Raw genomic sequence first — 121896 nt, 5'->3', positions numbered from 1 at the left:
GCCCTCCTAATCTTGATGAGCTTCTATAATCACTTTAATTCTTGCCTCAGGTGGTTTCTTGGCTGCCCCTCCCTTAACCAGCTCCTCCCTTGAATCCACCCTTTGGAATTCAGGGAAAGTCATGGAGGCTGAAGTCTTGACTACAAGGAGTGGAGGACAGAAACGACTCCTTACCTGGGAACCCCCCAGGACCCTGCTTGGTTTCTTATGTTGTGGCATAATCTTGCCACTTGCTGGCACTGGCAATTCTGAATCTCAAGAACTTGGAGACCTGGAGGCAATCTAAGCTGCTCTGGTAAAATTGTTAGGGGAATCACTGCCTGAAACTGCCTGCCCTGACCAGGCATGACAGTAACTACTTGTATGGGTTTTCTTAGAATAGGAGGTCCTGGTAAGGAATGCAGAACTAACAAGCTACCACCAACTGAATGAATTCAGGAAAAGTCAAAAGGAGACAAATACACCAGTCCATATTTCTACCAACCTCCCAGAATTATGCTTGCTGGAATCCATCTTGGCTGAAAGATGGCTCAAGTCACCAGGTAGGATCCTGAGTCAGGATGATTGGCTGGAGACAATCCAGAAACAAACTCTATTACCATAAACCTGAGACTGCTACAGAGCAGTTCTCCTGAGTTTTCTAACCCTCCTGCTGTCTGCCCAATAGCCCCTCCCCAATAAAGTCTTTTGCTTTGTCAGTATCTTTGTCTCCTTTCCTGGTGGCTCAGTTGGTAAAGAATCTGCCTGCAGTGTGGGAAACCTGGGTTTGATCCCTGGGTTGGGAAGATCCCCTGGAGGAGGGCATGGCAATTCACTCCAGTATTCTTGCCTGGGGATTCTCCATGGACTGAGGAGCCTGGCAGGTTACAGTCCATGGGATCACAAAGAGTCAGAAATGACCAAGCAACTAAGCACAGCACAGACACATGTCTCTTTGGACAATTTATTTTCAAGTATTAGACAAGAAACCCTGAAACTAGGACTTCCTTGGTGGTCCAGTGGTTAAGAGTCTGCCTGCCAACATAGGGGACACAGGTTCGATCCCTAGTCCCACATGCCAAAGGGCAACTAAGTCCATGTGCCACAATTACTGAGCCTGTGTGCCTAGAACCTATGCTCTGGAACAAGAGAAACCATCACAACGAAAAGCCTGCGCACCACAACGAAGAGTTGCTCCCACTCGCCACAGCTAGAGAAAGCACACGGACAGCAAGAAAGACCCAATGCAGCCAAAAATAAATAAATATTGAAAAAAAGAAAAAGAAAAAGAAACCCTGAAATTGACCTGGTCTGGGGATCTGGGATTAGTCTAAATTTTTTACATAAGATCACCAGCCCAAGAAATTTAGAAAGTGGTAGGTCTTGGGCATATTCCAGGCAGTGACATATTCAAGTATATCCTCTGACATGGTCCTGAGATGGTACCTAGAAGCCCCTTTGGAATACTGCTTCTCAGTTTTCCTTTCTTAGGGTGGCTCAACAATTTATCCTTTTGCCTCTCAACCAGCCCTTCTTCAGGCCCTCTTCCTAACAGAACAAAACAGCTTCACAGCCATCAGGGCAGGACCACGGATGTTTTTATATAACCACTCAGACTCAAGTAGAGATTCACATGTTTGAGAATCTTCTGATTGGGTAACACCTCATTTCCTTCATTTCATATTCCACCCTACAAAAGAATCTTTCCATGGGAGGGATGGGGTGGGCTGGTTCTTCATATCTAATATGCCAGCCACCTTGGTCAGTGCACACAGTGGTTAGAGATAAGACAATGCTTATTGGGCATCACTGTCCCAAGAATTGTAGATGATTAGCATCCCTGGTCTTCAGGGAATTAAAGTTCTTGGTATCATCTCCAATCTCATGAGAACCAGAAATGACTCCGAAAAGTTTCAGAATTCACTTGAGGAGTAGTTATAACTGCTTTGAGATAGCTCCCATCATGAACTGAAGTTCTGAGCCATTTGGGTCTCTTATTTACAAGTATCTTTTTGTATTATGTGGGCTGTTTAGGTGTGAGCTGAGACCCTAGTACCGACTGAAGTTGGCAAAGAACTTTTAATTTCCTTTGGGTCAGCATTTTAATAGAATCATCAGGTTTCAATAACATTTTCTTCTTTAGATCCTTGGTCAACACAACTTCAATCCATGAATGTGCAAGTTAAAACAGTTCTTGGAAAAGTGTATACATTTCGAATTATTTTATTTTAGGCCACATTGAACTCAAAAGGGAACTGTAGCAGGATATAGTGGATGGAGTGCTAGACTGAGAATTTGTGTAATTACTAGCCGTGTCATTTTGGATTAATCAATTCTCTCAGTTCCAATTCCTTTGCTTGTAGACAGTGTCAGTTCCTTTCAATTCTAAAGTTGGGATTTTTATAATCTTTCTGTGTTCTTGTTCCATCATCCATAAGATTCAGACAGTAGGAGAAAAAAAATCATTGGAGAAAGGGTGGTCCCTTATTAAGAAAAGACACATACTTCATATTGTAACAGAGGACAAGAGAAGTGTAGTAGAAGAGGGACCAGGTGAAGAAGTAATCCCTGTCTACTTGTATTACTACTATCTAACCCCACTGTCATCTCCTCAAGTTTATGGTCACAATATTAGTTACCATTTCGTGAATGCTTCTCATGAAGCAGGCAGGGTACTGAGTTTATACATTGTTGACTCTTTAATCCTTACAACACACCAGTCTGGACAAGCACCATGATTACCGATAACTGGCAGAATGAGAATTTTTTCCAAACGTGTGGGACCTCAGAAGCTTTTAAAACCTTTTAGTCTCATTTGGTAGTAGGACAGAAGGAAGTAGAATCCTTTTGCCTTTCCAAAATCTCATGGTACCCCAGATGCTACTGATCTCTTATTCTAGCTGTCTACTTGTTGAAATTGTTATGGAAAACATAGGAATGAAAGATAAGTTTCTAGTTCTGCGGCTCTGTATTTTCGGACAAGGCATACAAACTTTCTGGATCTTGGTTTCCTTAAGACAGAGAGCCACTTAAAGGCAGGAGATCATTTCTTATTCATCCTTCCCCCATGGGGATGTAGGAGAGTGTCGGGCAAACCTGCTGAAAGAAGGAATGAAGGGAGGTAGACAAAGTAGTCCCTATGCCATTCTTATTCTTTAGTTTTGAAATGGGGCCTTGATCAGGTACTATATGTACTATATGCACAGTAACACTTTGCCTTCTAAAAACGAAACAAGACAGGTCACATTCTCATGACTTCAACTTTATTTTGAGAGGCTTGGTGTCGACGGAGTGGGTGGCAGATTATATGCGATGTTCGCATGGACCCGTGATTGCCGTTTGCACCGAGGCCTCCTTTACTTTCCGGAGACTGGAGACTACCGTTGCATAACAAAACAGCACCGGTGCCACCCAGTGTGTGGCCGGTAACCAACTATTCGGGGCATTATCCCTCTGCGAAAGCAGCTCTAGAAACTTATGCAAACAAGCCCTTCCAGCGCGAGGGGCAAAGCCCTGGCTGCGAAGAATAGGTCCTGCGTGCAATCTAGTACTTGGATCTCGTCCTGGTCTCTAGTTTCTTTCCCGACGTCCGTTTCCTCACCTCCAAAATGTTCACGCGGTCGTAGACCAAGAGCCCCGCAGCTTTCCCCCTGCTCAAGCCCGCGGGTTTAACTCCTCCTCCTCAGGGTTGGGGCGGGGCGAGGAAAAGGTCAAGGCCCGAGTCACCTCCCCGTGCCGCCCGGCCTTCCCCTTCCTCCTTCCCTCCGCCCGCCCCCTCGCCCCACCGCGGTGAGGTCACGCGGGGGACGTCACGGGGTTGTGACGCCACTGAGGGCGGGCCTCCTATAGAGGAAGGGGCGGGGCCTAGGCGGGCGACGCTTGCGCAGTGGGCGCGGCGCGGGAGGAGGCGGAGGCGGCGGCGCAGCTAGAGGCGGCGGCGGCGGAGGCGGCGGCGCCGGGGGGGGTGGGAGGGGGGGGAGCGCGAGAGCGAGTGAGCGGCTGAGAGAGTTTACCCCGATGAGGCGGTGAGAGGCCCGGGGCCTACCTCAGCGGAGCGGGCTCGCGGCGCCAGCTAGCAGCGGGCCCCCTCCCGGTCCCCGGGCCCGGCGGCGCGGCGGCTGCTTGGTTGTGAGGAGGCGGGGAAGCGAGTGTCCGGCCCCAGCCATGGAGGGTATGGACGTGGACCTGGACCCCGAGCTGATGCAGAAGTTCAGCTGCCTGGGCACCACGGACAAGGACGTGCTCATCTCCGAGTTTCAGCGATTGCTCGGCTTCCAGCTCAACCCGGCCGGCTGCGCCTTCTTCCTGGACATGACCAACTGGTGAGCCGGCTCCGCCGCCGCGCCAGCCCCTGGCAGCGGCCTCGGGGCCCCGAGGGGAAGGGAAGGGACACCCGAGCTTGGCGGCAGGGCGGGCCGGGCAGGCTCTGAGGGACACCCCTCTCCAGGGGCGGGGAGGGCGTGTGGGGAGCCCTCGGGGCCTGGGAGGAATTAGGGGCCCGAGCAGGGCTGGAGGGGGACATAGGAGGAGAGTTGGGGGGCCACGGAGGGCAGGAGAGGCGGAAGGGAGGTGGGGGGGGGGCGCTGGTGCTGAGGTTCCGAGGAGTGTTATTAGCGGCCGAGGAACGTGGGAAGAGGAGGAAAAGGGCTTGAGCATCGAGGAACGGGGTCCACCTGGGAAGAAGGGGGCCGTGGCGTTGGCTAAAAGTAAAGCGGAAAATCCGAATTTGCGGAGTGGAAAAAAAGCTTGGGGTATGGAGTTAGAGGCTGAAGATGACGGGGGTTGAGGGGAAACTCCGGGAGAGAATTGGGTGCTGTGGCAGAACCTGGCGCACGAGTGAGACTTGGGAGTTAAGAACTGAGAACAGATCATTTGTGTGCGTCTCTCTTAAAGTGTGTGTCTCCATTCGAGAACCGACAGGAAAAAGGGGAAAACTTTACAGGGGAGGACAAGTGAGTAGGGTAAGAAAGAGGACTTTCCGAAGAGCTGTGCCAGGGAAGGGGTGGGATCTACTAATGGAGGACCGGGCGTGCTAGCCCCGGGGGGCAGGGTCTGGGGAAAACCTGAAGAAAAGTGAAGGAGAGGAGGGAGGGAACTTTTCTGACGGGATTGGAGCCCTGGGCTCCAGAGTGCGGGAAGGGAGAGGGGATTATCTCAGAGGCACTTACGGGAAAAAAAATTCTGGGTTGTTAGATGTTTGGGAAAATGGAGAACTTGACTTTTTGGCTTGGAGTCTTCTAGTAGAAGACTGATTTGGGACAGAAGGCCATGATAACTTAGACTACAGGAGTGTTTCTTGGTTTTGGGTGGAGCACTTGCTATTTCTGATAAGCAAGGTTTCCCCTTGTTCTCTGAGGAGGGGTTGTCGAGTTCACTCAAGGTGAGTGATGAAGTGGAGACCATTAAGCTTCCTTTGAAAGGATTTCAGGTGAAGCAGCTCATCTTTCTTTGGTCAGAAAACCGTGAGATTATTGCCCTTTGCTCTCTGTTGGGCACTCAGTCTCCTGGCATGTGGAATCTTGTTTCTTTTGGCATGACTTCTAGAGCCAGGCTCCCCTTTATTCCGTGTCTACTGGATGCCTCAAGCAATGCCAGAAAAAGAGTCTGTAAGCTTTGTCTTTATCCAACCCTTTCTCATCCAACCCTATCCTGAGTGGTGCTTATCTTATAAATGCGAGTTTTGTAGCTGTGGTGGCTCCAAAGGTGATGTGTGAATATTTTTGTGTGTGACATCATTGGTGATTCCTGTTGTTTTATCTTTAAAGTTGATATAGTAAGAGTGGGGTTGACTTCCTAGATGTTTAGAAGTATTTCTGATCCCCACTTTTATGTCCAACAGGGACTTCAGCTTCCAGTCGTTTTCTGAGCACCAGCCTGTGTGTTTAATAGAGAGTGACAGGGGTTATTGAAAACACAGCAGAGGTATTACCCTGGTGAAATTTGGAAGTAAAGCTATATCTTGAGGAGGGTTGTGCCCTTGCCTGCCTGCTTCCCACCCTCAGGTCCTTTTCTTCCTTGTTTACACTAGTTCAGTGTAGGAAACTTGGCATATTTTTGCTGCCAGTTTGGTAGAAATCATTATTTCTCCCTACCTTCTTGTGAATTGTACCATTTAAATCCTGCCCTAATAAGTTCTTAGTTTTTTAGAGTCAGTATTTATTTGGCCAATTATTATGGCTACAAAAACAATGTAATAAATTTTATATGCTTGAGGTATATATGTTTAACATCTAAGATTGTTTTTAAGTGTTGTGAAAGGTGAGGCTCAGTGTGGATAAGAAAAAAAAATTATGGTTGCATTATAAAAATTTTATTTGAATTTTATCTAAAAATTATTAAGCTTAGTGACAGAGTAGCATGTGTTCTGAAAAGATGTTATCTCTGTGTAAAACAAGGTGTGATACATTTCTGAGCGAAGGAGTGAGCCATTACAAATGTATTCTGGTTTTAAAGCAGTTAGAAGTCAGTAACTTCTTAAGAATCCAGACTATTAAGTGATAACTCAGCTGTAAGTACATTACCTATTTTTTTTGACTGTGGAAGTCGTATGTTATTTATTTTCTTTGATTATAAAGTGAAAAATTTGTGAACGGAAGGAAGGAAGGCTTGTTATTCTTTTTCCAATGAAAGCAGTTAGCTTCATAATCCAGTATTGTGTTTTGATTCCAATGTTCACCTGGCTAAATTTGTCTTGTTAGATTTTTATTTTAAACAAATACTCATTATAATTAATAAAGTCTAGCTAAAATAAAATACATACATGAATGCATACTTGGTCAAAATATTTGTGTGTTAAATATCTAAAGTCTAGAAATATATTGTTTTTAAGTGTCATTTAATGTCTGACTTTGAAACTTTTGAAATAGTCCTGATGCAGGTTGCCAAAACTTCTCTCAAATTGCTGTGGTTAACCTGTTGATTTGAGATGATTAACCTTACTGTGACTTCCTAAGTGCCTGTTTTGGGTTGTAATAAATAACCGCCATTCAGTTGTCTAGTGATGGTTTAAAAAAATGTGGTAAAATAAAAATAGTTTTAAAATGAAGGCTTAAAATGAGTCTTCTAAAATGAAACCCTATTTGGGAAGACCATGTGTTTGTTTTCAAAAGTAAGAATTTATTTTCTGTTGTTGTTAACCAGCAACTTTTTAAGAAACTGTTGAAAACTGACAAAGTCGAGTGTTTTGGCCTTATAAATTACCTACCCTGTAAACAGATTTTTTTTTTTAAAGTCTTAGGTTGGATGTGCATTATGTAGGTATTTCTATTTATTTTAGAACCCAGTATTATTTCAGTTTTGTACTGTTTATACCTGAGCTGGCAGCTCTGTTGCCAGAGATTGGTGGAACTGCCTCTTAACAAAAGTAGTCAATTTTCAGTTCCTGAGTATATAAAGTACATAAATGGTACTGTGAAGGAACCCAGTATCTGAAACCAAGCTGAGATTGTGTATTAGATTGTGTATTACACAAGCTAATTGTGTATTAGAATAACTTTCTATAGGTGGAATGTTTTCTAAAGACACTATTAAGCTGTGAGTATAGAACTTGGAATTTTGAAACTCGAAGCTGGCTTAAGATTCTCTGGTTCATTCCAGTTTTTCCTCCAAGATTGCATTTAACTCTTCCAGGATAGCTTATTCTTGAACCCTCAAGGGCAGAGATTTGTGTGGTACCTTAATGTAGTGTTTAATTACTTTCCTAGTTAGAATTATGTCAAAAATCTTTCTTTCTGTAATTTAAGCTTTTTTCATTTGTTTATGTCCTCCTTAGAGAAGAATATCTAATAAACACCTTCCTTAAAAGGTCAGAAAGTCTCTATTAATACAAATCACTAGAAGTTTTCAACCATACGTAATTTAAAAACATTCAATTTAATGGTTTCTCATTCTTTAATGTAATCTGATAGATTTATTTTTTCCCTAACAAAAACCAACAAGATTGAGAGCAGAGTTTAATTGTGGTGTGATATACATAATATAAAATTTATGATTTTTAATCAGTTTTAAATGTACAGTTTAGTGAAACATAAGATTTTAAATTCAGTTGTGTTCCCTCTAAGTCATTTGTCTCTGTTATGTTTTCAAGGTGAGTTATTCTTTAGCATTTGTCACAAGAGGTGAATAACACTTCTAGTTTTTTTTAGAGGACATTAATGTGGAAGTTATTTCTCATTATGCGTGCGTGCTAAGTCGCTTCAGTCGTGTCCGACTCTTTGTGACCCCAGAGGAGCCTACCGGGCTCCTCTGTCCATAGGATTCTCCAGGCAAGAATACTGGAGTGGGTTGCCGTTTCCTACTCCAGGGTATCTTCCCGACCCCAGGGATCAAACCTGTATCTCTCATGTCTCCTGCATTGGCAGGAGGGTTCTTTACCACTAGGGCCACCTGAGAAAGCCCTATTTCTCATTAAAGAGATAAGTTAATTGCCTTTGGCGAGCATATAGACAGTGTTGGTAGTTCTGTCCCTCCTATTCATTAGGCTAGCCTTCCCTGGTGGCCAGTGGTAGACTCCACTGTTTTGCCACCTGCCAGTGCAGGAGATTCGGGTTTCATCCCTGGGTCAGGAGAATCCCCTGGAGAAGGAAATGGCAGCCTGCTCCAGTATTCTTGCCTGGAAAATCCCATGCACCTAGAGAAGCCTGGCAGACTATAGTCTGTAGGGTCTCACAAGAGCAGGACATGACTTAGCAACTGAACAACAGCATTCATTAGGCTAGTGCTTTGCAGTTTGGGTGTTGCAGCATCCTAGGTTGCCTACAGGTATCTTCAGGAAGCAGTGTTTCTTTTTTGGAAGACTGCATGCACCCGCTATGGATGGAACAGATGTTTTTTTAGAAAAATAACTCGGGGGAAAACATTTTTGTTAAATAATGTCCTGTAGACTTTCAACTTTGTCAGAGGTATCGTTCTGGGTAACATGAAGGTATAACTGCTGTGCAGTGAAGTGGAATCCAGAACCTGGAGGTGAAAATCAGCTGTACTTCTCTGATCTCCCCTGCCTGATCAGATAGATCTGTTTCTCAGTCACATGTATGCTAAATGAGTTACTGATCCACTCGCTGGTGTATAGGTATGAATCTAGAAGTCCCTTTATGACAGATTAAAACATGTTAATGATGGTTTCCTTTAAAAATGTATGCCAAGCAGCAGCTTTAAGGAACAGAGTAGGAAGGGTTGCATAACCGCGATAGAGTGTTGTCCACGCTGTTGCATTTTTAAGAAGGTTGGAAGTTCTTGCTTTGGACTTTCTTCCCCACTTATTTATTTATTTTGGGGTCTTTTTTGAGCAGCACACAAAGGTTGGGAGTCTGGGTGTAATGTAAAATAGTTTCCAAATGGTACATCCAGACTCCTTTTAGTTTTAAAAGGAGGATGGTAAAAACTAGATTGTTGTCCTGTACTGTTCAATTGCTGTGAGACCTGCATTTCTGATTATAAATCAAGTCAGAACTAGTCTCCATTATAGCTAGGGTGGGTGGAGGTGTTTCTTTACCACCTCTTATCTTCTGACTCCCCACCTCAATTTGTTTAGCACATAACAGCAAAAACTCAACCCGACGGAATTAATTTATTTATTGGCCGCATGACTTGTGGGATCTTAGTGCCCTGACCAGGGACTGACTCTGGGCACCGAGTCTTGACCACTGGACTACCAAAGAATTCCCTCAACCAGACAGTATTTAAACAAATGTATTTTGGATGGACCCCTGGTAGATAGTGTAATACAAAGCAGGAGACAGCCTCTATCATCATTTGCTCTCTAGTAGGGAAAGAACATGCCTGAAACTAAGAAAAAGCTTGGGGATAATAAGGAAGAAACATGCATATATTGATGCTGAATTAACTGGGGAAAGTTTCAGAACTGGTAGGGATGGACTGAATCAGACAGAACCAGTGATTCACAAATACTGACTGCTTACCATGGGCAGGTTGCTTTTCTCTTAGAAGGTTTGACATGGTTGGGGGATTTGAATTGATGGAAAAGTTGTGTCATGTTAGGTTTCCTGAGTGAAACCAGGAAGGAGCAAGTGGAACAGAGCTGTCTGAATGATTGACTTGGCAAGAATGTGATCAGAAGTGAACAAGAGTTGGAGCTTATTCTTATTTTTGCTTTGGAATATTGTTGATTTTTTAAAAATTGCGGTGAAATTGAGTTAAAATTGAACCATGGTAGAGGGAACAATTCAAGTGGCATTTATGTATTCATGATGTGCAACCATACATTTATCTAGCTGAAACATTTTCATCGCTCCAGAAGGAAACCCCACACCCACTAAGAAGTTGTTTCCTATTCCTTTCTCCACCCAGCCTCTGGCAGTCTGAATTCTTTCTCTAGGAGTATACCTATTTTGGATATTTCATATAAATGGAATCATAAAATATTTTTCCTTTTTGTGTGTGACTTCTTTCAGACTTCATGTGTGTTGTGTCTCATATCCATCAGTGCTTCATTCCTTCTAATGGTTATGTGGCTTCCGTTGTAGCTCAGTCGGTAAATAATCTGCCTGAATACAGGAGACCTGGGTTTGATTCCTGGGATGGGAAGATCCCTTGGAGAAGGAAATGGCAACCCACTCCAGTATTCTTGCCTGGAGAATCCCATGGACAGAGGAGCCTGGCAGGCTACAGTCCGTGGGGTTGCAAGAGTCAGACACGACTTAGTGACCAAACCACTAATGGCTGTGTAATATTCCATTGTATGTGTATAACGCAGTTTGTCCATTCATCTCTTGGTGGACATTTCGAGCCATTTCCACCTTTTGGCTATTGTAAATAGTACTGCTGTGAGTATGAGCTTTGATGTATTTGTTTGAGTACTTGTTTTCAGGTCTTTGGATATATACATAGTTGAATTGCTGGGTGATATGGTAATTCTGTGTTTAACTTTTTGAGGAGCCACCAAACTGTTGTCCACTCTGGCTGAGTCATTTATTAGGTTGGTGAAAAAGTAATTGCAGTTTCAGACTGTCTAGACCTAAACACATCTTTATTAATCAAAATAGAAACCATTACAATGAATACATTGTTGCCAATGAGAAATAAGTTTGTAAGTTTGTAACATAAGAATCGGAGCTTCAGGATTCAGTGAACTCTTGGAAAGCACTTTCTGCCTCCTGCTGGTTGTGGAAGCATTTTCCCTGTAACAAGTTGTTGAGATGGTTGAAGTGGTAGTCCGTTGGTGAGAGGTCAGATGATGGATGAGGCAGAACCTCGTAGCCCAATTCATTCAACTTTTGAAGCGTTGGTTGTGTGACCTGCAGTCAGGCGTTGTCATGAAGAAGAATTGGGCCCTTTCTGTTGACCTAAGACTGGTTGTAGGTGTTGGAGTTTTCAGTACATCTCATCCATTTGCTGAGCACACGTCTCTACTTCTCAAATGTAATGGTTTCGCCAGGATTCAGAAGGCTTAGTGGATCAGACTGGCAGCAGCAGACCACCAAACAGTGATTGTGACCTTTTTTGGTGCAAGTTTGGCTTTGAAGCTTCTTCTCTCTCCAAGCATGAGCTGATCATCACCAGTTGTTGTATACAATCCACTTAAAAAATTTTTTTTATTTATGTATTTTTTTGCCTGTGCTGGGTCTTTGTTGCTGTGTTGGCTTTTCTCTCATGGCAAGCGGGGGCTACTCTCTACTTGGGGTGCAAGGGCTTCTCATTGCAGTGGCTTCTCTTGTTGGGGAGCATGGACTCTAGGGTGCACAGGCTTCAATAGTTGCGGCACGTGGGTTCAGTAGTTGGGGTTCCCGGGCTCTAGAGCACAGGCTCAGTGGTTGGGGTGCACAGGCTTAGTTGCTCCATGACATGTGTGGGATCTTCCTGGACCAGGGATCGAACCTGTGTCTCCTGCTTTTGCAGGTGGATTCTTTACCACTGAGCCACCAGGGAAGCCCTAGAATTCACTTTTCATTGCATGTCACAATCTGAGAAATGGTTCATTGTTGCATAGAAAAAGAGAAGACACTTCAAAACACTGAATTTTTTGAGGGGGCAGCTCAAGAGGCACCCACTTACCCAGCTTTTTCACCTTTTCAATTTGCTTCAAATGCAAATGACCAAAGAATGTTCGACAGCAACTTCTGCAGTTGTAGGAGAATCAGCTTTGATCTCTCAGTTGGTCATTTTCAACTTCTGATGGCTGGCCATTATGCTCCTCATCTTCAAGGCTCTTGTCTCCTTTGCAAAACTTGTTGAACCACCACTGTACTGTATGTTTGTTAGCAGTTCGTGGCCCACATGCATTGTTGATGTTGCGAGTTGTCTCCACTGTTTTATGACCCATATTGAACTTGAATAAGAAAATCGCTTGACTTTGCTTTTTGTCTAACATCATTTCTGTAGTCTAAAATAAATGTAAAATAGCAAGTCATTAGCAAGAAAAATGAAGCAAGAAATGTGCATTAAACATAACCACATTTATTTAAGAATGTATTCCAATATCAAACATCAAAATTCAGCAGAGCAAAACCGCAATTACTTTTGCAGCAATCTGATACATTCCCCTAGCAAGGTTGAGGGTGTGTACCAATTTTTCTACAAACTTGCTAACACTTGTATGCCATTTTTATATTAAAATGAGTCTGAAGTGGTACCTCATTGTGAGATTGATTTGCATCTCTCTGATTACTCATCGTATTGAATGTCTTTTTATATGTTTGTTGGCCATTTGTATATCTTTATTGGTGAAATGTCTATTCAAGTCCTTTGCTGGTTTTCTAACTGGACTGTCCTTTTATTGTTCGGTTATATAAGAGTTCTTTATATATTCTGGATATATTAGACCCTTATCAGATATGATTTGCAAATATTTTCTACAGTTCTGTGGATTGTTTTTGTGTGTGTGTGTGTGGATTGTTTTTAAATTTTCTTGTTAATGTCCTTTGGTGCATAAATGTTTTTAATTTTAATAAGGTCAGGTTTAATTTTTTGTTGGTGCTTGCGCTTTTGGTGTTACAGCTAATAATTCATTGCCTGTCCAAGATCGTGAAGATTTACCTCTGTTTTCTTCTAAGAATCTTATGGTTTCAGTTCTTATATTTAGGTCACTGATCTATTTTTAGTTAATTTTTGCATTTTGTTGAGGTGGGAGTCCATCTTTATTCTGTAGTTTAATTTTGTCATATCATATGCTCTGGAACTGGCTTCTCATTGACTCTGCACTAAATATATCCTTTAATTTTCTTTAGTATGTACTTTACTATCTTTGCCCACCACTGAAAATTGGGCAAGAAAAGTGAGCATGGTTTTCTGTTGGGGGAAAAAACTTATGTTCTATCGGCACCCAAAACTAAATGTATGTAGAAAAGGTCAGTCTCCTCTAGCCCGTCCCCAGTCTTTCAATTTTTTCTGACTTTTCTCTGTTCTGTTAACAGCTCCAGTGGTCTCCAGACAGAAGCCTTGAACTGAGTTACTTCCTATGCCCTCTCCTTCGTGAACACCCCAGATCACTTGCCAAATCCAGTTCATTTTCACTCTACAGTGCACCTCCCAACTGTCCTTTTTCCATTCTCCTTGCCATCACTTTAGTTGATAGATTATGTTACCTCTTTAACAGGGTAACATTGGAGGAGTCTCCAAACTGGTGTTTTGCACCAGGCTCCTCTCCTGCAGTCTGTTTTGTGGACATCCCCCTACCAGGTCAGTCTTTCTGAATCACATGCTATTATTTCCTCTTTATACCTCATGAAATCCTTTTTTTTTTTTTTCCAATTGGGACATTAATTCTTGGTAGTGCTTTCTTCTCTGAACTCAAATCTTGCCTTTTTAATAACATCATATATGATTCTTTGCAACACACAGATATCATATATAATACACTCCCTGGAGAGGGACATGTCCCCTAACAACCTTTGTTTCTCCCTAAGCATCTGATGCAATGCTGTGTATGTGTAGGTGCTCAATAAATACTTGTTAAAGTACTAATAAATACTTGCCTGAAGGTAGATGAGAGTAAATATTTTGTTTTTATGAAAGTCTTAAAGTCTAGTGCTATTAGAAGAAACAAGTTCTATAAAATAAGCTTCCTTTCAGGCTTTTTTGTTTGTAGGTTTAAATTGGGCATTCATGACATGAAAGCAAATTAAAATTTAAGTAGCAACAAAAATATTGTTTCTGGAAGAAATTTGAACCCTCTACAGGTTGGTTCCCCCATATTATATATCTGCCTTTCTAGGCATGTCTCCTTGTACTAAATATCCTTTGTAATCAGTTTATGAGAGAATGTATTATTCAATATTAGGTAACATTTGTAGTTATATAGATGTGAATTGGGAAAGCATTTTGTAAACTTTCTAAAAGTTCTCTTGGATCTTTGCCATTATATGTATATTTTCAAAGTTTTTATTTATAGTTGTGCTTGTTCTTCGTTGCAGTATATACCGAGCTTCTGATTGTTGTGGCTTCTCTTGTTGCAGCTCAAGGGCTCTAGAGCGTGGGTTTCAGGAGTTGTGGTTCCTGGGTTCTAGAGCACAGGCTCCGTACTTAAAGAGGCACATGGGTCTAGTTGCTCCATGCATGTGGGATCTTCCTGGACCGGGGATCGAACCCATGGCTCCTGCATTCACAGGCAAGTTCTTCACCTCTGAGTCATCAGGGACGCCCTTCCATTAAGCAGTGTGGTGGTGGTGGTGGTTTAGTTGCTAAGTCGTGTCCGACTGTTGTGACCCCATGGACTGTAGGCCGCCAGGCTCCTCGGTCCATGGATTCTCCAGGCAAGAATACTGGAGTGGGTTGCCATTTCCTCCTCCAGGTAAGTAGTGTAGAAGGGTCTAAACAGGAATTGCAAACTAAAATGCCTGTGGACATGAGCAGTTGAAGTGTATGTGAGCTAGAAAGCACTTGCCTTTTGTAAATAGGAGTGTGATACTTAAGCCAGACTTGGCCATTGGATGGGGCCTCGTGTTCTTCGATTTTCCCAGTTTTTCAAGAGAAACCAGAAATTCAGATTTTTATGGGAAATTTCCTCATTTTCAAATGTTGGCAACCATTTTAAGTATTTTTAAAACACTGTGAGAAAAAAAAAAAAAACACTGTGAGGGCCAAATAAAGCACGTCTGTGGTTGTGATATGGTCCTTGGGCCACTCATTTGCAACCTCTGGATAAATAATGAAAAGCAAAATCCACTATCCTTTCTAGATATAGCCACTACTGTTTCTTCTGTACCCTTTAGAAAATTTTCATATCAATAGGCTTTTATACATATACACAGGTAATTTTTTTATGCATGTGTGTCTATGTGTTGTTTAGTCACTAAGTTGTTTTCGACTCTTTTGCAACCCCATGGACTGTAGCCTACCAGTCTCCTCTTCCATGAGATTTCCCAGACAAGAATACTGGAGTGGGTCGCCATTTCCTTCTCCAGGGGATCTTCTTCACCCAGGGATCGAACTGCCTCTCCTGCATTGGCAGGTGGATTCACCCGATCCACCAGGGAAGTTCATATATGTGTATATACATATAAAAAATTAAATGTGTATAAAATTTTTTAATAGTGGTATTGCTATTTGAATAACTCTTCTTCCTATCCAGAGTAGTGAGTACCATATCTCTTGCACCTCTTTAGCTTCAGTGGGTACTGAATTAGCTGACAAGGCTGATCAAATAGATACACTTTTTAAATTGACAGTGCAGTGGTGAAACTAATACACTGTAAATCAACTATACATCAATAAGAAAAAACACATAGTAAAAACCAACAAAAAGCAGCAACAACAAAAAATACCCATGCAGTGGTGGATTTGGCTTCTTCAAATATAGTAAAATGCCTTCACTGTATTAATAGATTCTCATCTAGTGATTCCATGTTAAACCTTTGTTTTAATGTATTAAAAGCAAAATATGTAAGTAAACCATCTAGTAGTGCGCTTGACTGAATTTACTCATGAGGTATTGTCAGAGAACACACTTCATAATTTGAACTTTTTAGGGACCCAAAACTCACCGAAGAGGTTTAGCTCTTTTTTAAAAATTTTATTATTTGTTTTACCTTTGGCTGCGCCCCGGCTTTCTGTAGTCTGGGTGTACGGGCTTCTTGGGGTGGCTTCTCTGGTTGCGGAGCACGGGCTGTAGGGCGCGAGGACCTTGGGAGTTCTCGAGCACAGACTCAGCAGCTGTGGCGCATGGGCTTTGCTGTCCTGGAGAACGTGCCCCCGAGCGGGAGTTAGACCGCCTTGGCAGGTGGGCTCTCGGCCACTGGACCACCAGGGAAGTCCGAGACAACTCTTTATTAAGCCACCATGTGCAAATGACACTAACACACTTTTTGCTTGGTGGAAGGGCAATTGATTTTGTAAGTGATTTTCTAATGATTTGTTAATGTATGAGAAGAGTAGCAATTTATTCCAAATATGAAACTCAGCCCCATTGAATTTACTGTGTACTGAGTTTGAAAAGACTCACTTTAAAAATGAACAGTGTGTTTTGTTAAAAATGTTTGAGCCTTGAGTCTGCAGTGTGTTTCCAGGAGTCGGAACTTGACTTAAGGTGCTTGAGGTCAATGATTCATAGCCTATTGTGCAGCAACAGCTTACTAATGATTGATTGAATGATACAATCATGTGCTTCTAAATGCTTTTCAGTGTTTTATCTTCTAAAGTAAATTTTGCTTTTTAATTAAAAAAATACTTTGATAGCCGGCTTTGAGTAGTGGAAATCATTAGCTGATGGATAGAGTTTGCATACAACTGTAACTGGGAACTGCTGCCATTTCATTTTAAAATTTAATAATAATAATTTTATTAGGGTATAAATCTTGTTACATATAAGCTAGAAAGTACCAAAAAGAAAAAAATAAGCCATACTTATAGGACTCAGAAATAAACAGTTTTAACTTTTTCATCTATATCTTTCTAATACTACTGTGTTTGTACCTGTGTTTGCAATTACAGAAGTGGAGTATTTGCTATATTCTGGGTATTGTTTTAAGTGACTAAGCTTAATATATAATTTAATGTTCATAAAAATTCTAAGAGGTAAGTACTGTTACCCTCATTTTACAGAAAAGAATTAGAGACTGAGTAAGGTTAAAATAAAGAGGTTACCTAAAGTTATGTGGGTAATATATGGTAGGACTAAAATATAAGCAGCCTGGGACCAGACTCTGCTCCTGACTGTTGTATTTTACACACTGTACAGGTTTCTGGGACTGCCGTAACAAATGACCACAAACTAGGTGGCTAAAAACAAATTTATTCTCTTACTCTGGAAGCTGGAAGTCTGAATTCAGGGCATCACCAGGGTCATGCCCCCTTGAAAGGTTCTTCCTTACCTCTTAGTTTCTGATAGCTCCTGGTATTTCTTGGTATTCCTTGGCTGGTGGTTGCCTCACTCCCGTTTCTGTCTCAGTAATCTCATGACCTTTTTCCACCTGTGTGTGTGTCTGTGCGTGCGCGTGTGTGTGTAGGGCCGGAACGGGAGGATGTGTCTCCTAAAAAGTACACCAGCCAGTTGGATTTAGGGCCCAACCTAATTATGGAGTTTCCCAGGTAGCACAGCTGTAAAGAATTCGCCTGCCAATGTAAAAGGCGCAGGTTTGATCCCTGGGTCCAGAATATCTCCTGGAGAAGGAAATGGCAACCCACTCCGGTATTCTTATCTGGGAAATCCCATGGACAGAGGAGCCTGGCAGGCTACAGTCCATGGGGTCACAGAAGAGTCAGACATAACTTAGCAACTAAACAAGAAAATCTTTTATGACTACATCTACAAAGATTATTTCCAAAAAGATTATGGTTCTGAGAGTCTGGGAGGACATAAATTCAGAGGGATACCCTTCAACCCATATACACACTATTTGTTATCTGTTTTCGCTTAAAACATCTCTTATTATGGGACTTCCCTTGTGATCCAGTGGCTGAGAATCTGCTTTGCAATGCAGGGGATGGGGGTTCAATCTGTGGTTGGGAAACTAAGATCCCCCATGCCACAGGGCAACTAAGTCCATTTGCCCAACTACTGAGCCTGCATACTGCAACTAACACCCAGCACAGCCAAATAAATAAACAAAAAAACCAGACAACAGCAACAACAAAGAAACATCTTGTGACCATTTCTCCATTCTTAATCAGTGAAAGTCACTCAGTTGTGTCTGACTCTTTGTGATCCCATGGACGGTAGCCCACCAAGTTCCTCCGTCTGTGGGATTCTCCAGGCAAGAATACTGGAGTGGGTTGCCATTTCCTTCTCCAGGGGATCTTCCTGACCCAGGAACTCCTGCATTGTAGGCAGACGCTTTATTGTCTGAGCCACCAGGCAAGTCCTGTAGAATTCTTAAGATCCTACACTTTTTTAAATAGTTTTTTTTTAGTGTGATCATTTTTAATGTCTTTATTGAATTTGTCTCTGATATTGCTTCTGTTTTGGGTTTTTTGGCCCCGAGGCATGTGGAATTTTAGCTCCCCAGACAGGGGTTGATCCCACACCCCCTGCTTTGGAAGACGAAGTCTTAACCATTGGACTGCCAGAGAAGCCCTTACCCTTTTATTTTTAAAGGCTTCACAATATTCCTTTACCTGTATATAGAAACTTGCCCCTGCTCAATGCTTTAAAAGAAAGTTTGACATGTTATTAGTGTGGACTTCAGGTCAAGCCGTTTCAGGTCCATCATCCACCTCAGTTGTCAAGTTTTTTTAACTGGGAGAGCAGGATAGATTGGTGGACCATCTCTATATAGAGGTCTTATCCCCGTCATGCTTTAAAATACACACACACACACACACAGAGGGAATCATACTGTACATAACTGTTCTTAAGTTAGCTTAACTTCACAATGTGTACCATCTTTTTTTTTAATGGGTCAGTGGTATTCAGTTGTGGCTGACCACAGTTTGTTTAGCTACTTTCTTACTGATGGACAGGTACTTGGTTTTATAAAGCTACTCTGGTATTAGGTATCTTGATACAAACTTGTGATGCAGTCTGAAGTGGGATTGCTAGGGCTAGGTGTGTGGGCAATTTAAATTTTGATAGTATCAAATTCACCCTGAGTATTGTATCAATATTTATTTTTACTATATACAAGGAGTGCTTGTTTTGCCACCCTCTTAGCAATGGAAGAATAGTATTTTACGTGTTGCTTGTCGGATAGGATAAATATATATTCTTGTTAACTTGTATTGCTGTAATTCTGAGTGAGGTGGGACATCTTTCTTTATCCTTATTGGCCATTTGTATTTTCCCCCCAACTTTACTGAGCCATTTATATTGTTTTATGACTTGTGTGTGTTTTCTCTCCACCTCTATTGGGTTGTTACTATTTGTTTTTTTTAACTGATTTGTGTGAGCCATTTGCATATTCAGGAAAATAGCTTATTAAATGCTTGCCTTTCCTCCAGTTTGTTTTTTAACATTGTTTATAATTTTTTAAAACCATGTAGCAGGTTTTTTTGCTGAAGTTTTATGACATTGAATCCAGCAGTCTTTTCCTTTTTGATTTCTGCTTAGAAATCCTCCCCCCACCTAATTGTTATATAATTATTCACATCTATTTTCTTTGTGATCACATAATTTACTTGTAAATCTGTATAGCTGAAATTTATTGGACAGTGTGCTGGGGTTGATATCTAACATGTTTTTCAGATGATTAGTCAGTTTTCCCATTCATTGTGAAATTCACATCTTGCCCCAATGATTTGAAGTGCTGTGCTTATATGTATATTTGGGCTTGGTTTTGAGCTTCTTCTGTTGCTTTGGTGTGTATGTCTCATTCCCCAAAGTCAGTCTTTCAGCTGAATTTTGGGTTTTTACCAGTCTGTTGATTTTTTTGTTTTGACCATTATCTGTTGACTTTTATGGGGAGATGAGAACGTTACTTTGTGAGAGCCAATGTGGTGAAGAGCAAAGTTCAAAGCTTCTACTGTTTACTATCTGTGTGACCTTTGGTAAGTTGTTTTATTCTCTCTGTGCCTTGGTTCCTTATATGTAAAGGATAATATCAGTTTATATCTGATTATATCTGTTTATATCTGAGGATTGGATAAATTAATATGTGTAAAGATTTAGAGTTGTACTCAGCACGTGGTTATTTTTAGTTACATTAATCCTCTCTGATGCTCCCATATTTTAATTAAGTCAGTGTTCAGTGTTTATGTTTTTCTTTTTTTTTTTAACTATTTTAAATCCTCATTGACCCTTGAGCCATTAGTGTGCTGGGATTCCTTTTCCTCTTCTGCACAATCTTTTGCTGCTATAAGGGGAATAATTGTCTTAATTTTTTGGTTTGCTCCATCTTAGTTTTAAAATACTTTATTTATTAAGTTCAGGTGTACAACATCTATACAACGTCTATATACAGGATATACAGAAAATTCTATTTTTTTCAGTATAGGGGTCAGATGTTTAAAAACAGTTATCCCCAAACTCTTTACCAATTACAAATCTCTTCTCATTAGGTTGAGACACTTCAGGTGTCCTCTATCAGGTTTATCTTTGTGAAGAAGTCTCTTGCAGAGTGTTTGACCTACTGGAGTGGTAGAACTCTTGGTCTGTTGCATATTCTCCCCCACTTTGTTGGAACCTCAGTTTCCTGGACCCCGTTTTTAAACTTCCTATGGAGAGTGTTGCTGCTGCTGCTAAGTCGCTTCAGTCGTGTCCGACTCTGCGACCCCATAGACGGCAGCCCACCAGGCTCCTCCGTCCCTGGGATTCTCCAGGCAAGAACACTGGAGTGGGTTGCCATTTCCTTCTCCAACGCATGCATGCATGCTAAGTCGCTTTAGTCGTGTCCGACTCTATACGACCCTATGGACAGCAGCCCACCAGGCTCCTCTGTCCACAGGATTCTCTAGGCAAGAATACTGAAGTGGGTTGCCATTTCCTTCTCCAGTAGAGAGTGTAGAGGAGATAAAATTTGACTTTTATTCTGAGAACTATTTTACTCTGATGTTTAGTTAATACCCCAGGATTGTTTAGGTAGCAATTTGAAGATTAGAAATATTTTTCTCAGACTTTTGAAAGCATTCTTCCTTTATCTTGTGTTTTTCAGTGAAAATGTTGAAATGTGATGCTGTCCTGGTGCTTTGTTCTTTGAATTCTGCGTTTTCCCTCTTTGGAAGCTTCTGGTAACTTAGCTGTGTCCCCAGTGTCCTGAAACTTGACCGTGATGCATTTCCACCTGTGCTTTCTTACGTCCTGCTTAGTTTTGGGGAGCCCTGTTAGTGTGGAAACTGTTCTCTCTTGGAATATCTCTTATTTTTTTCTTCTTCCAGTTTTATTGAGATTCGGTTAACATGTTGTTGTTTAGTCGCTAAGTCGTATCTGACTCTTATGCGATCCCATGTACTGTAGCCTACCAGGCTCCTCCATCCATGGGATTTCTCAGGGAAGAATACTGGAGTAGGTTTCCATTTCCTTCTCCAGGGGCTCTTCCTGACCCAGTGGATTGAACTCGCGTCTCCTGTGTCTCCTGCATTGGCAGGCGGATTCTTTTACCACTGAGCCACCTGGAAAGCCCTTGGCTGACATACAGCACTGTATAAATTTAAGGTTTACAGCATAATGACTTTACTACATACATCATAAAATGATTATCACAGTAAGTTTAGTAAATATCCATCATCTCATATGGGTACAAAATTGAAATAGAAGAAACATTTTTTCGTGTGAGATAGCTCTTAGAATTCGCTCTCGTGTATAACATGTGGCAGTGTTGATTATATTTATCGTGTTGTACATTACATCCCTGGTACTTATTTATCATATATCTGGAAGTTTGTAGCTTTTGACTGCCTTCCTGCAATTCCCCCCTCTGCCTCTGGTAACCAGAAATCTGATCTTTTTAAGGAGTTATGTTTTTGAAGTATGATTGACCTACAGCAACACTATGTTAGTTCCTGTCACACAACATAGTGAGTTGATATCTCAGTATATTTTAACATGATCCCCACAGTAAGTCTGGTAAGTGTAGTTATGGGGTGTCACTGTACAAAGATGGTTACTCTTTATATTCCTCATGCTGTATATTTCCATAACTGTGACTCATTTTTTTGCACCTGGAGGTTCCTCTTAATCTCCCTCGCTTATGTCTTTCCTCCGCTTTGCTGCTTCTCTCTCGCAACCACCTGTTTGTTCTCTCTGTATTTCTGTTTCTATTTTGTTCTGTTTGTCCATTTGTTTTTCTTAGATCTTAGAAATTTTCTTGAATTCTTTGATTTCCTCCTCTTTGTTTTCTCTGTTCTCTTTCTTTAGATTGCCTATTTTTCAGATACTGGATTTTTTGGCCTGGTCTTCTGTCTTACGTTTTTGTTTTTTTTTCCCTCTTTTCATGAACTTTTGACAAAATTTTTGCTCTGCTTTCTAAGATCTCCTGAGAGTTGTTTTCTTCAATTTGCCTTTTCTGTTTACTTGTTTTAGTTTTTTATATTACTTTTCACCTTCAGTACTTGTTTCTTAGCTATCTACTTTTATTTAGGAGTAGGACACAAAAGTAAATTGGAAGTTGTGGGCCAGACTGTGGGGTTTGTTAACTGAGGGCTTAACAGCTCCACCCATTTCCTCCAGGGTGGGGCAGTCACCAGACTGAATTGGGGACCTGAGGTCTAATGCAGTTTGGGCAAATAAATGCATAACTTCTGTTTTTATCCATGTCTTCACCTTCACTTGTAGGGTACTCCGTGCTCTTAGTTTCTCAACCTTTGAAAGGGGAATCCTCATTTTAAGTTGGATTGCTTTTCTGCTTGTTCTCATTGCTGACCCAGGAGGAGTCATCTTTTTCAGGTCAGCTAAGTCATTTACACACTTGTCTGCCTGCTTTCTAGTGACCCCATATGTTGTCTCCTCACTTGTTTCTTTTGTCCTTGTGATTTTTCTGACTTTTCCCTCCCATTTTTCTTCATTCAGGCTGCTATAACAAAAATACAGACTGTGAGCTGGGAAGTCCAAGATCAGGGTGCCAAAAGATTGGATGTCTGGTGAGGGTCCTGGCTTACAGATGACTTTTCACTGTAACCTCATGTGATGGAATGTGCAAGGGAGCTCTCTAGGATGTCTTTTATAAGGACACTGATTGCATTCCCTGAGAGGGCTTTACCCTCATGACTTAACACCTCGCACAGGCTCCACCTCCTATTACCATCACATTGGGAGTTAGGGTTTTCACAGTGAATTGGGGCTGGGGCAGGGACACAAGCATCCATTCAATCTATAGTACAGTACTTAAATTTTAGGAAGCTTTTGGGGGAGAGAGGCTAAAGTATGAAATTTTTAATTGGAAGCTGAAAGGAAGTATTGGATTTGCATCTACAATTTTTTTATTTTGTTTTATTCTTATGATTCATGTGATTGGATGTGATATAAAGTTTCGGTATACCAGTTGAATATCTGATCAGGTTATGATGTGTATTTAGATAGCTTTCATTCACTAAAGTGGGTCTGCTTTTACCTGAAGGATAAAGAACAAACTACAAACGGTAATCACTGTGAGGTTATATAGTTGTTTATTTTCTTTTTTATACTTTAATGCTTTTTCACATTAATTTGCAGATTTTCTGTAATGAAAATGTATTGTGTAATTAGGAAAAATAATACCTAAAAGTAGAGAAAAAATTTTAATCACATTCTCAGACAAAAATTGGACCGTGGTCCACTGTGTTGTTTTTTTTTTAACTAACCACTGTTTTGAATTCATTTATAAACAGTGGTTTCCATATTTGTTTTTATTTCTGGCTGCGCTGGGTCTTGGTTGCTGTATGTGGGCTTTCTCTAGTTGCGGCGCGAGGGCTTCTCTTGTTGTGGATCATGGACCGCAGGGTGTGTGGACTTAGGAGTTGTGGCCCCAGGCTTGGTTGCCCCGTGGGATGTAGGGTTTTCCCGGACCGGGGATCGAACCCCTGCCCTGGCTGGCGGATTCTTAACCACAGGGAATCCCTCTACTGTGTTCTTCTTTTATTTAATCCTAATCTTTTCAGAGTTGTGCTCTGTCCTTTTACTTCCTTTAGGAAATCTGCAGTTAAAAACTAATTTTGGGTAAGTGTGTGCTTTGCAGAGTTCATTCTGATCTATCCCCCAGCTTTTCATTTTGAAGACTTTCAGAACTAGAGAAGAGTTAAAAAACTAGCACAATGAATATCTGTGTAATTGCCATTTTACCGTGTCTGCTTTATTTTTACAGTATCTTTATTGAATATAACTCACATATCATAAATTAACCCATTTAAAATAGGTAATTGAATGGTTTTTAGTAAGTTTACAGAACTGAGCAACCATCACTGCAATCCAGTTGTATAATATTTGTATCAGTCCAATAAAATCTTGTCTACATGTTTATAATTCATCCCCGATCCTACTCCCAGCCTCAGGCAAACACTACTTTATTTTATTTTATTTTTATTTATTTTTTCAAACACTACTTTTTTTCTGTCTCTGAATTGTTGCTTTTTCTTTACTTTTCATATGAAGGGAATCATATAATAAGGGTTCTTTTGTATGTGGCTTCTTTCACTTAGTGTTGTATGGTGTTTATCCATGTTTTAGCCTGTATCAGTATTTTTATTTATTTTCCATTGTATTATGTTGTAATCTTCCATTGTATTGATATATACCACGTTTTGATTATCCATTTACCAGTTAATGGGTCTTTGGATCTTTTCTCCTTCTTGGCTATCATGAATAAAACCACTATGAACATTCATTTTCAAGACTTTGTATGTGTGTTTTAATTTCTTTTGGGTAGATACCTAGGAATTAACTGCCATTTTTTATTGTAAAGTTACGTTTAACTTTTTAAGAAACTCCCAAGTATCTTTTTCCAAAGTAACTATCATTTTACATTCCCACCAGCAATGTATGAGAGTTCTCTCTCTGGATTTTATACCGCTTTGCCCCCTTGAACCATTTGCGATAAATTGTAGTCATTGCAACATTTCACCCCTTAGTCCTTCAGTAGGTATTTTCTAAGAACAAGAGCATCGTACTACATATCTGCAATGTGATTGTCACTCCCAAAGAATTTAGCCTGGAAATACTAGTGTTATTCAAATACAGTTCATATCTAGATTATCCTATTTGTTCCCCAAATGGCCTTTAAAACAACCCAAAATCTTCTCAAGCATCTCTTGTTATATTAGGTTGTCACGTCTTCAATCGGGAACAGTCCCTCACCTTTACCATTTGCACGTTTTATGACACTGAGGTTTTGGTGGTGGTCTTTGGGGGGTTGCGCTGGGTCTGTGTTGCTCTGTGGGCTTTCTCTCGCTGCGCCGAGCAGGGGCTGCTCTTTGTTGTGTTCTCAGGCTGCTCCTGGTGTCAGCCACTTCTGTTGCAGAGCGCAGGCTCTAGAGTGCGGCTCAGTAGTTAAGATGCAGCCGCTTAGTTACTCCCCCACAAGCGGAGTCTTCCTGAACCAGAGATCGAACCCACGTCCTCTTCATTGGCAGGCAGTTTCTTACCCACTGCACCACCAAGGAAGTCCAACGTTGACATTTTTTGAGTCCGGGCCAGTTGTCCTCTCGAGTGTCCCATATTGTTGATTATTCTGTTTCCTCATGGCCAAATTAAGGTTAATAAACATTCTGTTCTTAGAAATAATAACAGATGATTCTGTGTCTTCTATTACATCTGCTGTTTGTTCCATTATTGTGCTAAATTTGAGTATTTAGTTATTTAAGACAGTGTATATCTGTTACTGTCCTTTGTAATTAATAAGTAATCTGTGAGAGACTGTGAGAATATCCCTTTTCCCAGCAATCTTTAGTATCTATTGATGATCCTTTCTTGGGTTGTTCACTGCCAGGTGATTGCAATAAGATAAATTTTCTGAATTTTCAATTGTTATTCCTTCTGTGTGTATTGGTTGGCAGCCTTTTCTGAAGATACAGCTAATTTTTTTTTTTTTAAACATGGTCGATGAGGCCTTTCAGAAATTTATTGGGAAATGCAGTCTAAACCTTGTTTCAGAGGTTTGAAGGATAATTGCTTTACAGAATTTTGTTTTCTTCTGTGAAACCTCAACATGAATCAGCCATAGGTATACATATGTCCCCTCCCTTTTTGAACCTTGATACAGAGCCCCGGTTTGAGTTTCCTGAGCCACACAGCAAATTCCTGTTGGCTATCTATTTTACATATGGTAATATAAGTTTCCATGTTACTCTTTCCATACAACTCACCCTCTCCTCCTCTCTCCCCATGTCCGTAAGTCTTATTTTCTATGTCTGTTTCTCCACTGCTGCCCTATAAATTCTTCAGTACCATTTTTCTAGATTCCGTTATATGTGTGTGAGAATACAATATTTCTCTTTCTCTTTCTGACTTACTTCACTCTGTATAATAGGTTCTAGGTTCATCCACCTCATTAGAACTGACTCAAATACGTTCTTTTTTATGGCTGAGTAATATTCCATTGTGTATGTATACCACAACTTCTTTATCCATTCATCTGTCGATGGGCATCTACGTTGCTTCCATGTTCTAGCTATTGTAAATAGTGCTGCAGTAAACAATGGGATACATGTGTCTTTTTCAATTTCAGTTTCCTCAGGGTATATGCCTAGGAGTGGGATTGCTGGGTCATGTAGTGGTTTTACTCCTAGTTTTTTAAGGAATCTTCATACTGTCTTCCATAGTGGCTGTATCAATTTACTTCCACCAACAGTGCAAGAGCGTTCCTTTTTCTCCTTACCCTCTCCAGCATTTACTGTTTGTAGACTTTTTGATGATCAGCATTCTGGCCGGTGTGAGGTGATATCTCATTGTAGTTTTGATTTGCGTTTCTCTAATAATAAGTGATGTTGAGCATATTTTCATGTGTTTGTTAGCCATCTGTATGTCTTTGGAGAAATGTCTGTTTAGGTCTTTCCCCACCTTTTGATTGGATTGTTTGTTTTTCTGGCATTGAGTTGTATGAGCTCCTTATATGTTTTGGAAATTAATCCTTTGCCAGTTGTTTCATTTGCTTTTATTTTCTCCCATGCTGAGGGTTGTCTTTTCACCTTGCTTATAGTTTCCTTTGCTGTGCAAAAGGTTTTAAGTTTAATCAGGTCCCACTTGTTTACCGTTGTTTTTATTACTCTAGGAGGTGGATCATAGAGGATCTTGCTTTGATCCATGTCATCGAGAGTTCTGCCTATGTTTTCCGCCAAGAGTGTTATAGTTTCTGGTCGTACATTTAGGTCTTTAATCCATTTTGAGTTTATCTTTGTGTATGGTATTAGGAAGTGTTCTAATTTCATTCTTTTATCTGTAGCTCTCATTTTCCCAGCACTTTGCCCCAGTGTATATTCTTGCCTCCCTTGTCAAAAATAAGGTACCCATAGGTGCATGGGTTTATTTCTGGGCTTTCTATCTTGCTCCGTTGGTCTATATTTCTATGTTTGTGCCATTGTGATACTGTATTGATGACTGTAGCTTTGTAATATAATCTGAAGTCAGGAAGGTTGATTCTTGCAGCTCCATTCTTCTTTCTCAAGACTGCCTTGGCTATTCGGGGTCTTTTGTGTTTCCATATGAGTTGTGAAATTTTTTATTTTACTTCTGTGAAAAAATGCTATTGGTAATTTGATAGGGATCACATTGAATCTGTAGATTGCATTTGGTAGTATAGTTATTTTCACAATATTGATTCTTTCTCCCCAGGAACATGGATACTGCTAATTTTTAAATAGGACTTACCCAGAGTTATGGAGGATATTATGGTGAATGAAGCAGATTTTGGTTACTTATCTTAATAGTGTGGAGCTGAACATATTTACCTTGACCTCAGCTATAGAGGATCCAGAGAAGCAGTACTGGAGAGAGAGATCTCCTTGACTTTTGTGAAGCTTGAAATACATATACTTTTTCATTGTGTTTGCATTGATTGGGGATGTTTGCTTTTCTGTCTTTGAGAGAACACTCTTTTTAAGGAAAAATCAGAACAAGTTACAGAAAGTTTTTTCCTGAGTTTTTGTTAGTTTTTCTTTGTGAACCAAATTAGTTCCCCCCTCCCCACCCCATGTTTTCTTTGGATAGTCTTGTGATTTTTGTTGTTGTTGTTGTTGTTGTTAGTAATTTAACTGGTGGTAATTATGTAGTATCATGCAAAGTACCTATTTTTAAAAATCGTTTTCTTCTGTAACGTAGAAGAAGTGCCATAGCTGGATGAGCCTCCCAAACCTGACTGTTCCCGTGTGCAGATGGTTGCCCAGACATGAGCACATGAAGAATATTTGAGGCTATTGTGAGGGCTTTTACAGAAAGTGCTCTTCACACATCGTCTTCCTTGTTTGTTCTCAGTGGGTCGTTACTAAAGACCACCAGTCTGTGACATTTTACACTCTTGTTTTATTCGTTTATGATAGGAAAAGGGTCTGGTCCTGTCAGGTTTGTGAGCTGTGACAAAATCTGCCTTTTCCCAAGTTCTGTCCAATTTAATTTAGTCTTCCAGCTCTCTGTATGTAGCTTTTTAAGGTACCTATCCCACATGTACCAGAGAACAGCCAAAGATAGCCACAGAGTATTTGGAGATGTGTTGGCTGCAGAATGAACAGAGTAGGCATTAAGGCCATGAGACGTTATTTGGTGGTGATAACATTGCATTGGCATTGTTCATCATACTACATAGGACTTGGTCAAGTTTTATTAAGATTCATAAGGTACGGTCATTTTTGGAGGTGAATAGGCTGAGGCTTACTGCTGTATTCTCCAAAGATGGTTTGGTCAGTGTGGTTCTTGTAGCACACCATCAGGAAACCTCTAGGCAGGACATAGAAGATAGGTGTGGGGCCTTTTAGTCAAAGGTATAGTAAGACTTCCCTGCAGCTCATATGGTAAAGAATCTGCCTGCAGTGCAGGAGACCTGGGTTCGATCCCTGGGTCAGGAAGATCCTCTGGAGAAGCGAATGGCAACCCAATCCTGCGTTCTTGCTTGGAGAATGCCATGGACAGAGGAGCCTGGTGGGTTACAGTCCATGGGGTCGCAAAGAGTCAGGCACAACTGAGCGACTAAGTGTGCGTGGACACACACACACATATGTAAAAGATGTGTGAATTCTTTTCGAAGCCTCTTTATTTCTTTTTCCCTGTATGCAGAAACAACAGCTAGATTTGAGAGTGGAATGTTGGTTTAAAATTTGGCTTTCTGGCACTTTTTAAAAAATAATAAAAGTATCTTTTAGACACATTTCTGACTAGGTTGTAGGGTAAGACACATTTTAACCATTGCTGGCCTATTCTAAGTTCCTTGTGAGGTAAACACACTTCTGAAAACCATACTTAATTACAGATTTACCTGATCATTCTGTAACTGCTGCTTTAAATTATGTCCCAAAGAAAGTTTCATGAACAACAATAAACCACGAATGTTTTGTTTATGAAAATAGTTTTGTCTGAATCATGCTTTCTGTGTGTCATTCTGGGACTTTTTTTGGGTATCATACACTTTCATGTCTACTTTGGGCATGTCTCCTCTGCTCTAGTATCTTCAGAATTTCAGTTAGCTCTGAACCTAGTGATTGTTTACCTTTTTAGGAAGTACCCACGACAGTTACATAGCAGAGGGTGGGGGACAGAAGCAAGAAAAATAGGAGTTATTTCTAAATGTGCATCTTTAATGGATAGTTGAGTTCTTGAGAGCACAGTTATGATGAAGGAAATGACTCAGCAGAAAATAGCACCATTTTATTTGTAACATTCATTTTTTTTAATATTCATAGTTTTCTTGTATGATATACATTTTCAAACACATGTTAACAGTAAAGTAGCAAAACTAATACAGCAAATAACCATTGTATTAATTTTTTACTATTTTTTGTTAATAAATTACCACAAATTTAGTGGTTTTAAAAACACCAATTTATAATTTCACAGTTATGGAGTTCAGAAATGCAAAATGAGTCTCACTGGGCTAAAATTAAGGTGTTTGCTAAAATTAAGGGCTGTGTTCTTGCTGGAGAATTCAAATTCATTTCTTTGCCTTGTACCACTTGCAGGGGCCATGTACCGTTCGTGGCTTCTGGCCTCATTTCTCCATTTTCAAAGCCAGCATGTCATGTGGCAACTTCTCACACTGCTTTCTCTCTGGTTCTCTCTTTCACTTCCCTCTTCTGTGCTTAAGGACGTGATTACTTTGAGTTCACCTGGATAATCCAGGATAATGTTCCTACGTCCAGGTCACGTGATTAGCATTCTTAATTCCCCTGTGCCATTAACATATGTACACATTGTGGGCATTCGGACTTTATTGGGGTGATGAAAATGTTCTGAAACCTGACTATTGTTTTATAGTTCAGTAACTTTACTAAAAATCATTGAATTGTGCAGCTGAAATGAGTATTTTATGGTGCCTAAGTTGTACGTCAAAAGAGTTGTTTTTATAACCTTTCTAATGCTCTTCTTTCCTTATAGAAATAAGTGCAAATTTCTTAATGAAACTCGGTTTTGTCCTAATTAACAATTAAAAAAATTGTAGTAAAATACATGTAACATAGAATTTATCATCTTAATGGTTTTTAAGTGTATAGTTCAGTAGTGTTAAGCATGTTGTACAGTTAATCTCCAGAACATTTTTGTCTTGCAAAATGGAAACTCTGTACTGATTGAACAATAATTCCTCATTTCCCCCTTCCCTTTGCCCGTGTCAGTCAGCATTCTACTTTCCGTTTCTATTAATTTGACTACTCTAGATACTTCATATTTGCGACTACCATTAATACTGTATTTGTCTTTTTTGGTGACAGCTTATCTCTAAGCATGACATCCTCAATGTTTATCCATGTTTCAGCATGGGACAGTTTTTCCTTTTTAAGGTTGAGTAATATTTCACTGTATGTATGTACCACATTTTGGTAGACATGTGCTTCCGTCTTTTGGTTATTGTGAATAATGCTGCTATGAACATGGACATGCACATTTCTTTTTGTAACTCTGCTTTCAGGCTGGGGCAGCTTAAAGTAAGAGAACAATGAAGTTTGCCAAATTGATTGCCTCTTCCTTTCACAAATGATTTGTTTGTAGCATGCAGTGCTGTTTGACAGCATTGTGCCCACAGTAGAACTTCTTTCAAAATTGGGAGTCAGTCCTCTCAAACCCTGCCATTGCTTTATCAAGTAAGTTTATGTAATAATCTAAGTCCTTTGTTGTCATTTCAGCAATCCCTGCAGCGTCTTCACTGGGAGCAGGTTCCATTTCAGGAGCCACTTTGCTCATCCCTAAGAGCCTCATTGGTTCAAGTTTTATCCCGAAATTGCAGCAGTTGAGTCACATCTTAAGGCTCCATTTCTCGTTCTCTTGCTACATCCACCACATCTGCAGTTACTTCCTCCACTGAAGTCTTGAACCCCTCCAGAGTCATCCATGAGGATTGCAATCATCTTCTTCCAAACTCCTGTAAATGATGGTAGTTTGACTTCCTCCCATGAATCACAGATGTTCTTAATGGTATCTAGAACAGTGAACCCTTTCCAAAATGTTTTCAATTGCCTTTGACCATATTCACTAGAGGAATCACTATCTATGGCAGTTATAGCCTCGTAAAATGTATTTCTTAGAGAATAAGACTTGAAAATGGAAATGACTCCTTGATCCATGGCTACAGAGGGATGTTGTGTTAGAAGGCATGAAAACGACGTTAATCTCGTTGCACATCTCCATCAGAGCTCTTGGGTGACCAGGAGCATTGTCAATGAGCAGTAAAGTTTTGAAAGGAATCTTTTCTGAGCAGATCTCAACAGTAAACCATGTTGTAAACAGATGTTCAGCCATCCAGGCTTTGTTGTTGCTTTACAGAGGCACAGGCAGAGTAGGTTTAGCAAAGTTCTTCAGGGCCCTAGGGTATTTGGAGTGGTACAGAAACATCAACCTCCACTTAAAGCCACCAGCTGCATTGGCCCCTGAGAGAGTCAGCTTCTCATTTTGAAGCTTTGAAGCCAGGCATTGACTTCTCTCCAGCCACTAAAGTCCTAGATGGCATCTGCTTCCATTATAAGGCTGTTTTGTCTGCATTGAAAATCTAGCCACTTTCATGAATTTTCTTATCTAGATCTTCTGGATAACTTGCTGCAGCTTCTGCATTAGCACTTGCTCCCTCCAGGACCTTGTACTTTTATATTAAATGGAGATCACATCTTTCCTTAAACTTCAAAACCAACCTCTGCTAGCTTTAGCATTTTTCTGCAGCTTCCTTACCTCTGTCAGTCTTCATAGAGCTGAAGAGAGTTAGGACTTTGCTCTGGGTTATGTTTTGGCTTTAGGGAACGTTGTGGCTGATTTCATCTTCTGTCTACACCACTCTAACTTTCTCCACATCAGCAATAAGGCTGTGTTGCTTTCTGAGGATTTGTGCCTTCACCGGAGTGCTCTTTTTATTTTGTTGAAGAACTTTCCCTTTGCTTTCACAGCATGGCTTTTGGTGCAAGAAGCCTAGCTTCTAGCTGTCTGGTATTTTGACATGCTTTCCTCATTAAGCTTAATCGTTTCTAGCTTTTAAAATGAGAGGTGTGTGAGTCTTCCTTTCACTTGAACACTTAGAGGCCACAATCTAATTTCAACATTGTATCTCAGAATAAGGAGACCCTAGGAGAAGGCAGAGAGATAGGGGAATGAATGACTGGTTGGTGGAGTGGTCAAAACACACACACTTACCAATTAACTTTACAGTCTTATGTGGGCACAGTTCATGTTACAATAGAAATATCATAGATCACTGATCTCAAATCACCATAACAAATATAGCAATGGAAGAGTTCGAAATATTGGAAGAACTACCAAAATGTGATACAGAAACACAAAGTGAGCAAATGCTGTTGGGAAAATGTACTGATAGATTTGCTTGCCACAGACTTTTTTTGAGGGGGGGTGAAATAGAAAAGAATAGCTTTATTGCTTTGCCAGGCAAAGGGGTACACAGTAGGGTCCTGCCTTGAAAACTGTGTGTCCCGTTGGTGGAGAATTTGATGAGCAGTTTTATAGCCACTGTTCAGGGGTGGGGTTGCTGATAAGATCAAGGTGTGCACAGGGCCTGCACTCCAATCTGGCCTCAGGCAATCTGATGGGTTTCTGTGGTTCCTTTCAGCTGGCCTCAGAGAGTCTTTTTCAAGAGCTTCTCTGTTCCTGGCCTCAGGTGGTCTTGTCTGGTATGAAGAATACTGACATCGTCCGTTTGTTGGCAGTTTTAGTTCTGCTTTAGGACTTACTGATGCGCAGGTTCTTGATGTCTTGTGGCAGAAAGAATTCAGTGAGAGGCAAGGTGGTAGGGAAGAAGTGGATTTATTTAGAGAGAAACACTGTCCACAGACAGAGGGTAGGCCATCTCAGAAGGTGAGAATAGCCGCCACAAACTTGTAGTTTGTAAAAAGGCAACTCTAGGGACTTCCCTGGTGGTCCAGTGGTTAAGAGTACACCTGCCAATGCAGGGGACTTGGGTTTGGTCCCTGGTCCAGGAAGGTTCCACAGGCTTTGAGGTAGCCGAGTCCATGTGCCACCACTACTGAGCCTGTGCTCTAGAGCCTGCAAGCCCCAACTCCTGAAACCCGCACATTGTAGAGCCCAGGTACCACAAGAGGAGCCCGTGCGCTGCAGCTAGAGAAAGCAGCGACGAAGACCTAATGCAGCCATGAATGCATAAATCAAGTCACAGTCTTAAAAAAGAAAAAGCAGTTATATCTGTAAAGCACAATAAATGAAGATATGCCAATACTTCCAGTATAAAATTGTGAGGGGAAAATGTGGTAAAAGGAAAGGAAAAATACAGTTGACTTTTTAATAATGTGGGGGGTTAGGGGTGCAGACCTATCTTGCAGTGGAAAATCTGTGTATAACTTATATAATTAGACTCTCTATATCCGCTTTTCCCAAGCTGTGGATTCTACCAATCTCGGATCATGTAGTATTTACTATTGAAAAAAAAAAATCTAACTATAGTGAACATACTCAATTCACCTCATGTTGCTCAAGGGTCAACAGTACTATATTTGGTCACTAGTGTATTCTGTTCAAACAAATATTTATTAAGCACCTTCTATATGCCAGGCAGTGTTCTCAGTCTGGGGGATACAAGCAGGAAGAAGTCCTAGTGTGCGCTGTCTTCTGTAGGGCAGGAGCAGTAAAATACAGTCAGTAGTCTCATGGTCCCCTGTTGACTCATTTCATCGGCAGAAAACTAGAAGCCTTGGCCTACCTTCTCCCAGAAAGATTCCACGTGTCTGATATTTTTCTTGCATCCTTGAGAGGAGCACAGGAGACATAAGGGCCGGGTGGGAGATAGGTCCTTTATGAGGGCCATGCTGCTTTAGCTTTCCTCTTCAGTGAGATGCTACTTTGGGGGCCTAGGACTTGATGAGGAGTATAATAATTATAGGCACCTCATAATAGAGCTCCTTTAAAAACTTAAGTTCATTGCTTATCCATTTCATATTCAAACATTCCCTTTGATAAATGGCCCAACTGCAGTAATAATATAATTAGATTTTAGTCTCCTGAGATTACTAAAGAAAATTGCTAGGATTGGGTTAGGTCCCTTAGCTCTACTTATGACTTCAGGTTAAAGGTTTCTATTCAGGGCATGGATGCATAGTTCTGGATTTTGAGCTTTCTCAAATCTGTGGAATGTCACTCCCTTTAAAATTTCCCCTCTCCCCAGCTGTGTTTCTTTCAGATATGTTTCATAATGAAGGGAGGAGATGGCAGATTGGGGAACCCTGGGAGAAGTTTTGAAAGGGGCTGTCTATACTGTATTCATCAGGGTCTCACAGTTTTATTGATACAGAGAATTCTTGCCCTAAAATTCAGCGTAAATCTCTTAATTACCTGACCATTAGTGGTTTCAGATCTCTGACTTTAGGCAGAAAGTTATATTCTTATCTTGTATGTCATACCTTCCTCTGGAAGGCCAGACTGGATTGTCCTGAAGAACTTTACTCAAGTTTGCAGTGTTCTATGGGTGGTTTCCTTTTATTGTCCAAGCTCCTAAAACTTCATCTAGCTTTGGAGTATGTATGGAGTGTAACCAGTCACTTTGCAACATACGAGGACTGCTGTCTTGCTAAGCCAAGAAGGAGGGGAGCCCATTTTTCCTACCTCACCTTGACTTTGTTATATATTGTGGATTTTTAACTTTTGTAATACTTTAGTCTTGTCTCAGTTAGGACGTTATTGGCGAGAACGGAACTCTGTCTTAAACTAGTCTGAATAAAAATGAGAATTAATAACGATACAAAAGTATCTTAGCAATTCTAACTCAGCAATTGTTTCACGCTTCAGAAACAACCAGAACCAGAGACTTGAATGTTGTCAGATCTCTTTTTCTGGCTGTGAGTTTGTGGTGGTCTATGTGCCTTTGCAGATTCTTTCCCTGTATCTGAAATGCCCCTTCACCCCCTTTCTTTAGGTGGCTAAACAGTTCATTGGGGGTACTGATTTGATATTACCTAGCTGATGATGCTTTCCCTACAGTCTTAAGTTGGAGAAGGGTATTTTCTGTACTTTTGTAGTCCTTGGTTAGGTTTCTTCTCTGAAATTTACTTCATTGAATTGTGATTATGAACCTTTTTTTTTTCTTTAAACTTTGCACTGAGTCTTCCTTGTGGCATGCAGGCTCTTTGTTGTGGGGTTTTCTCTAGTTGTGGCATGCTCAGGCTTCTCTGCTTGCATCTCATAGGCTTCTCTTGTTGTGATGCACGGGCTTTAGAGTGCATGGACTCAGTTGTGGCATGCAGGCTCTCTGGTTGCGGTGCTTGGGATCTTAGTTCCCCAGCTAGAAATTGAACCTGTGTCCCCTGCTTTGGAAAATGGATTCTTAACCACTGGACCTCCAGGGAAGTCCCCCAAATCTTTCTTAATAGACTTTGTATTCCTTGGTAGCAAAGACTTTGTCTTATTTATTTACATTTCCAGTACCTAGAGTCATGAATGAGTGAAAATTTAAGGAAAAGAAATATAAGAGAAGTAAATACTATGTATAGTTATTGATTGGCAGTTAGGGAAAGGTTTTTATGCCGATAATTTAGTTTGATTCTAAACATAAATGTTGTTGGTACTTTCAGTCCTAGACACTGTGTTTGGGAATAGGGTATATCTTCTAGTGTTATCAGAGCACCAGCACACTGTCCTTGAGTTACGGTGAGGTGCAGTGCGTGTCTCAGCTTGTTCTCCCACTCGAGTTCCGAGGTCTGAGCTTTGCCGTTTATTGCAGTTGCCACCTAAGTATCACCAGTGGCTAGCTAGGATCACACATAGGGCGGAATCCCACTCATACCCAAGAGTCTGTCCAACTTTTTGTTCTATTAAAAATATTTGATCTCCTTTAAGACATGGGGCTGGTACAACTGGATAACCACAGACAAAAGAAATTAGACCCTCTGCCTCACTCTTTATACAAAAATTAAATCAAAAAAGAATCAGTGACCTAAGTAAAACAATAAATATTAGAAGAAACAGAGGGATAAATCTTCATGACCTTGAATTTGGCTACTGATTCTTAGATTTGACATCAGAGTCACGTGCAACAAAAGAAAAACTGGATAAGACTGCAATAACAAAAAAAACTTCATTTTGCCTCAGGAGACATTATCAAGAAAGTGAAGACAGTCCGCATAATGGGAGAAAATATTTGTAAATCTTGTATCTGGTAAGGTTCTAGTATCCAGAATATGTAAAGAACTCTTAGAACTGCACAATAGAAAGACAAGCAAACCCAGCCACAAAAATGAACAAAGGATTTGAATAGATGTTATTTCCAAAGAGGATATACAGATAGCCAACAAGTTGTTTATGAAAAGTTGTTTATTGGTCGTTAAGAAAATGAAAATCAGAACCACAGTCAGATACCACTTCACACCTACTAGTGTTAGTTGCTTAGTCATGTCCGACTGTGACCCCATGGACTGTAGCCCACCAGGCTCCTCTGTCCGTGGAATTCTCCAGTCACAAGTTCTGGAGTGAGTAGCCATTCCCTTCTCCAGGGAAATCTTCCTGACCCAGGGATTGCACCCGGGTCTCCTACATTGCAGGCAGATTCTTTACCATCTGAGTCACCAGGGAATCACCCTAGGATGGCTCTAATAATAGAAGAAAGAAGTATTGGTGAGGATGTAGAAGAATAGAAACACTTATACATTGTTGATAAAAATGCAAAACGGTTCAGCTGATGTGAAAAACAGTATGGTGGTTTTTCAGAAAGTTAAACAGAATTACATGTGACCCAGAAGTTCTACTCTTAAGTATATATCTGAAGAAATGAACACGTATACCCACCCAGACATTTGTGTATGAATGTTTATAGCAGTAGTAATAATCAAAAGGTAGAAACAATCCAAATGCCCATCAACAAATGAATGGATAGTCAAAATGTAGTATATACATATGATGGAATAGCGTTAGGCCATAAAAAGGAATAAATACTGATCAACATGCTGCCATTTGGGATAAGTCTCAAAAATACTATGTGAAGTGGAAGAAGCCAGACATAGAAGGTTACACATATTGTGTCATTCCTTTTATTTATATAAATTATCCAAAATAGCCAAATTCATAGAGACAGAAAACAGGTTTGCAGTTTTCAGGGGATGGAGGGGAAGGAATAATGAGGAATGATTACTTAATGGGTATGTGGTGTTCATCTCTCATGGTTTGAAAGTTTGAAAGTAGAGGTAGTTCAAATCGCAGTGAATAAAGTAAATACCATCGAGTTATATCTTATCGTTTAAAGTGTGTAGCCTGGAACTACATACTTATAATCTGAAACAGTGCCACTGCCTTGGGTTTTCATGCAGAATGCTAGTTTTTTGCTTTCTCTTTGGAAAAGGTATAATTTCTGATGTTAGAAGGACCAATTCTAAAAAGTTTTAGAATTAATGGGCCAATAAGTAGCCAGGAAAAGAAGAATGAAGAAATGATCTTGGTCTTGGCGAGGGCTCTAAGAAGTGGGTAAACAGTGGTGTGAACTTTGCTGCTCCTCTTTTTTTTTTTTTTCACTGCTCCTCTTTAATGAAATCTTTCCTTAGTCCTTTCTTCCTGTCTTCACATATGAAACAGTACCATCTGTTAGTTAATGTTTAGGTTTGAAAATATTTTGAGCCTTCTTTAGTTCAGCTTCTGTTCCCTACCTGCATTCATCTGTGTTTTAATAAAATTCTGTTTCTTTGAAGGCCTTAACATTCTTGAGAGTCACATTTTTTGCCCCTCATTTTGGTCTTCCATGCTAGAGGCCTGTTGAGTTGATGTTGGAAAGCCCTGGTAAGAACTGCCGCCTGTTTTGCTGACCCTTTTTCTAGTCAGGTTTTCTCAGTCATTCGGGATAGTGAGGTCTTCCTCGTTTCTGCTAGGCCTGTGCAGGGTTATTAACACCCCATGGGTGAGAGAGACTTCTTGAAGTTCTGAGTAAGTATTGCTTGAAGCCTGAAGATGCTGCTGTTCGTGTTTAACTGGATCGATTCATTATTCTGATTTCCCCCAATTTATGTCCAGATTATATGGATAGTTTTCTTTTTTTTTTACAAGTAATTTGAATCCTTTTCAGTTTCTTGCTCAGAGAGGAGAAGGAAAGATGTCTAATTTTATTTTGCTGAGGATCTGAGCTGATACTTGGACTTCTGGGATTTCTTCTTAAATTCTGATTTCCTAGTTTTCTTAACTGTTTTCTTTTACGCCTGTATTTTTGGGATGATGTTCCTGATGTATATTCAGTATATTGATGATTTTTCTTCATAAGACTGTTAATCTGACTTATGTTTGTATAAATAGTACAAAAATAAATCTTCTGCGTTTGTGAATATATACACAATTAGACATTTGACCACTTTCAAAAATTTGGCTTAATGAGATGTTACAATTAGCTCATTTGTAGAATTCATGACGTACTTAGTATGTTCTTAAGAAAATCAGATGTTCAGAGCATTAGTAGATAATTGAAAAATTCTGGGTAAGTTAAAATATATATGCTTTTCAATAGATGTGTGCAAGTTATTTACCTGTCGGTGTGTCTGTGGCCTCATCTATAAAATGAAGGTTGGACAGTATCACTTCTGAGTTACAGAATTGTGTTTCATCAGAAAACATATCAGCATTACCAGATTGTTCTACTCCAAATCAGGTTAACTTGATTATCAGTGCAGTTGAAACTGTTGTGCACCAAGCCCATTTTTTTTACCTGCAGATGGAAACACTGCCTTGGGTTGGTGAGCATCAGTGTAAGAGATGGTTGCAGCTGCCCTTGTTTGAGTGTCTCTGGTTTGCTGCAGGCTGCTAGGCTTTATAATGGGGAGGACCCTTGCCTGTAATGGGTGTCTTTTCTGTCCGAGGCTGAGTGCCTTGCACATGGATAAATGTCCGTTAATTAAATGTCTGCCAACGTAAAACATTGGCGTTTACACGCATTGCCTCATGCAGTCTTCACAGCCCACCTTGCAACACCAACTTTGTCATATAAAATATAAGCCAAAATTACCATAAAAAACTCAGTTTTGTACATGAGTAAACTGACACAGATGATTAGCCACTTGTTCATAGCTCCACAACCAGGGGTTAGGAGCTTCCTCTAAATAAAGCCATTTAAAATTTTACCTTTTTATAATGAAATGGGACCTAATAAAAAACTTAACAAGCTTTTCCATAGGAAGGAAGCCATAAATAAATTGAAAAGACAGCTGATGGACTGGGAGGAAATATTTGCAAACAATGTACTGACAAAGGCTTAATTTCCAAAATACACAAAGAGTGCACACAACTCAATAATAAAAAAAACCCAACCCAATGGAAAAATGAGCAGACTATCTAAATAGACATTTCTTCAAAGAAGACAAACAGAGGGCCAGTAAGCACATGCTCAGTATTGCTAATTATTAGAGAAATGCAAATCAAAACTACAGTGAGGAATCACCTCACACCAGTTAGAAAGGCCATCATTAAAAAGTCTACAAATAACAAGTGCTGGAGACGGTGTGGGGAAAAGTGAACCCTTCTACACTGCTGCTGGGAATGTAAATTAGTGTAAGCACTATGGAAAACAGTATGGAGATGCCTTAAAAAACTAAAAATAGAGTTGCCATATGATCCAGCAGTTCCACTTCTGTGCCTGTATTGGGAGAAAACTGATAAGATACATGCACCCCCATGTTCATCGCAGCACTGTTCACAGCCCAAAATATGGAAGCAACCTAATTGTCCATCAACAGATGAATGGATAACAAAGATATGGTAAATATATAAAATGGAATATTGCTCAACCATAAAAAGAATGAAATAATGCCACTTTCAGCAACATGGATGCGCCTAGAGATTATCATACTGATCAAAGTAAGTCAGAAAGGCAAATAACATATGATATTACCTATATGTGGAACCTAAAACATGATCCAAATGAAGTTATTTACAAAACAGGCTCACAGCCATAGAAAGCAAACTTATTGTTACCACAGGAGGAAAGGGGGTGCAGAGGATATAAATGTAGGAGTTTGGAATTAGCGGATACAGACTACCAGGTGAACAACAAGGTCCCACTGTATGGCACAGGGAACTATATTCAATATCCTGTGATAAACCATAATGGAAAAGAATATGATAAAGAATATATTTGGATCATTTTGCCGTACATCAGAAACTAACATTTCTGAAACACATGACAGATCAACTATCAGTTCAATTCAGTTGCTCAGTCACATCTGACTCTTTGCAACCCTGTGGACTGCAGCATGCCAGGCTTCCTGCCACCAGCTCCCAGAGTTTACTCAAACTAATGTCCATAGAGTCGGTGATGCCATTCAACCATCTCATCCTCTGTCCTCCCCTTCTCCTCCTGCCTTTAATCTTTCCCAGCATCAGGGTCTTTTGTGATGAATCAGTTCTTCACATCAGATGGCCAAAGTATTGGAGCTTCGCATCAGTCCTTCCAATGAATATTCAGGATTGATTTCCTTTAGGATTGACTGGTTTGATCTCCTTGCTGTCCAAGGGACTCTCAAGAGTCTTCTCCAACACCACAGTTCAAAAGCATCAATTCTTCTGTGCTCAGCTTTCTTTATGGTCCAACTCTCACGTCCATACATGACTCCTGGAAAAACCATAACTTTGATTAGACAGACCTTTGTCAGCCAAGTAATGTTTCTGCTTTTTAATATGCTGTCTAGGTTGGTCATATCAATAAAAATAAAGTAAAATAAAAATTTACCATTTTAACCATTTTAAAGTGCATACTTCTGTGGCATAAAGTATATTCACAAAGTTACATAATCATCACCATCATCCATCTTCTTCACCTGTGCCTTTTTTCCGCTTGTTAACTGCTCGCCTTCGTTCTTTAGGCACTTTTAACTTTGAGATCAGAGTAAAAACTCTTCTTGAGCAAAGACACTGAAGGAACCTGGAGGTTTAAACTTTCAGGCTGAGCTGAATACTGAGTGGCATCCAAGTTTCTTTCCCATGTCCTCAGCCGTCTCTGTTTCATGTGGAGTTTCTTGTTGCCTAATAGTAGTTGAGTATGTTGTTTTAAACATGAGTGCATGCTATTATGTTTGCTTATTCTCACACTGAATTGGAGCTGTTTAAGTCTGTTCCTCCTGTTCCTTGGCCCAGGGAGGCAGTGATCTAAATGGTCTAAGCGCTGAGGGGGGCTGTGTACCTGCCCCGCGGGTTAGGGAGCAGCCAGGCTCATGTCCTCTCTTTCCGCCTTGCACTTGGGAAGTGATTGTGCTTTGTCATCCTTCACTCCTTCCTGCCAGGAGACTTGTTCTCTACTTTCAGTTTCACTTTGGGGTTTAAAAATGTTTCTTAGTCTTTCTCTGGCTGAGTTCTCTGGATAATATAGGTACAAGTAAGCAGTTCTGTTGGCTTGGCTGTGGGTTAAGTAGGAATGTGTGAAAAGAGGTTTGAGGAGAGGGGGTGGGTCCGCCTAAGTAGAGTAACTGGACTTTTCCACTTGTTCATGTTTCTGCTCTGCTGGTCTCCAAGTCCTGTCTGATAGCAGACACAGCCAAGTGGTGAAATATGACACAGACTGAATGTGAGAATTGGCAGTTGTCCTGAGTGCACAAATAGTTTCTTCCCTCCCAAGCATATTTTACAGCTAAGTGAACAGAAAACAATTCAGGCTGTTTGCCTGAGACCTTTGGCAAAAAAAAATTATCTTTATGAAAAGGTGGACACTTTTATTTAAAAAGTTTTCAGAAGAACAAAATAAAAATTCGGCCTCTCTTTCTTTCCCTCATTTTATGTCTGATCTCTAAATGTCAGGCTGATTCCAGATATACTCCTGAGTCTGTTGGTGAATGGTAGGATCTGGACCAGTCACATATTCTCACTTTAGATAAGTACCAACTAAATAAGGAAGTTGCTGGAAAGACTGAAGCCCACGCCTTCCTATTGAATGGTCAAATAAGCAGGCACAGTTTGGACCCTTGCCCGACTCTGCTCTGTGTAAATTTTATCTAGCACACACGTGACAGGCCAGCATTTGGTGGTAGTGTAATTCCGGTCATTACTCACTAATACTACAGGCCACCATTGCATGGGGCTTGACCTGAGGTGGCTGCTCTAAATATAGCCTTCCTTTCTGGCAGCTGCAAACACCTGGAAGAGTAGGCAGGCCCTCAGCAGAAAAGTATTTGCTGTTAATAGCATGTGTGTTGAACAGTTGTGTACTGTCAGACCTTATTTCATGCTATGTTTATGCATAATTAAAAACAACCCACTGGATCCATTGGCTTATGGTTGGGTTATATTTGGAAAAATGCTCTTTGTGTTGTTTTTCCTTGGGGACTGGGGATGATGTCACTAGCTTGAGGAAGACCATAAGGGAAACAGTTAGTGTAATTACCAACAATTTCTTTAATGAACACAGCTTACTTAAACCCCTTAGTGGCCTTTGGTTTCTGGCACTGATGAACCAAGCTGTCAGTTGTATGATTCTGTTCAGTTAGGGACTCTGGTTTGTATGCTTGGTAGTTCCTTCTGACATAAGGAAGTTTATAAGTAATTAAAAAGAACACCAACATTTACAAAATTGTGCTTCTAAAAAGAAGCTACACATGGCTCATAAAAGTGTAAAAGATACTTGTGTGCTCAGTAGCTCAGTTGTGTATGACTCTTTGTGACCCCAAGGACTATAGCCAGGCTTCTCTGTCCATTAAATTTTCCAGGTAAGAATACTAGAGCGAGTTGCCATTTCCTGCTCCAGGGGATCTTCCTGACCCAGGAATCAAACCTGCATCTCTTGCACCTCCTGCTTTGGCAGACAGACTCTATCGCTGTGCCACCTGGGAAGTCCTGAAAGATATTTAACCTCTTATGAAAAGAGAAAACCATTTTCAGACCTCACCAAGATCTTATTTTTCACCCATCAGATTGACAAAAATACAAAGTGTTAGAGAAGTATTATTAATGAATGGGGAAATAGACACTCCATACATTCATGGTGAGAGCATTTACTGAGTGTATAACTTTTTTTGCAGGAAGTTTAGATATATCAATTAAAGCCACAAATAATACCTCTCTGTGTGTATGTGTATGGAAAAGAGATAAGATAGGTATTTTTCATCGTATGAAGCTTTTTAAGAAGTTTATTATTTTTGGTTGTGCCAGGTCTTCGTTGCTGTTCCAGCTTTTCTCCAGTTGCAGAGAATGGGGACCACTCTTGAGTTGTGGTGTGTGGGCTTCTCATTTCAGTGGCCTATGTTGTTGCAGCGCACAGGCCCTAGAGTGTGGGCTCAGAACTTGTGCAGCACAGGCGCCCTGCGGCATGTGGGATCTTCCTGGATGTAACCCATGTCCCACTGGCAGGCAGATTCTTAACCACTGGACCACCACGGAAACCCCCATTGTATTAAACTTTGTGAACTAAGTATTGCCTTTTTAAAAAATGAGGATTTTCTTTCATGGAGCTTCTATGAAGTTTAGTCACAGCTACAGAGGAGCTATCTTTTAATTGACTTTCTTACCCATACTTGCTGTCCTTATGGGTAAAAGGGAGCTTTCCTCACATTGTTGCTGATGGTGCTAATGCTCACTTTCTACGTGGGTACCTTGTGAAGAAAGGGTTGCACAAGTTTGTTGGTCCTTGTGTTTTTCCCTGTTGTTCCTAAGCCAGAATCAACAACTCTGAAGATTGACATGCTAGGAGCCATCTGTATACCTTCTTTATACAGGTTCTATAACATAACCTAAGAAAACAGGCCTTTTTCTTTTGTTTGGCGATTAGATTAATATGCTCTGGAGAGGACTGAAGTCGTTTGCCTTTTCTTTTTATTTGTAGGAACCTACAAGCAGCAATTGGCGCCTATTATGACTTTGAGAGCCCAAACATCAGTGTACCCTCCATGTCCTTTGTTGAAGACGTCACCATAGGAGAAGGGGAGTCGATACCTCCTGACACCCAGTTTATAAAAACGTGGCGGATCCAGAATTCTGGTAAATGTATAAAGAGCAACCTTCCCTGCCCAGTTTTCTTTTTCTTAGCAGTTAAAAGAAACAAGGAAATGTTTTAGCTTAAATTACGTGATTGAGTAACTCTGAATTTTTCCTTATACATGATGTATCATTTTCTTGTACTGGTATGATGACCCAAACACCAATAAAATATTCCCTAGATTAGGAAGAATTTCGGTCTTGACATTTAAACACAATTCAGTATTCTTTTGATACCAGGAACTAGGCATGTGTGTGGTGGTGGTATTGTCTCCGCAAGTATAGCTCTACTCCATCATTTTATTTCTGCTCTAATTAATCTTCCTGTTATTTCCAGCATGCTAGGGGAGGTACATCCTTGAAAAGAACAAGGTAGCTAGAGTTGTGAGCATCTGCTCTTTTGAAAGCTTATTTCTTTGGAACCACGAGGATTATTCTGTCTGAAATTTTCATTGAGCTATCTATCTGAGCTCTTATCCTCACTTTGAAAAATAGGGTAAGAAGTATATCAATTTGCTCAGAATAGAAAAGATGGAAAGATTGAAAAGTTGCTTTTTTAAAGAATCATTGTTTTGACTTACTGCTGACTTAAGAGAAATTCAGCATAAGTTAATTATGGTTCTTTGAAAATAATATCTGATAACTTGTTACATTCTTTTCAAATGACTTTTTAAATTTGAATGAGTTTATTAGCGTGTCTTGTTCATCCAGTAACAATATATGCTGACTAGGTGAGGATGTTTTAACTTCCTTATTATTGAGTGTTTACAAAAGAAATTCTGAGAGATGGAAAGTTTTCTAAAAATACAAAGGACTACTTAGCTAAAATTTGTTGGTGTGGGGGATCCCTGTCTAGCATGGTAATCTGATGTGAAATCATAGAAAACTCTGGGGACTCAAACCTATAAAGGTTACCTTTTGTTGGGTCGCTGTTTACTTCTCAGTTCTTTATACTTGAGTTCTTTATGATGGGGAGAGACTGGCTAAGCTAACCTTTTATATCATAGTTAATATACCAAACTGTTATTCTTAGTTTGTCTGGCTTATTTGGAAATAACTTTAGTTTGGACGAAGGCTTGGTGTGTCTCGGAGCAAAAACACATAATCTGGATTGACCCGTTGTTGTAGGTGACTGGGACATCAGTGACTTTGTAAAGTTTTCATTAACTTCTTTTCCCCTTTCATTGTAACAGTGTGGTGCATTATAAGTTTGAGAGGCACATGGTAATACAGGAAAATAGCTATGTTTTCTATTCTTGAAATTCTTGTTATAAGTTTGATTGGTTTATGTTCCTAATTTCTGTCTCACCTTTCCTAATGTTGCCTGCTTTTAAAAACGTTAAAACAATTTCTTCACGTCAGCTTTAATTCATCATGTTTCTTCTCTGGCTCACTAAAAATCTGTGTTGCTGATCAAAAATGCTTTTGAAACCTAGCGATGAATTTTTTAAATGAGTGATGTTTGTTTAGAAAGAATAACTTATTAAAAGTTTTGTTTATTTAAAATAACTAATCCAAGACCTTGTTTACTTAATAGTGAAAACACTGGGAACGGTCTGGCTTTCCATGGGTTCTTTATAGTGTTCTTCAATATTGAAAGTTGTTAGAGTACTGTTAAATGTTTTAAATACCGTCTTGTTGCAGAATAGCCACTTTATATTTCAGAAAGCCTCTTTGAAATATCTTCTCACTCACTAGACAGTTCCTTGGGTTAATGGGAGATTGGAAGGGATTGATATAAAATGTCTAGAATGTCAAATCAGAACCCCAAAGAGCCTTTCACCTTGACTTGAAGAAAAATTTGTTTTGGTGGGACTGGCTCTTTTTCCTCCTACTTTTTGCATAATAACTGCAATTTAAAACAGTCTCTGGGTCTGCAGCCTTTCTTCCTGTAAAGGACATTTTTGTTCCTGTACACCTCTTTAAAAATTGGGCAACAGTTGCTAGAAAGGTACTTCGAACAAATAGGTTTTTTCTTCTTCTGGAATTTTTGTACCAATTGTAAAATACTTTTGTTTGTAGACTAAGTGCTTTCCATTTGATTAAGAAGAAACTGGCCTGCCATAGTTAAGTGACAGATATGTTTTTAGAGACACAAGGAAGGCAGGCACATGAGCTGGTTCTTCGGCGTCATCCTAATCTGGCTTGAGTCCTTTCTGCAAATGGAGTGGTAACACAGGATAGTGTAGACTGGAACTGCCCTGGTGGTCCAGCGGTTAAGACTGCGTGCAGGAGGCATGGGTTCAGTCCCTGGTCAGGAAACTAATATCTCACATCCTGCGTAGTGAGGCCAAAAAAAAAAATAGGAAGAAGTAGAGTAGGCCTTAGCTCTTTCTCCTCTGGCTCTCATTCATAACCTTCCCTAAGAGATAAGTTCCCCCTGAAAGAGTTTCATAAATAATTTTCATGGTGCCTCTCTGCTGTCATGTTTCAGGCACACTGGACATTCAAATTTACAAAAGATGAGAATGATAGGAACTGCATAGGGAGGTGTCCCAGCACCTCCCCCAAGGAAGATAAATGTCAGTACATTGTTTAAAATTAAATGCCTGATATGAAAGTGCTTAGATTCGGGTATCATGGAGAAAGAGAATTGAGACATGTAGTGACATAGATGCAGAATCCCAGAGTCCACACTTTGGGTACTCCGTAAGTTTTAGAAGTTTGTGGAAGCTTGCCAAGGATACTTTATAGTTTAAAATGAAAATTTGAAACTGTCCCTCTTAACAAAAGTAGACAATTCTCTTTACCAATACTTAAAACTTCTCAGTTATTACAGCCATGCCCTGCTGTCCAGCTGTGAAGAGTGTTAAACTAAGCATATTATGATAACTCTTATGTTTCTATGACTTTGATGAAGTAGTTGTGATTGTCATATGAGAGAGTGACTTCAAAGTCATCTATATTTTCTAAACTACATAGAAGTGAATATAAAACAGGAGTTGATGGGGGAGGAAGGGAAACTTGAGAAAGAACAACTATTCCCTCCAGTTTTCTTCAGCTCCTTAATAGTTACATTCCTCACGTTCCAGTCACTGTATCAGGTACGGAAGGAGAGTGGTGCCGAGATCAGTGAAGGTCTCTGTTTGCCTGTAGCTTAATTTGAAATGCATTCTGTAAACTACGAGGGGTTAAAAAACAGAAGGGGGTCTTCATCAAGGTTTGTCTTTTGTCTTGCTCTTTGGCTGTTCCTTCTGTCCCCAAACTAAATCTCAGACTTTCTGGAACTGGTGGACTTTTGTTTCTGCCATACTCACTGTCATCTCAAAGTTGCCATTTAATAGGTTTTTTTTGTCTTGTTTTGACTTTTTATTTTTTAATAAAATTATATTCCATAATAACTGGATAATTACAACCTTTGTGTGCTTGTGATACTTATCTTGGAAAGTTGTCAAACATAGACTAGTCTTTATTTTATTCTAGAAGCATCTGTCTACCCCACAGTAAGCCAGTTTGTATCAGACTTAATTTGAAGCCCCATTATGTTATACTTCTCAAATCTAGATTTTTCTGGTATGCTTAGCTTGGTAGGTCAAACAGACATCAGTATTTCCCTTCCTTCTGTATCAAGAGCCAGTATCAGTGACCTTTTCAGAGTTACCTGACTTAACAGTTGGGGTTGTAAGAACTATGTGTCATTGTAAACTGTTGGCAGCTCTCAGAAGGCAGATGACTGGTTCTGCATTTTATAGCGTAGTAACACTAGAGCTGATGGTGCATAACTCTTCCAGTTTTTTCTTCAAGAAGCTCTCCAAGGATCGGGATGGGAACACATGTAAATCCATGGCTGATTCATGTCAATGTATGGCAAAAACCACTACAATGTTGTAAAATAATTAGCCTCTAACTAATAAAAATAAATGGAAAAAAAAAAAAGCTCTCCAAGTACCATATCAGTAGGGTCTGACATAGAAAAAGATACAACCGTAGCCACATAATTTTTAATAGTTTCACAGCTTACCAAGTCTCCTTGGAATAGAGCAGTACTCCCTCTTTTGCATAGATGAGAGATCCAACTGTCTCAGCTGCTTGTGCTAGTCTGATCAGGGCAGCCAAGTATTTCCCATATCCAGGCGGTCTTGGTTTTCATTTTCTTTCAAATTCAAAAACATTCTTGGATTTTCATATAAACAGACATTGTCTTTTTTGATTTGTGTGTCTGTGTGTGTGTGTGCATGTGCGTGCATGTGTGCACATGTGCCTTTTAAAGAACAATTCTGGATTCACCCCTATAGTAGTAATTTAGTTTTTTTTTTTTTTTTTGGATCTTGATCTTTAAAGAGACCAACATTTTCCAAGGTACTTCACGTCAGCTGCTACTATTCTTGACCTAAGACAAATATGCTTTTGCTAAGCCACAGACCCCAGAAATGAAAAAAAGAATTTGCGTGTATTACCAGTGTATCATCCACAACCTTCTCAACAGCAGCAGTTGCCCTTTAAAGTGTTAATTTAAGAGGGCACTTTGCTGGCAGATTTTTAAAAATAATAATAAAAAACATTGCAACCACTGCTCCATCTGCTACCCCTAAATACCATGAACCACAGCAGGTACCATTCATTATGAGTCTGAGATCTCAGCAGTAGAGTGTTGGTTGCTTTTCCTGTCCAGTTCTCACTTTTTTCAGTAGTAAGCCATCAAGTTTCTAAACTGGCCTGGCACTTCAAGAACAAGGGACTGAGGAATCCTAGAGTACTGTTAGATGAGTTTTCAACATGCTGAGAGTCCTGCCGTGTCCAGCTTTTCATAGTGATTTATGTTTATAGTGAATGTAAAAAAGATACAGAGAGGTTTCTCTGTATAGTAAAAAGGAGTGTGTTGGAGAGACTTTACAGGAAATATCACATCTAGTCACTGTATGTGGCTACCTGTGACTGGTCAGAAGTCAATATATTGATTTCTCATGTGAGTTAGTTACATGAATATAGGTGCACAAGAATGGGAACCAAATGAGACCTTTGCCACTTCCAAAGGCGGGCAAGGCATTCCTGCCAAAGCTATTTCTCTGTCTTGCCATTCCTGTTCTTTCTACAGGCACCTCTGGCTAGTGTCATCACCCCTGAGACCATGGGTCAATGTACTGTTATCAGGGCCTGCTGTTCATATTTTCCCCTCTACTGTTTGAACCTGAAAATGAAGCTTTCACTTGACTCCTCTGTCTTTTGACCCTCAATCTTTTCATTGTTAGGGACTCCAGAAGAAAAAGCAGGGAAAAAGTAGTTTTAAAATGAAAGTAATACAGAAATTACTCTTCATGAGTTTCATCCTCTTTTCTCAATGGAAAAACTGGGGACATTCAGGCATATTTTTACTTTGAATGTCAGTTTAAAAGTTCAAGTACAAATGGGCATGTTTCTTGGTAGAGAAAGCAGTCTTCCAGAGATGTGGGGCTGAGCTTCATTTCCATGGCTCCTTTCAGACATCATTCCTAGGTTCTACAGATTAGTGTGATGTGTAGCTTTCCCTGGGCACCCAAAACACTACTTCTTGAGAAACTGCCTTGCTTTTGTCGTGTGTGCTTTCTGTTAGGGGTAGGCCATTGGTCAGGAGTTGTTGACTCTGATTCTCCCTAATCAGTGTATAGCTCAAGAATATGGGTAGGTTTACATATGTGCGAGAGACAAAGAGGCATCTTCTACAGTTTTGTAATGAACTGCACCCAGCATAGGACCACTGATTGCCTAACATTTTTTTCTTTTGCTTGAACTCAGGGGCAGAGGCCTGGCCTCCAGGGGTTTGTCTTAAATATGTCGGGGGAGACCAGTTTGGACATGTGAACATGGTGATGGTGAGATCGCTAGAGCCCCAAGAGATTGCAGATGTCAGCGTCCAGATGTGCAGCCCCAGCAGAGCAGGAATGTATCAGGGACAGTGGCGGATGTGCACTGCTACAGGACTCTACTATGGAGGTGAGTATGGCCCTGTGCAGCCCAGGGGTTGAGGTAACATGCAGCTTCCCCAGCCCTGCTCACAGAGCCTGTCAAATTCCGTAGCAGGGTGTGGTCTCTTTTCCAGCCCGATGCTGGTAAATGACTTGAATTTAATGACTAATTGATTCAGTCTATTGTTCTCTTTACACTGGAATTTAGTTAACATTTAGTGAAGTGTATGAGATATGTCTTGCAATCTAAACAATGACTTAGTAGTGCTGCTGTTTTTATAGTATAATCTAGTAGGTGCTCTAAGAATACTGAAGGCAGTTTTTATTCTCACAGTCTCTAGAGACAAGTTGTATTAAAGAAAAGATATAATGCACAAAATGTGCCTATGTCCCTGATGACCTGTCAAGATACTAAAACCTCTCACTCTTTCTCTTTATTGCCACACTTTGTGGACAGAGTGATTTCCATTCATTGTCTCTTATTTCCATATCCCTTTATTCTTCAACCTGGTCAATCCTATACACACTTCAATGATGTTTATTAGCAACTACCGAGTTTCCAAATTCAGTAGCCACTTTCCAGTCTTCACACTAACTTAACCATTTGGCACCAAACTCTGAATGGTTTCTGAAATGTCTACCTTCTTAGTCACACATGATCCCTTTCTTGTTTTTCCTGTGAATGTTCTTTATCTGTCTAGCCTCATCTTTGTCCTGAGACTATAGGCATACCTTGATTTATTGCTGTTCACTTGATTGTACTTTACAGATAATTTTGTTTTTTTACAAATTGAAGATTTGTGACAGCCTTTTGTTGAGCAGGTCTGCTGCTGGTGCCATTTTTTCAACAGCATTTGTTCACTTTGTGTCTCTGTGTAAAATTTTGGTAATTCTACCAATATTTCAGACTTTTTCATTTTTATTATATTTGTTATGGTGGTCTGTAATGAGTGATCTGTGTTGTTTCTATTGTAACTTTTGGGGTGCCATGAGCTGTACCCATATAAGACTGTGAACTTAATTGGTAAATTCATGTGTTTTGACCACCAACCAGCCATTCCCCCATCTCGCTCCCTTCTCCTTGGGCCTCCGTATTCCCTGAGATAAAACAATGTTGAAATTAGATTGGTTGATAACCCTTCAATGGCCTCTAAGTGTTTTAAGTGAAAGGAGGAGTCACATATTTCCCACTTTAAAGCCAAAGCTAGAAATGATTAAGCTTAGTGAGGAAGGCATATCAAAAGATGAGACCAAATGAAAGCTAGGTCACTTTCACCAAACAGCTAAGTTTTGAAAGCAAAGAAAAAGTCCTTCAAGGAAAGGAAAAGATCTACTCCAGTGAACACATGAATCATGAAAAAGTAACAGCCTTATTGCTGATGTGGAGAAAGTTTGAGTGGTCTGGATAGAAGATGAAATCAGCCACAACATTCCCTTAAGCTAAAACCTAATCCAGAGCAAGGCCCTAACTCTTCAACTCTATGAAGACTGAGAGAGGTGAGGGAGTTGCAGAAGAAACGGCTAAAGCTAGCAGAGGTTAGTTCTTGAAGTTTAAGGAAGGAAGTGCTCTCCGTCACATAAAATGCAAGGTGAGGGAGCACGAGCTGATGCAGAAGCCACAGTGAGTTTTCCAGAAGATCCAGCTGAGATGATTCACCAAGGGGCTGCCCAAAGCAGCAGGTTCTCAGTGTAGACAGAATACTGATACTGTTAGAAGATGCCATCTAAGACTTTTCACAGCTAAGGAGGAGACAGCAGTGCCTGGCTTCAAAGGACAGGCTTTCTTGCTAGGGTCTAATGCATCTGGTGGCTTTATGTTGAAGCCAGTGTTCATGTTCACTTACCATTCTGAAACCCTAAGGTCCTTAAAAATCTATTCTGCCTCTGCTCTGTAAATGAAACAGCAAAGCCTTGGATGATTGTACATCTGTTTACAACATGGTTCACTGAAAATTTCAAGCCTACTATTAAGACTCAGAGAAAAGGATTCCTTTTAAAATGTTACTACTCATTGACAGTGATCCTGGTCACCCAAGAGCTCCGAGGGAAATGTATGAGATTTTCGTGTCTACTAACACAGCATCCATTCTGTAGTCATAGATTAAGGAGTCATTTCTACTTTCAAGTTTTATTCTTTAAGAAATACATTTTGTGAGTCTATAGTTGCCCTAGATAGTGAATCTTCTGATGCACCTGGGTAAAGTAAATCCTTCTGGAAAAGGTTAAGAACATTAAGAATATTTGTGATTCATTGGGAGGTCAAAGTATCAACGTGATCAAGATTTTGGAAGAAGTCGATTGCAATACTCACGGATGACTTCGGAGGGGTTTCAAAATTCACTGGAGGAAGTAACTGTAGGTGTAGTGGGCGTAACAAGAGTACCCGGAAGGGGAGCGTAAAGATATGACTGAGTATGCAAGTTCAGCATAAAACTTGAACTAATGACTTACTTCTTAAAGTAAAGAAAGAAAGCGGCTTCTGAGATAGAATCTCCTCCTGGTGAAGGTGCTGTGGAGGTTGTTGAAAGAATTTAGAATATTACATAAACTTAGCTGATAAAGCAGTGGCAGGGTTTGAGAGGACTGAGTCCCAATTTTGAAAGAAGTCCTACTGTGGGGAAAATGCTGTCAAAACAGCCTTTCATTCTACAGAGAAATTGTTCATGAAGTCAGTCAGTGCAGCAGACTTCATTTTTCTCCATAACATTTATATGCACTGGGAAACAAAAAAATCCATATGATTCACTTTATGGCAATATTCACTGTATTACGTTGGTCTGCAACCTAAGCGGCTTTATCACCAAGGTATGCCTGTGCTAGATTGTGAAATGGGCGCAGTTCATTCTCAGTGACCTCACCCACCCAGATGGCTTCAGCTCTCACCAGTACAGCATATATGGCAGTGCTCAAAGTCATATCTGTGGTGCAGACTCTTTGGAGCTTCAAACCTTTATTGAAGTGCTTATGGACAGAACCCCTGGGTATTTTGTAGAGTTTTGAATTTTAACATCTCCTAGGCAAAAACTTATTCTTCTTATGGGAACCCAGCTGAGATGATCAGGCCAGAAGCTTGAGTCATCTTTTGTTCTGTCTTATCATCGTTAATCACACACCAATTCCTATTTGTTTCTCTATATCCCATGTCCTAGAGATCTAGAGAAAAATAAATACAAATCGCTTCTGTCCTCAGGGAGCTCTTATCTGGACTCATAGCCAGTGGGACCTTTGGAGTTACTTCAAGAAGTCCTAGAATTAATTTTCCCATATATATTTTTGCAGCCAGTGGAAACTTGAAATATTTTTCTGCCTGAAAAAAATGTTAGAAAGTGTATCTCATAGTGTCATATTTTGTGAAATCATTCCTTTCTGAAAACCTTTGTGCCTTCTGTAATAGAGCCAAATTCCTTGGCATCGGGCTTAAAGCTCCTCACCATCTGGTCTGGCCTCATTTTCACTTTCATCCTCAGTCACCTCTTTACTCACACATCCAGTCCCCAGAGACACCACATGGTTTCTTTTCTCCATGCCCTTGCTTGTGTTATTCCCGTTGCCTGAAATGCCTTTTTCTTTACGACAAACCCCTCCTCATCCTCAGGGCCCTGGTGAAGTCACCTTTCCTCCTTCCCTCTTCCTGCTCTCCCCACCACCCCAAGGAAATTCGTATATTATGCACACACTTGTTATAATTAACATACCGTGTTTTAGGTGTTTGTTTATTTATCCTTTTCTCCTACTAAATAGTAAACTGTTGACTAAAGAGTCAGCATCATGGAACAGTCATGTGTCAGCGTGCAGAGAGTCTCCCTTTTTGGACTCTGTCTTCAGGCTCCTGAGAGTCTTCCCGCTTGCACAGGCGGAAGTCGTTTCCCCTGCTGCGCTCCGTTTCCTATAAGCTTCCCTCGCTCTCCTTTGCTTCTCTTGGGCCCTGTACCTCTTTCTGCCCAGTTAATTTGGTGAATGTCTAATACCACTTTTAAAACTTAAGATGATACATGTCTTGTGTATCTTTGTATAATCTTGAAAAAGCTGAGCCCGTTGGAGAGTGGCTACTCAATAAATTTTTAAATGCATGTCAGTGTTTTTAAGGGAGGAGGAAGACAACATACATGACTTTAAAAAAAAAATTTCTTTGATGCAGAGATACTGCTTCCTAGTGTTCTCCCTTGTTTGAGAGCTCTAGTCTTATTGTGTGTGTGTGTGTGTTAATGTTAAATTAAAAATAATTATCACTTAAAAAATTATCACTATATGGGACATTAAAATGTATACTTATAACATCCCTCCCAAATTCTGTAAGTAGGTAGAATGTAAATATATTAGCACTGAAGGCAGTAAAAAATGGAAAGCCTTTCTTGGTCATATGGTCTGTGAGTTGTTTTTCAGGACTTTGAAATCTTATACCTTCATGGGATCTTAATAATTCACCTGAATCCAAGGTTTTCAAGCATTTTTCTTAATTAGTGGAGTCTTCTCCGTGATAAATGTGTGTGAATGCCTCCTCCAAACAAGAGAAGATAAAAATGAAACTGACTTTTTTGAATTGGGAGCCTCCTTGGCCTATGTCACCTGCTCTCTGAGATAATCTCCATTGCTCTGGGGAGTATAGTTTGCAAACTGGTCATCTAGTCTAATAAAGAATTTAATTCCATTTACAAGCTACCATATTCCAATGAATTCCTTTTACTGTTGATTATAAAACACGTAATGATAGCAGAAATGTTAAATGACTGGCAGAAAGTGAAATATGCATAATATGCATAAAGCCGCAACTGTGGACCTGTGGGGAACAAGACCAGGTGCCCTGTTAGCCTTGGCGTGATTGGCTCTTTCAGGTCTGCTCCTCACTCTCAACCTGCTAGTGCACTGAGTTTAGTGTCGTGCTAGGGGTTTGGAATGTAGGACCACGTTTCCTGGGCACAAATTTGGACAAGTTAGGTAACTTCTCTTTGCCTCATCTTTCTGTTTTAAGAACAAAGCTTATTTGTTTGCTTGTTTTTGTTTTTGGTTGGGTGGTCTTTTCTAGGAAGAATCCATTCTTATTTCTGTAGTAATACTTATGTTGTTTGAACTCATTTCTCTTCCTAAAAGGACCTTTTGCTTATATTTAACAGTTTACAGATTGGGTCTTCTTTCACTTTAGAATGGTTGTACTGTTTAAGTGTCTCAACAGGTTTGTGCCGTTGGCATGTCGTCTGGACAGTTCTTCATTACGTGAGGCGTCTATGTCTCTCTCTGAATAAATACCTGTAGCTTCCTGTGTTCATCTTGACAGCCACCCTTCCTCTCACTGCACGCATTTCTAACTCCCTTGATTGAGTACCACTAAGTATTTGATTCTTGGCAGATTTATTTTCAGGCCCAAATATTTTATCTTCTTCCTACAGACTTTTGCTTCTTAGATAAAAGCAACCTGTTATCTAATGCCTATTTTAAGTCAGGCATTGTATTGGGCTTTTTCATATAAATTTTCTTAGGGAAGTGTTAGCTGTACTTTCTGGATGGGGAAACTGAAGACCAGAGATAAGTAATGATTTGTTTTGGTAAAAGTTAGGAATTAGCTGTAAATTATAGTTATAAATCATCTGAAGTAGTTTTATGATTTTTTTTGCCATTGGACATACAGGGTTCACAGGGAAACTTTGGCTCCTGGGTGTTGGAATTTGGCAGAGTTTAGGGAGACTGGGGTAAATGGTCCCCAAGTTCTCTCCATTTCCAGAGTGAGTGAAATGAGGGTTAGACTGAGATGAGCAGGGTGACTCTTAGGTAGGAAGTGTTTCCCAAGGAGTTCCTGCTTGTCAGTGGGACACTTCTGACTCTTGGGAAGGAGTAAGTAGCATGAGTGCTTGTCCCCATTTTAGCCTCGGATACATTTTAGCCTCCCCTCTTCCTAATAGAGCACCCTCTTTCAAAGTTCTGCAAGAGAGCTGTACCCCTGCACTTAGTAATTCCTTCTAAAACAGAATGGTTTTAGTTGTAAAGTAGGCGCTGTGGTCATGGGATACTCTGGTGATCAAGTGCTAATGAAGGTTTCTCCCACTTGAAATAGCTCCTCCTATTAAAGGCTTCACACAGGTCCTTAGGGGATAATTCACATGTAGACAAAATACTTAAACATTATTCATTTAGTTTTCTCAGAGGTTAAAAATGGAACTTCTCTTATTAAGCTCCCAAATCATAATACGTAATATAGACCCACAGGTTAGGAAGCTTGATGGGTGCCCCTATGTAATCACACCGTTTGTTTCTTAAAACCTTTGTAATTTCTCCCAGCTTCTCCAGTTTACAGAATGTCCACTTTAAGCTGGTAGTGCAGGATTGCTGCTCCTCATTCTTCTCCAGTGTTTTAACTGATCATGTTATAAAAGAAGCTCTAGTTTCATAGACTTCCTCTAGACTCTACACCGGTGTCTTCTGTTAATATTTGGATGCTATCCTCCTTGGCACTTACACCAGTTCTCTTGCCCTTTTACTTATTGACCCCACCTTTAGAATGTCTCTCTTCTGTGTTGCACTCAGAAAGCCTGTTTCACTTACTTCTAGACTATCCTCAATAAGATGCTCTCTGTTTCAACTCTAATTTCTAGATCCCTTCAGTATCAGAAATATGAGTAGTCATGAAACATATCTTTTCTTATAAAAGAAATGGTAGCCTAAGCTGATTTTGATTTGTATGGGAAATGTTTTCAGAAGGGACATTTCAATTTGTAAATGAGATCCGAAATCCTTAAATATCTTTACATTCTAAGGTCTATATTAAGTTTCAAAGGTGATGGGCTGGGGAGTGGAAAGGAGTGTATATATATATACACACACACACACTCATATATACTTATGGTTGATTTTTGTTGTTGTGTGGCAGAAACCAACATGACATTGTCAAGCAGTTATCCTTCAATGAAAAATTAAAAAAATGAAAGGTTATGGGCTATTTCAGCTTCAGAGAAGCTTCAGCTCCTGGTTTCTATGAGCCACTTGGTTGTACTGACACCAAGTGGTCGTTATTGTTTGGTGGTTGCGTCCAGGAGTCTTTCCCTGGAGTCAAAGGCATTGTGAAGATTAATCTCTAAAATGTAGACATGTTGGAAATCTCTATGAAGTATGGAAAATCGAGAGATGAGATGAAACAGGGATATATCTTTAAAATGTAGTAAATAAGATATTTACATGTCTAGTTATGAAGTGTCAAATGTTTTAACTATAAGGATTTGGTAGAAGAGCAAGAATATAATTTGAAGGCAGTATCTCTTTTTCTTACAGGAGCCAGAGCCCTTCATAATAGAAACATCTTTGATCTGGAATGTTAGGTTCCAGGGATTCAGAATTCGGGGATTGACAGTTCATTAAAAAAACTTAAACCAAATATATCTAGTTATATTTATTGTTATACTTACTGTTAAAAAGAAAATAATCCCAAAGCCACTGACCATTTAAGAAGTAAAAACTTCAGCATAATTTGCTTTTTAAAAAAAACATAATCCTTAACTTTTGTGTGTGTATGCGTTGGTAAGGGCTATAACTGAGACTGACTCTAGTTTTAAGAAGTGTTTAGTTAGAGAGTATATCCCTATCATAGTAAAACATATGCGCATAAAGCTTCCTGCACTTCTTTGATTCTTACATAATTTTAATATGTATCATTGGTTTAAAGACTACTTTTCTTGGAAGGAGAAGGGAAGAGCCATTATATTAAATGAACATATTTGGTCACATTGGTTTTGGAAACATTAAAAATGAGGCAACAAGAAAGACTTACAGTGGAGGAGATATGTACATTTCTCCATCACAAAAAAATGTTTATGCTGAAATTGCTTCAGATGAGTAATTTTTACTGAATTGTTGTGTGATGGGAATTTTCAGTAAGTGTCATTGTATACACTTGCTACTGAATCAGACCAGAGCATCTCTCTTAAAAATAAGGAAGCAAGCATAATTGCTTCTTGTTCAAATCATAGTGAATACCTAATTTATCAGTACAGTAGCACTCATCCTCTCTACCCCCTTTAGGGGATATATTTCAAGACCTCCTAGTGGATGCCTGAAACCATGGATAGTGCTGACCCCATATATATTTTTTTCCTATACATACATACCTGTGATAAAGAAGTTAGGTACAATATGAAATTAATAATAACTGATAATAGATCAGTTATAGCAATATGCTGTAATAAGAGTTATGTGAATATGGTCTTCCTCCTTTCCCCCCTCCCCCCCACAGTATCTTACTGTTTGTACTTGCCCTTCTTGTGATGATGTGAGATGATGAAATGCCTACAAAGGGACCATTTGCTTTGGGTGATCCTGGATCATCAAGCCATATTGATGTGAGTGGTTGGATCACAAGAGCCAGCAGTGTTGATGGCTCGGGGTTCTGGGTGGGATTGGGCAGGAAGGTGTGAGGTTTCCTCATGCCACTTACAAATGGTGTGCAGTTTAAAACTTATAGATTATGTATTTCTGGACTTTTCCACTTAGTATTTTCAGATTGAGGTTGGCTTCGGGTAACTCAGCCTGCAGAAAGCAAAACTGAAAGTGGGGGATCTACGTAACTACTGAAAAATGTTTGTTTTTTAAGCAGACTGGTGATTAGGATCTAAAATAATTGAAGGATAGGGCTTTTAAGCTTTATCTAATATCTTAATTTCTATGATGCAGTTTATATTCCTTAATTATGGCTCATGATACAGTTATTTTTAACCCCCTATTAGTCTTGTAGTTAAGGTAGGAGTATTTGAAGAGAATATCTTCTTACTGAAAAGCAAATTCCATTCTGTTCTTTTCATGATGGCTTGACACTAGCCACACAGTGCTCTAATGAGTTTCCTTGGAATGACAGAGAGACATATCACTTAGAAATTAGTTCATTCTATAATCTTTACCTTGAAAAAAAATCCCCCTTTAAAAAATACTTAATTTTTCTTCCCTTTAACTTTAAACAGCTTATAGTTTCCTTTCTTTACCAAGAGAATGTCACTACTGGACACTTGGCTCCAAGGTAGGAGTGCTTTGTTGTCATTCAGTCCCTCAGTCGTGTCCGACTCTTTGAGACCCCATGGACTGCAGCACGCCAGGCTTCCCTGTCCATCACCATCTCCCAGAGTTTGCTCAAACTCTTGTCCATTGAGTCGGTGATACCATCCAACCATCTCATCCTCTGTCGTCCCACCTCCTGCCCTCAATCTTTCCTAGCACTAGGGTCTTTTCCAGTGAGTTGGCTCTTCACATCAGGTGGCCAATGTATTGGAGCTTCAGCATCAGTCCTTTCAATGAATATTCAGGGTTGATTTCCTTTAGGATTGACTGATTTGATCTTGTTGCTGTCCAAGGGACTGTTAAGAGTCTTCTCCAGCACCACTGTTCAAAGGCATCAGTTCTTCAGTGCTCAGCTTTCTTTATAGTCCAACTCTCACATCCATACATGACTACTGGAAAAACCATAGCTTTGACTATATAGACCTTTGCAGGCGAAGTAATCTCTCTGCTTTTTAATATACTGTATAGGTTTGTCATTGCCTTTCTTCCAAGGAGCAAGCATCTTTTAATCTTACAACTGTAGTCACGGTCCACAGTGATTTTGGAGCCCAAGAAAATAAAGTCTGTCACTGTTTCCATTGTTTCCCCATCTATTTGCCATGAAGTGATAGGACTGGATGCCATGATCTTCATTTTTTGAATTGAGTTTTAAGTCAGCTTTTTCATTCTCCTCTTTCACCTTCATCAAGAAACTCTTTAATTCCTCTTGGCTTTCTGCCATAAGGGTGGTGTCATCTGCATATCTGAAAGTGAAAGTTGCTCAGTTGTGTCCGACTCTTTGTGACCCCATGGACTATACAGACCATGGAATTCTCCAGGCCAGAATACGGGAGTGGGTAGGTTTACCCTTCTCCAGGGAATCTTCCCAACTCAGAGAACAAACCCAGGCCTCCCGCATTGTGTATCTGAGGTTATTGATATTTCTCCCGGCAATCTTGATTCCAGCTTGTGCTTCATCCAGCCCAGCATTTCACACAATGTACTCTACATGTTAAGCTGAATAAACAGGGTAACAATATACAGCCTTGACGTACTCCTTTGCCAGTTTTGAACCAGTCTGTTGTTCCGTGTCCAGTTCTAACTGTTGCTTCTGTTGTTTCATTCAAAGGAGGGCTTTGCTTTGTAGTGGTCAGTGCCCTTCCAGTTTCCTCTTACAGTTTCTAAGGATTTTGCTTATACTTTGTTTTGAGATCATCTTGAAAGTAATTGAATTCTAGAGTGGATCAGACTTTGGCTTAGTAGCCACTTCAGTTTTGTCCTTTAGTTTCATAGTTGTCTTGTAGTTAGAAATCAGAAGTGATGAGGAAAGCAGACCTTATCTGACCTAAGTCTTACTAAGACTTTCAGGAACACTTAATAATAATACATTTTATTTACTTAACTCAATGTCGCCAAAATATTATCATTTCAACATGTGGCTCTAGCTGCATTTCAGCTACTCAATAGCTACATGTGGCTGGTGGCCTGCAGCTATATATAAACTCTGATATTTGTACCAGTTTTTCCTTTTCCCCCTGTAGCAAATTGTACAGAATTGGTGGTCATCTTATTCTTAAAAATTTGCTAGTGAAACCTTCTGGGCCTAGAGGGATCTTTTTTGAAGGTTTAAAATTACTAACTTAGTTTATTTTTGTAATTATAAATCTGTTCAGGTTATCTTTCATCTTGGATGACTTTGGGTAATTCCAAGGAATTGGTCCTTTTCACTGAATTGTTGGATTTATGTTGTGTAGAATTGTTTATACTATTCTTTATTAAATCATTTTAATGCTTTCTGTGCATGTAGTGATAATCCTCTCATTCTGTATATTTTGTGTCTCCTTTCTTTTTTTCTTTGTTAATCTTGGTAATTTTTTTTTTTTTTTAAATCTTGGTAATTTTAAAGAATTTGATAATTTTAAGAAAATAGCTTTTGGTTTCATTGATTTTCCTCTATTCTTTTGTTTTCAGTTGCATAAGTCTCTGCTCTTTTATTTTATTTTTTTATTTTTTTTTAGTTCTACCACTTTATTGCTACCAACCCATCTCCCTCCACCCCCGTGCACACATGCTCAGTCATGTAACCCCGTGGACTGCAGCCCGCCAGGCTCCTCTGTCCATGGACTTTTCCAGGCAAGAATACTGGAGTGGGTTGCCATTTCCTTCTCCAGGTTTCTGCTCTTTTAACATTTCCTTCCTTTTGCTTGACTTGGGTTTATCTTTACTCTTTTTGTAAAGTCTTAAGATGAAAGCTCAAGACTGGGTGGCTTCTAAACAACCGAAATTTATTTCTTCGATTTCTGGAGGCTGGGAAGCTAAGATAGAGGTGCTGACAGACTCAGCGTCTGGCAAGGGCTAGTTTCCTGCTTCATGGCACGGCCTTCTTCTCACTGTGTCCTCTTTGTGTATGTTAGTCACTCAGTCCTATCCAACTCTTTGTGACCCCATGGACTGTAGCTCGCCAGGCTTTTCTGTCCATGGAATTCTCCAGGCAGGAATACTGGAGTGGGTAGCCATTTCCTTCTCCAGGGGATCTTCCTGACCCAGGAATTGAACCCTGATCCCCCACAATGCAGGCAGATTCTTTACTGTCTGAGCCACCAGGGAAGCCCTGTATCTTGTCTGGGATCTTTCAAAATAAGGATGCTAATCCCATTCGTGCGGGCTCTACCCTCATGCCCTAATCACCTCTCAAAGACCCAATTTCAAAATACCCTTATATTTGGTATTATATGAATATTTCAAGGTAAGAATTTGGGGGTAAGGGAAGATACAACTATTTAGTCTATAACAACTATAAATTTCCCTTGGAGTACTTCTTATAGCTGCATACCATAATTTTGAGATACTGTATTTTCATTCAGTTCAAAGTATTTTCTAGTTTCCCTTGACTTCCTGTTTGACCCTTTTAACCTACCTATATCATTGTATTTGGAGTTTCTTATAGATAGCATATAGTTAGGCTATTTTCCCCCATTCTGACAATCTTTGTCTTCTAATTGATGTGTTAAGAGAGTTCACATTTACTATAATTGTTGATATATTTGAATTTAGTTCAACCATTTTATTATTTGAAAACTTTTAAATCAGTTACATCACTCAACTTATAATGTATTTGTTCTTATAATAGAAGAAATATATGACCTAGAAGATACAGAAAATATAAACTGAAAAGAACATTTATTCTGAAGTACAGATATAGACACAGTTTATGTCCAAATATTAAAAGCTAAAAATTTTTGCTTTTCAGGTTTGTCATTATGCTACATATAATCATATAACCTACTTTTTTACTACTTACTAATATTTTAGAGCCTTTCCCCTTATTATTAACCAAAATATTATAATAGATCATTGTTTCTCAGTTGAGATAAAATGCACATAACAAGTTAACCACTTAAAGTGAACAGTTCATTGGCATTTAGTAAATTCACAGAATTGTGCAACCATCATCTATTTAGTTCCAACACATTTTTATTGCCCTAAAAGGAAACTCCATACCTGTTAAATGTTCATAAAACTCCTGATGTCCACTAATGTACATTTTTTCCTCTGTGGGTTGATAATTCTTTTTGTTGTGTTGGGGCAAGGTACATAAATAGTGATCAAACAATAAACTATATTAAACAGCCATCTTGAAAACAGAATCTGGGCTGCTTACTAAGAAAGAGTAACCATAACTTATTTGGTTCATTTATAGTTAAATATTCTTTTTTTATTGAAGATGGATAGTATAGTTATAGCATGAATAGTACAATAGCACTGTGACCTTAGGAAATTATTTTATCTTTCAATGACTCTGTTTCTTCACCTAAAGATAGGAGAAACAGTACTTACCTCATAGGATTTTGAGGGAATTTGGTGAGTTAATGCATGTAAAAGCTTTTAGAACAGCACCTGGCATGGTAAGCAATGTGTAGGTGTTAGATGCCGCTGCTCTCCTGCTGCTGCTTTCTTCAATGGAACTATGTTGTGATACCTTATTCAGTAATCCTTGTCAACTCTTGTATGAACTCTCTTAGTAAATGCTGATTCCTTAAGTTTTTTCCATCTCAGGTATCTCAGTGATCTCTTGCCCTAGTGGCATCTTCAGGGTGAGTCAAAAATTCCAGGTCATAAATCAAGTAAGTTAAACACTTCTGTGGAGTACCCAAGGCAGAAGATTATATAGCTTAATGTGCACTGAAAATTATGCAGGAAATTAAATTTTACGAGAGCAGAAACCAGCTGCAGAATCCTCTGTGGGAACCAGTACTGGAGTCAAAAAACCAGAACCATAGTTAACAAAATGCTGGAGATTCAGTGTGGACAGCCCTGAGAGATGAAGATTCTAGCAGTGTCTTCTCACTTATGTGAGTTTTATGTCAAGAATCTCTACTGGGTTTTCCCAGTGAATACTGGAGGAAGAATCCCCTAAATCTTCTGGCAGGTGAAAGGGGAAGGTAACTGTTTTTAAATTACCCAGAATATTGTGTTTTTCTTAAGTCCTGCCCTCAGGAGAAATTATTTTACCAGTCTTACCTACTATGGGTTTATCAGAGCCTGACTGAGCTGGGGAAAGGGAAACACCCTGCTCCAGTCCGCTTAGCCTTCCTGTCCCATAAATGGGGAAGAAAACTGAGAAACGCTGATGGGAGTTCACAGTTCAGGGGCACAGGCTCACCAAAAGACTGAGGCCTATCATAGGACTGCAGAATGCTTCCCATCCCACTACAACTAAAAGGCTCTTTTCAGCAGTTCCTTTACATAGTATATCATGTACACCTTTCAACAGAAAAGTAAAACACAGCAGACAAAGTTCGAAGAGACTGAACAAGCGTCAGAGTCAAACATGACAGGAGTGTTACAATGATCAGACTAGTAAATCTGTGATTGATATGTTAAATACTTTAACATATTTAATATGTTAATATTTAATATATTAAATACCTTCCAGTGAGTATTCAGGACTGATTTCCTTTAGGATAGATTGGTTTGATCTGGAATGAAAAAAGTAGACAACATGAAAGAACAAATGGATGATGTCAGCAAGAAGAAAGCAAAACAAAAAGCCAGACATCAAAAACTGTAACAAATGAAGAATGCCTTTGATGGGCTCTTTACTAGACTGGATCTGGTGAGGAAGGAATTTCTGAGCTTGAGGATATATCGGTAGAAACTTATAAAACTAAAAAGCAAAGAGAAAAAAAGATTGGGGGAAGAAATGGAAAAGAATACACAGAACTGTGGGACAACTACACAAGATGTAACAAATGCATAATTGGAATACTGGAAAGAGAAAAAAGGAACAGAAGAAATATTTAAAGCAATAATGACTGAGAGTTTTCCTAAATTAATATCAGACACCAAACCACAGATCTAGGAACCTAAGTGAACCAGATAGAGAAACAAAGATAAAGTATATAATGACTTCTTCTCAGAAATCAGGCAAGGAAGAAGACTGTGAAATGAAATATTGAAAGGGTGAAAAAAACTCTCCCAAAGTAGGATTCTGTGCTCTGGAAACTTATCCTTCAAAAGTTAAGGAGAAATAATTTCTCAGACAAACCAAAATTAAGGGAATTTGTTGCCAGTAGTCCTCCCTACAAACCTAGAGAGCGTATTAAAAAGCAGAGACATCACTTTGCCGACAAAGGTCTGTATAAGTCAAAGCTATAGTTTTCCAGTAGTTAGATACAGATGTGAGAGTTGGACCATACAGAAAGCTGAGCACTGAAGAATTGATGCCTTCAAACTGTGGTGTTGGAGAAGACCCTTGAGAGTCTCTTGGACAGCAAGGAAATCAAACTAATCAGTCCTAAAGGAAATCAGTCCTGAATACTCATTGGAAGGACTGATGCTGAAGCTGAAGCTCCAATACTTTGGCCACTTGATGCAAACAGCAGCTGAGTCGTTGGAAAGACCCTAATACTAGGAAAGATTGAAGGTGAAAGGAGAAGGGGGCAGCAGAGAACGATCTGTTTAGATAGCATCACCAACTCAGTGGATATGAATTTGAGCAAACTCTGGGAGATAGTGAAGGACAAGGGAAGCCTGGTGTGCTGCAAGTTCATAGTGTTGCAGAAAGTTAGACATGGCTTAGTGAGTGAACAAAAAAAAAAACAACACATCCTCCCTTGCACAAAATGTGAAAGTTCTTCTGAGAGAGGGAAAACTCAGATCTATACAAAGAAAATGCACTGGAGGATGAGTATGTGAAGGTAGAATTAAAAGTTTTGTTTTTATTATTCTTAATTGATCTAACAACAATTTGTTTAAAATAATAGTAACAGTGTAATCAATTATGTATGCTTGTGTTCGGTTACATGTGCCTGTGGTGTGGATCTGTGTGTGTATACCTACATATGTGCAAATGAATAAGGGAAATGAATGACAGCAATGATACAAGGGACTGGAGGGAGAAATCAGGAGTATTTTGCTAATATATGATACTTGGACTACTCATGAAATGATGTGTGTCATTTGTGATTTCGCTTGAATTATTGTAAATATACATTGCAAACTGACAATCTCATTTGAAAAAAAATAGCTAATTTTTATACTAGGAAAGGAGAGAAACTGTAATTGTGTAAAATGCTCAATTAAAACCTAGAAGAGAGAGATAGGGTAGAAAATTAAAACCTAAAAGATATAGGGTAGAAGGCAAAAATCAGAACAAAGAACAAGAGCAACAAATAGAAAACAGTAACAAATGCCGTAGATACTAATCCAGCTATATCAGTCACCGCTTTCAAACCTCAGTAGTCTACATACCCAAATGAAAAGAAAGAGATTGTCAGAATGGATCACAAAACAAGACCCAACTCTGCGTTGCTTTCAAGAAACTTAACTTCAAATATGAATGTATTTATACATTAAGAATAAAGGGATGGAGAAAGATGTACTATACTGACACTAGTTCAAAGAAAGCAGGAATAGCTGTATTCACTCCAAGCAGACTTCAGACCAATGAAAGTCATCGGAGATAAAGAGGGAGATAGTATGCAATGATAAAGGGGAGTATTCAGTATTTTTTTAATATAATTTATTTATTTTATTATTTTTGGTTGCGCTGGGTCTTAGTTGCTATATGCAGGCTTTCTCAAGTTGTGCAGAGTGAGGGCTACTCTCTGGTTGCGGTGTGTGGGCTTTTCATTGTGGTGGCTTCTCTTGTTGGGAAGCACAGGCTCCAGGTTCATGGGCTTCAGTAGTTGCGGCACACAGGCTCCGTAGCTGTGGCTTGCTGGCTCTGGGACACTCAGGCTTCAGCAGTTGTGGTGCAGGGACTCAGTAGTTGTGCATGGATAATAATTCTTAATTTGTGTGCACCTGACAACAGACTGTCAGACTCTGTGAGGTGAAAGTGATAGAACTACAGAGAGAAATAGACGAGTCTACCATCTTAGCTGGGGGTTTCAATACTTCTCTACCAGAAATGGACAGACCCAGCAGGCAGAAAGCCATTAAGGACATAGTTGAACTTAACAACACCAACAATCTGCTGGATATAATTGACATATGCAACTGCTGAACAGTAGCTGAATATACATTATTCTTAGGCTCACATGAAACTTTTGCCAAGGTAAACCACATTCTGGGCCATAAAACACCTTAACAAATTTAAAAGAATAGAAATTATACAATGTATCCTCTCAGGCTACAATGGAATTAAACTAGAAAGCAGCAACAGAAAGCTAGTGGGAAAATCCCCACACTTCTAACTGACACATGGATCAAAGAAGAAATCTAAATACTTTGAACTAAATGAAGATGAAAATAACACCTATCAAAATTGTGAAAAGCAGTTTGCTGTACTTTAAGCAGTACTTAAAGTGAAATTTACAGCACTGAATACATATATTAGAAAAAGAAAAACCTAAAATCTATAATAATCTAAGCTTTCATTCTAGGAAACTAAAAAAATAAGAGCAAATTCAATCAGAAGTAAAATGTAAATTAGAGCAGAAAATCAATAGAGAAAATCAACAAAACCCAAAACAGTTTTTTTTTGAAAAGATTAAGTCAGGAACCTCTGGCCAGGCTAAGAAAGAAAAGGAAGAGAACACAAATTACTAAAGTCAGAAATGAAAGAGAGAGCATCACTACAGATCCCACAGACATTTAAAGGATGATAAAGGAATATTAATGAGCAACTCATGTTGGTAACAAACATATGTAATGCCCACAGATTTGATAGATTGATTTAGATGTAATAGATCAATTTCTCGATGCGTACAATCTACCAGAGTCACACAAGAAGAAATAAACCATCGGTATTGGCCGTTTCTATAGAGAAAGTGAACCAACAGTTACTAACCTTAGAAAATACAGAGCACCAGGCCTAGATGAGTTCACTAGTGAATTCTACCAGACATCTAAAGAAGAAATTATCCTACTACTCTGGGATCTCCTCCAGAAGAATGAAGCAGAAAGAACACTTCCCGACTCATTCAAGAGGCCAGCATTATCCTAATGCCAAATCAGACAGTTACAAGGAAAGAAAATCGTAGACCATTATCTCTCATGAATATAGATGTAAAAGTCATCAACAAAATATTAGCATATCAAAGCCAACAATGCATAAAAAGAATAATGGCACTACTTCCAAATGAAATTTATTCCAGATATTCAAGGCTGGTTCAACATTCAAAAAATCAATTAATATGATTAACTATATCAACAGAATAAGAGGAAAAGTCAATATGTTCATATCAATAGATACAGAAAAACCATTTGCTAAAATTCAGTACCTATTTGTAATTGAACTCTCAGCAAACTAGGAAGAGAGGAGGGGCTGTCTCTCTGCTTGATTTAGAATATTTACAAAACTAAAATATTCTGTTTAGTTTTATTCATAATTGCCAAAACTTGGGAGCAGTCAAAATGTCCTTCAGTAGGTGAATGGATAAATAAACTTTGGTACATCTAGACAGTGCAATACCATCCAGCACAAAAAAGAAATGAGTCTTCAGTTCTTGAAAAGATACAGAAGGAAAAAAAAAAAGATACAGAAGAACCTTAAGTGCATATTACTAAATGAAAAAACTGGTCTGAAAAGGTACAATTCCAACTACATTAGCATACTAGAAAAGGCACAACTGTGGAAACAGTGGTTGCCAATGGCTAGGTGAGGGAGGGATGAATAGGCAGAGCACAGAGGGCAGTGAAACTATTCTATGTGATATAATGATAGAGACATGTCATACATTTATCAAAACCCACAGAATGTGCAACACCAAGAGTGAACCCTAGCTATGGACTTCAGACGATAATAATGCATCTGTGTAGGTTCATCAGTTGTAACAGACACATCACTTCATGGGATGTTGATGGTAAAAGAGTGTATGTGTATGTGGAGCAGAGAGTATATTATCTTCTCAGTTTTGTGGTAAACCTGCATCTACTTTTAAAAATAATAAAATCTGTTAAATATGCTTCTTTCAATAATAGTAATAATAAACATTAGGAAATAATAATATTCTAGGTCAAATGGTGTCTGAAGGGGCTTCCCTAGAGACACAGTAATTTAACTAAAAAGATTCAGATTGGTGACAGCATATCACATTTCCAGATTGTAGTAAATAAGTATAAACTATGGTTGAGCTTGACTAATGCAGTTTGACATGAATTGAAGGTTCTGTGTGTGCAAAGAGTGGGAGATAGATTGAAGGTGATGGTTGTCTGAAAGAGATGAGTAGCAGACTGTTGTGGTCCAGACTGAAAGGCCCAGTGTGCTGTACCTCAGTTGCGAGACAGTAGTGAGGGTGGCTCCCTCTCTAGGACTGGGAAGTCTTGTTGGCCTTGAGTAAGTCCTAAGACCCCAAGTTTGTGGTTGCTGCTACTTCAGTCTCGGGATGATAATCATTTTTTCTCTCAAAGCTCTGTGCCCAGATTCAAGCCAGGAAAATATTTTGGCCTATTAAGGGGCTGGAGTGGAAATGAAGAGGAAGGGGTACTTAGGAACAACAAAAAGTTAATGCAAAATGATAGTTTAAATGCCAGTTTAATTCTGTGTGTTTCATGCCAGTTGCATATGTTTGGCTCTTAATGTGCTATATTGATTCCCTTTGTAGTTTTGATTATACTTTGAGATTTAAATTAGTAATTTAAGTTGCTTAAATGTATTTTCAGGCTGTATTGGTTTTCTGCAGTTGCACTATCATGCATTCAGTTATATTCAGTTCAGTTCAGTCACTGAGTCATGTCCGACTCTTTGCCACCCCATGAATTGCAGCACGCCAGGCCTCCCTGTCCATCACCAACTCCCGGAGTTTACTCAGATTCATGCCCATCGAGTCGGTGATGCCATCCAGCCATCTCATCCTCTGTCGTCCCCTTCTCCTCTTGCCCCCAATCCCTCCCAGCATCAGGGTCTTTTCCAAAGAGTCAACTCTTCACATAAGGTGGCCAAAGTACTGGAGTTTCAGCTTCAACATCAGTCCTTCCAATGAACACCCAGGGCTGAGCTCCTTTAGGATGGACTGTTTGGATCTCCTTCCAGACCAAGGGACTCTCAAGAGTCTTCTCCAACACCATAGTTCAAAAGCATCAAATTTTCGGTGCTCAGCTTTCTTCACAGTCCAACTCTCACATCCATACATGACCACTGGATAAACCATAACCTTGACCAGATGGACCTTTGTTGGCAAAGTAATGTCTCTGCTTTTTAATGTGCTATCTAGGTTGGTCATAACTTTCCTTCCAAGGAGTAAGCATCTTTTAATTTCATGGCTGCAATCACCATCTGCAGTGATTTTGGAGCCCAGAAAAATAAAGTCTGACACTGTTTCCACTGTTTCCCCATCTATTTCCCATGAAGTGATGGGACCAGATGCCATGATCTTAGTTTTCTGAATGTTAAGCTTTAAGCCAACTTTTTCACTCTTCTCTTTCACTTTCATCAAGAGGCTTTTTAGTTCCTCTTCACTCTCTGCCATAAGGGTGGTGTCATCTGCATATCTGAGGTTATTGATATTTCTCCCAGCAGTCTTGATTACAGCTTGTGCTTCTTGCAGCCCAGCGTTTCTCAGTTATATTAGTGGGCTATAAAAGTTTAAATTATTAGAATGTTAATATTTTCATCTTTTTTGCCAGGAATAGTTGTGTCCATGAGTGCTATCTCTTTACTGGCTGGTGGAACACTCAAAGCTGACTGGGGAGGGGAGGAGGGGCAGGTAGGGAGGAAGTGCTTCATGTTGTTATGGAAAAGCACTAGTCCAGGAGTTAAAAAATCTGACCTCTGGTTTTGATGCTGCCATGTAATATATTACTGATTGACCCTGAGCTACTGATTCAAAGTTACTAGACCTCAGGGTTTTGTTTGTTCTAATTGTGGTGAAATAAATACACATAACAATTTACCATCTTAACCATTTTTAAGTATTCAGGTCAGTGGCATTAAGCACTTTCACATTGTTGTACAACCGTCAGCACCATCTAGCTCCAGAACTCTTGCAAAAGTGAAACTCTTACACCTATTAAATATTAACTCCTCTTTTCCTTCTCCCTCCAGCCCCTGACAGCCACCCTTCTATTTCCTGTCTCTCTAGGTACCTCATATAAGTGGTACCACAGTTTTTGTCCTTTTGTGACTGGCTATTTATTTCAGTTCATCTTAAAGGTTCATCCAAGTTTTAATGTGGTTCAGAATTTCCCAGTTTTATAAGGCTGAATAATATTCCATTGTATGTATATTCCTCACGTTAAAATCATTTATCTATTGATGTATACACTTAGATTGCTTCTCCCTTTTGGTATTATGAATAATGCTGCTATGACAACAGGTATACAAATTCCTCTTTGAAACTCTGCCTTTAGTTCTTTTGGGTATATACCTAGAAGTGAGGGTTGCTGGACCATGTGGCAAAAATTTTTAATTTTTTGAGGAAATGCCATACTGTTTTCCGTAGTGGCTATACCATTCTACTCTCCCCAGGGTATAAGAGTTGGCAGTTTCTCCACATCCTTGTCCAGGCTTACTATTTTCTGTTTTTGTTTTTTTTTTTTTGACAGTAGCCATCCTGGTGAGTATGAGATAGTATCGTATTATAGTTGTAATTTGTAGTTCTCTAATGATGAATAACACTGATCATCTTTGCCTCTGCTTTTAGGTCCTTCAGTTTGTCTGTTCAAAAGTCCTTTTGCACATTTTACCCCCCAGCATGAATACTTTTATATAACTGAGGGAAAATAAGTCACATATTTTGAAGATGAATCCTTTGAGAAGATTAGTTAATAAGTTTTTAAAAGATTTCTGTAGTCAGTTGACTATTCCATTCACATTAAAATATAATTGAAAAGGGTTTTTTTTTTTTTTAATATACATAATTTCTGTGGTAAGGTAGATGTCCTGGGTGACCCATTCAAGGAAGTTGACTTAGTCCAACTTAATGAAGCCTATATCCTTCAGGTACTGTTGGAAACAGCATATTAAGCCTGTATTTTTGGATCAGACAATGCAGGTTTGAGCAGACGCAGCAAGAGCAAGAACCCTGGCCTGATCTTCCTGGATGGCTCCAGTAGAGCTGCTGGTGACCCATCTTTCTATCTCAGATGCGATCAGGCAAAAGGCCCTTTGCCCATCTTAAACTCAGGTTATGAGTTTTATTTTGTAGGAGTTCTTTATATATTGGATTGGCCAATGTTTAAAGTAGTTCTGTAAGATGTTAACAGAAAAACCCAAACCAGTTTTTTGGCTAACCCAGTATTTTGGGTATTTGCCCATTATCAGATATTGATTTGTAAGTATTTTCTTCATTCCATGGTTTCCCTTTGCACTCTATTGATTGTGTCATTTGATCCACAAACATTTTAATTGTTTTTTCCCTGGATCATTGTTTATTTTTAATGAAACAAAGATGAATATTTTTACTGATAAAAGGTACAATTCACAAAGAAGATAGACATCATAAAACATTAGACAACTAACAACAAAGAAATAGAGATATATAAAGCAAAATAAGATGAAATATAAGGGGAAAATACATATATATAATCATAGTGAGACATGTTAACATTTCTCAGAGAATATTTTATCAAGTGCAGAAAAGAATAGGAGCATCTTGAATGATGTCATTAATAATTAAATATAGTAGATTTCTATTTATATTAGTTTTCATTAATCTTATGTCCTACACACATGTATTTAAAATTTTGTGTCCCATACATCGTTACTAGATGTCCATAGGACATTTAGATAAACTTGCAAAAAGATAAAACGTTACTAAATTTCAAAAAAGTAGAAATTTTTTTCGTGAGTCAGTTATTCATATACACATATATTATTTTGAAATTGTTTTCCTTTATGGATTATTATAAGATATTGACTATAGTCCCCTGTCCTTTACAATAACCTTTGTTGCTTGTTGCATATCTATTTTTTTAAATTAGAAATCTGGCATTCTATTTATACTAAGTCAAACAAGTGGAATCAAAATGTCTTAAAATTTTTTAGTTAGGCAAAAATTCATAAGTTTTCTAAAATACATATACATATTATTTATATATATGTATACAAGAGCTTTTCTACTATGCCTGATAAAGACTTGAGAAATAACATCAAAAAAAAGAGATGGAGAAATTGGAAAACATAAACTAAATGAAGTGGGAGCACTGAATATGAGATAGAAAAGTGAAACAAACTAGATAAGAAAGTAAAAGTTTCTCATGTAGTCCAGTTGTTTTTAAACATGGCTGCTCATTAGGAACATATCTGGAACTCTGGCGAAAAAAAAAAAGCAATACCTGGACATTTGTGATTTTCAAAAAATTCCAAGATAATTCTGATATGCATCTGGATTTTAAAAAGTAATTCCACAGTTTTCTATTAAATGGTAGTTTTGATAATATAGAATTCTATTATTTTTCTGCTGACCGATCATGATACAACGGTATTGTGAGTAATAGTTACATAATTGCAGTAGTGAAAGGTGTTTATCAGCTTTCACAGTCAATAGCCAGACAAAAAATAAAAGATAATTACAATTGCAAGTCACAGTGATAACATGACTAACCTAACAATGTAGAATAATTACATACAGTTTGGGGGGTCAAGCAGAGTGATGTGGTAAGTGGAAGTGCATACATCCACCTGCATACATCTGCTCAGCCTGTCTGTGTCTTTTGGTTGGTGCATTTAATCCATTTATATTTAAGGTAATTATCAATATGTATGATCCTATTATCATTTTCTTAATTGTTTTGGGTTTATTTTCTGTAGGTGGGTCTTTTCCTCTTGTTTCCTGCCTAGAGAAGTTCCTTTAGCATTTGTTCTAAAACTGGTTTGGTGGTGCTAAATTCTCTTAACTTTTGCTTGGCTAGAAAGCTTTTGATTTCTTCATCAAATCTGAAGGAGAGTCTTGCTCCATAGAGTGTTCTTGGTTGTAGGTTCTTTCCTTTCACCGCTTTTAATATATCATGCCATTCCCTTCTGGCTTATAGAGTTTCTGTTGAGAAATGGGCTGATAGCCTGAAGGGAGTTCCCTTGAATGTTATTTGTTGTTTTCCCTTGTTGCTTTTAATATTTTTTAGGGCTTCCCTGGTGGCTCAGATGTAAAGAATCTGTCTGCAGTGTGGGAGACCTGAGTTTGATCCCTGGGTTGGGAACATCCCCCGGAGGAGGGCATGGCAACCCACTCTAGTATTCTTGCCTGGAGAATCCCCATGGACAGAGGAGCCTCACGGGCCACAGTCCTTGGGGTAGCAAAGAGTTGGACACGACTGAGTGACTTAAGCACAGCCGTGTCTTTAATTTTTGTTAGTTTGATTATGGTGTGTCTCAGTGTGTTTCGTCTTTGGTTTATCCTGCCTGAGACTCTGCTTCCTGGACATGGTTGAATATTTCCTTTCCCATGTTTGGGAAGTTTTCAGCTATTATCTCTTCAAATACTTTCTCAGGTCCTTTTTCTTTCTCATCTCTTTCTGGGACCCCTACAGTGTGAATGTTGGTGTGTTTAATGTAGTCCCAGAGGTCTCTCAAGTTGTCTTCATTTCTTTTCATTCTTTTTTCTTGTTCATTTCTGCAGCAGTAATTTCCAGGAAAACAGACTCCAGTCTTACAGGGCACAAACAAATACTTATGTATATCAAGACTCAGAGGAAAGGAGTGACCCCCCCCACAGGAGACTAAACCAAAACTGCCTGCTAGTGTTAGAGGGTTTCCTGTGGAGGAGGTGTGGATTGGCAGGGGCTCACCACAGGAATGGGGCACCAGCCTGGAAGGTCCCCCTTGGAGGTTGCCATCAACCAGAGGGTTGGGTCGCCTCAGACCGAAAAATACCAGGGAGGGAGCCCAACCCCACTCATTAGCAGATAATTGGATTAAAGCTTTACTGAGCAAGGCCCTGCCCACCAGAGCAAGACCCAGTTTTTCTCACCACCAGTCCCTCCCATCAGGAAGCTTATACAAGCGTCTTAGCCTCTTCCATCAGAGGGCAGACAGATGAAGCAAGAAGAACCACAGTCCCACAGTGACTAAAACAAAAACCACATTACAAAAAGTCAATCAGCATGTTAAAGCAGAAGGTTATGTCTCAGATGAAGGGACAAGATAAAACCCCAGAAAAACAACTGAATGAAGTGGAGATAGGCAACCTTCTAGAAAAAGAATTCAGAATAATGGTAGTGAAAATGATTCTGGATCTTGGATAAAGAATGGAGGCAAAGATTGAGAAGATGCAAGAAATGTTTACCAAAGACCTAAAAGAACTAAAGAACAAACAGATGAATAATATGCTAGAAGGATCCGTAGCAGAATAACTGAGGCAGAAGAATGGATAAATGACCTGAAGGATAAACGTTTTAATTTTGATGTAGTCCAATTTATCTTTTTTCTTTGGTGCTTTTGGAGTCAAATCCAAGAAATTATTTCCAGATCCAGTGTCATGACTCTTTTCTTCTAAGAGGTTCATGTCTAGATCTTTGATCCATTTAATTTTTGTATATGGTATAAGGTAAGGATCCAGATTAATCATTTTGCATGTTTTCCTACCACCATTTGTTGAAAATATTTCCCTTTGCCATTGAATGCTTAGTATTCTTGTAAAAAATCATTTGACCTTAAATGTGAGGGTTTATTTTTGAGCTCTTCATTCTCTTCCATGATCCATATGTGTATTTGTAAATACTACACTATTTGGATTACTATTGTTTTGTTGTAATAAGATTTGAAATCAAGAAGTGTGATACTGCCATTCTTCTTTTTCAACATTGTTTGACTCTTAGTGATGCTGAGATCAGTGAAAGGGTTTAAGTGGTAACAGCCTGATCCCTGCAAAGGTCCTCCCCATCAACCAACGTTTTGCCAAATGTTTTGTTCATTGATTAGCCTGAATAATTTCAAACAGGGATTAGAGAGTGGCAATTTTCCCCCACATTTATTAGCTGGAGTAGTTCTGGGGAGAGGAAACTTTTCTTTATCAACAATGATTTATTTTCCTGAAATTCAGTTTTACAAATAAGGTTAGATTAAATGCTTAATTCCTTACCTTTAATTGCAGTTCTTTAAGAGTAAGCGTTTATTGCTTTATTTACTTTGGTGAAACTAATGAATGAGGAGCATTGAAGATTATATATCCTTTTTATAGGTATCATAAACTTTTTATAGGTATCATAAACTCTTAGATTTTATACAAGAAATCTGTTTTACTGTTATTGTTAGAGTCCTCTACTACAGTTAGATGTCACCAATCATCAGACATTATTCTTATCATTGACTCTGTCTTCCAACAAAGTAACACAGTAAATATTTTTTTTAATGTCACTTACAGTGCTAGTATTTCTGCATAAATTTAAAAAATTTTTTTTATATTTATTGAGCACTCCTACCCTGTGTCAATCACCATCCTGGGAAATTGACACAGAGGTCTCCCTTCCATTCTGTCTCTTTCAGTTAATCTGTTGCTCCTCCTATAGGTGCTCATTTTTATTTATTCATTTATGGATTGTCCATTTAGAGTTTTGTTTTGCAGATACCAGCAGATGTATGTAAATATGTCCCTTATCTTACAGAGAAGTGTTATAACTATAGATACTGATCTACATCTTACTTTTTTTTCACTTAAGAATTATATTCTAGAGATTAGTGTAGAAATCTTCATTCCTTTTTATGGCTGTGGTGTATTCTCTTTGGTAGATATGTCTTCATTTTTCTAGCTTAGTCTCCATTGATGGACATCTGAGTTATTTAAAACATCTTCCAATATAAAATAAAAATCCTTTGGAGACATAATATTGGCACACATTATTGTTTTACATGCCTTGAAAAAGTACGTATAGGTTGGATTGATTTAAAAATTTCTTGCTGTTGCATATATTAATAGTGTACTATTAATTTTTCTCTAGCTTCTTCCCCATTTCTCTTATCTCTTTCACATTCCTGATAGTATCAGAAATGGGTATTCCCTCCTGTTTGCCTAGTCTCATGTATTCTTTCCATTCAGGCTTCTGTCCCTCCTACTCCACCAAAACTGCTGCTCTTTCCAAAATCACCAGTGACCTCCATGATGCTACATCCAGTGCTTTGTTCTCAGTTCTCAACTTCCATGATTTGTCAGCTCCACTGGGTCCAATTAATCATTCTGTTCTCCTTCATCTGCTTCTGTCACTAGGCTTCTCGAGTACTGTATACCCCTGGTTTTCCTTTATTCTTTGGTTTCCTCCTTCTCTTTCTTTTTTCTGACTTCCTGAATTCACTTTTCTTTCCTTTTGTTATCAGCTGGTGGTAGCCCTACTTCAGGGGAGGGTAGTTGTAGGAGAAGAGAAGACTGGTAGGAAGGGGTGGAATTTCTGTGCTTCTAGGAGTTGAGGCTGGGAGTGGGAGGAGAGGAGGGCATCTGGGTTCAGAGACCACGTGAGATGAGCCTGGAGTCTGACAAAAGCATACTGATTGACGTGTGGTGAGAGTGGCACCCCAGGGGAACCGGGGGACGCCAGCTGTGAGAGCGGACGGGGTCAGCAGCGTCTGTAAGCGCGGGGTTCCTGCTGAAGGAGTCAGAAGAGGCTCTGGGGATGGGGGCTCAATTTTGGATTGGCTGCTGTTTCTGAGATAGGGCTAGAGGGGAGGATTAGTTAGGCTGTGGGTGATGTGGGGAAGGGCAGTTTGGCAGTTGTTTAGACTCAGTGATAATAGATGGCTGTAACAAAGCTAATCTGGGGGCGTCATTGGTAAGAAAGCAGTAGCCACTGAAAGAGTCAGTATAAGATTTTACAGCTGCTGAATGACCTTGCGAGAAATAGTGTCTCCTGTTACCTTTGTATCTACCTTTCTCTGTGTCTATCCTCCAAGCCCAATTAATGGCAAATTTCCCCCCATTCTGAGCCAGTTTTCATCTTTTGTCTCAGACCTGTTTATGTTTTTACTCTTCATTTCGTGGCACTGATTTTTACTGGGTTTGGGAAGTAGGAATCCTTATTTCCTAAGACCTAAAGTAAATAAATAAGAGATTAAATGACGACTAAAACCTGCTCTCGCCCCTCACCTGCCATGTTACAGCAGAAGCTTGTGATTATTAAATAGGGCGTGATTTGAAAAAACTGTGAAAATGAATCGTCTCTTTGTTGTTGCCACGTCTGCTTTTCTTTCTGAGCCTCTCTCCCTATTCTGGGCACTGAATACCCCTTACTGTCTCGTCTCATCCAGGCCTCCAGTGCTCTGTCCTGGGCTTTTCTTTCTTCTCCCCTTTGTGCACTTAGGCCTGTTGGCTAATCTGATGATGAGGTTAATGTAGCTTAATATGTTCCTTATCGAGGTGTTTTCATTTTAAAAGGAAATTCCTTATCTCACACCAGTCAGAATGGCCATGATCAAAAAATCTACAAATAATAAATGCTGGAGAGGATGTGGGGAAAGGGAACCCTCTTGCACTGTTGATGGGAATATAAATTGATACAGCCACTATGGAGAACAGTATGGAGATCCTCAAAAAACTAGGAATAAAACTACCATGTGATCCAACAATCACACTTCTGGGCATATACCCCGAGAAAGCCATAATTGAAACAGACACATGTACCCCAGTGTTCACTGCAGCAGTATTTAAAGTAGTAAGGACATGGAAGCAACTCAGATGTCCATCAACAGATGAATGGATAAAGAAGCTGTGATATGTGTATACAATGGAATATTGCTCAACCGTAAAAAGGAATGCATTTGACTCAGTGCTAATGAAGTGGATGAACCTATAGCCTATTACAAAGAGTGAAGTAAGTCAGAAAGAGAAAAACGAATATTGTATATTAATGCATATATGTGGATCTAGAAAGATGGTACTGAAAGGTTACTGCTACGAGCTGTGAAGGATGCCGGGATTCTTGGCCTCCGGAGGAGAGGAATTCGACCTGGAGCCAAGTGACGAGGCTTAATCACTCAGAGCTTTGTGTATAGCAAAGTTTTATTAAAGTATAAAAGAGATAGTGAAGGTTTCTGACATAGACATCTGAAGGGGACAGAAAAGTGCCCCCTTGCTAGTTTTTAACAAGGAGTTATTGCCTTTTAGCAAGCTGCTAGTTAGAGGAAGGAAACACCTCAGAACTGACCGAGTGGCACCAGACCCCTCACCCACAGCATGCGTTTTGAGGTAGCATTGGCACAAGGTGAATCATCCCCGGCCATAAAACAGTTGACATGAATCTTGAAGAAAGGCACATTTTCAAGCAAGTACATAGTTCGTTAACATAGCTTCAGTTCAGTTCAGTCGCTCAGTTGTGTCTGCCTCTTTGTGACCCCATGGACTGCAGAACACCAGGCCTCCCTGTCCATCACCAACTCCTGGAGCTTGCTCAAACTCATGTCCATTGAGTCAGTGATGCCATCCAACTGTCTCATCCTCTGTCGTCCCCTTCTCCTCCCTTAAGGAAGATATTTCCATGAGAAAAACGCATTGGTTAGCTCAAGATTTGAGATGAAGTTAAGTTCAGGTGGCAGAGAAGGCAATGGCACCGCACTCCAGTACTCTTGCCTGGAAAATCCCATGGACAGAGGAGCCTGGTAGGCTGCAGTCCATGGGGTTGCGAAGAGTTGGACATGGCTGAGCGACTTCACTTTCACTTTTCACTTTTATGCATTGGAGAAGGAAATGGCAACCCACTCCAGTGTTCTTGCCTGGAGAATCCCAGGGACGGGATCGCACAGAGTCGGACACGACTGAAGTGACTTAGCAGCAGCAGCAGCAGTAGTAGTCATTTCAGGTGGAACCAGATGCCTTGACAACACAGGATTAGAAGAGAAAAGAAAAAAAAAAACAAACATCTGCCACTTGCAGTTTATTTCCTCCTGCTGCTTGGGGACTGTTAACGAACCTGTTTGCAGGGCAGCAGTGGAGATGCGGACACAGAGATCAGACTTAGGGACAAAGGGAAGTGGGAGGAGAGGGTGGGATGAATTGAGAGAGCAGCATGGAAGCAGATACACTACCATATGTAAAATAGATAGCCAGTGGAAATGTGCAGTATGATTCAAGGAACTCAGACTGGGGCTCGGTGATGACCTGGAGAGGTGGGAGGGAGGTTCAGGAGGGAGAGCACATATGTATACCTATGGCTGGTTCTTGTTGGTGTATGGCAGAAACTAACACCATACTGTAAAGCAGCTATCTTCCCATTAAAATAAAATTTTTAAAAGAAATTCCTGAGAAAATATGAAACTAAGGGATACGTTTTTACTACACACTGTGGCAAGACGGAGGGGAGTGAGGATGGGGAGGGAGGCAGAGTTGAGTAGAGGCAGCCCTGTGGCAGTCACTGCTGTAGACGGCGCCTGGGCCCCAGAAATCAAGAGTTGCCTGTGAGGAATGGATGAGCTGGAGCATGGCTCTCCCTTCTCATCATCCCCGTAGAGGCTAAGGCAGCTGTTGTGTTAATAGTGAAGGTATCTAAGTGCCTGGGCAGGTGACGCGGGAGCAAAGTGTGTACAGGGTAAAGAGTATGGAAATACAGTCTGGAGGTTGAGGCTGGGCAGAGACAGACAGAGATGTTGAGACCTGCTGTAACGCCGATCTTTACGCTACCTCCTAAAAGCTTGTTTCAGTGCGCAGACTCTCCCTTCCAAACTTTTCTCACTGAAGCCAGGCAGCGCACACCCAACCTTCCTACTCTGGAAGTGAAATATGAGCCCCCATGGCGCGTGGCCCACCAGCTGACTAGAGCCTGTTTATAGACCCAAGTTGTTTCTTAATCCTCAGGGAGAAATATGGGGTTCCTGTAGTGCTTTGAAGATGAGTTGAGCTTTAGGAAGGCTTTGAATTTGCAGCCTCCAAATTCAAATCTCAGTTCAGTTCAGTCGCTCAGTCGTGTCCAACTCTTTGCGACCCCATGAATCGCAGCACACCAGGCCTCCCTGTCCATCACCAACTCCCGGAGTTTACTCAAATTCATGCCCATCGAGTCAGTGATGCCATCCAACCATCTCATCCTCTGTCGTCCCCTTCTCCTCCTGCCCCCAATCCCTCCCAGCATCAGGGTCTTTTCCAAAGAGTCAACTCTTCACATAAGGTGGCCAAAGTATAGGAGTTTCAGCTTCAACATCAGTCCTTCCAATGAACACCCAGGGCTGAGCTCCTTTAGGATGGACTGGTTGGACCTCCTTGCAGTCCAAGGGACTCTCAGGAGTCTTCTCCAACACCACAGTTCAAAAGCATCAATTCTTCGGTGCTCAGCTTTCTTCACAGTCCAACTCTCACATCCATACATGACCACTGGATAAACCATAGCCTTGACTAGACGGACCGTTGTTGGCCAAGTAATGTCTCTGCTTTTTAATATGCTATCTAGGTTGGTCATAACTTTCCTTCCAAGGAGAAAGTGTCTTTTAATTTCATGGCTACAGTCACCATCTGCAGTGATTTTGGAGCCCAGAAAAAATAGTCGACACTGTTTCCACTGTTCCCCATCTATTTCCCATGAAGTGATGGGACCAGATGCCATGATCTTAGTTTTCTGAATTTGAGCTTTAAGCCAACTTTTTCACTCTCCTCTTTCACTTTCATCAAGAGGCTTTTTAGTTCCTCTTCACTTTCTGCCATAAGGGTGGTGTCATCTGCATATCTGAGATTATTGATATTTCTCCCGCAATCTTGATTCCAGCTTGTGCTTCTTCCAGCCCAGCGTCTCATGATGTTCTCTGCATATAAGTTAAATAAGCAGGGTGACATATACAGCCTTGACGACTCCTTTTCCTATTTGAACCAGTCTGTTGTTCCACGTCCAGTTCTAACTGTTGCTTCCTGACCTGCATATAGGTTTCTCAAGAGGCAGGTCAGGTGGTCTGGTATTCCCATCTCTTTCAGAATTTTCCACAGTTTATTGTGATCCACACAGTCAAAGGCTTTGACATAGTCAATAAAGCAGAAATAGATGTTTTTCTGGAACTCCTATGCTTTTTTGATGATCCCAGCGGATGTTGGCAATTTGATCTCTGGTTCCTCTGCCTTTCCTAAAACCAGCTTGAACATCTGGAAGTTCACGGTTCACGTATTGCTGAAGCCAGGCTTAGAAAATTTTGAGCATTACTTTCCTACCATGTGAGATGAGTGCAATTGTGAGGTAGTTTGAGCATTCTTTGGCATTGCCTTTCTTTGGGATTGGAACGAAAACTGACCTTTTCCAGTCCTGTGGCCACTGCTGAGTTTTCCAAATTTGCTGGCATATTGAGTGCAGCACTTTCACAGCATCATCTTTCAGGATTTGAAATAGCTCAACTGGAATTCCATCACCTCCACTAGCTTTGTTCGCAGTGATGCTTCAGTGGCTAAGACCAGCCTTTGTCTCCTGGTGCTGTCTCACAGCTCTCAGGGGTCAAGCCCAAGGCAGTTGTTCTAGAGCTCAGAAGACTATTGAGATTTCAGTCCTAGTCACAGTTGGAATTACTTTGAGATGTCCTTATTTAATGGATCTTTGAAAGTGGTACTTTCCAAAGCCTCCAACCCTTTTCCCTTGGGAACCCAGAACAAGTAGAACCTATTAATGCAGCAGTTTATCACTTGCTTTCCATGGCTTCCATTTGCATCTTGTGTGGGGCACAGGCAGGCTCTGGAATTAGGCAGTTTCAGCCCAGTATCCACATCAGGCTGGTTCATTTGTGCAGTCCTTGCTGTTCCCATTTGAAGACCATAATGCCCTTACTGCACTGCTGAGAAGAGGTTGACCTGGAAGGGTGAGATCTGCCCGCAGGTGGGAGTGGCTCGTGTCCAGTTGATGAGATGGTCCTTTTGAGGCCCCTGAAGAGCTGAGTGAGTGATGGCCCCTCCTGCCTGCCCTGCTGCAGCTTGTTCTACCCCTGTGGATCACAGCCCTCTCCTCAGTCACTTCACTACAGAGAGAACTGTTAGTGTTGACTTTGTTAGAACTTTACCTGCTAATGTCTGAAAATACACTTTTAAAATACTATACTAATTTATTTTAGTAAACTTGTAACAATTTTTAGATTTACAGTAAAGTTTCAGAGATGAACAGAGTTCCCATGTACCCAGTTTGCCCCATTGTTAGCATCTTACATAATCATGACAGTCTTGCTAGTATGAAGGCATCAATGTCGGTACCTTACTATGAACTCAACTCCCGACTTCGTATTTCATCATTTTTTCCTACCTTTCTGTTTCAGAAATCCTTCTGTTCCAGAAACTAGAGTCCCATGTTATGCTTGGTGGTCATGTGTCCCAGTCCCTTCTGGTCTGTGACAGTTTCTATCTTTCCATGTTTTTCCTATCCCCTGATAGTTTTGAGGAATACTGGCAAGTATGCTTTATATAAACTGTCCTTTATAATGTCCTCCAGTCTGAGCTTGTCTGATGTTTTCCACATGATTGGACTGATGTTACAGGTTTAGGAAAGAACACTAGGAAAGTGAAGTGCCCTGAAGTGCCCTACGGGCGAGGTGGGGGTACTTGATATTTGCATAATATCTCTGATGAAACTAACCATGGTCACTTCGTTTAAGTAGTTTGTTTGCCAGTTTCTCCACCATAAAGTTAATCCTTTTCTCTTTCCCTACTCTAAGATAGAGTGGGTTGGGAAGGGTGTATAGAATTAAGCTGCACCTCTTGGAAAGGAGAGTATCTTTATATATTATATATGTGTGTGTGTGTGTGTATTATTTGAAATTCTTTTGTAAGGAAGTTTGTTTCTTCTCCCTCATTTATTTATAGAACTATGAATCCATGTATATTTATTTTATAGTTGGAATTACAGTGCAGTGAGTGCTGCATTATTTTGTTGCCCAAGTTGTTCCAGCTCCAGAGGGAGCTCTTTCAGATGGCTCCTGTATCCCTGTAACATGCCCAATCCTTTTGTGTTTTGAGCACTTCCTTACTTTCTGGTGCAACAAGATGTTCCAGGCTTTTCTTAAATTTTCCATGCCTGAACTCTAGAATTAGCCATTTCTCCAAGAAGCCCTTGTGTTTATTATTTTTTTTTTAATTTTTTCATTTATTTTTATTAGTTGGAGGCTAATTACTTTACAATATTGTAGTGGTTTTTGCCATACATTGACATGAATCAGCCATGGATTTACATGTGTTCCCCATCCTGATCCCCCTCCCACCTCCCTCCCCATCCCATCCCTCTGGGTCTTCCCAGTGCACCAGCCCTGAGCACTTGTCTCATACATCCAACCTGGGGAGGCGATCTGTTTCACCCTAGATAATATACATGTTTCAATGCCATTCTCTCAGATCATCCCACCCTTGCCTTCTCCCACAGAGTCCAAAGGTCTGTTCTATACATCTGTGTCTCTTTCTGTCCTGCATATAGGCTTATCGTTACCATATTTTTAAATTCCATATATATGCGTTAGTATACTGTATTGGTCTTTATCTTTCTGGCTTACTTCACTCTGTATAATGGGCTCCAGTTTCATCCATCTCATTAGAACTGATTCAAATGTATTTTTTTTAATGGCTGAGTAATATTCCATTGTGTATATGTCCCATAGCTTTCTTCTCCATTCGTCTGCTGATGGGGATCTAGGTTGCTTCCATGTCCTGGCTATTATAAACAGAGCTGCGATGAGCATTGGGGTACACGTGTCTCTTTCAGATCTGGTTTCCTCGGTGTGTATGCCCAGAAGTGGGATTGCTGGGTCATATGGCAGTTCTATTTCCAGCTTTTAAAGGAATCTCCACACTGTTCTCCACAGTGGTTGTACTAGTTTGCATTCCCACCAACAGTGTAAGAGGGTTCCCTTTTCTCCACACCCTCTCCAGCATTTATTGCTTGTAGACTTTTGGATAGCAGCCATTCTGACTGGCGTGTAATGGTACCTCATTGTGGTTTTGATTTGCATTTCTCTGATAATGAGTGATGTTGAGCATCCTTTCATGTGTTTGTTAGCCATCTGTATGTCTTCTTTGGAGAAATGTCTGTTTAGTTCTTTGGCCCATTTTTTGATTGGGTCATTTATTTTTCTGGAATTGAGCTGCAGGAGTTGCTTGTATATTTTTGAGATTATTCCTTTGTCTGTTTCTTCATTTGCTATTATTTTCTCCCATTCTGAAGGCTGTCTTTTCACCTTGCTTATAGTTTCCTTTGTTGTGAAGAAGCTTTTAAGTTTAATTAGGTCCCATTTGTTTATTTTTGCTTTTATTTCCAATATTCTGGGAGGTGGGTCATAGAGGATCCTGCTGTGATTTATGTCGGAGAGTGTTTTGCCTGTGTTCTCCTCCAGGAGTTTTATAGTTTCTGGTCTTACATTTAGATCTTTAATCCATTTTGAGTTTATTTTTGTGTATGGTGTTAGAAAGTGTTCTAGTTTCATTCTTTTACAAATGGTTGACCAGTTTTCCCAGCACCACTTGTTTTAAAGAGGTTGTCTTTTCTCCATTGTATATTCTTGCCTCCTTTGTCGAAGATAAGGTGTCCATAGGTACATGGATTTATTTCTGGGCTTTCTATTTTGTTCCATTGATCTATATTTCTGTCTTTGTGCCAGTACCATACTGTCTTGATGACTGTGGCTTTGTAGTATAGTCTGAAGTCAGGCAGGTTGATTCCTCCAGTTCCATTCTTCTTTCTTAAGATTGCTTTGGCTATTCGAGGTTTTTTGTATTTCCATACAAATTGTGAAATTATTTGTTCTTGTTCTGTGAAAACTAGCTTGATAGGGATTGCATTGAATCTATAGATTGCTTTGGGTAGTATACTCATTTTCACAATATTGATTCTTCCAATTCATGAACAAGGTATATTTCTCCATCTGTTTGTGTCCTCTTTGATTTCTTTCATCAGTGTCTTATAGTTTTCTATATATAGGTCTTTTGTTTCTTTAGGTAGATATACTCCTAAGTATTTTTATTTATGTTGTAATGGTGAATGGAATTGTTTCCTTAATTTCTCTTTCTGTTTTCTCATTGTTAGTGTATAGGAATGCAAGGGATTTCTGTGTGTTAATTTTATATCCTGCAACTTTACAATATTCATTGATTAACTCTAGTAATTTTCTGGTAGAGTCTTTAGGGTTTTCTATGTAGAGGATCATGTCGTCTGCAAACAGTGAGAGTTTTACTTCTTTTCCTATCTGGATTCCTTTTATTTCTTTTTCTGCTCTGATTGCTGTGGCCAACACTTCCAAAACTATGTTGAATAGTAGTAGTGAGAGTGGGCACCCTTGTCTTGTTCCTGACTTTAGGGGAAATGCTTTCAATTTTTCACCATTGAGGATACTGTTTGCTGTGGGTTTGTCATATATAGTTTTTATTATTTGAGGTATGTTCCTTTATTAGTTGAGTAGTTCCTTATTAGTTGAGGTATGTTCCTTCTATTCCTGCTTTCTGGAGAGTTTTTATCATAAATGGATGTTGAATTTTGTCAAAGGCTTTTTCTGCATCTATTGAGATAATATGGTTTTTATCTTTCAATTTGTTAATGTGGTATATTACATTGATTGATTTGCAGATATTAAAGAATCCTTGCATTCCTGGGATAAAGCCCACTTGGTCATGATGTATCATTTTTTTAATATGTTGTTGGATTCTGTTTGCTAGAATTTTGTTAAGGTTTTTTGCATCTATGTTCATCAGTGATACTGGCCTGTAGTTTTCTTTTTTTGTGGCATCTTTGTCTGGTTTTGGTATTAGGGTGATGGTGGCCTCATAAAATGAGTTTGGGAGTTTACCTTCTTCTGCAATTTTCTGGAAGAGTTTGAGTAAGATAGGTGTTAGCTCTTCTTTAAATTTTTGATAGAATTCAGCTGTGAAGCCATCTGGTCCTGGGCTTTTGTTTGCTGGAAGATTTCTGATTACAGTTTCGATTCCCATGCTTGTGATGGGTCTGCTAAGATCTTCTATTTCTTCCTGGTTCAGTTTTGGAAAGTTATACTTTTCCAAGAATTTGTCCATTTCTTCCAAGTTGTCCATTTTATTGGCACATAGCTGCTGGTAGTAGTCTCTTATGATCCTTTATATTTCAGTGTTGTCTGTTGTGATCTCTCCATTTTCATTTCTAATTTTGTTGATTTGGGTCTTCTCCCTTTGTTTCTTGATGAGTCTGGCTAATGGTTTGTCAATTTTGTTTACCTTTTCCAAAAACCATCTCTTAGCTTTGTTGATTTTTGCTATGGTCTCTTTTGTTTCTTTTGCATTTATTTCTGCCCTAATTTTTAAGATTTCTTTCCTTCTACTAACCCTGGGGTTCTTCATTTCTTCCTTCTCTAGTTGCTTTAGATGTAGAGTTAGGTTATTTATTTGACTTTTTTCTTGTTTCTTGAGGTAAGCCTGTAATGCTATGAACCTTCTCCTTAGCACTGCTTTTATCGTGTCCCATAGGTTTTGGGTTGTTGTGTTTCCTGTCTAGAGAAGATCCTTTAGCATTTGTTGAAGAGCTGGTTTGGTGGTGCTGAATTCTCTCAGCTTTTGCTTGTCTGTAAAGCTTTTGAATTTTCCATCATATCTGAATGAGATCCTTGCTGGGTACAGTAATCTGGGTTGAGGGTTATTCTCTTTCATTACTTTAAGTATGTCCTGCCATTCCCTTCTGGCCTGAAGAGTTTCTATTGGAAGATCAGCTGTTATCCTTATGGGAATCCCCTTGTGTGTTATATGTTGTTTCTCCCTTGCTGCTTTTAATATTTGTTCTTTGTGTTTGATCTTTGTTAATTTGATTAATATGTGTCTTGGAGTGTTTCGCCTTGGGTTCATCCTGTTTGGGACTCTCTGGGTTTCTTGGACTTGTGTAACTATTTCCTTCCCCATTTTAGGGAAGTTTTCAGTTATTATCTCCTCAAGTATTTTCTCATGGCCTTTCTTTTTGTCTTCTTCTTCTGGGACTCCTATGATTCAAATGTTGGGGCGTTTCATATTGTCCCAGAGGTCCCTGAGGTTGTCCTCATTTCTTTTGATTCTTTTTTCCTCTCTGCTTCATTTTTTCCCACCATTTTATCTTCTACCTCACTTATCCTATCTTCTGCCTTCATTATTCTACTGTTGGTTCCCTCCAGAGTGTTTTTGATCTCATTTATTGCATTATCCATTTTTAATTGACTCTTTTTTATTTCTTCTAGGTCCTTGTTAAACATTTCTTGCATCTTCTCAATCCTTGTCTCCAGGCTATTTATCTGTTACTCCATTTTGTTTTCAAGATTTTGGATCATTTTTATTATCATTATTCTAAATTCTTTTTCAGGTAGATTCCCTATCTCCTCCTCTTTTGTTTGGCTTGGTGGGCATTTTTCATGTTCCTTTACCTGTTGGGTATTTCTCTGCCTTTTCATCTTATTTAGATTGCTGTGTTTGGGGTGGCCTTTCTGTATTCTGGTAGCCTGTGGTTCCTTTTTATTGTGGAGGCTCTCCCACAAGTGGGTGGGGTTGGACGATTGGCTTGTCAAGGTTTCCTGGTTAGGGAAGCTTGTGTAGGTGTTCTGGTGGGTGGAGCTGGATTTCTTATCTCTGGAGTGCAATGGAGTGTCCAGTAGTGAGTTTTGAGATGGGTCTATGGGTTTGGTGTGACTTTGGGCAGCCTGTATATTGACACTCAGGGTTATGTTCCTGCATTGCTGGAGAATTTGCATGGTATGTCTTGCTCTGGAACTTATTGGCTCTTGGGTGGTAGTTGATTTCAGTGTAGGTATGGAGGCCTTTGGATGATCTCTTATTAATTAATGTTTCCTGTAGTCAGGAGTTCTCTGGTGTTCTCAGGTTTTGGGCTTAAGCCTCTTGCCTCTGGATTTCAGTCTTATTCTTCCAGTAGCCTCAAGACTTCTCCCTCCATACAGCACTGATAATAAAACTTCTAGGTTATTGGTGAAAAGAGTCTCCACAGTGAGGGACACCTAGAGAGGTTCACAGAGTTACATGAGGAAGGGGCGGGGGGAGGAAAGAGATAGAGGTGAGCAGGAGGAGAGAAAGGGGGATTCAAGAGAGGAGAGACAGATCTAGGCAGTACTCTGTTCCCTAAGTGTTCTCTGCAGCCCGGAACACCAATAGAGATTCACAGAATTGAATGAAAAGAGAGGGGGGAGGGAGGAAATAGAGGTGATCTGGGGGAGAAAAAGGAGAGTCAAAAGGGGGAGAGAGTAATCAAACCAGTAATCACACTCCTGAGTAAAAATGGGTACTGAAGGTTAGATTCTTTAATGTCCAAAATTGATATCAAATACTGAAAAACAAAGATTAAAAATCTACAGTAGAGGTTAGACTCTTAAAAATACAATATTTTTTCTTAAAAAATTGATAACTATATATGAAGTTCACTTTAAAAAAAATAGGGCCCCCCCCCTTTTTTTGCAAGGTTATAGTGGGTTATAAAGATGAAAATTAAGGAGTAATAGAGGAGTAATAGAGGACTTTAAAAAAAAAGAAAAATTTTTTTCTTTTATTAAAAAAATAATAATATAATAGTAAAAATATATCTAGGAATTTCTCTGGAGCTGTTGCGGGCAGTGTGGGTTCAGTTTCAGATAGCTCCCTGTTCCAGCTTACACTTCTCGATATCTATGGGCCCCTTCCAGTGTAGTCGGTGTTACCTACAGGGATTTTAATCTGTTGCACCGGTCCCTTCTGAAGCGGTTCCCTCTGTTTATTTGGCTTCTGTCTGCAGGTCTCTTCAGTGTCTAGTTTCCGCCCTGACACAAGCGGGCGGAGGTCGTCTCTTGTTTAGGTTCACTTGTTCAGTCGCGCTGCGGGGAGGGAGGGGCGCTGCAGACAAATATCACTGGCGTGTGTGGGGAGCACTCACAGTGTTCCGGCCACACTGGGTTTGCCCCCGCTCACGGCGTGTGTGCTTTCCCTGTCTACACTGCTCAAGCTCCAGGCTGCTCTACAGGGAGCGGGCCCTGAGTTGCGTGCACTTTCCAGGCCCAAGCTGCTCAGGTTCAGGTTTTCGGGTACTCCACAAAAGTGCAGACTCGGTTGGCCTGCGTTTTGTGCCTTCCCGTCAGCTAGCTCGGGCAGCCAGGAGCTTGAGCGCACTCTCCCCCGGTGCAGTGTGCCTTCTCCCCTCTGCGATCCCAGCCTCAGTTTCCGCGTGAGCCGGTCTGGTGCACCTTGTGTCACTTCTGGGGAGCTGATCTCTGGCTGTGACCCTCCTGGCAGATGTCAACCATCCAGATTCTCAGGAAGTCTTTGGTTAGAGACTGGAAGCCTGTTTGTAGTTTGGTAGGGGGTGCCGTCTCTGGGGCCAAGTTTCCCCTTTCCCCTCCCCCCTGCCTCCTGCCTCTGGCGGGGGATGGGCTGGTCCGCAGCCCGCTAGCTCTTCTCTGGGATTGCTTAGTCCTTCCGGCAGTGCCTTCAGTTAGGGCTTTTCGAAGGTTAATTCTCTCTCTCCCTTGCTGTCCCACAGTTTAAGTTGCTATCTCGCCTTAGCTCCCTCCGATTGCCCTCAGGGCCTTTGGGCCCGGTCCTTACCCTAAGCAATGCCGCCAGCTCCTCTCCGTTCAGCCCCCACTTGCTGGTTGCGGATGCAAGCATCTGGGGTACTTTTCTGCTGGGAGTTGCTTTTAGGCACGTAATCTGTGGGTTTTATTTTTATTTATTTTTTTTTAATCTGTGGGTTTTATTAATTTTCCTCCCGATTAGGTTGCCCTCCGACGTTCGAAAACTTCCTCCAGACCCGCAGGTGAGAGGGTTTCCTGGTGTTTGGAAACTTCCTCTATTAGGACTCCCTTCCCTGGGCGGATTTCAGTCCCTAACTCTTTTGTCTCTCTTTTTATCTTTTATATTTTGTCCTACCTCCTTTCGAAGACAATGGGCTGCTTTTCTGGGTGCCTGATGTCTTCTGCTAGCGATCAATAGTTGTTTTGTGGAGTTTGCTCAGCGTTCACATCTGTTTTTTTTATTAGAGAATAGTACTTAGAAACCACTGAGCACCAGGTGAGTCCATTGCTCCTGGGGTGTCATTATTTCTTGGTCACATTAGTGATTAGAGCTAGGTGGTATATGTATGCCTACTACCCCTTGTATACAGACATGTCTAATTGTTTCTGTTTATTTGCATATATATTAGGATAACGGTGAGTTTATATTGATGTGTCTGACTTTAATCCAGTACCACAGGGTTTTAGAATGCCTTCTTTGCTTGCTTTACTGTAACATCCTTCTTCCATAATGAAAAACCTTGCACCCACTATCCATTTACTTATATTCAACCCACTATACCTGTTCCTGTACTGTAAATACATTGTAACCTATATTCCCACAAGAAACAAGTTTACCAGTTCTAATATTGTACTAATTTTTTAACTATTTCTATTTTAGTGGACAAATCATAGGTTCTTGTTTACTTTTATTATGATGTGATTTAAGTGTTTTTCATATTCTTTAATCTGGGATGTGTTTGTATGTCAGCATGATTGATTAAGATGATGGATTTTGTCTCCAAGTTTAATGTTTCCATTCTACTCCACACTTCTGATATTCTGAAAGGTTATGTTCTCTCTTCAGTAATTTATTTCACATTTCTACAAGAAGAAGTATAGACTTATTAAAAGTTTATACTTACTATTAAAGGTTTTATTATATGTAAAAGAGACAAGTTGAAGGAAATAAGATTTGCAGCACCTTCTCGCCCCAAAGTTCTGGCTCAGGTGCTTTTTAAAAAATTGCCTTATGGCAAGACATCTAAACGCAGTTTCTCCATTTGCTCAGTAAGTCTTGACTGTGTAGGCTTGATACTTGGTTTTATTTTCTTGGCTACTTTTCTAGGACATCCTGTTGACCCATTCTTGTTATTAGTGCCAAAGATCATATGCCTGTCAGTAAAGATATTATGGACCCGGGAAATGGGACTGACTTAACTAAAGCTTTCATTCCCTAGACACTTGGTTCCCAAATTCCTGTGGGGAAGAAAGAAGTGTGGGTTTAAAAAGCTATATTAAGAGCTAGGTCTTGATCATCATCGTGGTCAAGTTCTAACTTGAAGTCTGACCTTGGGCCATCACTTCTACCTCCAGACCACAAATCCTTCATCTAGAAAGTGAAACAGTTCCATTAGATAACTCCTAGATGCTGGGAGGGATTGGGGGCAGGAGGAGAAGGGGACAACAGAGGATGAGATGGCTGGATGGCATCACCGACTCAATGGACATGGGTTTGAGTAAATTCCGGGAGTTGGTGATAGACAGGGAGGCCTGGTGTGCTGCAGTTCATGGGGTCGCAAAGAGTCGGACACGACTGAGCGGCTGAACTGAACTGAACTGAAAGTTCCTTATGGCTGTGGTTTTATCATCAGAGACAGTGAAATACCTGGTATACGGCCATGCCATCCTGAATGCGCCAGTTCTCTTCTGATCTCAGAAGCTAAGCAGGGTAGGGCCTGCTTTAGTACTTGAATGAGAGATAGTGAAATACCTGGCTGGCAGTTTTAATCTCAGTAATTAAGGTGCTCTGGCAAGAATTGGAAATGGTCAGCCTCTTTGAAATAGGTCTATTGGGCCATTCTTTATCATCCTTTTGTTTAATTAAAAACAGCACACACACTCTGTGTGGGATGAACACATTCTGAAATGTGAGGTCTGTAGGTAGAATGAGGAGGGCTCAGATGGTACTCTTGAGAATGATCCATCGTGGTAGTAACTTTGTAGAATCAGAACTGGGCCGTTTATTATTTGTTGTTCATAAATCAGGGACTTATTAAGTGACATTTCTTTTACAGCTAGTATGTAGAATCTGTGAACAGTACAGAGAAATAGCCAAAGTGAAGAGAGGATGATGGCTTAAGTATGATTAAGGCTCAGTGAGTTGTATTAAAGAAGCTTTAGTTCTCAAAGCTTTAGTCTCGTACTGCTAACAGCCTTCAGAAGAGTCTGTTATTTCTCACAAGCATTGAGTTTCCTGAGCTAAGAGAGTGAAACATATGACCTATAGCCGAGTATGCTATCCATACCATGTATTTACAAGAAGATTTTGGTAAACAGATGGGTGGAAGACAAAAGTAGGAATTAATGTACTATAAGACAAGGCATTTTGCTTGGAAAAAATGAATAATAGAGTGAAGAAATGTTGCCTTTGGTTAGAAAGTGCAAAATGAGAGCGCACAGAATGAGTCTCCCTCAGGCTGCCTGCCATTGAATTGTTCTTTAAAAGCCACATCGTATCAATTTATGAGATTAAACTTGTATGAAAGTCTTGAATGATAGTCCTCTGACCCACCATTCCTGGCTCCTGTTCCACATTTCTAAATGAAGTGTACTCTGCCTGTCTTTGTTTGCAGTGTTAAATCAGCAAGTCGAGCTTTTATGATACTAGTTTATGTAAAGATTCACACGTGCTTTAACAGTGTATCTGGAATGGATGTCCATTCCTCTGATCCATACTAATGTTATTAGCAGCGTTAGCTTCCTCTTCACCATGGGTAAAAAGAGTTGCTCATTATAGAAGTGAACAGTAGATGTCACTGCATCTCCACTTACTACGGCTCTGGCTCAGTTTATTTGGATACAACCAAGTTCTTAATACAGCTTCCAAATCACTAACCTTAAATCACGTATTTATGGCTGACAATTAAGATCCCCTTCCTCAAATATAGAATTGAAAATTGAGAACAAACATAACCCAGGGGAGTTTTCTTCAATTTCCTTTTTAGTGTATTTGTTCTAGGCTTATATATTATTTATACAGTAGTCCCCCACTTATCTATGGGGGGGATATGTTCTGAGATCTCTAGTATGGATTCTGAAACCACAGACAGCATTGAACCCTACATATACTGTTTTTCCCTATATGTACCTAACTATGATAAAGCCTAATTTACAAATTATTCACATTAAGAGATTGTCAACAATAATATATTTGAACAGTTAAGATAATATACTGTAAAAGGTTATGTGAATGTAGTCTCTCTTTCAAAATAGCTTATTGTCCAAATTTAACACCTTTTCCATCTTAACAAAGCATTTATCACTCGCTATGGCTCTCACTTTTGCAGTTTTAAGTGTGACAGCAAAACTAGCATGAGTTTCCTTTTTCCTTCACAGTTTCATAATTAGAAGATTTGTTACTGTAAGTCTTAGCAACCTCAGTGTATGGTTTTGCTTTTCTTTCCTTACTCAGTTGAAAACTTTTCACCTTTTCAGTTGAGGCACATTATGACTTCTCTTTGGCATATCTGAACTGGCCAGCATCAGTACTCTTGCGCTTTGGGGCCGTTATTAAGTGCCATAAGGGTTACTTGAGTACAAGTACTTGCTGACAAGGAAAGGAAAATAAAGAACTGAATTATGACCGAAAGTCCTACAATGCGTCTTTCAAAACAAACCTCTTACGGTTTGAATGTAGATGGTACAGTTTCCATATATGACAGAAAGGCGAAGTTGGTGTTAACTTGAATTATTTTAGAAAGCCTGAGGCATACTGAATTTGATCTCTCTTGAACATGTTGAGTCACTCAGTCGTGTCCAACTCTTTGCAACCCCATGGACTGCAGCACGCCAGGCTTCCCTGTGCATCACCATCTCCTGGAGTTTGCCCAAATTCATGCCCATTGAATCAGTGATGCCATCCAACCATCTCATCCTCTGTTGTCCTTTTCTCCTCCTGCCTTCAATCTTTCCCAGCATCAGGGTCTTTTCCAGTGATTCAGCTCTTCACATCAGGTGGCCAAAGTATTGGAGCTTCAGCTTTAGCATCAGTCCTTTCAGTGAATATTCAAGGTTGATTTCCTTTATCATTGACTGGTTTGATCTCCTTGTAGTCCAAGGGACGGACTCTCAAGAGTCTTCTCCAGAACCACAGTTTGAAAGCATCAATTCTTTGGTGCTCAGCCTTCTTCATAAACCAACTCATAGATGGTGAAAATAGCCAGGGTGATATCTGTTCTCATATGTCAGGGTCAGTGCTGGCTTCCTCCTGGTAAAACTGTTAATAGTTACCTTGTTTACTCTCAGTTGTCCTAGTTTGGACAATACGTGGTCACTCTAAATTGCCCAGCAGTGGCTAATAAGTTGCAGTTCTAGTCATTATAGGCACTTTTTTTTTTTTTTAATAAACTCAAGAGTTATGCCTGCTCTGAGTTTTCTGAGTTAAATCTACAAAACAAAGCAAAACCCATGAGCTTGTAATTGTGGAAATATTGCCTTTGGGTTTGTACATATTGATCATTGCTCTTCAAAGTAATGATTTCCAAATATGGTTATGCATCAAAATCAACTAGGGACCTTTTTACAGATAGTTTCATGGGTCTCAACCACAGACCTCTACTGATTTTGTACCAGAGTTTGAACTTGACATTGCTAAAAATGTAGAACTGCTTGCAATGCAAATGTAATAGATTATTCTGTCAGTAAGCTTCTGAACTAGCATGTAGAGGAACATTTCTTTGTGTGGTTTGGGTGGTATTTGGGGTTCTCTGTGATGGCTGCTTTGAGCCTTGAGGGTATGCCGGGCGTTGACACGAGTTGCCTTTTTGTTTCAGATGTCATCTGGGTCATTCTCAGTGTGGAAGTGGGTGGACTTTTAGGAGTCACGCAGCAGCTGTCATCTTTTGAAACGGAGTTCAACACACAGCCACATCGCAAGGTAGAAGGAAACTTCAACCCGTTTGCCTCTCCCCAAAAGAACCGACAATCAGATGAAAACAACTTAAAAGACCCTGGGGGTTCCGAGTTCGACTCGATCAGCAAAATCACATGGGCTCCTGCTCCTGACCAAACCGAGCAAGATGAGAATAGACCCTCAGAGAACTCTGTAAATCTGTCCCCCAGCAGTCACGCAAACAACTTATCAGTAGTGACTTACAGTAAGGTAGGTGCCCTCGGAGAAGAGGAGAAGGGGTAGGTGGTGGGCGTTGGGATTTGTGATACCCCTTCTGGCAGACCTAGAAGCCTAGAATGTTCTTTAAGACTGCTTAGCTCTCCTGCCAATGCAATAGCACAAAAACCTACCCCTTCTCCCCTCCCCGCCTCCCTATCTCCAGGTCCTGTGGGTGTTAACTCCTCCATCCACATTTTATAAATACTGCTGTCTCTCTGCTCTGGTTTGGGTGTTGAAAGAACAGAGTTCTTTACCTTTAGCATTTAAAAAAAAAAAAAGAAAGTCAAAATATCACCAGGCATTCTTCCAGTGTGAATGTATACTAAATGTAGAGCAATAGCACACCTTTGGAATTTGTTCCTACTGTGTTTTTTTTGGTTTTGGGTAGAGTGTTTTTCCTGAAGAAAAAGACAGACTTAATTATTTATCCCATATGTTGTTGGGCTTCCACTTTATTTACCTAGTTTCCAAGTCTTGATTATCTTTCCAGTCCCTTGTGGCCTATCTGCCTCCTCACCCACAACCCAGAGTGGCCCAAGTGATATTTTGACTTTTCACGTGTGCAGAATAAGTGAGAGAATTGTTTATTGAGTTAAAATAATTTTAAATATTCTGATTGTTCTAAGACTGTCTTCTGGGTGTTTGATCTCTTGATCTGCTTCTCTATGCTTGCTGATTACACAGCGCCTTCCATATTCTGCTAAGGGTGATGACGGTTCCTGGTTGTTTTTGGTTGGTTGAATAAAGCCCTGTGCTGCTGAGAGCTAACTGTTGTAGGTGATTTGTGTGACAGAGCCTGTGAGCACTGCTGTTCCTTCTTTGATTAATAATGTGATGCATTAGGCTTAGCCTCCCACTTATAGAATCGTATAACTGTTAAGTCTTTGCTTGCTTCACGTTGGCATTCACCCTCAATATTTTAAAAATAAAATTGATCCTTATTTGAGGGACAGCTTGCTCTGTTGTAAGAATGGCATTTTACTGATCTGTGCTTTATATGTGGTCTACATCCACAGGCAAATTAAGAAAAGAAACTTGGTGATATGAACTCTTTCTCCACATGGTCTAAAGCGGGACTTCATTGAGTAGAAGTGTAACAAGATTGATTTCTTAGTTTGATGGTCATTATAAAGGATTGTGTGGAATCATGTTAGTCAGTCGTACAGGATATAAGAAGTAAATAGGCGAGGCAATGGCTTATAGTTGAGGAAAGTCTTCACGTCTTAACACTCTAACAAAAGATTTTTCCTCTAAGTTCCTGTTGCTCCAGATAGCTCGTCCTTAAGTTTAACCCTTCAGGGTACGGCTGTTGCAGGTGGTACGGGCCCTAGGGCAAGCATGCCCTGTTAGGAGAACTTGGAAGCAGTTGAGCGTGCTGTGAAGAGAGTCGCAGGAAGTGGAACCTGCTGCTCCAGGGCTTTCTGTGATGGAGGCCCCTCCACCCAGTTGAGCTCCGTGGCCCGCCCGTCACTGTAGCCTGAAAGGGCTGCTGTTCCTGGCCAGAACACTGTGCTTGTTTTCCTGGGTTGCGAACCTGTTAATTATTTTTTGATCCTTTATGGCTTTAGGGACTGTTGCCTTTTAAGTCTGTCATTGCCCTGGCTTGGGTGGAGGTGGCGGCTTGTTTCATAAACTCTGTAGGATCATTTAGAAATAGCATTTGCAAGAACCACAGAGAAAAGTTTCTCATTGGAGATGATATGCAAGACTGTTGCCGATAATTGTGTTGAGAATGTGGCACTTGGACCCCAAAGAGAAATCAGAGCCTCGTTTTCTTCTTAAGTGAATCAGAATCTTACTCAGAAAGCATTTGTGTGAGCACTAGCAAGTCCTCCTGTAGCATTTCTGGCTAAAATGTGGTCAGCTCTGCTTCTGAGGACTCCTTGGAAATGGGATAGAGGATAGACAGTCACCAGGAAGGATTTATCGAAACATCTGCACTGACGTACAAATCCGTGTACATTATTGAATACGGAAACGTGAAGGATAGAAGTTATCCCTACTAGCTAGCAGTTCTCAGTACAGTGGGGGAGATGAAAGAGGCGTGCCTTTCAGTCCAGGTGAAGTGTGAATTTGGTCAGTAGAGCACCGCACAGTCAAAATGTATAATTTGTGTGCATGGCTGGGGGTTAGTTAAGAAGGCAGAGATAAAGGAGAGATGGAGCTGATGTAAAAGCACAGATTTGGAAAGACAGGAAGGATGATGATAGCAGAGCAGTTGCAGTGCTGAAGGCAGAATGCTGAGTAAGGGGTGTGTGGTTAGGTAACTGAGTGGGGGAGACGTTCAGTTAGTTGCAATGTGTTTATTTAGATGAAAAAATTTGGATAGAATGATTACAAATGACTCTGAAAAGAATTGGGACTATAGTTAAGTGGATATCTTCAAGCAGGGATCATTCATATTTCTAAGCATTTGTGTTTGGCTTAAGAATATAGATTTATTTATTTATAAGGCAAGACTCCTTAAAGTTCTGAAGGGGTGTATTTGACCAAGTGATGAGATCAAGTAAAGACTAGAGTTATTTTTTAACCATTCCTGTGTGCCAGGTATGCTGCCAAGTGCTTTAGATGTATCATCTCATATTTTGATAAGAAAATGAAAGCTCTGAGGGGCTGACTGGCCCCAGTATCACACAGCTGGTGAGGGACAGAGCTGGGATTCCAACCCAGGTGCCACATTACTGAAGGTATTAGTAGGTGAACCTGGGCTTTGCTTAGATCATCCTTTGTTTTGTTTTTCCTGTGATCAAAAGCATTAACTGAGTCAATGACAAGTATCATCAAGGTGTGAAAGACACAAAACTTGAAGTAAGAGGCTCTAAAGTAAACTGGGGATTGCCTATGGCATTTTTTTTTTGACGGGGGGTGGGGGAGTTCCTCTATCTGTTGAGTCTTTACAGTAAGTGATGTCTTTTTTTAGTTGATAAAAATAAAAACTTTTTAAACTCTCAGGGTGCACCAACCATGTGGTGTTAATAATAAATAGCTCCCTTTTATTTATGAATGAGTGGAAAGACTGAGATAGCCCCCTAGAAATCTAGAGTTAGAGCAGGGGTGTTCAGTTCACCCCAGGTGTCATCTTTATTGGGTAGGTAGGCAGAGGACCTGGTGCCCTGGTATCAGGGATCACTGAGTTGGCAATAGATTTGATTTACTCTAAAGAAATTCCCTGCCTTCCCTGAAGGCTGGAGAGAGCATGATGCTCTGGGAAGCCCATGACCACAGTTTTAGGAGACCGGTCCAGTTTCCTGCTGCTGCCATAGTTACAGTTTAACTTGCTAAGGTTGGTAGGATGAGATGGAAAGCTTGCTCCATGCACCTTCTGTGAGGGCACATCTGTCAGTGCCAGGAGCTGGACACCCCGGGATCCCTTCCCCTGCCTCCCTTGAGTATCCCAAGCTCTCTGGACCCAGCGCTCTGTGCTGTGGGCAGGGAGTCAGGGAGCTCTGGGTGGGAACATCTGTCCTAGCTTCTTCCCTCAACATCCAGAGGGGCTGGGCCTTCCCTGTGTGAGAACTGTCAGAGGGAGTCAGAAAGGTGAGTAAGTATATGCTGACCTGCTCCAGGGAGTCATAAATCTGACTGCTTTTGTTAAAAATTGGCTGGCCTCATTGTCAGCTCAGTTGTGGCTGACCTGTCCCAGGTGAACAGTCAGACCAAGTATTGGTGCTGTTTTAATGAACCCTTTTACTTGATTCGCTCAAGAGCCTGTGAGGACAAACAGTCGCACTGTTGGCTCAAGGATAGTCTTGCCATGCGTTCTAACAGTGACTCATCTCTGGAGGCCGGGGTAGCTTCTATTTGGACAGTGTTAGATAGTAGCAGAAAACAGTCTATAGAGGTGTGGAACGAGAAAATAAACCCTGTTGAAATTAGATACTTCTTTTTCTTACTTGCCAGTAATTTTTAAAATTTCTCAATGTTTTATAAGAAAGGCCTTACAGAGGAGTAAGATACAAACCAAATGGTCTTATTCAGGGTAGCTGGAAGTATGAGCATGACTGGCCAAAGCCCAGGGCCTGCTCTTCAGGACATCCCAAATGCTGCTTCCTTCCTCTCGCAGTTGTAATGATTTACATTGGAGGAGCTGAAAAGAATCTCAAATTCATTTATTCATTTTGTTACTTGGACTATACCTCTTATTTTCCATTTGCTCTTTTTTTTTTTTTTCTTTTAATGTTTGGAGCTGCTGTTTGTCATATACTCCTCCTTTAAACTGATTACAGCCTGAACCACTGTTATTACTTCCGCCAAGTGCTGGTTCAGAAGAAGAAACGTGTTATTATCTTTGGGGGAGGTTCCTCGTGCTCTTCGAGCGTCAGCCACTGCCGAGTGCCATCTGCTCTGCCTGCCCACAATTTCCACCTGCTCCTCTTTCTCTCTCTCTGACAATCACCCTTTAGTATATCTTGGATCTGGAGCTGAAAAAGTTGGTCTGCTTTTATTATATCAGAAATCACCTTTCTTCTAACCTACAGCAAGGAAGAGCTCATTTTTCTCTGCTTAGGTGAGGGTTTAGAAACGTAGGCAGAGGATGACATGGCTAGATAGAATCACTGACTCAGTGGACATGAATCTGAGAAAACTCCAGGAGATAGTGAAGGACAGGGAGGCCTGGCATGCTGCAGTCCATGGGGTCGTAAAGAGTCAGACACAGCTTAGCCACTGAACAACAACAGGAGGTTATAGGGAGAAGTTTAGAAAAGGCAAATCTGCTTTATGGGCCTGAGGGTGTAATGACTTATGGATCTTATCTACACAGTCCAGTCAGTGTAACATAATAATAAGAAATGATTTAATGGAAGTGGGCCCAACATTTGCTTGGTTCAGAGGGCACTGAATTTGACCCACAGGCTGGTGGTTGGTGTCCTTAGCTGGACTGCCGACGGTGGAGGGCAGCACATCCTTCCCAATGCCTTATGCTCGGGTGCAACCCCTTTCCCTGAGAGGTTTAAAGATGGCGCAAAGAAGCTGAAAGGAAAACTGTGTCACTTGATGTTCTGTCCAACTGTGTTCTTCTGTCGAGGGGCAGCTAGCAGAAACATGCACCCGCCCCCTCCCCTGTGGGGGCCAGTGTGGTAATCAGTTATACAAACTTGTTGAGCACTTAACTCTGCCAGGCACTGTGTGGAGGACTTTTTCAATTTAATTTTTGTTAAAATTATCAGTGTACATAGTATAAGGAGCTAAGTAGTTCTACCAAGTTTATTATAAAAACACCAGTCACCTCCCTGCCTCCCAGCCCCCAGAGGCAGAGGCAGAGGCAGAGGCAGAGGCAGCAGTCTGACGTCCGTTTCTTTTAGTCCACACAACAGGGCCATGACACAGGCTCTGTCATTATCCCTGTTTACAACTGCTGAGACAGGGTGCATAGGTTCCATGACCTGCCCAAGGTCATGCAGCTCGAAAGTGGTAAAACCAGGATATGAACTGAACCAGTTCTTTTTGACTCCTGAGTCTGCTTTCTTGACCAACTGCTGCCTTGCTTCCTAGTTACAAGTAGTATTCAAGTACATATTTTTATTGGCTGAGCTTACAGCTGTGGACTCGGGATAGCATGCTTTCTGTGGTACACTGTGCTACATTTCAAATGAGAATCAAGCCAATTATTGACCAGATATTATGTGACTTCTCTACTGCTAAACCCCTCTCTCTCCAAAAGCTTATATCTCTGGCAGCTACAGAAATCAGCCTCTCTCCCCAGCCTCCATAAAGGGAAACGATTCCCTGGAACCTCATGGTCACTTGGGTATAGATGTTTGGTGACACTGAAATTTCCTTTAACTCACTTTTGTGACAGCAGCACCTTGTCTGTATTCCTTGACTGTGGCCAGAAGATAGAGTCTGGAGTTTTTTTCATTTTCCTGTAATGAATCTAAAATCTTCCTTTGAACATAATATTTTAAAGCTAGAACATGCTTAGGGCTGTCTTACTCCCTTTAAAGCCAGATTTTGTTTCTGCAAAGGCTATCTGGACAATGAATATTTTACAGTTAGCATGAGCCCTGAAGTGGAAGCTTACGTGGTTTGTTCAAGACCACAGTGGGTAAGAGAAGGTAGAAGGAGGGGAAGTTGCAGGATGGAAACCAGATCGTGGAAGGATTTGTGAAGCTTGGCTTCAAAAGCTTGGGCTTTTGCCCTGAGGAGCAGAGGTTGGAACCATTAAAGGAGTTTGAGCAGAGGGGTGATGTGATCTGACTTCATGTAGTGAAAGATCAGTGTCTGACACTCATGTGGAGAGTAAAGGACAAGGATAGAAGCAGGGGACCAGTGGGGAAGTTAGTGCAATCATGTGGATAAAGAGAATGGGCACTTTGTGCCAGAGTGGTAGCCAGATAGGTTGGAGCAGTGATCTGTGTCTGGGTCTGCTTTATTAGCTAGAACGAACAGGATTTGCTAATGAGTTGGAAGCGTGGTGTAAGGGGGAATAAACGATGACAACAAGGTTTTGGCCTGAGCAAATGAAAAGGTGGAATTGCTGTCCATGGAGAGAGGAAAGGCTGTGGGAGAGGTAGGGAGAGATCAGGAATTCCACTTGGAATACATTGGAGATTTCTATAAACATCCAAATGGAGGTATCAGGGAGGCTGTTGTGTATCCAAATTGGTAATATGGTTCAGGAGAAAGGGTTTGGTGGAGATACATATTTGGGAGTCATTTCATACGGATGATATCTAACACTGTGAGCCTGGTTGCAGTCCACGAAATGATGAGTCTGTGTTGAGCAGGGTTCTCTCAGCCAGCCGAATAAGACTATTGGCATTTTAGGTCAGATGAGTCTTCTTTTGTTGCAGGGTGGTGCAGATCGTATGCAGTCTAAGATGTTCAGTAACATCCCTGACGTTTACCCACTGGAAGCCAATAGCACCTCCCTGGCCCCAAGTGTAACAACCAGTAAGGAAGTTGTCACTGACTTGCTCACATTCACTTGCTCAAATGACTCGCTCAGATTGGGGGTGGGCAGTGGGCTGGAACTCAGGGAACCCAGTTTGAGTCTTATGTTCTAGACTACGTTATGCTGAGGCCTGCTGGCAGGAAGGAAAGTTTGTTTGCTGTTCTCTGAAGGTAGTCTCTACACTTAATGTCAGGTGATAGAGACCTTGTTCATCTTCAGGAGCACAAAAGAATTCGTGGCCAAGGAGAAAGCAGTGCCCAGCACCTGAGGAAGCTGACCCAGTTTGCTGGCAGATTAGCACATTTTGTACAGAAGAGGTTTGCTAGGAAACTCTGGTTTAATGATATTAAGATGACTTCCTTCTGAGAGCCCAGAAGAACCTGTAAAGTCCTCCCAGCCTTGCTGGTGTTTGCATTGGCATGGGTCATATGTGCATTTTAAAAATAAATTAAGCAAACACCATGAGCCTTAGAAAAAGTCTTTTGTTGTTTGTAACATTACTATTTGAGAATAAAAAGCTACCTCCAGGAACTCTCCCTCTTGTACCTCAACAGCTTCAAAGCTGAACGCCCGCTCCGTCTTCTGTGCTTTGAGGCTCTGAGCATTGTTTTAGGCTGAGCCGACACCTGGACAGTCTCGTAACTGAAACAGAGCTAGTGTTCCTGTATTTTTACTTCACTTGTAAGGATGTATTCTTTTCCCTGTACTCCGAATTTAGCATTTTAATTTCTGATGAAAATTCTCAGAGTGGGACTTTCTCAATTTACAGGTTCAAAGAGATAAGTTTAATTCAGAAATGTGCGGATGTGTGCCGTGCAGGTGTTCTCACCCAGGTCTGCCCCGACTCCAGCAGGACCAGGTGCACAATGTGAGATCCAGGGCGGCTGTACGTCAGGGGGACCGTGTGGGCTTCCTTAGAGCTCTGCTCAGGGAGACCCTTGTCAAAACTGTGGACATTGGGGGTACTCTTTTGCCCCCTTCTGATGCCTATGTCAGAAGCTTTCTCTATCTCCTTTATACTTTAATAAAACTTTATTACACACACACACACACACACACACACACAAAAAACTGTGGACATTGACCTGCAGAAGCTTGAATGTCCAAGGTCTTGGGCTTTTTGCTATAATTTCACCACCTAAGGGCAAGTCAGAACTAATAGGGAGCTTTGGTGTTTAGTCAATAAGGGACATGTCCTTGGTTGCTCAGCCTGTGTTAATCCTTCCTAATCTTCAAAGAATTTAGTCTGATTACATAAATGTGACTATCTCAGAAGAAAGAATGAGACCAGTAAAGATGGAGTATATTGAGTTTTGAGTGCTCTTGAATTTGAAGGAAGGAGAAGGCAGTGAGGTTTGGGAATAGCCAGGAAACTGATATCTTGATGAATGATAGATTCATACTGAAACTTCCATGGTGGTCCAGTGGTCAGGACTCTGTACTTGCATTGCAAGGGCCTGAGTTCCATCCCTGGTCAGGGAACTGAGATCCCACATGCCGTGCAGTATGACCCCCTCCCCCCAAAAAAGAAAGTAAAATGATAGATTCAAACTGATTTGGAGGAAAAAGGAACCACATGCAGGAAGGCCCAGAGGCATTCACAGGCAGTGTTCCAGGGACACCAACCAGCCTGACTGTCCTGAGTGAGGTGTGCTTAAAGAGGGTGGGGTGAATTTTGGAGGACAGCCTTTGAAAGCCAGGCAAAGCAGAGTTCACCTTTAATGTGAAAGGAAACAAGAGCACCCACAATGCTTTTGAGCAGGGAAGTGGCAAGATGAAGCAAGTATGGCTGAAGGAGAGACTGTTTACTCTCCCTCAGCCAGTGTTGTCCAGGGTAGGGGAGGTGATGCTGTGAATCCGCTGTGAGAGAGGCGGGGGAGTACTGGGGCTTGAATGGAGACTGCGAGAGGAGGTGGGGCCGGCAGCCTCACCCCGTGCCTCAGGGCTCCCACGGGATGGTACCAGTGGCCACGTGGCGGGGAACATGGGGAAGCTTTCCCTCCTTTTAGGTGGCCTCCCCAGTGAGACTCTTATCACTTCTTTCTTCCTTTCTAGGAATCTACTGTACCCTAGGAGATGGCCATGAGCAAGCTCTCTGTCTGCCAGCATGTCACCTGGATTCTAGCACACTTGCTAGTACATGATATCTTGGGGGTTAGAATTTCAAATAGTAAATAGCCTTTTCTGAAGTCTTTAATGAAAGGGGAAGTCGAACTTAGCCAATATCCTTCATCCCCTTGTAGGATTTTCAGTAATACAGTTTCATTCGCAGTGATGTTTGAGTTTTATTCTTTATGGTGATTTTCTTGATCTGTCAGGAGGTAGGTGAAGGCTCTGAAAGCTTAGTCCTAGGGAGCTTGGGAGGATGGGAGGATGAATGACAGAGGAAGAATGAGGGATGCATGATGGAAGGAATGGGTGGGTGGGTGGCTAGAGGGAGGATGGAGAAGGTCCCCAGTAGGATTGTAGAAGTTAGTTAAGAGCAACAGAAAAACTGTCTTATTGAGGTAAGTATAAAAAATGCTATACAGGGCTTTTTAAAACACGAGTTCACCATGCTTAAAACTGAGTTAAGCTTTTAAGCACAACTTTGACGCAGAAGGCTGTGAACTGAGCCTATCCCATGAGCAGTTTTCATGCATAAAAGTACATTTGTTTTCTTTTCTTTGGCTGATTCTCACACTTGTCTTCAGCCACTGCATCAAATACATCTTTGAGATTTTGAGGACTGTCACATGAATGTGGCTTGAACACCAAGGTTAAAGCATCCACAGAAGTTCCCGTCATGCTGGTCTGGCCCTGCTGTCCCGCCAGCGAGCCACCTCGAGTGGTCAGCACCTCTTAAGGGAAAGGCCTTGCTTTGTGTGCTCCTGAGAGAGGAGTCCTCACTGCGCTGCCTGTTGCGGCAGTACAGACTTGACTTCTAATTAACGAGGGATGAATAGCTTCCATCAGGGCTTGGTCAGTCTCTGGCCTTCACCAGCCAAGCCAGGCCCGTGACAGGGCCTCCCTGCAGCAGATCTGCAGTGCAGGATCAGAACAGAACTTAGTACTAAACTGTGTATTCATCTGTGTTTGCATTCGGGGCACATAAGCAATACAAAAGAAGTGCTAGGTGGGCAAAGCGTTGACTAGGGCTGGCCCGGGAAGAGAGAGAGGAGGGCCCAGTGACGTTATCTGATGCTCCATCAGTACACAGAGCGAGACCATGCTGTTTCACAGCCGTGCAGCAAACACGCTTGCCTTTTTATTAACCAGCATGAACCTTTTTATTTATTTAAATCAAATCACAAACAAAATAAAGACAGGTATGTGAAAGTTTTTGTGTTGTGATGCTTTGTCTAAACCAGCTCTCATATAGAAAGAGTAACCCCAAAAGCCCTCATAAGACATCCTTGTTTCATTAGGAATTTTAATCTTTCTTTCTCCCCTGGAAGCTTAAACAGATGGCTCAGCAATGCAGAGTATTCCACGGTTCATTCATTCATTTTACTGACACCTGGGTCTTAACTGTATGCCAGGCACAAATAAGTGGCAGAAACAGGTTCTACCATCTTGAAAGGGTGACTTTCTCTTCTAATAGCACGATCTTCCTACTGATAAACATCAATAAGTATTCCAGCTGAAACAAAACTAGTTTCCTGAGGTTTTTGGTACTCCTTTTTAGAAAAGTTATTTTGATTTCTGTGTAATTTTAGGAAGAATTTAAAGATATTGTAGGTGCCCATTCACATAAAATCAGTGAAAACCAAATCACTGATTTTATCAACCATTGTGAAAAACAAATCATAGAGATAATTTTATTTTTAGTTTTGCTTTGAGCCCAGGTCCACAAGTACTAGATCTTAAGTTGTCCTTTCAGAAGATTGTGATGAATGAAACTGAGCTTGTCTGTTTATGTCTACAAGTGTTCTCTTTTAAAAATATTTTAGGAGGTTAGCCAAATTTTGGCTCACAATGGTTATTACCTTTCAGAAGCACAGTCCAGCTGGCCTGAGGCCAGAGTCTCTTCCCAGACGCCCACGAGCAGGGAGGCCCCTCTCTCTGTCTTAGCTGGCTAGTGTGGGCCTCGAGCAGTTTAAGGGGACTCACCTGCCCCATTGCCAGTAGAATTGAGGTCCCAGGGCTCACAGCCATGACAGTGTCCATCGCAAAGCTTAGGGAAGACTGAGGCAAACAGGCAGCACCTCAACACCTGTGGACCTAAAGTCTGCCACTCTTTCGTCAGGAATGCTTTCTGGTCCCTTCGCAGATGTGGGGCCTCTCCCAAGAAATGCAGCCCTTGAAAAGCCATTTCTGTGCAAGTTGGTCCTGGGGGTTTTTAGACCTGGAGAGGCAGATAGAGGAGTTCTTCTCTGGGTTTTGTCATTCACACCCTCTATTAGTATGCCTAAATCCAGCCTTGCTGCTAGTGATGTGGGGAGAGATGAATCCTCATAGAGAGGAGGGTAACTTGCATCAAACTCAGTGAGGTTTGTAATCATGCTGTGATGACCTCCTTCTCTGCTTGTTGGAGTTTAACTCTGGGCTCTGTGGTACCATCTGATGCATCCATCCCTTGATCTGTTTTCCTTATTAGTGGCACAGAGGCTGTAGAGGAGATGTCAGGGACGCCAGGCTAATGAAAATATTTGGCATTTGCTTTTCCCAGGGGTAACAAGTTGAAGAGCGGCTAGGTCTCAGGAGAGAGGGAACACTTACCTATATTACCAAACCCTACTTTTAGACTGGCGTTGGAGACATTAGCCACCAGAACCTGTTACACGGGGTCTTGGAACTCCAGTGGAACCTGAAATGTGGATGGGGCCCTCGTTTCGAATATACCTCCATCCCACTCTTAGGAAAGGCACTTCCTGCTCGGCCTTCTGCCATTGGACACCCTGGACAAGCTGTTCTTGTAATCTCTGCCAGGCTTCTCCTCTGTGACTGGGGTTGCATTGCTGTGTTCTGTGACCCACTTGTGATGCCTGTAATCCTGCTTGTGGGGAGTCTAGATGATCAAGTAGTGTTGAAATAGACTCAGCTCCCTCTCTCTTCCTTGAAGCGATAGTAGTTAATCTGGGGGGGAAGGAAGATCGAGCTTGTTCTTCAAGCCATGTTTTTGCACTAATTAAACGTCAACAACTCCAATATGCCATTCTCTGGATGAAAGGGAATTAGGTGGCATTTTTCTTTCCAAAAGGCACACAGCACCTCATTCAGTAAATAGGGGGTCAACGATAATTCTTAATCTAAGCTAGTTAAATACCACACTGCATATTCTAAGGACCAGAGTCTTCAAGTGGAAATCTGAAAATGCCTATATCTTTACTCCTCTCTCTGCCACTTTATCTGTAATTAGGAACGTGCAACCACTCCTTGGCAAAGTCATCAACTCCCTTCTCCAAACATTCCAGACAAGTCAAAAGGCTAGTGCTTGCTTTATAAAGGCCCACATGAAGTGTGTGAAGCTTCCGTCTAGAAAGTAGTCTAATTTAGGGTAAAAGGGAAAAAAAATTCATGGAAGACGAAAGCGTGTGTGCTTTTCAGGGTTTCTTCTCTCTGTGCATGCTTTCCTGCACGAAGCCCTTTGAGCCTTGTGTTGGTTCTAAATCTTATGGGGATCTACGCCTTTGTCATTCTCCTAGGATTGTTGTTCATGAGTGAACGTTGTCCGGAAGTACTGAGGGCAGCGTGATTTAAGCTGCTTTAATTTCCACCTCTGGGGCGTGTGGCCCTCCAGCCAGGCCCGCACCATGAGGTCTGAGAGCCCTTAGCTCGTCCTGCCCACACTTGGCCGAGTGGATGGGTCTGTGACCACCGAGGTAGTGACAGCCTCCACTCGCCTGCTGGCAGCACAGAGAATTGGGGACTGGCAGACATGGCATTTTAACCACCGCCGCTCCGCTCACCAGCTCTGTGCTCTCAGTCAGGTTACTGCCTCACTTCTGTGAGCTTGGAGAGCATGCTTAGCCCAGTTTATCTGTGTGAAAATTCAGGAGAACATTTTCACCTGCTCCAGCAGCACCCGGCACATAGCTGACGCTATGTCGTTACTGGCCTGTCTGTCCCCCATTTTCACTCCTTCGGCAGTACCATCAGGCAGCTCGAGACCTGTATCTGATCTCTTGAGGCTTTTTATGGGGGAGGAAATAAAAAGACAGAAAACAATTTCAGTGTTTTCCACTGGGGGATAAAAAAACCCCTGAAAACTAAAAACTTGAATCTCATGTTCCTTACTCTTGGTAGCTTTGACCTCTGGTCTAAATAAGCATGATCAAAGGACTTTTTTTTTTTTTTTTTTCCTTAGAATATTGGTTTTCAGCCTCTTGAGTTAGGTACTTTGAGTCAGCTCCTAGAACCTTAAATCTGTAAATTTAAAGGAGCAGTCTGAGATCCTTTGAGGGGAAGGGACTTTACTCAGGGCCACTTGAAGAGCTAAGCGGAAAAGCCAGGAGCAGAACCCAGATCTCCTCCTGCTTCTGTGGAACCCGCGGCCCACCGCCTTGGGAACAAGTGTGAGCTATGCGTCTCGAGCTAACTGCTCCCAGGGAGCCCCCCTCTCTGGGACTTAGGAGGCTGTGATCAGACGGGTGCATGACCCGGATGCGTGTGTCCCCAAATTGGGTGGCTGTTTAAAAACTTGGTATAGAGGACTTCCCCAGTAGTCAGGTGGTTAAGGCTCCACCTTTCAATGCAAGGAGCACAGGTTCAGTCCCTGGTCGGGGAGCTGAGACCCCACATGCCATACTGTGTGACCAAAAACAACAACAACAGGAAAAGCTTGGTTTGTAAAGGCCAGTATTCTCATGACTCAAAAGGGTCTGATGCTCCAGGTAGTAGTCTGAGAAATGCCTGTCTTCTTCTAGTTATTAATTCAGTAGTACTTCCTGGGCACCGACAAGTGCCGCTCAGGGACAGGTGTGCTGGAGAGATGGCAGCAAACAAAAGGGGATTCTGTCTGATCATTGGCAGCCCTGCAAGCATGCACTTTTTTGCATTTTTTCCCAAAGGAAAGTGTCCTTTTTTAAAACAAAATCAGATTCTAACCATCCACGTCTTTAACAAGCTAATGGTCCAAGGGCCCTGCTGCTTCTGAGTCAGCTTGGGGTGTCGGACCTTTTGTGAGGCTCGTTCCCAGTTACCTTTGCCCGCCCAGGTCTTGGCATTGACCAGGTCTCTTCAAGGTGCACGCTCCAGGGAGTGGTGGAGTGGGGAGGCTCAGGACATCCTCCAGCGAATTCATGCAGCTGTTTTGGGGTTGGCACCTCTTGGTGTCTCATTCTTAACATAAGGGAAAAGTGAGACTGTGGTGCTTTCTCCACCAGCCAAGCAGCAGAGAAAACGCCTTTGGGAATTTGGAACAAACCTCATCATCACATGGCCAGGGAGAGGCAATGTGAAGAGAATAAAGATCAGACCTGGGCTTGGCTCTGGGCTCTGCCCTTTACTACCTACATGACTTTGAACAAATCTCCTCATGTTTGCAGTCAGATGGGCATCGGTCAGATGGGTATAACAACACTCACCTGGCCTTTGGGGTGAGAGGTAAAGACAATGTACGCCAAGCCCCTGCTGCCGTGCCTTTCCTAGGTGCCTGCTGGACGGCTACTGTTTCTGCTCCAGTGTCTGTGTGGTTGATATATGTGTGTGTCATCAGCCCACAGTAGCCTACATCTGAGGTTAAGGTGCAGAAAGTGGTGTCCGAGGATCTTTAGCAGAGATGTAAGGCGTTGTCTAGATGGAAGGAAGACTTTGTGACCTGGGTGGAGGGAAGTTGGTTCCAGTTGATGTAGAAGTTGAGAGATGAGGAGTCTGCCCACCAGCCTCCTCTCTCTTGGATGTGTTTGAGGGATGACACTCTGCACCTCGCACTCTGCGATCTGTGGCCTCCTGAGGATTTGCGTGGCAAAGTCAGCCCTCGAGCCATGTTTGTGCCTCGGGGCTTGGCTTCTGGCTCACTGGGAACCGTGGGTTCTTTTACTTGGGTTGGTTGTCTCGTTGTCCCTGCTGTGTCCGCCACCACTGACTGTGTTCACTCTCTTCCAGGGGCTCCACGGGCCTTACCCCTTCGGCCAGTCTTAAACGGGTGTCAGCAAGAAGAAAAACTAACAAAAGACAGAAGGCTTGACTCTGGGGGGGGAGGGCAAGGGGTTCCTCTGGATTGCAGACCACATCGCACGGACCCCTGGCTCTGACCCCCGTCCTGGAAGAAGAGGAAGACGCAGAAAAGACTAGTTTTGAGTAAACTAAGTGTGCATGTGTGAGTGCCGAGTCACAGGAGTGGTGTTGAGGCTACCAGGAAGAGATCCATGCAGCCACTTTGGGCTTTGTTTGTTAGGTGTCAGTCTAACAAATCACTAGGTTGCTCGGGAAGGAAAAGAAAAAAATGTTTAAATGGGGGAAAAAAGCCATCTTTTTAAACAAAAATTATTTTGCCTACAGACAGGTTGTAGTTTTGAGCACATGTTAATTTTTTCCCCTCTTTCCCAACTTTTTTTTTTTTTTTTTTAGATAAGGGATAACATGCTGTTTATAGAATAGCTGCTTGCTCTGGAAGCGATTCAGGTTAAAAGCTGGCGTGGCCTGCTCGGGGACCGTGCGGGTCGGCGCCGCATGGGGACACCTGCCGCGCCTCCTGACTCCTCGAGTCTCTGACCCCGTTTGTTTTTAATGGCGCCAGCCAGTGAATTACCACGCTTTTCCTCCTCTTTTCTCTTTAATCTTCTGTTGATTTACACCTTTGACATTTGTATGTGTCAACCCTGTGGCTTGTTACCACCAGAACCTCTCCGAAGACCAGACTTCCCTGTGTGGCCAGCAGCGGAAGCCTGGAGGACAGAGCACAGGTGACGGAGCTTCTGAGGCCGGGAGGTGTCCGCCTGCACACGCGTGTGACAGCTCAGATCACCTCCGTTCCCGCACCAGCACGCTCATTGCACGCCTCTCTCGGATTCTTGGCACACAGCAACTCCCCGTTCACTCTGGGGGCGGTGCCTCTGTGCTGCGTGTGTGCGTGCGCGAGATGCGCCCGCACGCCAGGGTCGGTGCTGCTCCCCAGCGAGCGTGCAGCAGGCGGGGTGGAGGTGCCCGTGCTTCTCTGTTGTCACACAGCTCCCTCCCCCGTGTCTCCCTGCCATTGTCCCGTGTGGTGTCTTCGCAGCCTGTTAGCCGAGGCTGGGCTGTTCAGGTATGAAAACGTAGCCCCAGGGAAGGGCCACGCTTACTGACCGCGTGATCTTGGAGACCACGTTTTGCTGGGAAAGAAAGGACCCCCGCCCCACGCAGGATGCTTAGTGACTGGGAGGAGGCGGGCTCGGGGCAGCCCAGCGGAGCCCGGGCGGACGGGCGGCTGCTCACAGGAGCGGGTGGCCCCATGGGCGCCCTGTGGGTTCTGAGCAGGCTGGGATGTGGACGCCTCCATGGGGAGCTGGAACCAGGCCAGAACAGCTGTCTGCCAAAGATACAAGAATATGCAAAGGCCCTCTTCTCTTCTCAGCCCCTCCTTCCCCGAGTCTTGGTTGGTTTGATAGCCGGGATACGGATCTAGGGTGCGGTTGCTGGATCGCCTGCCTGTTGCCACGCCGTCCCCGTCCCGGGGGGTGGGAACCGGCAGGGAGGCCAGGTTGATGAGCGGCTGCAAGGGGTCGTATAGCCTGGGTGTGGGTGAGGGTCTGCCTGCCTGTCTCTGGGTGTCTGAGTTCCGAACATGTGTGGTGTTCGTGCCTCCTCATCCTCTTCTGAGACTGTTGTTTTTTTAAAAGCTTGACTGTGAGAGAAAAGCTTGTATGAAATTTCCCCAATGCCTCCCCACCCCCAGATAAAAGGGGGAGTAAACTCTGGTCCACTGGAGGGAGGGTGGAGCTAGGGCTCGCACTGGGGCACCTACTCTCTATGCACACAGAGCACCCCGTTCCCAGCAGAGTAGACGGGAGTCCCTGCCAGGCGCCCAGGCCCCCACAGGCCCAAGCCAGGGGCTCACGATGGCTTTTTGTTTGAGGGCCCTGTCAGGCCCAGACTGCCGCCACCGTTGGTGCCAGCCTCCCGGACGCTGCCGCCCTGGAGTGCACCCCCGCCCAGCCCCCTGCTCGCTTGCTGGCATCGCATCTTCAGCTGCCCACACGGGATCACAGGAGGCTCTACATCCCCTGATTCCCGGCCTCCTGGTCTGCCCCACACCAGCCGCCCGTTCCCCTCTTCCCGGAGGAGCTGCCTGCTGTTTGTTACTCAGCATTGGCTTCACAGGTCACCGTCAGTGGGTCTGGCCCTGCCAGGGGCTCCTGCTCCTCCTCTTGCTTCTCGGCAATCTCACCTGGAAAGGTAATTGTCCCAAGCATGTTGGCTTCCCTCCCAAGAACAAAACCATTTCCGTACACATCTTCGGAGAGGTGGGCTCCTTGCCGAGACCAGAGCCGTGGAGTAGGGGCGGGAGGAGTCCGAGGTTGCCCCAGGACCTGGAGGCCCATGTGCCATCATCTGTCTCCTCTCCCTGATTTGAGTTCCGAGCAAGTCCTGGAGTCCCTCTTCTCCCATCCTGGTAGGGCGGCAGAGGCTACCCGCTCAGTTCCTCTTGGACTCTTTTACCAAATGGCAGGCTGCCTCTGGGCAGGACCACCTGTGTCTCGCAGCCAGGAGGGGAGGCAGGTGCCGTCCTTCAGGACCTGAGCCCAGCAAGGGAGGTAGAGGGGCTCAGGCTTGCGAGGAACCTCTCTGTGTGCATGGAGTGAGGTGTGTGTGGGTGTGTGTGCACGTGTGCATGCTTTTTTTCTTTTTGCCATGGGGACAGTTGAATTTGGGGCATTTTTCTACAAGAAACAAGCCTTCTCTCCCCTATCAAGGACTGGCCATAAACTTTAGTCCATCAAAGGCACTTGCAGCCAGAAAAGAACCTCACCAGGACAGCTAGTGTGGCCCCAGGCTGCCCAAGGAGGGAAGAAGGTGTAAGAATGAACACCTCCCCAAATTGAACGTGAGCCCCGGCAGGAGAGGGTGGTGGGGTTGCCAGGCCCCAGAAGTGTAAGCCGGTTCCCCGCCCCACCCCGCCTTTTCTGTTTCCCTGGGTGAATGCTGGAGCGGCTTAGCTGCTGCCTCCTGGACACTGGCATGTAGCAAGCAAGCTGGGTGGGTGTTCATGGCGGGGCCTCGTGGAGCCTGGGAGGAGATGAAGATGAGGAGGTTTTTCCTTACTGTATAAATGAATATTTGTATGATTAAATTAACACACACCAAAAAAAAAAAAAGAAACAAAAACCCTATTTTCATGTGTGTCAGTGATTTTATTGCGCCCTGAAGTCCCTGGGTAACCTGCTCCGTGACCCTGTAATGTACCAGAAACTCCGTCCAGTGGCCTTCAGGTCCCGGGGCCCCTGCCATGCCTCTGTTGGGCACGGCTGCATCCCCAGCACAGATGTACCGGTTAGTGTGGACCGGCGGCGGGCACTGTGGACGTGTGCTGCCTGTCAGGCCCTGCGCGTGGGTGTTAACACCGAGCACCACCAGCCTCTCCTGCTGGAGCAGCAGACAAGGGTGAGTTGGGACTGGGAGTTAGAAGGAACATTTTCCCTGATGTGTCTCCTTAGTGGTTCTGGTTGATTTCAGATTAGATACATTTTTGCAGACTGATCTGGGAGCCTGAGAACCTTGTAGGGCCCACACTCCAGGCAGTTGACAAGCAAATTTGGATCTTACCCGCCATGTAGTTTTGTGAGACAGACCTATGACCTTGGCCGGGAGATGGTGAGTTGGGTTTCAAGGTCTGTAGCATGAAAGAAACTTAATTGACAAATACATTAGCAAATGGTGGGTTCACCAGATCCATGCTTTCAGGACTCTTTGGCGCTCAGGACTCAGCTGTGTCCTCAGCCGTATCACTGTGTGTGTGTGTTGAAGGGAAAGGGAGATCAGAGGGGAGGAGAGTTACTTGTCACCCAGGCGGGGACCCGGTGCATCGGCTCCCAGATGCTGGTGTTTTCACTTAATTGCAGGCCCTGGGTCGGGCCTTCACCCTGTCCAGCAGAGCTGAGTGTTCTGAATGGTGGCCCTGGCGCTGAGCCAGAGGTACGGGGAGGGGGATTCCCCGGCCATCGCCTTGCAGGCAGTTGGGTGAGGGAACCTGTGGCCACAGATTACACAAGACAGAGGCGCCACAGAAGAACCAGTCTCGGCCACAAGATCCCTGTGTAGCGTGACACGGGGCCCAGCGCGAGGGAGACTGGCCCAGGGACCCCTGGGGTGAGCACCTTGCCTCCGCCCTCGTGCCGCACCAGTGCTCCCGCATCCTGCTTCCTTCCAGGTACCCACGGCTATTTGTTTTCTGCGGAAGAAGGGCCCCCACCCTGTCACCTGGGTCTTCTGGCAGCTCAGGCCCACTCCCAGGCCTTCCCCAGCACCTCCGCCGTTGGACAGTTATTTGCTTGGCAGAATCTGTTTGTCTTTGGGGCTGTAACCTGTCAAGGAGTCACCAGGCCCTGGGAGAAAGAAGCAGACGATGGCAGCTCCTGGCCGGAGCCATTCCCACGGGGGCTAGGTGACGGGGGGCGGGGGCGGCGCTCAGCCCAGCTTTTGTCCGGGGCTGCGGCAGGGAGGTTGCAGTGGTGAGGGCCCAGCCCTCCAGGCAGAGCAAACAGGTCCTCTCGGCCGCCTCCCTGTCCCAGCCCAGGCTGCGCTAGGTGCCTCCCACCCTGTTCCTGGGAAGGCGCCTCCTCTACCTGCCCGCTCTGACCCGGCCACTTTCCCAGACACCACCTGCTGTCCAGCCTTGTCTGGCGGCCAAGAGAACAGGCTCCAAGGGCACTCGTGGCCGCCCTTTATTTCAGTAATGGGAGTAGAGCAGGGAGCTGGAGCAGGAAAGGGCAACCCACTCCAGGGTTCTCGCCCAGAGAATCCATGGACAGAGGAGCCTGGCAGGTTTGCAGTCTGTGAGGTTGCAAGAGTTGGACACGACTTAGCGACTCCACCACCACCACCACTTCCAGAGCAGGGAGCCGGCAAGGCGACTTGAGAAGGCAGAGGGTGTGTGAGTTTGGGAGTCAAGAGTGTTCAGAGAATGGATTCTGACAAACTAGCGTGACTGACAGATGGGCCTCAGATACCTCCTCTGTAAAATGGAGATGTATTGGTTTAGAAAGCAGGACTTTGGTGGAAACTCACAGGTTTTTAAAAATATTCTGAGATTCTGTGATCTGAAACAGTGCTTCTCAAACCTGACTGTGTTAAAAATACAAATTCTGATTTAGTAGATCCTATGAAAGAGGGCAAGATTCCAGCATTCTCACAAGCACCCTAGTGATTGGGCTCTGCTAGTCCTCGGACCTCCCTTCGCATGAGGATAGTAGGTGGTGGTCTGAAGGGGTTCACCCACCCCCAGCCACCTGGGCTATGAGACTGAGCCAGATCTAGCCAGGGCTGTGTTGTCCAAACCCATGAAAATTTGAGGGGGTTGAAGTCATTTAGAATGGTAATGTTCAAGCTGGGCCATGGTTCCTCAGCATTTCCCAGGGTTTATCCAAGGCTGTGATTTCTGACTTAAATATTATTTCTAGCGTTATGTTTTTCCATCACAAACAATAAATGTCTGAGTGTCCACCATAATTATGGTGCTATTGGCTGACCAACTCCCATTAAATTGTTTATATGGATGACCTCATTTAACCCTTACAACCTACAGGCGCAGCAGTCAGCCTGGTGCTGAGTTTGCGAACAGGTAGCCCTGGAGTGTTCCGACTCCCCAGGAAACAGGTGTGAAGTCTGGGAGCATGGCGTAAGCAACCTCGACTTAGTCCAGGGGTGTCCGGGGGGCTCCTCTGAGGATGCTGAGGGTGCAGAGATGGCGAATGGATACACAGCCCGCAGTTCAGTGGGGAGGTTGGGGCAGGAAACACAGTGTGGGAGAGTCCTCAGAGATCATTTAAAGCCTCAGGACCAGATGAGGTCATCAAAGGAGTGGCAGCGGACTTGACCCCATGTGTCACACGCTCCCTCAGTCTGCCGGCTGCCCCAGCTCCCTCTGCAATGATCTCTGACCAAGGAGACTTCCTACTCCAGTGGCTAAGACTCTTGGGCTGCCAGTGCCCGGGGCCAGGGCTCAGTCCCTGGTCGGGAACTAGATCCCACATGCCACAGTTAAGACCTGGCATAGCCAAATATATTTTAAAGAAGACTGCCCCCCACCGCCCCCGACTCACGGTCTCAGGGCACCTCTCCTGTCCGATCCCCATCCTGTCCCTGACCCCTGTGTCCCTGCAGCTGGTTATAGAGTCACGGGGAGACTAGATGGAACCAGGTGGCCGGGGCCTGGGGGAAGGAGACTGGAGCCCCAGGAGCTTGTAGCATATTTCCTGTGACCCCAATCCCTAGAGCCCCAGAGTCAACTTGTAGGAATTCCTCCAGCTGAGCTCCGGGAAAGGGAGAAGTCTGAGAGGAGGGGGCCTGGGGCCCAAGGAGCAAGGCCCTGTGGAGCCATGCTCACCTGCCACGGGCCCACCAGCCCTGGCCAACAGCCAAGACATAAGATCCCAGAGAGGCTGGGCCGCCAGGGTTTGAGGCCTCTGAGCGGCCAAGGCTCCCCCACCCCACACACAGGTCAGTGGGACAGGAAGGGTTGGGGTCAGGGGGGTCAGCGAGGAGAGGGGACTCCTGCTGAGCTGTGCGGGCTGTCTTCTGATCCCTGAGCGAGCGGGATGGGGACGTGTGGAGGGCGGGAGCAGCCCCCCGGGGTGCTGGGAGTGCGGCCACTTGGGAGCTGGTGCGGGTGGGCCCATGGCCAGCAGAGGGCACCATGTGGCCCAGGCCTTGTCTGGAAAAGATGGACACTGGCCTGGCCTGGCTTCCCAGGCCAATAGCTATTCCAGATCCACACACCTCAAGTGTCACCTCAGCTCTCCCCGCTGAGCTTGGCTGTGAACCTGGGCCCTGCTGCTCCGCTCTGTGGCTGCTCAAGCGTGTGTGTCAGCCCTCAGAACCTCCATGTCCTAGCCTATGAACGAGGACAGTTCTTTTTTTCCAGAGGGATCATGAGAATCAAAATCCTCTGTAAAAGTTTAGCATTGAAAAAAAAAAAAAAAAAGTTTAGCATTGCATACCCGGCGCAGGTGAGTGTCCAGTATGTGGTGGCCACTGTTATCTTTTTGTGACCTTCCAGATGGAGGTCCAGCTCCCAAGGAGAGGGGGACTGGGACCCTGGGCATTTGGGAGGCGGAGTCCAAGAAATCCGCAGCCTGCTCAGGAGTCTCTTCCAGGACCACAGCAAGTCCTGCCCTGAAGGCATTCCTTGGTCAGGATGGGAGTTGGGAAGCAGGAAAGGACTGTTCTGGAAGAGGGTCCAACTCCCTCTAGGAATAGACTCAAGGGGGAGGAGGCGGTCCTCAGGGGCTCTCAGTACGCGTGTTGAGTGAGGAAAGGACCGTGTGTGTAGGAGCTTCGTGCAGGGCTGGCCTGACTTATGGGGGCGGACACTGCTTAGTCCAGCGCAGACCCCAGACTGCGGGGGCTCCTGGAGAGGGGTCGGCGAGTCACAGGTGCGCTTGAGGTTGAGACCAACAGCCCAGGAGCCTATGGGAACTGGTTCGGCCGCTGCGGTTTACCACTTCCAAGGGCGGAGCACTGGGGCTCACACGTTTGCTTCCAGGTGCCTGCAAGGACCTGTATCGGGGCCAAGGACGCAGGCCAGGCCACAGGTGGGCACCAAGGTAGCGTTGGCATCCCACCCTCGTGGCATTTCCTGCTGTCAAAGGCACCTGCTGTCAAAGCTGAGCATCTCCAGCTCTTGCACGCTTCTGTCTTCACTTACCTCTCTCTTTCCCCACATCCTGGCTTCCCGGCAGTTGAGCAGGCTTTACCCAGGAGCCACGAGGGTATAGGCTTGCGGCTGGGGCAGTTGTTACCAAGATAGGTCAAGAGGCTGTCTGTGTGTGTGCGTGTGTTGAGCCTCTGCCAGGACTCCTGATGTGGGTCCTCCAGGGCTGATGAAGACACGTCCCTGAGGGGGACGCGGGACCTAGGAGACGGGCAAAGTGGGCATGGTGGGGAGTGGGGTAGGCGGAGTGTCCTGTGAGAGGAGCCAGCCCTCCCTCCAGCGCCTTGGGTTGGAAACCGTGACCCTTCACTGCATCCCCAAAGGTGAGGTTGGAAAGGGCCCTAGAGCCCAGCGAGAAAGGGCCTTCTCTCCCCAGGGGCCCCCGGCCAGTGTCGGCCGCACCCCTCCCCGGCTGCCTCCAGGACACCTGAGCCAGTGGGGAGCCAAGGTCCCCCAGGGAAGAGAGAGAATCAGGTTGGGAAGCAGGAAGTGACTCTGGCTGGCTCCAATCCCCAAGCCAGGCATCCAGGCTGGGGGGGGGGGGGTCCGGTGGGGCCAGTCGTGGTGGTGGTGGTTGGGCCCCAGGGAAGGCAGCCTTGGCTCTGGGGATTCGTTTGCATGGACTGAAGTGGAATTTGCATCTTTGAGAAGTTCCAGCTGTGGGAAGGGAGTGGGCGCCAGGAGCTCTTAGTCAGGCCTTCCGTCTCCCGCCTCCCTCTGGATGGGGTGGGTGTGGGGGAGCAGGCCCTGTGCCAGCCAGCCGCCATCTCCCCCAGGGTGAGGAGCTCAGCTGAGTCCCAGTGCCCTCGGCTCAGCATTCAAGCTCTGTCCTGTGTGGAACACGGGTTCGGAGGAGCAGAGCCGTCTGCGTAGCTGCACACGGGTGCCCGCACTCACAGCATGTGATCCAACATGTGCAGTTCTGTGCACCACTCACACGCAGGAACGTGTCTTCACACAACATCTGTGCCTCCACGTACAGGTGCAGGGACACGACCTTAGTTCATACACAGACACACCCTCGGGGTCACCTCCTCTCACACCAGCATGTGCCCACACCAGAGTTCACACCTGTTTCCCACATTCATCCTTGACAATAGTTGATGGCTTTTACGTTTTCCCTATAAGTCAGGCATGTTTGAAGTTCTATTCCATCCTCACAAAAAACTTTTGAAGTAAGTACTGTTTTTTCTTTGTCATTGGCGTATACTGTACACACAGTAAAAAAAACACGAAACTCAATGGGTTTGGCTTGATGAACTTTTTTTTTTTTCCACTTTAGTTTTTTGGCTGCACCAGGCTTTTCTCGAGTTACGGTGCACAGGCCTCTCTCGTTGCGGGGCGCAGGTTTTCGGGCACTCGGGCTTCGGCAGTTCTGGCAGACAGGCACAGGAGCTGCAGTTCTTGGGCTCCAAGGGCTCAGCAGTTGTGGTGCATGGGCTTAGTTGCCCCAAAGCACGTGGGATCTTCCCAGACCAGGGATCGTAAACCCCGCGTCCCTTGCATTGCAAGACGATTCTGTACCACTGGACCACCAGGGAAAGTCCAGTGAACTCTTTCTTAAGTGCACAAATCATAACCGTCACCCCACTCAAGATCTAGAACATGTCCACGCCCCCAGCAGGCTTGCATGAGTGCATTGTCAGTCAACAGTGCAGACAAGAGAAGCCAATGTCCTGTTAAAGCATCGTTGTTATTCCCATTTAAGAGATGAGAAGACTGAGGCTGAGGCTCCTGGTCACATACTAAGCCGTGGCCAGGCTGGAGGCTCTGACTTCAGACCACCACACCACATAGGATGGCTGGTCTTCCACAGCGCACACCTCACACTGATAGAGAGCCATGGTCATAAGAGGGGTGGACGAACCTATTGTGTTTCTTTCCTGAGGAAAGCAGCAGAGACAATTTAAGCTTTGTTTTCAACCTGCCCTTAAAAGGGCACAACTTGGCTCAGGAAGGATCAAAGGATCGGTGAACTCTGTGAGCTCGGAGCTGCTGCTCCTGCCCTGGGGCACCCTGTATCCATGGGGTGGGAGATGCATTTGAGGACACTTCTGCCCCAAAAGAAGTCACCTGAGCACTTTGTTCATGCCTTCCATCAAAGGAGCACTCGTGGCAAAGCTTGATGTTCACTCATTCATTCATCCGTTCATTCATTCATTCTGTTAATAGGTATGTAGTGAGCACTTTCCTACTCCATGCCCAGCCCTGTCCTAAGTACTGAGGATGCAGCAGTGGAACTGACACAATATGCCTGCATCACGGAGCTGACAGTGAAATAAAAGGCGTTTGGGGTAGGAGAAAGGGAGAAGCAGGAGAGGGGGGAGTACAACTTTTTTTTTTGGCTATACCATGCAGCACACGGCATCTTAGTTCGCTGACCAGGGACTGAACCTGTGTCCCCCTGCAGTTGAAGGGCAGTCCTGAACCACTGGACCACCAGGCAAATCCTGAAGTGCAGCTTTAAATAGGCGGTCAGGGCGGTCCCCATGGAGAAGGTGAGGTTTAAGGAAGGATACGAAGTAGCTATCTGGAAGAGCATTCCAGGCAAGGAGAATGGCCAAAACAAAGGAAAATAATGGCACCCTTTTAGATGCCAGTCATGGGTCCTGTGAAGTGCTGACTGGCGTTTGCACACCTCAGCCCCCGAGGCGGTGTGACTTTGGTGGGCCAGCTCTTCCTCTCTGGGCTCCATCTCTTCACCCGCAGGAGGCGAGGCTTAGCTGATGAGCTGCCCTCCACCTGCGCACTCCGTCCTCACAGACCTGCCCTAACCAGCGGAGGGGCATCTCTGCCCACCCAAGTTCTGGCCCTGGGGCCTGGCCACCTGACTCCAGGGCTGGCCACAGACTCCGGTCCAGGACCAAAACGCTCTAGATGCAGGGGCCAGGGGTGGCAGTCGGGGAGGTGCTGGCAGAGTTCCGGATGTTACAGCATTTCCAAACACTGGCTGTGTGTGTTTGGGTGAATGGGGTGGAGCTACTGGGGATTTGTGTGCGCCTTGGGTGTCATGTCTCAAACATATGCCACAGGTTTATCTGCATATTTATTGTTGAGGGCAACAGTGGATGCGTCTAGGGTCCCTCCAGACTCCACCCTCCCTGGACACTCCCAGGCCTGGCTTGTCTCTGGAGGATCTCTCTCCAGAGAGATCAGGGACCCCCTACCTCCTCCCAAGGTTGGCTTCATGTCTTGGCCCTGTTCTCCCTTCCTTCAACACCTGTAGCTTCTCAAAGTCCTCCTTAAGGGAAATGCTTACCCAAGATGATCTAGACAAAAGGAAATGGCAAAGAAGGAGACATTGACAGGCCCTATTGAGTCATTTAGAAATTGCAACTAGCTGTAAGTAACAGACCTGAGCAGCAGTGGCTTGAACAAGATAGGGATGTACTTCCCTCTCCTTGAATGGAAAGTCTGAAGCTAACGACAGAGCTGGCTTCTAGCCTCAAGGCCTCCTTATTTCAGAGTGTAGCCACCACAGCTCCAGCTATCACATTCCAGTTCCAGGCAGAAAGGAGGAAAGATTGACTCAGTCCCCTTTTAAAGGAACTGTCCTGGAATCCCTACCCAAGAACTTAATTTATATCCCACTGGCCAGAATTTGGTTAACTTCCTTCTGTCTCCAAGTAATGCTGGCATAATTTCATCCAAGATAATTGGGATTCCATTAGTAAGAAGAAAATGGATACTGGAGAGACATCTCTGTATATGTCCTGAACTTATCCATCTCTACCTTGAAAAACCTGCTGGGACTTCCCTGGTGGTCCAGTGGCTAAGACTCCGCACTTCCAAGGCAGGGGGCCTGGGTTCAATCTCTGATCAGAGAACTACATCCCACATGCCAACTAACAGCATTCTGCAAGTGAAGATCCTGCATGCTGCAACAATGATCGAAGCTCCTGAGTGCCGCAACTAAGACCCAG

General features: G+C 42.1%; 1 protein-coding gene and 1 pseudogene across 6 annotated transcripts; one reads left to right on the top strand and one right to left on the bottom strand.

Annotated features, from left to right (window-relative positions):
- Positions 1–3876: 3876 nt before the first annotated feature.
- ILRUN (inflammation and lipid regulator with UBA-like and NBR1-like domains) lies at positions 3877–113435 on the top strand. 6 transcript variants are annotated; one of them, XM_043449292.1, is made up of 5 exons: positions 3881–4301; positions 44121–44275; positions 49985–50182; positions 94969–95297; positions 110230–113435. In XM_043449292.1, exons 1-5 carry the CDS (start codon positions 4144–4146, stop codon positions 110263–110265), a joined length of 876 nt encoding a protein of 291 aa, XP_043305227.1. In that variant the 5' UTR covers positions 3881–4143; the 3' UTR covers positions 110266–113435. The 6 variants fall into 6 exon arrangements, with proteins under 6 accessions (XP_043305230.1, XP_043305227.1, XP_043305228.1 ...); XM_043449293.1 differs by having other exon boundaries at positions 104257–110279; XM_043449297.1 differs by having other exon boundaries at positions 3882–4301; positions 94969–95072; positions 104257–110279.
- LOC122429111 lies at positions 71519–71681 on the bottom strand (annotated as a pseudogene).
- Positions 113436–121896: the final 8461 nt, after the last annotated feature.

This window comes from Cervus canadensis, chromosome 28 (genome assembly GCF_019320065.1).
Source record: "Cervus canadensis isolate Bull #8, Minnesota chromosome 28, ASM1932006v1, whole genome shotgun sequence".
Lineage (NCBI taxonomy): Eukaryota > Metazoa > Chordata > Mammalia > Artiodactyla > Cervidae > Cervus > Cervus canadensis.
This window is presented reverse-complemented; position numbering and strand designations above follow the sequence as displayed.

What these genes read in the sequence shown, in the direction of transcription:
- ILRUN (XM_043449292.1), top strand. Translation starts at nt 4,144, where the DNA reads ATGGAGGGTATGGACGTGGACCTGGACCCCGAGCTGATGCAGAAGTTC. An exon ending in GTGGCGGATCCAGAATTCTG is followed by an intron (nt 44,276 to 49,984) that starts GTAAATGTATAA and finishes GCTTGAACTCAG; the next exon opens with GGGCAGAGGCCTGGCCTCCA. An exon ending in CAGTAGTGACTTACAGTAAG is followed by an intron (nt 95,298 to 110,229) that starts GTAGGTGCCCTC and finishes ACTCTCTTCCAG; the next exon opens with GGGCTCCACGGGCCTTACCC.